Source organism: Vidua macroura, chromosome Z (genome assembly GCF_024509145.1).
Source record: "Vidua macroura isolate BioBank_ID:100142 chromosome Z, ASM2450914v1, whole genome shotgun sequence".
NCBI classification, from domain to species: domain Eukaryota; kingdom Metazoa; phylum Chordata; class Aves; order Passeriformes; family Viduidae; genus Vidua; species Vidua macroura.
Window position 1 is genome coordinate 14,676,528 of NC_071611.1, and position 144,179 is coordinate 14,820,706.

General features: G+C 39.0%; 1 protein-coding gene across 3 annotated transcripts; it reads right to left on the bottom strand.

Annotated features, from left to right (window-relative positions):
- Window positions 1-5,842: 5,842 nt before the first annotated feature.
- LOC128822023 (transducin-like enhancer protein 4) lies at window positions 5,843-102,783 on the bottom strand. 3 transcript variants are annotated; one of them, XM_054003503.1, is made up of 20 exons: window positions 102,681-102,783; window positions 102,154-102,251; window positions 100,983-101,046; window positions 99,537-99,581; window positions 72,050-72,112; window positions 64,019-64,093; window positions 48,740-48,941; window positions 48,322-48,338; window positions 19,676-19,795; window positions 19,077-19,130; window positions 17,918-18,070; window positions 16,607-16,739; window positions 16,301-16,494; window positions 16,034-16,110; window positions 12,630-12,879; window positions 11,309-11,556; window positions 10,276-10,423; window positions 9,496-9,646; window positions 9,101-9,177; window positions 5,843-7,581 (listed from the first exon to the last, which is right to left on the bottom strand). In XM_054003503.1, the coding sequence occupies exons 1-20, from the start codon at window positions 102,723-102,725 to the stop codon at window positions 7,474-7,476; spliced, it is 2,322 nt and encodes a 773-aa protein (XP_053859478.1). In that variant the 5' UTR covers window positions 102,726-102,783; the 3' UTR covers window positions 5,843-7,473. The 3 variants fall into 3 exon arrangements, with proteins under 3 accessions (XP_053859478.1, XP_053859479.1, XP_053859477.1); XM_054003504.1 differs by having other exon boundaries at window positions 16,622-16,739; window positions 48,740-48,944; XM_054003502.1 differs by having other exon boundaries at window positions 48,740-48,944.
- Between the last annotated feature and the right edge of the window lie 41,396 nt (window positions 102,784-144,179).

The window sequence follows — 144,179 nt, forward strand, 5'->3', positions numbered from 1 at the left end:
CTTTACACTATTGGCTCAGGTGTAAAAATCCCCAAGGTGTAGGGTCATTCACATTCACACACAGGCCTGAGGGTATTCATCCCTTCTGAGGGGCACAACTGGCTCAACTATGAGGCAGAGGCAGTGGTCATGTCTTAGGAGGGGGTCATAGGCCATCAAAGACCCCAGAAACATTCCCAGAGTAATTTCTGGGGCCTTTGACCAAAGGACTGCTCATGATATACAGTGTAACATTAGACAGTGTACCTGTCTCCCGCAGGGATGTTTGACAGCCCTTCTCTCCCATTCTCTTCACCCACCAAACTTCTTTCCAAAATAAACACCCCTTCATTCAATTATGATAATACATTCTTTTTATATGCAGATCAAGTATGTAAGAAGGACTGGGAAAGACCCATGAACTATGGATGCCAATATCCTGTAATCACACACATATCTTCATAAATGAATCATTCTCTGTTTTAAAAGCAGACTGCTTTTTCCTGGCTATCTCTGTACTGGAAAGCCATTGCAGGGTAGCCCACTCTTAACAGACCCTCTTTAATTCCAGGTTACAGTTTCCTTCACTTGTTTTTTTTTTGTGCTAGATTTGTCTTTCAGCTGTAATACCATCACCCTTGATGAACAGACATTTGAAGTATTTTTAGATGCCATTTGTATCTGTTCTTGGTCTGCCAGCCTGAAAGATTAAAAGGACATAGGCTTTCCTTACATGACACATTTTCCATCCTCTTGTTTTTCCAGTCTGCCTGGTAAGGTACACTCTTTTCCCTATCAGTTCCATTTTCAATTAAGATTTTTGAACACGGGTGACCAGGTTTGTACTCACTATTCTAGGCAAGGTCTCACCAGTACCTTGTATAATGGCAGCAATACTTCCCTATTTCTGCAGCAAATGCCTCCCAAGACACATCCTTTATCACATTTGTCTTTTTCATGGCTGTCGCCCACTGGCACATAGAGCCTACCTAGAACTCCTAGCTGCTTCTCCTCCTCTGTCATTTCCAGATGATGAGCACCTGTGAAGCTTGGTAAAGCAGAAGGGTCAGCTGCACAGAGGACTGCTCCTACTGCATCTCTTTATTTAAGACTGCTCAGAGAAAGGAGGAGGTTACATAAGTGAGTCTGTAACAGCCGTCACAGCAGTTGTTACAGCCAGCAAAATCCTGTGAATGCTTCCCATTCCCATTCACTGAGCAACCCCTGAGAGAAAGACCAAGCCACAAGCAAGAGCATCTTGGGAGCACTGAACACCAGCTTCAGGAAGGCTCTCAGTGCAGGAGGAAAAAGTGAGAAAATATCATTGGAGTCACACACAAACTGCAAGAAACCCTAAAACTGGTATGACATAGAGAAGCTATTCTAATTATTTCTAAAAGCTTGGATGAAAAAAAGCAAATTTGCAATGGAGGTGGGAATTTTTTTATTCAGGCCAAGACGTGTGCATAGGTAAATGGGAGGACAACATTAACATTTCTTTAGAAAAAATATCTTCATTGAAATATTAACATCGCTGCTCATACGAGGTTGTAAAATGAGCAGATTTTTTTTTTTTTTTTTAATATATAATATTTCTTCATGCATTGGAGATGAGAAAGCCTGGTAACTATCCTCATTCTTTCAGCTGCTATTTTTTTGTTAGGTGGCCAGACACACCATCATTATAACCACAAGTATTAAAACCACATTAATACCACAAGTATTAGGTATCATTTTATTTATTCTAAAATGAGTGCAAATCAGACTTCATACCTAATACATTAAAGCAATGCTGAAACACAAGACAGTTTATTATCTTTGTATCATATATTTTTTCTTCCCACTTTAGCAGAAGACTGACAGTTTATAACACAGCAGTGTGACTACCTCATTTGCACATTTACAGTGCTTGATAAAGAGTTGAAATGCTTGATTCCCCAGAGATTCTCCTTGTTGTTTTCCCAACAGAAAATGCCACCCTATATTTCAATACAGATGTGACAAATTTTTCAAAATAATGGATAGCTAGCCTTTAGATAATGCCTTTCGTGAAGAACATAAAAACATTTTACACTGGGCTCATGCAAATCATTTCGGTAGGTGTCAGGCAGCACAGAGCACAGGCTGGAATCAGAAGCAGAGTAACTCATTCCACATTCCACCTCTTTCCCATGGTCCTGGGACCAGAGTTGTCCTTAATTACCATTTTTTTCATCAAAAATGTCCTAAATTAAAGTAAAAAAAAAAAATCAAAACAATTGCTGAAACCCCTTGAAGATGAACCCCTAAGCCATATTGGATAGACAGTGGATTAAAACATGCAGCTAAAATTCCATATTGCTTTTGCTCAGGAAATGAGGTAACATCTTTGACCACCAAATCAAACTGTTTTCCCCCAGTGTTAATAGCATTCTCTAAACCCTAACTTTTAATAGCAGCTGTATCACTTATTTCATTTATGGCATTACTGTAGATTGTGCTACAGCACATTTGTTATAAAATTCTTCAAGTATAATGACAATAACCCAAGAAAATTACTTCGTGAAGCACTCGCATTGGGGTATTTTTTAAAGACAGATTTGATTGAAAGGTAAAGATTAGATTAAAATTCCTCCACCCCTTCTTTCATTTGAATATGAAAAGAAAGTGTAATACAGATGCTTACCTTGATATGACTTTAAAAGACAGTTTGGGTCAATATAATTACTGTAGAACAGCAGAATTGTTTTTTAAATCCTTAAATATTTGTACTTACTGATTTTACCTTTCAGATGCATTTTAGCATTCTGGGGTAATCAGCTAAATCCAAACCACAGATGCAGAAGTAACCACTAGACAGTCCTTCCCCTAAATTTGTACACTGTGCATACGACATCACAGGTTAATCTCTCCCAAAAGAAGGAAAGATTCATTTCTGAAATGTTTTAGAACATAACCACGTGAGTCAAAGTGACCCCACAGAAGAGCTTCTTTGCACTCCATGGCAGGTTTATGGACATGTTGTAAATGTCAGACTACACCATTTTTAATAATAAAAAAAGACACTATAATACTGTTTCCTTGTAACTGGGACAGAAAATCATTTGCTAAGAGTAAGAACATTTATTGGTTCTGACATAAAAATTTCTTGCTGTGCAGTGGAAACGCTGTAGTCCAAATACTGGAAGAAACATGAAATCTCAAGGGCTATGTTCTGTAACTCTTGGTTCAAAAGCAGGTACATTATTTAAGACCTTGTCAGAGATGATCTTCTACAGCACACCACTCCAGGATTCATCTCCTGCTATGTCTGGGAAGGGGATTCTCATGTAAATATATGGCAGAACTGGCTGGCTGCACATCAAGCACAAACTGCTAAACCCTCTTCAACACCACTGTGGTCACTGCACAATGTTAGCATCAGAAAAGCTCTCCAGTACTGAAGGAAACTACATACCATGTGAGAGCAGCTCTTTGGATGAGCTGTTCAGAGTGCATTTGCTTTGAAAAATTCGAAGTAGCATTCTTCTCAGTAGCCATACTTGATGTTCTAAAGTGTTCTTGTATTGCTGTATGCAGTGTTAATTTGGTGCCACAAAGATGTAGTATATTCATCATAAATCAGAAAGAGCAGACTAAGTTCTGCTTTAAATTTCTTGACCCCTGCACATAAACTGTATTTTAATTTTTTTTTCTATTTTATTTTATATTTTAATTTAAATTTTCTTTCACAACACAAATCCTTGAGAAGCTTGTCATATCAGGATTTCAGTTGGAATCATCAGAAATAAATAAGGTAGTAACAGGAGAAGCATTTAATTGTGCCAAGAACCTAGCATATTTTTGTAGAATATTGTCCAGGCATATGTAGACCTGCAAAACTACCTTCCTGCTTCTCCCACACACCTATCAGCGTTTCAGGAAGAAGGAATTTTATATGTGCTTCAGGTGCCAGAATTCAATGCAATACACAAAATCTAATTTGAACTATTCCAGTACAGATTTAAAATCCCTCATACATGAAAATCATGTCTGGTAATTTTTTTTTTTTTTTAATGTAATGGAGCAACTTACAAAATAGGAGAGAGAAATCACTTTTGGCTAAAAACAGAGAAATATAATATAAAACTGCATATCTTTAGAAAACACTAGTTTGATAGGAAGTGTTCCCTTTAAGTGTACCTATACTGGCCAGTCAGAAAAGATATAAAAATTAAAAAGAAATGCCTTTCTTAATTAAACACCATATTAAATAAGATTTGGGAAGGGAAGAATACAGAGAAAGAGATGGTTATACCTTTGGAGTGTGTTTGTCACAAGTTTGTGGTATGAAACACATCTGCATCAAAACATTTTACAAAAAATTGCTGTGCAGTTGCAAACAAAACTAATGAATGAAAAAGGAAGGTGACCCTATGTATGCATAACAGAAAAACCTAAAGTACCTGTGTACCATCTCTCACTTGCACTCAACCCTGAAGGGGGAAAAAATCAGGATGACTACACATTTAACTGCAGTAATCCTGGATTAAAGTATTTGTTCCTACACTGTTTACAATCCATCCATAGAAACATTAATAAGCAGATATATGGTAGGCTGCTTTAGAAGTGTATTACTTTGTCGTGAAAACTTACAAATTCAGGTGTATGCAATGTTTTATTCTTTTTAAAAGAATGCTTTATCTTAGATGTTTAAGTGATCTCATGCCTGAACTACTACATAAAAATACTACATCCTCTCTTTTTTTTTTTTAGTAAACGGTGTACACCCAAGCCTTTTATATTTTTGAATTGCTTTGAAAAGACAAGGTGTCTCCAATATGTTTATAACCAGTAAATTCTACTTTTTCAGACAGGAGTAAATATTAACAGAAGGTATCTGTACCATGTTTACTTTTATGGAGCACTATTGTATTAAGTAGCACAGAACCTTAGTATAAGTAAAACATTACATTTTTCTGGGGGAAACCTGGAAAACTCTTCACCGTTAACTGTAAGGAACTGATAGCTCTCAGAGAAACTTGCTTCTACACTCTCCTCCATCAACAAGTACCTAATCACTCAGAGTACAAATAAATGACTTTTGTCAACTTATGTCTTGTTTTGACATTTCAAGAAAACCCAAAATATTTCTAAGCTTGGTTTCATGTACCAGCAGTCACCACAGGCTGGCATATGATGACAGGCTTGCATGCTTTGGGATGTCTACCATGCACAGCATAATTTCAGAAATGATGCTAGAACAACAACAAAAAATGATGATAGAACAACAAAATTCAAATTTGCCTCTGGATTTTTTCCATTTCCTTTTTTTCCTGTTACAGACAGCATAACTCCTCCCTCTCTCACCCCTCCTAGCAGTGCATTGATTAATTTGCCTTAGCTCACTTTAACTTGTGTTCATTAACTTCATGGAAGCTGGGCTAAATCCAAATGTCAGTGAGAGAAGACTGTGAGCACAAACAAACTTTAGGTCTGGATGAGGAAACCCTGGTGTGATGCTGCATTGCAACACCCCTCCCAAATCCTGCTGAGCTTCACATACTCATTGGGCATGTGAGTAGTAACGGTGCTCAATTTCACTCTCTCCCAAGGTATGGGACAGATTTGTCAGATAGGAAACCACAAAACTGGGAAGAGGCAAACTCTTAGGTGACAGGCAAAGTCTGATGCCTCTAAGTGTTCAGAGTCAGTGCAGTCAGGTAACGTGAGAAACTGTAAATTCATAGGTTTCACTATCTCAGTTGAAACTCTACACTGTGTTTCAGTGGCAAAACCACAAGTATCTGTAGTGGTATGTTCCGTGACTGAATGGCTGCACGTGTGACTGAGATTATCACAAGCATGACAATGAGGGAGGAGAAAAATAAAAGAAAAATGCATCTTAGAAGTTACTTATGTTTAATGCTTAAAAGTCTGAATGCACAAACAATAATCTACCATTATAGAAGTACTGGTGGTCAATACAATGCATTAGAACTATGTACAATGACACAGTTTAGTATCAAAATCTTTCTACAATGTAGAGTATTACGAAACTGTTAATGACATCAAACACTAAGCACTTAAGACACCATTTTTTGCTACCACATTTGGAACTTCAATAAACAGTCCATTTTAACTTGCAGCATCAATCCATTTCTAGTATGAAATTAAGTAATTTTCTACTTATACAATAAGATTTATCTACACGGGTCTCTTGATTTTGATCCATAGCAGCAAAGGCACTGTACATCAGCAGATCCACAGACTTAAAGATTTTTTTTTTAAAGCATTCAAAAAAAAAAAAAAAAAAAAAAAAGGAAGTCACAGATCATAGTTTAACAGCAACAACAACAACATAAAAAGATAACATGTTGTCTCTGGCACAATGGCTCAGTCTGCGTCCGTCTTAGGGACATCCAATCAAGACTTGGATTGAACTGCTGGCGAACAAAGCAAGTCCTTATCCCAATGAGAATCCATTCCTTTTTAGTACATTGGAATGAGTATTCTTGTAAATCCTACCTCAGAGGTCATTGCTTTTGTAGTTTGTATATTGGTAGGCATCCATTCTTATTTCAGTGCAGTTTCCAAAGAACATATCAAATATTTTTCATAATCTCTTGTAATTGAAAAATTGCCCAAAGACACATATCCCCATTTTCAAGGAAACATTGCAAAAGTTTCCAGAAGTAACAAAGGTGATTCTTTGAGGCAACTTATTGTACTCTCTACAATATAACAAAGAGAGGTGTTTATATTAAAAAACCTAGCTTGACACCAAAATGCTTTATGTTTATCAACAGAAGAGCATTGAGAACAAATCTGTACACAAGATGCTATATTAACATTGCAAATATATAAATTAGCACATTCTTACTTAAAAGGAATTTAATTTAGATGTGAACTGAATTTGCCATTCATCACAGGCATGTAGATCACTGGCTACAGTTTGCAGTTTCCTAAGTTTCCAAGACTGTCTAAAATAGTTAAGATACAGCATCTTCCCACCAAATAATTATACTGCAATAACACTTAGAGGTTTCATCCAAGAACAGGACTAAAAAATATAACAAAGTTTATTTTTTTAAATAGAAACTACAAGTCTATTTAGTGTAATTTTAACTATCTCCTGAACATCCTTCTCCAAGATCCCCAATTTATTCACCTGCAAAAACACAAGTATATGATGCATCTTTCAAACTAAAGCCGGGCCAGACAGCTTTATTTAGTCAGTTCATTGTTAGAAAGCCTTCTTTAAACAAAATTAATACATTAAAGCTATAATACATAATTAAAAAGTCATGGTCACCGTTATGTATGCTTATTCCATCTTCTTCCAAGTAGATAACTGACAATTTAGTGTCACAAGTTCTTAATGAACATTCATAAATCAATATCAAGTTAAGAAGGTAAAAATAAATTCTACAACTGTGATGAGCATTTAAATTTTCAGTTTAGAAAGGAAAAAAAAAAAAAGAATATACAGCAAAGTGCTAGGAGAAGGAGTTCTGTCTGCATTCAGATTTGCCTCTAATAAATAACTTCATAGACTGTAGCTTTCTTGTCCCCAGAGCCAGTGACAATGTATTTGTCATCCACAGAGATATCACAGCTAAGCACAGATGAGGATTCTTTGGACTACAAGAAAAAAGAAAAGGAAAAAGAAACTTATATCTTTCCAGTTCTTCAATCCTGAAGAGTTTGAAGATTAATTGGAAGAATTTACACATAGGGAATACATGAAAAGGTCATAAAAATATCAGTACCATAGTGGCAAAATTTTTTTAAAAACTTTTGCTCCACAGAAATATCTATTTTAAAGTAAAGCAGTGGTAGAAAGGGATGTGAATATTATGGACCTACAGGTAATCTATCAATCAATCAAACAGAACTAGTCCTTTCTATAAACTTTACATGGAATGAGCATTTATTAATATTTTATGCATTCTATTTGCATAAAAATTAATGAATGAAAATCCATCTTCTCCCCATTTCTTCTGTTGTAAACAAGAAATTCATACAGAGAAACACTTCAAAGCCCTCGCTACCCACAGGTGTGAAACAAAGAGACACCACAGAAATAACTGTATCTCCTCTCACTGCTTCTCCAACACAAGAAGACAAAAGCTTTGCACAAAGAAATTTAATTATCACAGAGGACACAAGTAGGAGAAGACACTGTGGTGGAACAGATACACAACAAGTGGATGGCAAACAGGATACAGCAGGTTGCACTAGCTCTGTCTCTTCTGGCTTTGCTGTCTGTTCTAAGATGAAGTGTATGCATTGCCACATTCACCTTGCTGTTTCAGTGCGTGTTTTCTTTCCATAATATATGTCCACACCATTTTCTGCCTGTTACCACAAGAGCTAATCACTTTTAAGGGGGATGTGCTCTTGTTAGGATGATTTGGGCTGTCTGTGGGGATTGATTCTAGAAATGGATAGCCTCTACTATAGATCCTACCTTTCTCATGTCAAGGTAAATTGCACTGTCTCCAAAAGTGGAGACATGGCAGCCATCGGTACACATGAGAGTGGTCATTTAAACTAGAGCCAGTTAGCAGTTAAATTTAATAAAAATATTCCCAACCTAGACATGCCTGCAGGTAAGAGAATGGAAAGACACACCAAAAATCCCACTTTTCTATAGTGGCACAGGAATGCCATTAAAACTGGCCACAGAGGGACTATGGAGAGGCTACAGCTTCCAGTTACACTTCAATGGGCCCCCCTGTATTGCTTCAGTTTTCAGCTCAGGAGTCTGCTGGTCCAATCCATCAACACATCTCATCCAAGAAAAATATACATGTTGAATATGACTTCCACTGGTTTAGCTGCATTTTGGACCTTCAGTGCCTGTTCACCTAATGACATGACTTGGGTATTGTATTCCACCAATATGCAGAAGAAGGTGAGAAAGAAGGGTATAAGAAAAATTTTAGATTAAAGGGCTACTTTACTGTAAGACCTGAATTAATGAAATAGTAGAAAAGACAAAAGCATTTCTTTCCCTAATAACAGACAAACTCTTTAAGGACTACAGTAATTATCTGCATTTCCACCTGAAAACAACTCAGGCTACTGACACACCCTACCATGCGCAGCTCTACTGCACTGTAATGTCTGTGGAAAATAGCTTCTAGGAGATTATTACCTGGAATATACTGGCTCCATAAGGTGTTCTCCAAGCATTAAGAAGATTATCTTTTCCAGTGCTTACAAACCATTTGCCTGCAATAGATTGTTTAAATGTTATTGCTGCATTTTAAGGAATACACCTCCAGAAACAGATGATTATAACAAAGCCTTCACACATATCCAAAGAACAGTAACATTTTCATCTGCACTACGATGTTCCATCACTAAATAAGCAGTACATAGAAAAAAGTAATCAGATAAGAGTTTTTAGAATAAACTTAATACTTAAATTTAATACCTAATTTTAAACTATACTCCCTAATTTAATAACTATATTGCACTTTCATTTAAAGGTAACCTTGAATTAATTTTTCGTGAAGGAAAACACTGATTTTTGAACCATTTGCTTACCACAGTGAGCAAACTTGAGTGACAACACACAGCTCTCATGAAGATGCAGCTGATACTTGTCCGGCTTAGTAACATGCAGCACCTCAACATTGCTGTTCTCCATTCCTACTGCCAACCACTCACCAGTTGGACAATAGCCCAGTGAGAAGATCTGTAATTAGCACAGCATATGCTTCAATCAGTAAAGGAATGAGCTTGAGATATTCAAAACTGACCCTTGCTACAGTGCTAGCACTATGCAAAGTCACATTTTTGGTCTACTGCAGTTTTAAAAACATGATAATCCAATGACTGCAGTAATCAAGATAAATTAGTTCATGCAAACACAGCTGCAAAACTATGCTATTAAATGTTATTAAAACTGCAATAGTGAAGTACTGAATCAAACTATAAAAGTTAATGTCCAAGCTTATCTGACAGCATTTAAAAATATTTTCATATATACATTTTTGAACTTGAATCTACAGAAATGGAAGATTGCAGAGAGGAACATTTTAATCTGGCACTTGTTTTAGAAAATTGAGTCTCTGTTACTCCCATGGGAGAGGTACTAATCTGTCAAACACTCATAATCCAGAAAGACATTTAGCTGCCACAAGAAAAAAAAAACAAAAAACCAAAAACGAGAGTATGGAATATGAGACTAACTGAAAAATTCTTTGGAATTCTCTTTAAGACTGCTTATTTTGCTTATAAAGAAGGGAAAAATTTAAAAGTGCTTGCTTGTTTTAAAAAACCATGAGAAATCTTGTTAACATGCCAAAGGTTCTGAGACTGAACCTGTGATGTGAAGTCATGTTGCTGTAGCTGTCTCCCTTCTCTGAGATCCCAGGATCTCACTGTATTGTCCAGACCTCCTGTCCACAATTTGGTACCATCATTAGAAATGTCAATACAGCTTGCTCCATCTGTGTGGCCCTGAAATTGCCTGAAAATATTAAAAGAAGATCAGCACATTCTGAGCAAAAATACAAATACCTTCTTTCAGTCCCTGAGTTCTAACTTAAATTCCAGTAGCAATCCCAGATGAATACAAACTCTGGGACAATCATGTGAGTTTTGTGATGAATTGATGATGCAATCAGGCCAGACAGCTAATGTGATTTCAAAAAGAACACTTTAAGAGTCAGGTACTCTGGAAATCTCTAGTGCTGGCTGTGTGATACCCACTACTCAACTTAAAATAGTAGTTCCCCTTAGCATGATCAGCGAAATTACTTTAGTTTAAGAAAAAATGTGCAGGTCACTGCAGTTAAAAAAAAAAAAAGAGCAGTCTACATGGTAACATCAGTTAATAAAAGCTTGACTTACATGCAACGCTGATATTGTATGTAACAACATATACACAGTGCAGTGCACAGAGAAGCTCTGTGTGCCCAGCTCTTAGCATATTGTCTATCAGTGTTGAGCATCAATCCTTAGTCCCAAAGGGCTAAGTCTGCAATGCAGTAATTTACACATATCTTTATGCAAGACATATTCACTGGATCTCAAATTAAAGGAATTAGAGAGAGAGCAGTGTATTGCATGGAAACAGAAACAACAATCTGTTCAAGGAATCTACAGCAGTACTGAGATCAGCTGATATTTAGGGAATTATAGTTATGGGCTGATCAAAAGCTTGGAACTATGGAACTCTCAAAACCTACACATAATCACATAGACTTTTGTCAAGGTATTACCATGGCTGTGCTGAACAACAAAATATTGGAAGCATCTTTGCATGCAGAAAAGAGAATACATATGTAAAAGCACATTTACGGCTGTGCCAAACAGTTCTCCCCAACTTGATGATCCAGTTTGGTCGACCTACCTTACTAAAGTCTGGTTATGCAGATCCCACACTGCAATGTTGCCATCGCTACAGCAAGAGAAACAGACCTTGGAATCAGGGCTGATAGCTAGGGCATAGCAAGCTGGAGCAGAAGATGTCAGCTCTGCTTTGATGCGAGGAGTTGGAGCTGCCAAGTCCCAAATGGATAACGTGCTGGCTTCCCCACCAACAATCAGGGTGCGGCCGTCAGGGAGCAATCTGCAGGAACGGATGTAGTTGTCTCTGTTCTGTGGAGACAGAAGCCATCAAGAGATTACTCATGAGGAAAGAAAACAGCATTAACATGAGAGCAGAAATCCATAAAAGTATTGTATTCCCTCCTGGTTTTAATGAGCCATTTATACTTATGACAATGATAAAGTGTATTAATGCCAGAAAATTACATGACATTAGGGAAGTACTTCAACTTGATCTACAAAATTCAGTAGTGAGAGATATTTAATCTTAATTAGCATCAAAATGCAAAGACCTGAACCCAGCCCAAAACAATTCAGGATAGCTGAATTTGACAGCTGGTGTAGAAAGTTGCATTTTCATACTCTGTTTATTTCAGCACATTAACCTCTCAGCATGGGGGAGTACCAAATTCCCTGCAGACTTTCCCCCTTCCCATTCCAATGAGACTTGCTGCCACCATCTAGGAGATGTCAGAGGAAAATATTTGGGCAATTTTATTCACTTGTGTAGCAATTCATTGTAAGCCTACATGTACTGCACAGTTTTCATTTTACTGCCTCTGTAACAAACAGCAACATCTTAGCAAGAACTGGTAAACGACAAGAGAAAAACTGCTAACAATAGTTCATCTTGTTAGCACATTCAAGTAATTTGTAAATAGCATTCAGGGATATTTTCAATTGCCACATTAAGACAGATCAATGCATTTGTACACATATACAGATACAAAATATGCGACACAATCCCCAAATAGTCTCAGAAAATACAGCTGCAAGACAGCAATTTTTAGCATGATTGGGTATCAACAAGCTGTAAGACTGCCAGCAAATGCCAAAGTTTATAAGCAATATTTGTTGTGCTGTCTTTGATCTTTCCTCCTACCACAATTTTAGAATATTAAAAATGTTTTGATTCTTTGTGGGGGAAAAAACCCAAAAGTATGGTGAGGAACATACTTCATCCTCAGTTCTAACAGAAACAACAAAATTACAAATGCAATACCAACCTGTGATACCATGACAGCAATCAAATACCCACTTGCCCTTTACACCTTAGTGGTATCACTGTAATCTTAACACAACATCCTATCTTCTTTCAGTGTTGTATGCTGCTATTCACCTACCAGGCAGTCCAGCTGAGAGACAGGGCTCTTGTTGCCAGGGTGGCTGATGTCCCAAACCTTGACACACCCCTTCCCACCCGTGTACACATGTCTCGTGGGGTTGCTGATGGTAACTGCACACACAACTTCCCCGTGGTTCAGGGTGTTGATCTGACGGGCATGGCGAGGGATTCCTGGACCGATGAGGGCATCAGGAGGGAAAGGAACTGGCTGCATCTGACCATCTGCACTTACATGAAATGAGTATGCTCTGAGGGGAAAAAAAATAAGGGGATGATTTAAGGAGTTTTACTTCAAGACTGTTTAGGAAAACAGAATCAAATATGTGCTTCCCCTGCAGGCATTCAGGTTGTGCCCTCAGCTCAATTTTTTCACAGATATTTCACAGAATATTCTGAGCTGGAAGGGACCCTCAAGGATCATCAAAAGTGAATTGTGGTATGGGGACTGAACACATGACCTTAGTGTTATTAGCACCATGCTTTACTCAACTGGGCTAATATCATGTATTTTAATCACATAAGAAAAAAACATTTATTTATCTGTAGCATGGCCCTCCAAGCACAAACACAGGAGGTCAGCTTTTAATGTGGAAAGTCAAGCACCAATCAAATGAACTTTTACAACTCACATTATGATGATTTCTGGCATGAGTGAGGCTATATGACACCACTCTTAACTTTGGATGGGGATATCACAGCATGCAAAGACGGGAAGGAAGGTTAGGTCAGGGCCCTCTGGAAGACAGAAATAGTTGGCTGGTTGCTGCCAGAGCATGGTGGGTACCTGCCTGCCAGGGGACATTTGGCTGCTCACTTTACTGACTCTTATGTGGCAGCTTCAGATGGACTGCTGCCAATCTGTCCTGAATGTACCATGGGCCCCGGGCCCCTTGAGCAAAACTGCTCAGCACTGTACCTAAGGGTGTAGTGAAACTTCCACCAACACTGAGGAGTTAAGTCCTCAAGGTATGGTTGCTGACAGCTGACATGACAGACCAGCTAAAATGCACTGCAATGGAATTTTTTGCTTTGTGAGTTGTTTTGGGTTTGGGCTTTTTTTTTTTGTTTGTTTTGCTTTTTTTTTTTTTGTTTTGTTTTTGTTTTGGTTTTTTTTTGTGTGGACTCAACACAACTGCTACAGCTCCCAATTTCTCTTGCCAAAATCAGGCCTCTCACTGAGAAAGAATCTGTTCTGTGATTGCCACTTATGCCACTAGTGAATAACCTATCAACAGCTGTATCTCAAAGTATTTTCCAGGGAGAACAGTTAAGTTGTGATATTGCCTTGTTCTGAGATGCTACTTGATACATCGCATCTATTACAAGAGCACAACATTTTTAAGAGGGTTTACCTATACATATCAAGGTATGCTTACTGGAAGGCTTTAATTTTCTTAGACCTAAAACATCATCATAATGCTCATGAAAAATCCATTGTCACAACAATGGGATGAGAAGATCTCACAGAGAAATTGTTTTATGAGAATCCTTTGTAAGTTCACTTCCTTAATGGATACTTCAAAGCGACTAAAGAAGGCAGTATTCACAATTAAAACTACTGAATTTGTCATTTAAGATTCATAATGCACTAGATCAATAATTTTCAGTGGGACAAAATGCATTAGCTATCTTTCTTATTTATATACTATCTGTCAGTATTTATATACTGTACAATACTCAGGAGTTGATACAATACTGAAGTGAAAAGAGAGTTATTAGGGGCCAGATCCCAAATGTACCATATGCTGCCCACTTCATTTCAGGACACTCAACAGTGCAGAGAACTTACATAGATTTCCCCCTAAGGTAAAAATGGAGTAGATGAGAAAATAATAATCCTGGAAGATGTGACAGCTATCATGCTCAAGACAGAGAAAAGTCAATACAATCATGCTGAAAGAACCACAGAATTTAAAAGTTTCAAGCCCTCTGGTAGACAAATGACAGTTATATTTAAATGTTTAGAATAGACATCAACAGAGCAACAACATTCAAAAATCTTGGAGATAAACCAGAATTGAAGTTTTTTGATTTCAGTTTGCCCCATGTTTTATTCCTCTCAGTTTTAACAAAAGAAAGATGTGAGCAGGGATATCTCTAAAACCCTGCAATTGCCATTTCTCTCAACACAGCAAGCAAAGTCTAGTAGATCCAGAGACACTTCTTTCCAGGTGACTGACTCCATCAGGGATGAACTTAAATTCAGCAAGCATTTGAACATTACATCAATACATTTCTTAGAGCCCACTGTATATAATGGATTAAGATCTGTGCCCCACAGAATTTTTACTGCAAGCAGCTGGTCTGTAAGCTGCTGTACATCAATTTCCATACCTGCCTTATGCAATCACCTAACAGAGTAGCTCAAGTAGCAGAAAAATACATGAAGGTTGCCAGTGTGAGATGCCTGAGAGATCTGGACCTGGCTCATGATTTGTGGGACGTGTGTACACAAGGAGTTACAGGCACTAGGCCGGATTACTTGTCACTGTATGTTGTTAATCCTGTGCATCTGCAAGCTCACTGGCAGGTAAGCGTATGCATTTACTCATACAAATCCAGGGGTATGACTAACCCAACCACTCCTACACAAAAGCATTCACACATAAAAGAGCTTGAGAAGGACTGGTACCAAAAGCCCTTGACCATCAAACTTTCCAATATGAACTGGTCACTGTCTCCCAGAAGTGTGACAAGGAAGGGGAACTGAATGAACCTTAAAGAATATCTGGATCAATATATATTTATAGCTTGTTTGTTTATAGCCAGTTTGTATAGCTGCTTTAGTCCTTCTCCTCTCTACCTCAAGAGGAATGTGAGCAGAGAGTTCTTTCTCTCTGTAATTTTTCTTCCAAGGCTCACAACATGAAAAGACTGGTAAATCAGGTCACACTATACAGGTCAGTTCCATCAAGGATGAATCTGAATATTATCATAAAATAATTCTTTCCAGTATTTTCAATCAAACAAAACATTCCAGTATTCCTTTTTTCTGCACACAGCTGCTAAGCTTGCAAGTAATTGCAAGGCTTTTGTGAACAAAGAAATGATTTTTTTTTAATGAGAAGCAGAGTACAGTAGAGATGGAAAGCTGAGATCCCATTCCAGCTTCCATTTCCATAAACAACCAACCAGTCAGATTTGAAGTTCATCTCCTTTTTCCATTTATTTCTGTCTCCTTTACTTTGTATCACTCAGTCCATGTCAACTGCTATTAGTCTTCAAAACAAATTCACAGATGCAACTTTTAAGATTACACAGTGACTCTCCTGCTCTTGCTGAATAGCTATACTTATTTCTATTCACACAATAGTTTTCAGTAGCTAAGGGGAATTCCAACCAGCAAGGGAACATGACTTCCAAGAGATGATTGACTTTTAAAGCTGAATGTTTGATACTCACGGTTTTCCTCCTGGGATGCCTGTGAGATTAGGAGGGATGCCTGGGACTCGCATATGATGATGCGGATCAAAACCAACCTGTAGTTTTCCCCAGGCAAAACAAAAAGGTGTATTAAAGTAAGAGTTAGGCAAAGGAAGACTATTTAATTCATGTTAGCCATAGCATACTCCCCAAACCACAAAATGAACGAACTAGAGTTAACCCCACAGGTCTTTTATTTCATATAAACAGCTCTCAGAACTAAATGCACTAACGGCAAACACTTACCACTGGAGATCGCCCGTAAGCTGCTGCTGCTGCTGCTGCTGCAGCTGCTGCACTCATTTGAGGGGAAATATTGTGTAGACCAGCATAGGCAGCTCCAGGGCTGGTCAGCTCCCCGTTCATACCAGCGTGTGGCACGATACCAAATGGAGTAGGATAAGGACACGGTACTGCCATAGGTGTCCTTAAACCTGAAGCTATAAGAAGAGGGGAGGAAGTGAGAAGTCACAGAGGCATTCTTGTCATTAGAGATTTAAAGGGAGTCTGACAAGGGACAAATGGTCACCACCGAAATATACAGACACTAACCTATCGGGTCCACACCTGGAGGTTTGCCGGGCACTGGCCTCAGTCCGGGAGTGGAGTTGCTGCCTGGAGTTGGGGCATCAGTCCGTGGAGTAGGGGTATTTGATTTAGACACAGGAGTGGTAGATTTCTCATTCTAATCACCAAGAAGCAAAAAGGAAGAGAGTTTGTAAAGTATTTTATCTTTATAGATAGTGATTAATGATATTAGTGGTATTTAGCATTTGGGTTTGGGTTTCAACAGTCCCTGGCAATGAAGAGAAGATGCAAAGACACTGAAAAAGACAGAATGGCTTTGGAAATTAACTACAGCCTTCACTGCTTTTCTCATCAGGAGAATCTGTATGATTCAGAATGAGGAAAATGACTGAAAATCATTTCCCTCTGACAATTGGCAGCATATGTGAAATCAGTCAGTGGTCTCACTATGCTCATGGACCTGCTCCCATTATAATTTTCTGTTAGGAATGGACAAGAAGAGTAGGAAAAAAATCCCCAAACTGACCGACTACTCATACCCAAGTGTGGTGCGAAACACAGGATGAAGACAGTGACGGGTATAAAGTCAGGAACTGTGCAGTACTGCTCTTGTGACAGGCTCGTTCATCAGACACACCACTGATTCCCAGGCCTGAACCTGTCATTCCATCACCCTTCATGAACACTATATTCAGTTTAAGCTTTCTTTTTATTTATTTTATTTCTTTAAGTAATTGCATATCCTGCCCTGTGAAGAACCAAGAAGGGAATTACTGTGCAGCTCAGGTAGGTGATTAACTGTGGCCACAAACAGGAAAGGAAAGAACACCCCTTGCAGGCAGCTCTTTTCTTTTGCATTTTGATTTGCGATGCAAGTCAAGGAAGGCTCTTGTAAATAACAGATTACTTTTTAGATAGAAAATAAAAATTATTGTTGTTGTATATAGCCTGGTAATTCAAACAAAGCTAACAACCAAATCACATCCAAGCAGGGAACTGAATTTGCTATAAACCACAGCACAGGAAAACAGCTCAAGAAACCCCTGTGTACTTTTATTTATTCTCAGAATAACAGTTCTTCATATGGGGGTGGAGAAAAATATCTCTCAGAACACCATCTACTCAGACCACCAGTGAAAATAACCTCTTCCTATCCCAAAAGACTGTGGACTTTCTATTAGACTCCCTTGAAAAGATAAATTAAACTAATACTAAATTGAAGTTTCAAAGTGCTTTATTGACAGCTGTGGAAATACAAATTGTGTCCAGACAGTAATCTGGTAAGCATGTATTTCAGCCTATGATTAGGGGTCAGAAGCATTTTGTAGCACTTACAAGGCTAAGTTCTTTGGATTTGGAGGAAGGAGTACTGCTAGAGGATGCAATAGATGCCGGACTAATTGGTGCATCTTTTTTCAGCAGTCGAGTCTTGTCCAAGCCATTTTCCCGTGGAGAGTGTGCTGGGCTTCCACGGGGAGAAGAAGGATCCTAAATATCAGGAATATAGGTTAGCATAAAAACTTCATACTAGCCACTAGTTCTTGTCTTGAGCAGCCCTCTGATGCCTTAAGTTTTAGCTTTCATATTTTCCAGATTCTGTACTGCATTAGTATATAGCTCTGAACTTCATATGAAGTGTTAGCAAGTTCTCCTCACAGTTTAGGCAAAACAATCCTTTTCCAGCCTGAGAACCAAGGACACTGTTACAGCCTCAGGTCCAGAGTGTATAAACAACAGCGAAGTTGAGGACAGCAGTCTGGGAGGATGTGACTTCATAACCTGAAGCTGTAATTGGACAATTAACCCTATTATGTAAATGGACCAAAACTTACAAAAGTGTGAAAACTCATGCCCAGGAGTCCATCTTGGGTGGAGCCATGGCTGGGCTCTTGTACTGCCCAAGATGTATTCTTTAAAGGCTTTTAAATAAATACCTACTTTATTCCTTTAACTCTGTCTAGCCTCTGTAGCCTCCCAAGGCATCACCTCAATTTGGAATGAAGATCTGTCCTAGAAGTGACATATTCCTTCCATTCTTAATTGATTTAGCTGATATGATTGTAAAATTGAGAGGGATAATGAAGGAAAATTTGTTTTTTAAAAAAAAATTCTTAAAATTTGATGCCATTAAACCACTAAAGATAATGCCAAAAATCTATGGGTACTGAAATAGGCAAGTAAATCTATTTTTTCAAGTGATAGATTAAAAAGAATTGATGTATTTGGCAGACCTGATAAGGTTCACACATGAAGTGATGGCCAAAGTGAAAGAAAAGACAGACACTCTTACAAGCTTTGCAGAAGTCCTTACAACTTTGTGGAAGTAAATAACTTCAGTTCTGATTTGTATTCTAAAGAGGATATGAGTGGATTCTGTCAGGCATTTCTAGTTCAAATGCCATAATCCTATTCATAAAACCAATATGCACAGAAACCACTGAAGATACCCTCACCACCATTTCTGTAAGGTTGAAAAAAACATCATTGTGTATACCTCATTGGAAACATCAACTACCAAGTTGTCATCACTCTTTTCACCATCGCTGTCCTGCAATGACAAATCACAATGTGTTAAACAAAATTTATTTCATATGCAATGTCTTTTAATAACTATGAAAACATAGGAAGGCTGCTCACAAATCTGCAGTGTACCATTCACTTTTACCAAACTTTATGTGGTAATACAATTCAAGTCTTTCGGTCATCTACAGGGCTTCTGCTTAGCAGGCTGCCACAACTACAGCAGTTTTGCCAGTTTTCACAATGGTGGAGAAGGACATGGGATGAAAATCTTCATCCCAGGTGGCATTGCACTATACAGCTGAGTCAAGATAGACTTCATTAACAAGTCCCGGCCTAAGTAAAGCTCAGCACTACTGTCACACAACTTCCAGGTGCTTTGCATTTATATTGTTAAAAACAGTATCAATCATATGCACCAAAACATTTAATCCAGCAGAGACACTAGAGGTAGGCAGCAAAAACCAGTTAAAATCTGACCCTCATTTTAAAATTAGTTATGCAGCAGAAATCAGGTGAAATTATAGAGGAACACTGAAGTTCAACACTGCACAACGTAGACAATCTACTCACATAACGAGCTGCTATTTCCTTCTCTTCTGTTTTCTGTTTTTTACTATCTGAAGAATAATCTGTTGAATTTCTGTGCTTTTCTGCTGTTCTGAAACTGGCTGAGGGAGATACAGAAGAGCTCTGTAGTCCAAAAAGAGAAGAAAGCATAATCAGGCCCTGACTATTCACAACAGTGGTTCATTTGTCACCACCCCTCAATACATCTTACGCTGATAGTATGATCGGAAGCTGTTCTCACAGACAGTACATTGGGTTTTAACCAGTGACAGCTACCCAGCAAGTGTCTTATACTAAAAACTGCACTATGTATTGGTGATCAACTGACAAATCATAGTGGCTATCTGCACTGCCAGTGGGATGAATTTTATGAATACTGTGCACTGGGTCTTGTTTTGGTTTGTTTCCTCTACAAATACGCAGGGTTAAGTCAATAGTCCCAGAAGAGGGGTGTGTGTTTGCACATGTGTGTGTGTTTGCCTGTATAAATCAAAAAGAACAAAGAGGCTCAAGGCAAGTCACACTTCAGCAAACATTTGAATGAAGATTTCTACCGAAGAAAGAAGCAAGCTTTTGAACAGTTTTGGAGCAGGCAAGAACAGGAGAAAACACCTTAACTAATTTTATTTTGCTGCCTTTTACAACTACAGGCTATGCCTGCAGCAGACAGAAACAAAACACAGACTAGCTCAGTGATTCTCTTGCTATTCTACAGTGTTCACCTAGTAATGATTGCTAAAGAGCACACATATGAACAGGAGAGAAAGGAAGATAATGTGTACTTTATGCACTATCATCCAACAACTCCACTCTATTCCGTTAAACAAGGAAGGCAACATTTATCAAATTCTGCAATATTTCCAAGGCTTTGTGGAGCCTGTATCTTCATATACAAAAAAGGAAACAATGAAAGATGCAACATTCCCTCTGGGACTGATTTTAGTAGCAGCAGCAGTTTTGGCCCTAATTCAAGAAAGCATTTAAGCATGCACTAAACTTTATCTCACTCTGAAGTCAGTGGTTGAACGCACATAAGCAAGGATGTGTTCAGGCTTTTTGCAGAATGGGAAATGACAGCAATGGAGATGAAAATAATTGCCAGTTGAAATCCTGCTGACTGTTTCCATCTCTGTCCTTCATTTTTACTGGGGTGGTGAGGAACAACCAAAGAAGTCCTGACTGATGGATTTTAGATCCTCCCATTCATCCAGAAACACTTGTTTTTTTTTTCTCTCCATGCATGGACAGCTGTTTTTCCACATAAAACTGTACTATATAGCAATTTGGTTTTGGGGTTTTTAGTACAGCTATTTACACAAATACAAACCAAGAAATTAACATTTACACTGAGTAACTTCTGTTCCATCACTATTACAAAATTTCTTCTTTTTCTTATTATATCACAAGCTTCTGGTAAGGATTACAAAAACTTAACCACAGAAATTAAGCTGTGGTCATTGCCCAAGTCACACAAGAGAATGTTACTACCTACTGCGATACAGCTGAAATTTCCAGCTCTTGAGAACAGCAGCTTAGGTTAATGAGTGGTAGAATTTGCAAAAATCTTCCATATTTTTGACTGGTAATTGTAAATTACCCTCTAAGAACATTGAGAGGAAATAAAAATTTTAGAACAAAGCTAGTGTTGAAGGCACAGCCTGTGCCTTTCCTATACTGTGCAAATACATCTTAAAATCCTAATTTAGTTTTAAAGCAGATCATTAATCAACGATTATAGCAAATAACACAAACTAACAAAGTTATTTTTTGCTCTGAAGTGACAACACATGTTAAGACATTTGGAGACAGCAGTGCCAGGGTACAGAAGCCCTTATAATAAAGGCCAAGTAGAAACACAACATTAAATGAACTGATGACTTGAAAAATGTATTTGTTCCTGCAATGATATAGCATAGCCTTTTGCAAAAGATTTTTATACTAAGCTCCTATTACATTTATATTTATTTAGAATTTGGAAGGCAGTAGCTTGTAATGTGAATTCAATTCATTATTTCTCAACTTTACCCTACAGAAAGCAATTTGCTTTAAAACGAAGGAAAATAATCACCAATAAACTACAAATTAAAGTGGTGTCTAAAGAATTAAACTACTGCACTTATTTGAATAAAAATATTTATTTTCATAAATCTGAAGCCATACAGTTCCATTTTTCACAATCTGGTTAGCTATGTGCTATAGATACCATTTTAATCTTTGATTTCACTACTTAATAAAGTAATAAATTGAAGGTCCCTACTAGAAAGATGAAGCAGCTAATTATCACTAGCACATTAAAGGATGAGAACCACATTGGGCACTGGGGCAATACACAGCGCTTAATGGTTTTACTCCTTGATGGATCTGACCTTATACCAATATGAAAGGATCCTCCTGCAGTATTCTTACCTGACATTAGCAGAAAAAACTGAGACAGCAGGCAGAACCTCCTTCACCAATCTGAAATTAGGCTAGTGTACTAGGACTGACATTATTTTGCCTCACGAGTCAATTACTACAAACCAAATCTAAACACTCCCACTTTTAACTGTCACACCCCTTTCCTTGCACCAATACCCCTGCAGAACTGCCTTCTTTTCCCTTCAACATGAAATGCACTTGCCACATTAAGATCAGCAACTTCATGGGATGGATCTCTGATACTTTTGCTGATAGATCTAAATTTATCTCTTATGCTAAGTAATAAAGATATGTCACATACACAGACAATGAGCTATGGTCTAGATCTTCCTATGGACCTAATGCCTACTATGTTCACTCTGTGAGAGACAACAGTATTACTCATACTGAGTTCCCTCTATTGTTTGTAACAGCTTTTCAGTCTGTAAGCACTGACAAGGACCTACCTTCATTGAGAAATACTGGGATGTAACAATGTCCTCATGGTTTCCACTGACATCAGATTCCTGCAAATAATCCTGTACCCACCCACACCTTGGCTCCTGAGTGTGCCAGCCCACAAACTCCATAGGAGGTCCTTATATCTGCAGATGGTGAAAGAAAACCCCATCAAAACACACTGCTCAGCTGATATATTCTGCCCTGTTCAATGATTAAAACACCAGTGCTCTCCTAACAGCTGCCTTTAAGAAGCTGGAATAGGATAGTTACTTAGAGAAATTAAGTGATTCAGCACTGTGACTTGGCAGGCTGTAACTTAATGGGCCAGAGTCCTTGTTTTAGTAACTATTAAAATTTACAGAGAAATGAAGTCTTTTTACACTGCTGTTTTCTTCAATAAAATGCATTAATCTACTAGAAGAGTAGCATTTTCCTACTAAACAATGCTGAGTTTGCTCACATGTAATAATTATATCACACATAGGAAAAAACACTCTTTGGTGAAAGTAGGTTACACTTAGTTTGTGTTTGAGCAAAACATACCAGTTTTTCATTTTCTGCTTCGGTGGAACATTTTTATTCATGGTAAATACATCACAAAATGCTGACAAAAAAACAGTGAACATACACATTTATAGAAAGGCTGAGCACATCACCATGTTCACATAATTTACTTAAGAAGTAGAACAGTGCCTTTCTAGTGCTGCTCCCACAGTATTTTTCATACTAGGCTATAGAGCATAGCATGCTATGATTCAGTCTCTGTTTTGGGCAGTGCTGAGCACGTGCTAACTGAAATGGTCTCCCACCAGAAGGATTGTGCTGTTTTCTCTCCAACACCATCAGAATGCTGCTCCTGGCGGAGTATCAGTGCCATACAGGTGCAAATTAAACCAGTATCCAGAGAGCCACACAAGCCTCCTATGCAGCCATAAAATTCTTACCCACATACTCACTGTCTGTTTGGGATAATTGCTAGGGGGGGAAAAAAAACCATCACTGTTTTACCCCCACCTTTTACTGGAATTTAGCTGTATCAACATATGCAGCTCACACTGTAATGTGGCAGCAATCAGTGTGCAAATCATAAATCAAATTGTACAGCCACCCAGCTGCAAGCCTCAACTCCCCATATGCTGACTTCTCCAGATAAGACCTGGCCTGAGCACACTAAGTGATAATTAAATGAAATCAGTGTTAAAAGTAATGACTAGAGATGACAAGATGAAAAGCCTTCCTACACGTTAAAGCTGGTAACTCTTTAAAGCATTCACGAGTATGACCATTCCCCAGTGTACCCTTACTACTATGCCAAAATGATGTATTTGGAGTGGAATAATTAAAACAATAATTCCCAACAAAGTGGGAATTACAAGATAATTGACCATACTGAAGTATTAAGCAAACTGCAGTAAAAGCCAAGGATGCTCAACACTAAGGTCAATTACAGTATAATTATCTGAATGACATTATTGCTGTTATAAAGACTGTTGAAAGTATAAAAGAAACTATAAAAATGGATACAATACGCATCACAGTGAAATGACCAGGCAGTAATGCTGCTTTGTGTTGGCCGATGCCAATGTTGTAGATGGAAGTAACAGCACTGGAACTTGTACTCAGGCACTGCCCTAGGTTTGGACTTGGAGCACTAAGCTGCCTAAGACTGTAAGCTTATATCAGAGGTGAAAAAAAAAAAAAAGAAAGTAAGAAATTAGGGTTAAGACTTCTGGCACCCTAAGGGTGAGATGAAGATTGCTCTGGCATGAGGTGGGAGATGTCCCACCAGATAGGTGATGCCAGGGCAGAAGAAAAAGAGGCAGTGTAAATACAGCCCAGAAGACCACGTGCTCAGGGAGGAAACTGCAGCCAAGGGCTCCCACACAGCAAGCATAAGGGCTCTAAGGTAACACCAGTCTACCTGTTTAAAAAATGAATTCATTTAGATACATCTATATGCAGAGAAGCATTACTTTGATTAAACTCAGGAATATGGTGTGAAATGTTGTGGGTTGATCTACAGATACCATAATGGAGCATCTGCATAGTAACTCTACCTCCTGAAGTCACCCACACTCACACAGCCATTTTGTTGCTGGCAATGTTATTATTATTATTACTACATCCTAGTATCTGCATGGATGGACATTTCGTCCTCTTTGCTTCAATTTTTCAACACACACTCTCTGCAGCCCTTAGACAAGCAGATTTTACCATGCCCTGACCTTAAGGTTTATGTAGTGGGTCATGATCAGGCTGACACAGTCAGGCAGTACAACCAGGACCACAGCACTACCAAAAATGGTTCATCAGAGGATGCTGGCAGGCAAGTGTCAATCCCACATGTGTCACTCACTGGTCATGGTGGACTTCTTTAATATTTTCAAGTCCCCCTTTTCCAAACTTGTCTCTCTGCTTGCCCAACCTAAAAAAAAACCCTTTTGTTAAATCTTACTCACTGCCTTTTCTCTATGGCTGCATTTTCTGATTCCAGAAAAAGCCTCAGAAATTGTCAGTGAAAAATGCAACTGACTAGCTAGGAAAGATACAGAACAAAGCTGGTTTTAATATCACATGACCTGGTCTGAGCTAACTGCATCAAGCGTGTGACAAGTATTTTTAATATAAACTATGATTAAAATGCAAACTTTGAAGTTTTATATAGCATTTTTAACCACTAATTAACTTCACTAATTGCAAAATGAATGAAGTTAATTAGAGGATAAGAGTGCCATAAAAAAACATCAAAGTCTGGATGTGCAGTGCTGCCTGCAAGAGCAATGAGAAGACCATAAAAAAGTCCAGAAAAAAGAGAATATGCAGGGTCGGCAGTCTTCAAAATCTAAGCATTCTCATAAGTGTTACGTCAAGAGAAATATAGATTTGTGTGTTTATTATGTATATGTGTGTGTAACTTCATAAAAATGCCCATGTAACTGTTTACACTAGTGACCTGCTTGCCATTGGTGCTACCACTGGAGCACTTAATCTGAGCTAATTAAAAACATTAAAGTCTAGATGCTATGAAATGGGTGATAAAACGAAGCAATAAACTACTACAGTTGCACACATTAATTCCAGTCGTATTTCAGTATATTCTTATCAAGTTGCTGGAAAAGCTGAGAGGGCCACACAGCAATAGTTCAAGATACCTAGCAATTTTGATGTATAATCCTATCAGCATGTGATAATGCTTCTCTGGCTCCTCCTGGTGTACAGGTTCATACTAGTGACAAAGTAGATGTTTAAAGCAATGGTCAGGTTTGATAGCTAGTCTTTTGCAGATGGATTTTTGCAATAAATCCTTTAAAATACAGCTTCTCCACTGATCATTGGCTGAAGGACATAACATGCATAAGGCCTAATCACTACTTGACACTGTGAGGGTCAAAGGATGGGGATAACTAATGCAGCTTTAAGACAAGCAGTGGAGCAGCAGAAGAACACAGATGAAAGTGGAAAAAGGAAGGCCAGGTTTAGGTTAAGGTATATCCTAGCAAAGGCACATTAAGATAGTGAAATCAAATGTGCAAAGAGGAACAAGCACCCTTTGGTAAAGCAGAACAGTTTGAACAGGACTTGGTTTCAGAAGGGAACAAAAGAAAAAGAAACAGATGGCAGGAAAAAGAGTTAAACATTTCTGATAGGTTTACAGAAGCCTCCAAGTTCACAATATTACATTTACTAGGAAGTCTGTTCTCACCCACATTTTGCTACTCATTAACATTGAATTTAATTGACAGTGAGACAACCTGGGCACTGTCAAACATCCACCCCCACTCAATCTACAGAGAAATTCACTTGATCCATTCTCTCCATTCACCACCCTGTGATTCTATCTCCTCCCTTGACCAGACCCTAAAATAACAATACATGCTTCAGAACATAGCAGAGTAGGTAAATTGGATGGGGTGAAAAGATTTGTAAGAAGCTGATAAGGTACAAATTGCAACTGCTATAGACAATAGCATAGGTGAGCCCCAGGGCTTATGCAGTCTGCAAAGGAATATCAACCCTAATGATTCCAGAAAGGAGAAGTGTTCCACCACCACAAGCCCGGAGATGCTACCAGAGGAAAATGTCCCACTGGCATTTTAGAAAGTGTGAAAATCTAAGACACACCTGCATGTTGGTCATCAAAGACTGCAAGCCTCTAAATGTTACTGTAACTGAAATCAGAGTTATTCAAAGGGAAGGGTCGAAGGTCATCAAAGTTACAGAAATTCAGGGTAAATATCTTCGGAAACCTGAGGAATTGAGCAGTGCCAAGGAAATGTGAAACTATAGTCCTCCTCTCCTCAAATATTTATTTGGGGTTCCAATTACTGATCTTTCATGCTATTTCCTTTAGCAGAGACCTGAAACAATTTGAGCAGCTCTAACAAAACAGAAACACAAACAGAGAATAGAGACTATGGGCAGTTAACTAGGCAGAAAGAGCAAGGGAAAGCATGTAATCACAGAGTAAGAGAAAAAGCTCATCTAGCTGAAGCATTCAATACAGCAATTTAATTGTGGGCTCACCATCATGAAAGAGAGAGAGAGAAGAATAGCCACCAGTCTGTGTTACAGGTTTTGAATCACTGACATGCCATGAGGCAAGGAAAAGCAGCAGCACTCCATTACTGTTCTTCAAAAGCCAATGACGGACATGCATAAAAATTCCCAACATCCAACATATCTCCAGAATATCAACACTAATTATTTTTTCACAGCAACTGCATTCAAACAGAATACACAAGGATACTTGGTTAGTTTTCAGAATTCTATAAAACACTACAGAGGGAATGTTTTATGATAACCATTAAAGGCTTGTGTCAGTATGCTTACACTCTTTTCCTGCAAGAATCAGGAAATCCCTCTGAAGAATAACTGGGTTTCGCTCAGAGTCCTCTTTTCAGACCAAGCACCATAGAAGAACTGTTATCCTTCCACTTTGCAAAGTGATTGAAATGGACTGTAAGGCACAGAGCCAAGTTGAATGCAAACACTTTCCTGCAGCATCTCAAGGCACAAGGTTTATAAAAATCCCTTCAGTACTGGCAACAAAAGTTAGGAGGTAAAAAATACACACATCTACACCCCCTAAATTTTCCATGTTCAAGCAGCAAAATGATCAGACCTTAAGTGTTGCTTTCTCCAGGGATATTTTAGTAGATTCAGTTTTCATGAGGCAGGTCCTAACAACTTTCTCCTGGGACTTACATTCCCTATCTATTCTCCATTTTGACCAGAAGGATCTAACCTACTGCTAATGTGCGTTTTTTTTTTTTTTTGTTGCTTTAAAACCACAGAGATCACATCTGAAGACAGTCCCACAAGACACTCAATTTAGCTTCCCTCCATCAGCTACTGTGCCCCAGTATCCTACATTTTCAGTTTTGATTCTATCTAACAAAGGCTATATTCATGGCAAAGACATCAGTTTTGAGCCTTCACATTTCTGCTCCCTTCCAATCTATCCATATGTACCAAGCCTCCAGGGAAAAACGCTTTCATTTTCTTCCCTTCTGCTTGTTTGTCTCTAAAGGATTTTATAGTTGTCTTGCTGCAGAGGTGGCCTAGGAGATGATAAGAAGACAAAGCAAATTGTTGTTTTAACTGAATAATTCACAAATGGAACTGATGATCTCTTTCTACATGTTATGACTAGTTATCTCCCTTATCCCCGTTCGTAATCATATTTGTTCCTGATTTGATCAGTAGAAAAGTGATGGGGAAAAAAACAGCCTTCAAAATGCTACCATGATTACAAAAAGCCCCCTAAAATTCAACAGAAACACTCACTCCACATCCTGACTGCTTCTGTTAGCAGAAACACATTCATATGTTTTTCTCCAGTATTAAGCAAGAGATTACCAATTTGGTCCTCTCTTCTCCATTAGGTTTTGTGTGGCTTCTGAAGACCTGATTTATTTTCTGGGTTTTTTTAGTACCCTACACAATTTAGGAAGCCACAGACACTGGTAAGTGTCCACTGAAAACAGAATTTCTTATCCAACCAAACTCTTAACTGGGTGTGTGAATAAAACATAACTGGGTGCTATTAAATGTTTGCAGATTCCATGTCATGCTGATTCTGAAACAAAACATTCTCTTAACCATCTATTAAAAGTATCTTCCATAAAAAAATCTTTGAGTGCTACTTTTCTCCTCTCTGCCCGAATAATATCCTAGCCCATTATATCTGCCTCACTTCATCTACCCTCACTTACTCATGTTCCCAAGACCCTTGTTCAGGAAATTATCCCATTTCCTATTCAGGAAAGCACTTGAGCAGATGCCAGATTTGAGACACACACTTTGATCTTATGGAAGTCACAAAGCAGAAAAAGAAATCAGTGGAATGTATGTATGTGCTGAACTTTAGATGCCTACTGTGCACTATTCTGAATCTGGACCTCAGCCTACTGCAAAAATAATGGTCCTCAGTTTCATTCTTCACTAATGAACTCTGCTAAGTGGAATAGATGGGGGAGGGGTGGGAACACAGATTCTGCAGTCATCCTTAAAGCAGTTACATCAGTATATAATAGCACATCATAAGTGTAACACCTACTTTTGAAGACTGAAAAAATAAAACACATGGTCCTTTCTGCCAGAATTTTAGATGCATTACAACTCCTGAACATCACAGAGCTTTGCCAAGAGAAGCAGCAGTAGCTTCTACTTCTCTGGGCATTCCATTATTTATATTAGATAGGTCTCACTGTTTATTTTTAAAATGTTAAAAGCACAATCAAATACTGACTTCAGGCTAGCTGGAAATGTTTTGATGTTAGCAATGAGTAGCCAATACATTTTTAATTCAGGTTAGAGAAAAGGAAAAGCAAAAATCTCCCTCTTGTACTCCCCCTGCACTCTGCCAAGTAGTTAAATGTGATTAACTTGGTATGCACGCACATGACCTTCTATTCTATTCAAATTAGTTATTTTAGGTAATTTCTGAAGACTCTTGTCTCTCATTTAAGTGCTTCATAATACGATTCATCTTTCCACTTGCTTTTAAGGGAAGACTACAGTAATATTCCTAAAACAGCATTCTGGCAAATGCTCCTGAATTATGTAATTCACTAGGTTCAACTCTACTGTTAAAATAATTTTCAAGACGGATATAATACATTATTATTACAGTTACACAATCCTGAATTGAATTTTCCTTTGATGAATTGCTAACACTCTAATACTGAAATTGATCTGTTTTAAAAATCTCATGTGAAAGGTTTTTAAAATACCATACATGCTCAGGCTCTTTATTTTAAATAGTTTAGAAATGAGCTGGTGGAAACAGGGGACTAAAAAAAAGTCTTATGTTCTCTAATCTAGCATTAAGTACATGTTAAAGAACACCAAGCATGTTTCCAAGCAATACTTATGGTGTGGATTTAGATCTGCAAAGACCTTATATTTAATCAAGGTTCCAGGAAACCATTTTAAAAATTCATTTATAAAACAAAAGGAAAGATGTTTATTTCCATGTGGGATGTCTCTGGAGAAGCTGGCAAGTAACAAGTTTATTAAAATGACAAGTTCAATGTACTTTTCTTGTTGACTGTAAATAATCTCCCTGTGAGCCAATTAGGAGTGTGGAGATCAAAGGCCCAAGAAGCACTATAAAAGCTGGAATTACAGGGTTAAGGGAGAGCCTCCACAGGCTCCTTCAATACATATAATTTCCTTTAGGCACCCACTGACTGGGTGAAACAGTGCAGACATGCATTTTTTTACTTGCTTTGGAGTACAGCAAAAACCAACACCCCCATTTTAAAGGACACCTAAATAGGCAGCTTGATCTTATGCACAGTCAAGAATGAATTTAGTTGTAAACAGTGATCCAGGTGAGAAGGTTAAAAGGAGCTGAGATGAACACATGGGGTGACTTATAAAATGGGCTTCTCTGTTGGGAAGTTACTAAATCTCAAATTACAATAGTTTGTCAGTGCATTTCTTCTCCATAACAGCTTACCAAGATCATTCCTTTTCAAGGCACTGCTCAGAATACCTAACAAAGTGTTTCCTAATGCAAGGCTTGACTACAATGATGATCTCTGCACACATCATCTTCAAATTTGAAGAGTGAGTGGGGCTTTACATTGAGTACACAGAGCACTGCCTGCATGTCTTTAGCCAGAACTTAAGACGCTGAGCTGGAAGTCACACCACTGTTTACTGAGCAATATCTGAGCTGCTTGAGTTTCCTTGCACTGCAACCTTGCTTATTCTTGGTAATGGGCTAAGTCCTGTTTTAAGATAGAAAACCTTGAATTTTAAAGTGGGTCTTCACTACTGTTTCCTGCGAACATGGGGACAGATTCTGAACTTATCTAGTCTGTCCCCCTTCATTTCACTGCCTTTCCTTGCCCCTTTCATATTACAGGGTTCAAGTGCAGGACAAGCTTTCATTATTTGTTGTGACAGATAATACCAACAGAATGCTCACTGTGCATAGACTTTAGTTCTGACAGAAAATGCAGATTTTCATTTAAAGACACCTAGAGCACCAGAAGGAGCCTTTACAGTAAGAAAGTGTAACAAACTCTTTCACAGCAGGCACAACTGTATCCAGCCCATGATGGAAATCCTTCTTCCCTGCCTGTATGCTCTCCCCACTGGGCACTTTCACTACTGACAAAAATCACATTCCCACATCCACCTCTAGGGCTGCTCCCCTCCAGCAGCCTTGCAGGAAGTCTGGAAGAGTCTTCCAGCTGTGCAGCAGCTGGGCTTGCTGGGCACCTTGCTAACAGTCAGTGGAGCACAATGCCCAAAATCCTTATCTGCAGCTGAACAATCTTGCTCCATGCACAGAAAGTGGCAGAGCCTTGCCTGTGTGGCCCTAGGCTGGAAGTAACACAGAGGAAGAGTTCAGGCATAGTGCCGGGATGTCTAGAGCCACTGCTGCTGGTGGGTGGTGTGGCCCTAAGAGGGGCTAACATTAACCCTGGGGCTTCAGCGCTGTTCTTTGTTACATAGTGTATATATGCTGTGTGACAGCTGGTTAGCCCAGGGTGAGCAACACAATCAAACACAAACTCCCTTTGCCAGGAACCTCCCAACAGTGCCGTGGCTTCTGCTGATTCAGCTACATATCACAGAATCACAGAATATGGTGAGTTGGAAGACACTCACAAGGATAATCGGGTCCAACTCCTGACCTCGCACAGCACCGCCCTCAAGGGTCACACCATGTGCCAGAGAGCACACACTAAATGCTTCTTGAACTTTGTCAGGCTTGGTGCTGTGACCATTTTCCTGGTGAGCTGTTCCAGTGCCCAACCACCCACTGCAAGAAGAACCTCTTCCTAACAGCCAACATAAACCTCCCCTGTCACTTCAGGCCGTTCCCTCAGGTTCTGTCACTGGTCACCAAAGAGAAGAGATCAGTGACTTCCCTTCCTCTTCCTCTCATGAGGAAGTTGTAATTGCAATGAGGGCTCCCCTCAGTCTCCTTTTCTCCAGGCTGAACAGACCAAGTGACCTCAGCCACTGCTCATATGGCTTCACCTCAAAGGCCCTTCACCATCCTCACTGGCCTCCTTTAAATGCTCTCTAACAGTTTAATGTCTGTCTCATATTCTGTAGCCCAAACCAGCCCCCAGCACTGGAGGTGAGGCTGCCCCAGCTCAGAGCAGAGCAAAACAATTCCCTCCCTTGCCTGGCTGGTGATGCTGTGCCTGATGCACCCCAGGACAGGGTTGGCCCTCCTGGCTGCCAGGGCACTGCTGACCCATGTTCAACTTGCCAGGACCCCCAGGTGCCTTTCCATGGCACTGCTTACAGCATCTCATTTCCCAGTCTGTCCATACATCCAGGGTTGGCCCATCCCAGATGCAGGGTCCAGCACTTTCCGCTGTTGAACTTCATGTGGCTGGTGATTACCCAGTCCTCCAGTTTGTTGAGGTCTCTCTGCAGGGCCTCCCTCCCCTCGAGGGAGTCAACAACTCCTCCCAGTTTTGTATGATCTGAAAACATGCTCAGTATCCCTTTCAGTCCTGTGTCCAACAACCTGCTGTGGAAGGAGCCACAGAAACACAGTGTAATCAAGCTTGAAGGAAGGATGAAAAATTCAACCAAAGCTTGTCTTCTGCAAAAACATGCAGAAATTAGACAGTCAAATGAAACTGGAAGTAGCTCAAAAGGACTAAATGGTCAAACTAGAAGTATGCAAGTACTTGCCAAGAACAGGACTCAAAACCATTGCAAGGTTTCAAAAGGAAGAATTAGGTACAGACGGATCACAAAGTAACATTGATGCTTGAGCTAAAAATTAAAAGTGGGGTTGGAAAACAGCTTGTATTTTGGTAATGTAGGTTTAGTAGTCTGCTCTTTTGTCTGATCACATGAAGTCAATTAATTCCTCTTCATGCCTCAAAAAGCAGGGTAATTTCAGAAGTCTAGAGAGTGTTTCTTTCCCTTACAGGGTTGTTGTGAGGATTCATGGATTGAAGATTTAGAGGTTCTCCGATATCACCAAAATGGATCTATTACATATGCTAGACTGAAATTTAAAAATGAGGAAGGAGTAATCAATATTCCTTCTATCAGTGAAAACACAACTAGAAGATTAGAGCAATCCAATTGCTGTAACAGAGTACCTGTACTAAACTCCAGAAACTATACAAACATAGAACTTTAGCCAATTCTTAGTTTGCATAAATCTGTATGACTCAGACATAAGAAATGTAAAAGAGGAAGTATTTCTCCATTGTATTTAAAACTCATCAGCCAAATTGTGAGAACCTAAAGCCCCTACTTCAGAATGTGTAAAATTTCCCAAAGACAGCCAGATGTCAGATGAACCGCCCTGATTTCTGCAGAAATGCAGAGCCAGTCTTTCCATCATCACTTTGTTTACTATAACCCACCAGGTACAGTGTCTTTTATGGTTTTTTGCTATGCAATGTTTGCACTTAAAGCACTACTTAAGTATGAAAAACAAACACTGTCTGTGCTTTTCTGATTATAATCCAATATAAATTATATTCAAAATAGTGCAGCCCACTGGTTCATGGCAAGCTGCCAGTTAAGACCTTCTGTGGCTGAAGGATGTGCACCACTGATTTAGGGCTTCATCTATCTGCTATACTGTTATTTCCATCTTATTTTAGTGTTTCCTATTACTGAATGTTCTTTCCCACATTCACTATTATTCCTATCTGGCCAGCTTAGAACTCCAGCTGTGTACTATCTCACACCAGACAGTGCAGAAAAATGCTGCCCCACGATGCATAATCACTTTGTGACTTGAGTAAGTCCAATTCAATCTCAGCCTATGTAGTACACCAGTTCTTTCCCTCCTTGCTCCACTCAAAACTACTGTAACTTCAATGCAAATTCATTCCAGAAGCACCTTCTTCTTGTTTCCTGGTCCAAACTCTGTGAAACTCCAAGCAAACTTGGGGCAAAACTTCTTACAGATCAGCAGGCAAAGCAGATTACCCTAACGAGCTAACTCTGTGTAACTAAGTTTCATTTCACATGAAAACACAAAACTATCCAAGTGCGTCTAAAAAAAGTAAGGTAATGCCACAGAACATTCACAAGTTAGTTTTTGTGAATTCTCATACAATTTACGCGATCCAAAACTGTATTTTCCAAATGCTGTTCAAACATGGTTATGGAATATATTTGTTTTGATTGGGCTTTAAGTACCTGCATTTCAAAAAGTCCTCATTTTACCTTCAATCGAGGTTGAAATTTGCTATCATAATACCTTTAGCTCCCTTTAGAACTGTTATGTGTATTTCCAAAGAGAAAAGAATTGGGGATTCATCATGCACAAACTGATATGTACAGTAACACCAGTCCTAAATAGGTTTGCTAGAAATAGCTTGGTATTTCTACCCTTTGTTTTGATATTTGTAGAATTAACAACAAATTTAGGCCTGATCTCACAGTATTTAACATCTGGGCAAAACACTTCTTGCTGATGTCAACAGGGTTTAACACAACAAACATCCTGCATGTTAGCAGTGACAGCAGTAAAAGGCAATTTCTTCCTTATCTCTTTTTGTGCTTCCCGTCTTTTCTTATCGTGATGAGAGCAGGAAAAATATGGCAACCATAACAAAGGTGAGTAATGAAAACACTTACAGATGATTACTCAAAATGGGCCCATAAATACCATGATTACCTGGCTACTATGGCGTTTGATTTTAGGACAACTTGAAGATCCATGAAGGCAGGCAACAAAAAATACCTTGCATACCACACTGCTGGTACCCCAAAACCCTGTGGCTACCTCAGATACCAGCAAGGAATACCTTTGTATGCCTTCAGACAGCACTACTGAACAGTGCCGCCTTCTTCCACGGCAGTGGTGTCTTCACCCCTGTGAACTTGACTTGCCACTTTGCAGCTGACCTGCACAACACCTTGAAGTTGATCACTACAAGAAAACTGCAGTCAATATAATAAACACAAAGCATCTCTCCTGCCAAGTGGCAAGACCTTCCAGATCATATGCTAACTTGCTCCACAACCAGCCAGCATAACCATATTTCACAACACATTAGATGCATTATGGGTCCCAAGCAAACAATACTCAGGCACAAAACTCAAGTGCCAGTGATGGCTAGAGTAAGCCTGGAGCTCCTCCAGGGCCAAAACTACCTTTTCAGCAAAGATATTCTAATGTGATGATATTTTTCTGCATCTATTCTCTGCCATCCCTCAAGAAAGACTTGAAAAGAAGGATAGCCAGAAAACTATGTGTCAGACAGAGGTCAACAGGTTAGTCTCTGGGACCCAGAAACCACAAGGATAGGTATCTCAGATATATTTTTTTAAATGCTTTCTTTCTGTCTCCTTCTCTTCTTGAATAAATGTAAAATGAAATTGTTTTACAGAAGGACAGCTGCTTCCCCCCTGTGCTCAATCATTCCAGTCACACTATGTTGTCCAGTAACCTGCATTGATAATTCCTCATGAATAAAATGCCAACATTATCATCCACAGCTATGTTGTTGACATGCGTTTGCTATTTCACTAAAAATACCATTAATTTTCTGGCTTCACAACAGCTGAGCTACTCCCCATTTGAATATACAAAAGAGTATTTTGTTTAAACCAAATTAAAAGTGTTCCAGTAAATGACTTCAATTTTGCTGGCTATACTACTTAGTGTATACTGTTCTATTTAAGCCTCTCTTTCCTCATCTCTAGCCCTTCTATACCCCCATCCTTTTCTGTTTTTTTTTTTTTTTCTCCCCTTCCCTTTATATACTTAATCCTTTCATTTCGGGAACTGGATTTTCCCAGCAAGACATCCACAGTCAGAGAGAGCTTCAAAAACGTAGTGCCAAGGAGTTAAGGTAATGGTGAAATTGCCTCTGCTCTGTTTTTATTCACCTGATTGCCAAAAACTATTTAGCAGTAAGGAAAGAAAGGGAAAGGGGAGGGAAAAGCACATAAATGCTGAATACACCTTCCTTTACCCATCCAGACAAGTGCCGACATTTGCCATTTAAGTTGGAATGAAAATCATCATTTCTGCCAAGCCCTCCTGGCATCTCACCACTTTATTTGTTCCCATTTGTATCTAATGCTTTTGTCAACAGCTCAACAAAAGTCAAAGCAAACAACCCACTATAAACACTGAGGGTAACAGCATCAAGCATGAATCCTTCACAATTATCCAGCCCAGCTGCTCAGTGCCTGTCCAGACTGCTTTCATTTACAACAGTGTCAACAAAAGGCTGAAACCCAATAACTAGGTGGGTCAATACTACCACTGTAAAGCCTCCAGAGAAGAAAATGCTGTTCTGCTGCTTAACTGCTTCAGCAAACATGCAGAATAATTCAGTTAGATAGACAAGTGCTTGCCTAATCATTTGTTATGTGAATTATTCAAGGCTTTCCCTTCAAACTGCTAAACGATGGCTCTTCAAATATTTCCATGGAACCACCAGATGTCCTACAGGAGAAAAGGGAACATAAGGCACACTGACGTAAGAGAGGGCAATGGTAACCTGTGATCTTGAAAAGCACTCATGTTTAGAGGATTAACGCCTTCTAACACCTTGCTTCTGATATAAAGAACACACAGCTTCTAACATACAAGTGTTAGGCATGCATCAATTTACTAGCTGCTTGATCTCTATACAGCACAATCAAGGTTGTGTACAATTTTTCTTCCTTTTTTTCATGCAAATTATAAAAGAGTTCTCTCCAGAGAGTATATAAAGTGTAGGTAAAAATAAGCACAGTAGCTAGTCATGTGGATGCAGAGAGGCAACATCATTTATTCGCACATATCTCTCTTCCTCTACTGCCCCCCAAGTTCATTTGACACAATCCAAATGTTCACTCACCTTCTTCCAGAGGTTTCACACAGGTTCATGTTTACAGTTTCAAAGAGCAGGACAAAGCAGTCTTACTGCATAGAATCCATTACATGTTTTACTTTAATTGCCATTTAAATATGGGAAACAGCCACCTTCAGATGTGAGCTTCCCCGATTTTGCTGGCTTTTGTCACAATTGCTCCATTACATTAATGTATTATTTTTAAACTTTTAGCAAACTTTAAGAAAATGGGCAAATTAAGTAACAAATGGTGATTATTTTGATTTAATCTCATTACTGGCAAGAACAACCCCGGATATGAACAAATGTTTTTCCTATGACCAGTTTACATATACATCACAGTGCAGTGTTGGACAGATATGTATCTTGAGCCAGAATACAACATCAAATACACTTATGAATATTTTATTCTTGACATCTACAGTAACAGTTGCACATGCTGAGCAACTAGTATTCCAGAGAGGATTCCTGGCAGTTTTAAGGCTTAGAAAAAGAGTAAGAGAAATTCTCTATGTATGTCAAATTAAAGAACATATTTTTGTTTTTATAATTAGAATCTGCAACATATTTTGTTTGCAAAACATGCGGCTTTGCAGTGATTGCACTGTAGCAATCTGGTGTTGTGTGTTGTCAACATGAGAGACTTCTTCTATCAAATAAAGTTTTCTTCCTCTTTCTGTCCAAAACAATCACGAAACATTTCTCTACTAAATAGCAGCAGCTCCATCACGCTGTGATCACCACAGCTGTTAGTACCCACTACAGCCCTACACTACTTGGTGGAAAACTTCCGTTAGATTTACTATTAAAAATCAGGTTATTGCTATTTACAACACTAAGTCTGTTTATTATTATTAGCAGGACTGTTATAGTCATTTGCAGGATTTAAAACTGCTTAAGGTCCACAGAAAGCAAAGACACAACAGAGGTACTGTACAACAGAAAACACCTCGTATCAAAAGAGTTGTGACTTATGCAGATTAAATGGGATAAACCTCTGATGCTAGATACACTAGAAACAGTCTGATGCTAGATACTCTAGACAGAATGGGAAAGAGAGATAACATCACAATTTTTGATGGTGTCTCCTGTTCCTCATCCAGCAGAACAGGAAGAAGTGTAGAAAAACGGCATCCCCAGCCTTCGCCAGAGCTGAAGGTAACGCTGTTAACCAGAAAACCTTCATAAAAGCACACCAGAGTCCTACAGGTCTGTAAAATAACTTTACTGCTTTCAAACTCCTGCAGTGTGATACAAAGCTTTTAGGCTACCCTAGATCGTGAGCACACACTACTTTTTCTAAGGGCAACAAACTGATCATGGACAGATGCCTTTATACTTAAGGTGGGGTCCCTTTGCTACTCTCACGTCAATTATATATACTGACAAGGCACTCAGAAAAATACGGCACTGCAAGGAAATAACAGAAGGTTTCTCTAACCTCACAATGCTTACTGTAGTTGATTTTAAAGAGATTATTTTTAAATTATTCAGACACTGAATTCTTCCAATAACTGCAGTATTGGACAGCAAGGCTCATTACAAAATAGTAGTTGGAGGTCATGGCTCAAAACTTTTCTCAAAGCAGGGAAGAAAAGCAAAACATTAATTTCTTCCAGGGCTAAAATAAACTGCAGTTTGATATTTTTAAAAGAAATGTAGAGGTGAGACAGAAGTATCGAATCTACAGATATGGCTTCAACAAATGTATCAGGGAGAAAGAAGAAATATAAACACACAGGTACAATTACTACAAGCCAGATACAATGATTTCCTAATGCCTGGTATTGGAATATCACAAGGCAAAGCTTTCTGTTATTTAGGTCAGCACTGGCTTTTCAAGTCAATGTAACTAATGATTTCCATACAGTCAGTCCACTTTGTTAATATAATAAAAAGAGAAAAGGACTCAGGAATACACTGCTGCAGCTGAAGAGTTTTATGCTGTGTGTGGTCTGTGCCAAACACAAACCACACACAACTGAAGAAAACCCTTCTGGGGGTCACTGTAACTGGGAGAGAGACACCTCTCCTGGACTTTTTTCCATATTCCTGCACTGCAGCTCTGCAGAACATGCCAGTCTGACAAAGCAGGACCCTGCTAGCAAAACCAGTGTTATTGTTTATTTTGATCTGTCAAAATGAATATAGCAAAGAAAATACTGTATGCTCTCTTTCAAACAATATAGTGGCTTGAAACATGCCAGCTTCTCTGTATGGTGAATCTATGATAGACAGCTCACCCGGTTAATGGAAAAAAGGAACAATTCATGTTGAATATTTTCCTTCTCCTACCCCTCTGCCCCACTTATTCATAAGTATGCATTAAGAACACTCCCACAGCTGTATTCATCGCCTTTTGAGTGGCAGAAAAACAAAGGTGCAGCTGTGCCTAATAATATTCGTATGCAAACAAGTAGCACTGGACTGGCTGCTATACCTCACTTAAAAGCTCCTTGGTACTCTTTGTTAAATTTGCAGATGAAAAAGAAGAGTAATCTGCTGTCCTTTTAATGCAATTAGCAGATTAAAGTGGCATTTCACTCCCAATACTTCATTAAAACATTGATTGCATCCTGCAATTGCTGATGATAAAACATTCACAGTGTTCCCCCTACAGTCCTCCCTGAGACTTCGTGGAAAGTTGGGACAAGCCCTGAGCTGGCAGCCAGCAATCAGAGCCAACAGCCAGCACAGCTTCTGGAACGAGACATGAAACCCGTACCCTGGTGCACTGCAGCAGGGGTGAGGGTGGCAGAAGGCAAAGGAAGAGAACACCAAGCACCTAACAGGAAACCGACAGGAAGTCAATAACCCCTGCACTAGTGATCTCTGTAATTCCTTCAGGAGGCAATGGAAAATACCATCTCCAGGATCTGCATCTCTTAAGCACGACTGTGGCTGGGCCCCTTGCCAGGGTCAACTGCCACATTGCTGACTTTTGCTACACATCTCCATTTTACGATTTCTGTGAGACTTTCTACCCCTCAAGTTCTGTTTCTTCTACAGTCTTGTGACAGTGAAGCACATGAGTGGTGAAGTCCAGTAAAAATGTTGTGTGCACACAGGAGTTTACTTCAGTTTTCCTCTTGGATTATTTTTTCATGTAAGACTGACAAGCCAAACAATACCTCAGCTTAGGAAAAATACTTTTTAAATTTCTTCCCCTCATGCACCCAAATGCAAGTTAACAGCGTCTCAGAAAAAAAATGACATCAAGCTGAATTCCTTCAATCCCTTCATTGTGGGAAGCACTGCTGGGGAAGGATCTGGCTCCACCCCCTCTGCCAGGAGCTTGGGGCATCCCTGGGGTACCCTCCAGCTCTGGCCCTGTTGCTACCAGCCACCACAGCTCCACTGGTGCCAAGGAAAGAACAAACTTAAAAAGATTAATTCGCAGATGTTCATGCATTTCACACACACGGTGCCCTGTGGTCCGTTGCCAGGGCAACAGGAGACCACCAGCGTGCGCTTTATTGGCTTTATGAAGTGCGTCTCGGGGGCTATAGTCCGAGAAATGCTGCATGATAATCTTCAGGCTTTTCAGAAGCCTTGTTTTGTGTTTATCCACATTTAACCCTCAGAGTGTTATTAAGAGCACCACTATGTCTGGCATGACAAGGAATGCAGACACAGGATGTGAGGAGGCAAACACATCATCTCTGTTTCCAGCTTAGAAGACCCATACAAAGCATGTCCTCAGCACCTGTTCCCATCTGCCCTGCACTGAAGTTTACAGCCCGCAGGTAAGGTGGCAGATAAGCTGTTGTAGGGCAGACCTCAGTACAGCCATGCCTGGGGACAAAATTGACATCAGAAAGTGCAAATGCAAAGGTGTCACACTAGACTAACAGATAAGTGACGGCAAGTACCTTTTCTCAAAGGTACTTTCTTCAAAAGAAGATTAAAAAGAATCAAGACCATTTCATCAACCTTCTAGCCACATGACACATGAAAAAACACACTTTTGTTTGAAAGCCCAGTACATGACACCAGCAAACCATCCATGCCAAAACCTTTACCAAAATTTATAAATTCACATAGAGAACTTCCCTTCCTCTCAGTGTCAGGTATCTCCCTTAGCTGTCCTCTCACCAGTCAAGGCAGGGCTGCAGGCAGGAGGTAACAGGGGTTAAAATCACAGATGACACAGTGCCCCAAGCAGCAACAGCCGCCACTGACATCAAGCACTAATCCAGCAGAAGAGAGGCAGAAGGGATCAGTAGAAGAAACGGCTTGCATTCAGACTTGCAGGAGAAAGAGCATGCAGAGACAATAATTTCCTGGGAAAAGCTAAAGCCTAATGAGAATTTACTCTGCCTCCTTTATTCAGACAACCAACTCCTTTGTGGCAGGGGCTTCCTGACTGACAGGAACCCAGGGCTCTTTAATAGGATTTCCATATTATTTCCAACACCTGCCTATAAGTTATTTGTTTACATTGAAGAAGGCAAGATTCTCAAATCAGGCATCTGCTTCTGGTTCAGGCGTATTTTAGGAAACCATGTAGAAAGAAGCTTTGTTGCTATGGAGACATTTTTATTTTCTTCCCTTAGTTGGATGAAAAACATTAGCATTTCCAATTTTTTTGTTCTTCAAAAGGCCAAATGTCGATTAAGAAAAGACAGAACTTTTCAAATTGCTATGCAGAATAGGCTAATCGAGCTTTAGATATTTAATTAACTATTCGACTCAATTAGAGCTGTACCAAAGAGAGGCAGGAAACAGTGCAATTTTCCTGCAAACTTCCCTCAATGGCCAATTCCTGCTGGCCAGTCTAATTGCTTTTTCCCCTCAAAGCACAACTAAAACTTTGTAGTTCATGTTGCACTCAACAATGTTGCATAACAACTTGCATATCAGTCAGACTACCCATTTCCCTAAACTTATTCTAAAATCAACCTAATCATCTTGGACTACGAATGTGCTCCTTTACCAGTGCCAGAACAGAGATAAGAGCAATACAAATACAAATATACTATTAGCATTCAGTGACTTCACCCATATGACAGAAACTTCCAATGTATGTCATACATGTCACTGAATCCAGAAGGTGCACTCCTTCTCTCCCTTTAGCAGATAATCTGCATGCCCAAGGAATCCGTTGATTCATGTAAAAATAAGGGATGTTTCAAGTTACTTTGGACCTAAGGGTTTTAAAGACAAAATCAAAATGTTACATACTCAAAAAGAAAAAAAGGGAAAAAATCACAGCACCAGCAGAAATCTCTAAGGCAAAAACCTAGCCTGTGTCCCACTTTTGACAAAAATTGATATGTGTTGTTTATTTTCTCCCATTACATTGACAAACACCTATGTAACTTGACCTGCAAATGTGGTCCTCATTCCAACTCATCCACCATGAGTAAACTAGTGTAAGACATTAATTAGCAGCATGTAAAGTATGGTTTTAATTGCATGCTTACAATACGGAGAACTTGAAGAGACAGAATAAACAAATAAATTTCCTCCCTTTACTTCTCTTCTCCCAGCTATTATATTGTCAAAGCCTTCGCACTGGAGACCTTTCCACCCACCTCCTCATTCCAGCAAACTTCCTCTTCCGACTCCATTATGTGAAATCATAATCCTGTGTTATCAACATCACAGTCTGTTGCCATGGAAATAATTAGACATGACTGCTCAGGTTAGAAATTACAGCCCATGTATGTATTTGCCTTCTGGGTGAGGAGAGCATCTGGAGAAAGAATATCTGAGTTACCCTAAATCACCAAGTGGCAATATGTAAGTTTGACAGTGGGATGCACTATGGGAATTTGACCAAATGTGGGCACACCACAGAGTAAAAATCACCCTATGGTAACGTGCAGAAAGCTGTAAGATAAGAGGACAGTGTGCCATTAATAGACAGAAGTGGGCAGGAAGCTATTGGGTAAAAGAGGTGAAGCCATCAAAACTAGCAGAAGCAGCTAATTCTTTGATGCCAGATTATATGCTGTCACTTTCATATGAATATGAGTACTCTACACTAAATTAAACTTCCCAGATGACCTCCTGAAAAAGACTAAAGATGTGAAACTGCACAAATGAAAGAAATTTAAAACTCAGTTGGGGTGGGGGAGGGAGGAAAGAAGACAAAAACACAGCAGGGAGATACACACCTGAGGTTTAGTTTCATGTTCCTTTTAAAAACCACAAGGCTTGAATGACATACTACATGTTCAGCCATGAAAAGATTATCAAGAAAAAAAAGCAGTGCCAAAAAATCATCTCCATAAGATAGACTGAGACAACAAACAGGACCTAGCTAATTAATATTTGTTCTGCTTCAGCAGACAGTTACTGGACGAGACTGCAACAAACAAGCATGTCGCACTCAATCACATCATTAATCCACTCACGTTCACCACCTGAGGACCAGCTATGCCCCACAGATATTTATTCATCTGTTCCACAAACAAACAATTACAACACATTTTCTGGAATTAGGGCACCTGTTACATTCGGCACAGCTTACACACCCAGAGGCAGATATGAATTAATACTGAAAAAATTACTGTATCAGAAGCCAACAGAAGTTACTCATTATTATTTGGTAATGCTACCCCCAAAACACCCACGAACATCAAAAACACACCTGTTGCAGAGAGTGTAGTTCAAATCTGCTCTGTTTAAAACTACCGCTTCATCATAAGAGAAAGCAAAATAAATGCAATTCTTCATTCCTGAACGGCAAAAGGTACAAACAGAATCCATGATGTGAGTGTGAAATGTCTGGATTTTAACAAGCCTGTGAAGTGCTTTTTAGCTGAATGGTGATTAATTGGCGAAATAACAAAATGATCAGGAAATAAATTTTGCAAATTTCTTTAAGTTTGTAACAAGTAACCACATTTTTTGGCTTGTTTATTAGACACTGAATGCAGAGACATTTGGCAGGACACTCAGACTTCTAGAGGAAGTTCAATTAAAAGAAACCTGACAATTAGGACAAAATCCATAGAATACATAACAGCAGCTTATGTGGTGTTCCTCTATCAGAAGAACAAAGTCAGCAACCTAATTACATTTGGTAATATCCAGAAGTCTTATAGTACATGTTGGGGCATTTTTATTTTAAAGTATCTTGTACTTTCCAGAAGTGCATTCACACAACTCCTCCAAGCATCAGGTTACTCACAGATTCAGGAGTAAGCAGCCTACTCACAACTAAATGAAAAGAGGTCTAAACACTTAATAGTGGCTAAAAGCTTGAGAAGCACTGGAGCACCTGCTACCACAAATGTAAATGGAATGTGGGAAACGCATCCATTCACTTTCCCTATATCACCCACATATGTAATTATTAGCTTTCACACAGATTAAGGCAAAAGTAATTTTATTTCTAAATTCACCTCAATTTGCCCTGACAGACTTCTCCCAATTCACCAGTATGTTGGCCAGAAATCCACCCTAAAGCTCCATTTGATGCATTATTTCAGATCTTTCTTCTAAAATTCTTTTTTTCCCCCCAGAGGAATCTCAAACTGTTTTATTCCTGTCACAAGACTGCAATTTTCAATTACTGGCACTTGTTACTGCTGAAACAGATCAAAATGAAAAAAGGTTTCACTGCCTTGGCAAGTCTTACTATAGGCATAGTCTCTGCCCCAAATAATTTAAAAATCAGATAAAGGAAAAAACCCCAACAACCAAAAAACAACCCAAAGAAACAAACCAACCAACCCCAAGAGAAAGGCAGTGCATAACAGGCATATAAAGAATAAGATATCTACACTAGAAAAGATAAAAAGTTACACATGTTGGATCTTGTGTGTGAATTCACATGTTTCAGGAGACTCTAACGTTCTTGAACAATCTGCTCAGGGACATCCAGGCTACCTCTGGCAGGCACACAGCCTGGCCACCATCTGGGAGCTCCTTCATTCCATTTGCTGCACTGAGTTATGGGCAGAGAGTGCCAGCACTACACTACTTTCTGTCAGGTGGAGCTTTTTTACACAAGATGTTTCCATAGCTTCTCCCAAGGGAATGTATTAGAAAAGGAACTTGTGAAGCACCAGAGAAACTTTTGCCACATTTGTCCCAGAGACGATACTGGGGCTGGAAAGAAGGCTATGTCTCCTACACCAAGAGTTCTCACAGGAGGTGGAAAAAAACTACAAAAAATTGTACAAGTGCAATTTGCAAGAAAGAATCCTCTTAAAATAATAATCCTTTTCCCTTTTTTTTTTCCTCTTTTAAAAAAAGAAGTTTAATGGCTTTGAAAAGGAGACACACCAAGTCCTCCATGAAAAGCTGTTTGGTTTACTGCAGAGCTGTTTGTCTTTCTGTCTAAACACATTGTATTCCCTCAGAGCCCTTAAGCCAGGGCTGCACTTTGAGCACAGCCCTGGCACATGCCACCCTTCCCTTCCTTTTGTCTGCTCCACAGCCTTGCCACTGCACAAAGAGCACTCCCATGACCCAGTTTACTGCGTTTAGAATTTTCCCATACCTCAAACTTTGCAAAGAATTTGGAGGACTGGATCCAAGAAGAAATCAAAGACCTCCTAAAGATGCCCTTCTCCACAGAGCTTGCTGTGTCAATGCTGATCTATTATTTAGGAACAGCTCCTGACAATCTCATGTTACCTGAAGGTGACTACTCAGTTTCAGCAGTGAACTACTCAGAGGAAGTGCTGGGCAGGATCAGGCGTAACATGTCATGTCTGGTAGAGTGATGTGAACTGCCTTTTCCCCAGCCTGAACTAAGAGGAGAGTCAGAGCTAGCACAGCTAGAGACAGCAAGTTTCAGTAAGAAAACTGCCCAGCAAATCCAAAGCACTGTAAACAGTGGCAAGAAATGGGTCATTTCAGCCAAATTCCTTTCTTTGTAGTAATGTGTACTGGACCTTTGTTACCTGAATTGCACACTAAAGCATAAATTTACACATCATGAGCTATTTTAAAATCCACTCTGCTTAATAATCTATATCAGCAAGAAAACACTTTAAAGTGTCTCTCACAATTAAACCCAGGCACAACCTTATATAAATCAAAATTTTGCTACCATATCAAAACGTTACACTGGGGCTGTATAACATTGCCCATATCCTCATTACATGCTACACTAATTACTACCAGCAGATTCAGAATTTTCTGCACATTAGAGGCTTTTAGAGGAGCTGTAAAAAATTTCAGGCATCATTAATTTAAATTTGTATTGAAATTTCCTTTTGACAGATGGCCAAAAATTACTTACTATTTAGAGTACCACAGCCTGCCTGTTTGCACATTGGAAGAGGAAAGGGAAAAATTAAAAGGAAGAAGGAAATTTATGTCACGTTCATCACCTGTTAAATGTTAAGGAGCATTATCCTGCATGAATAAATTATTTCATACAAGCACACAGACTCCAGCTGGTTCTGGCTGACAAAAAGTGTCTCAAGTCACACAGCAGACAATCATAAAAAGCCTCTCTTAACCAGGAACCACTTAAGGGAGGAGGGATCGATTGAACAAGCAACTAACTGCTACTCTGGGCATCACTGAAAACGTCCAAGGAAATCAGCAAACTATTTCACCTTGCAAAGCTGGCAATAAGCCCCATAATGCTGACACACAAGCCAATTCACAACCTGAGCACCGTGCAAGACAAACATCTACTTATCATTTCAAAGTAAACTGCACAAAGTAAATGCCCTTCATTCCTTCTGGAAGCTGTATGAGTAACAGCACTTTTGAATCAATCTCAGAAAAATCAGCCTTTTCAGTACAAATGCTCACCCTAACATCCATGCCAGCAAACACCCCAACACCTCACAAGTCTTACAGAAACATGACTAGCATATATTGTTTAGAAACAGTGAATGGCATATATTCGCAGTTCTCAGTCACTTTCTTGAATGAAATCATCATGGTTTCAACTATATAGGTAAGCTAAGTCATTCAAGAAACCACATGGGTTTGTTCTCTCACAGTTAGGTATCCACCCCACTTGCATTTGTTATTTTGAGTGCAGGAAAAAGGGAAATGGACTAAACTTATCTGTTCACAGTGAAGACTCAGTTTTCTACGGAAATCATCATTAATGTGTGGTCCCACCTCATCACATTAAGCAGTATTAGCCGTTTCCAGCCCTCATGACAAAGAGGCTGAAGTGAAATCCAACACGCTGTTGTCTTATATCGGCAGATAGACGGCTTCAGTGCCTTTTCTGCTCACAGTGAAAACTGACAGTTCCTGTCAGCTCCTGGTTGTTATGCAGAGCCATGTGTGTAACAGCAAAACTGACAGCTATTGGCTCAGTTGCGCTTGGCTGGGACATGTCAGGAGGGCCAGTGGCGGAATGAGTGTGCTGGGATAGGCTGTGGGACATGTCCCCACCTGTAGTTGCCAAGGAACCAAGGTGTCACCTGTTGTGTCAGCCCTGGATGGACAGACCTCTAGTGGGGGCAAAGCCTGCACCCAGAACCATGATTCTCCCAACACCATAAGGGAACACTAGTAATACCTGCCTGACAATATCCTGCTAATCTTGTCTAATGGACACTAGACTCATGCTGTGAACATCTCTTTCATCACTTCCCCAACTCCAAGAATATATTTTCCTAAAAAAAGCATCACTAGAAACTTGACAAACTGTTTCTAAGTGCTCCATAAGGTTGGTACAGGTCTTGCCATTTCTAAGAGAAGTGTATCTTTTCACACTCAGCAGCACCTAATAAGGCTTGACCTTATGTTTCTGAAAACCAAGCAAACTAGGAGAGCAGACCCATCAAGGAAGAGGACAGGGCTAACACACATCTCTCCATCTACAGCATGAAAACCCCAGGAGTAGCTGAGAGACTCTGATGGCTATCAGTATGGAAAAGCACCACATGTCACTGAATCATACTTGTATCTATTACTAAATGCTCAAAATTATGCAAGTTGCAAGGTATGTTACATCTACTTATGAACATCACCTTACACAGGATACAGGTATGCTGCAGAGTCACTAAGAACCTGAAAATTAATGTTTAGAAAACGAAGGCAGAATCCTCAGTGCAAGCTTCCATACCACGTTCATCAGGGTAGAGGGAAGGGCAGCTCACTCCTCTCCAACTACAGGACAGCAGGCAGCACCCCACATCTCCCCCTGTAAGTGACAGAGCTCTCCTTCCTCAACTGCATTATAAGGAAATACCAGAATTACAATACAGAGAGTCCAAATGACTTAAGACTACTGGTTTATTCTTTCTGTCCCAAAAGCTTGGACACAGACCCTAGGCAGACCTTTCTTTCCACCCAAGAACAGCCTTAGTGCTCTTCCAGTAAACTCACTCGTCAGCATGTTGCTTGCAATCCTAGCTGCCCCACTACTAGCCACTGCCTAAATGTGACACACTAGGCTATGCAGGGTGCTGCCAATCAACACAAGCATCACAACCCAGTTCCAGTTTGTGACTTTTTCCACCACTCTGTGCCACACTTCAGAAAAATACAGTGTTCACACAGCTCTGTTGAGCTACCCTTTACACCTACGAAATGGAATCCTACCTTGATGGAGTCTCTGTCTGCGTGCAGAGCAGCCCCCGTGCGTGAGGAGGGGGAGATATGGTGGCAGGGGATGAGCATATGGGGGAAGAAAGAAATAGAAAAATACTAGTTAGTTTACATAAAATTATACATTTATCATACTCTGAAGAAAGAATCCTGATGTCTGTTAAATAATAAATTGCACAGATGTTAACTTTTCTGTACAGTTAATTATTAATGGTGTATAGCCAGATTTATGAAACTGGATTTCTAGCATTTGAACACAATTTCTGGCTAGATAATAAACACTAAAGTAATTAGCTAGGAACTCTTCTGAAAATTGCTCCTCCCTCTTCCTCCTTTGCTTGCTTTAAACAGGAAAATTAAAAAAAAAAAAAAGAAGGAAACCAAAGCCACAGAATCCTTTGGCAGCGCCTACCTCTTTGGTGATCATTATCATGGTGCTTCTTCTCGTCTTTAACTGGGAGGTGGGACTGCCCCCCCAGTGCACTGGAGAGTGCCAGGAGACCAGCACTGCTGCCAATGGGTGGGATGGCTGGAGGCTGCAAGCCCGAGGGATGCGGAGTGAGCGGCACAGGAAGACCATGTCCATGTGACAAGTGCTGGGCCTGGAGTTGTTGCTGCTGTGAAAAACAAAACACAGATATTGAATTTGTTCAGAGAGCTGGGGATTGCCTAACTGATCACCTACATTAACCGTGACTGATCAGATCAATCAATGCATCTAATCGATCCAAGATATCAATGCTCACAAACATCCTTCCTGGTGCCTTAAAAATGTCCAGATGTTTGGACACAACGTATTTGGTAAAACTCAGACTGAACTGGAAAACAACAACAACAACAGAAATTAAAAAATAAAAAAAGAAAGCAAATGAATGTTATCATTTTGGTGAATTTTTTATTTTTTTGACAAAGGTATTATGCTTTTCTCTTTCTAGTAGAAATGCACCATGTATACATCTAATCAAAACATATGTAACTGTAAAAGCAGTAATATAATGAAAAAAAAAAAGCTGAAAATTGAGAAAATTAGTGTTAAACAGTTCTCCTAGCGCTACTGCACAGCATGCAGTGAAAGTTAATTTGAAAGAGAAAACCTGAATTAACAATCCAGAAAAGGAAACTGGTTGCAGCCACCGTTTTAAGCCCTTTAAGTGTCCTCAGCGGTACTTGAGCAAATTACTAAAGAAAATCTAATGTAGCAAGGCTTGGGTCCTCCTGTAGGCTTGCTCAATAATGCTGAAATAATTGGGCACTCTGTGCACGTTTAGTGATGCTCGAATGAAAAGCTAGAGGCCTGCCCTTGTACTCTTCTCTAGCTGCTGACTCTGTGTTGTGACAGGTTTATTTGAGTGGGACTGTGATGCATGCACCAGTAACTGCACTGACAAGAGTTTAAAGTCATTTTTACCAGTACACTGGCAACACAGAGAGAAAGCCCTTGAGAGGTTCGAATTGGAGTTCTTGACCTCAACAACGGCTGCATCAAGCTCTGTGCTATACTAACCACTGTGGGGTAGACAGACTGTTCCTATTCGCTGGGAAGGCAGCGGAAAAAAAACCCTGACAAATCAACAACAAACACCAAACAGGTGAAAAAGTTTAGTTAAATACATCCCAAGAGAGATCTGGTTAGGTCTAAGGCTTATACACTAACTATCCAACTAATTTCTGTTCATTGAAAAAACCACATTACCCCTGAAATTTTCATTTTCAAGCAGTTATTGCTCAGGATAAATCAAATCCTAAGTCCTCTAGGATTATTCTCTCCCACCTGCATGTCTGTACACAGGACTTTAGAAGAAATAAAAACTTAATTTGCTTTGCATAAAACCATTCCACTTTAAACTTTTAAGACTTACTAATATAAAGGTGAGCTGAAAGTAAAAGGCTGCAAGTCACAGCACACCAGATAACCCTTGCAGCACACTTTACACAGAGCTCCCTTGACACCCCACCCTGAAAGTACAGATCCTTCTCTTCTGCTTGGAAACAAACCTCTTGCAATGGAATCAGATTAGCAGCAGCATGCACACATCATCTAATCCAGACCAGTACCAGAGAAAATAGGGCAATGATCTACAAGAAAGCTATGGGGGAATAAAAATACAGAAGAGCGTGGGAGGCAGACACCAAAATCAAAACCCAACAAACAAAAACCCAGACAGAACATTCTTCCAAGTGGAAGAAGGAGGCAAGGGTAAATATTTTTCCTGCTTGCGAACCCATGTCATTCCAGCAGGTGCTCCTTCTTGTAGAATGCATCAAACCCATTTTGCTTGCTTGATGCTCTTATGGCATCATTCTTCATTCTTCAGAATATTAAATTAACGACAATGAAACAAAGTCAGAGAAAATAGTGTATTGTTTAGCTTCAGGGTTTGAAAAGGACTGCCTTACAACAATCTGGCATGCCTTGACTTGGGGAGGGAGGAGAAGAATGAGCAAAAGAAAAGGGATGAACGGAATAATTTGTGTTCTGCTACCTGGTTTTTCTGAACAAGGAATTTCCTATTCCTATTTAAGAATGTGCTATAAACCAGTGCATGAAGATTTCTGTCTGAATCTGCCAGTGGCTTAAAGTAAAGACTTTGAGAAGAGCCTGAGAATATCAACAGTGAGCTTTCCCCTTGTTAACTATTATACTGTCAACTGAAGAGGAACACTCATTACACACTATTGTACAATCCATACAGAACTGCCTACTGACCTACCTAATTTGCATTATATGACCTCCTCTATTGACATAGGATGGTTTCCAAAGAGCTGGAAGAAAACCACACTGTGAACGTAATACCCTTTTTTACTTCTTTGTTAGGAATCTCTCTACATAGCTCACTCAGCAAGACAACAGCACAGACTGAAGCTTGGATGTACTGAATATCATTAATGACTCAGACATAATTGTCTTTAAGAGTAGTAGCCTAGCAGCTTGAGATAACCCAGAACAGCTGGGTTGCCCCAGTCCCTCTTGCCCAAAAATCAGTGTTTTCACTGCAAGTTGAATTGCAGAGAGCTCTGAAAATAACTGCAGCGAGTGGTGAATTAAAAAAACAAACCCAGAGCCTTCCTGCCATAGAGAGCTTTTCTGAAGAGACCAAGTTCTTCCAATAGAAGTAATTGGAACCTGAAATCTGGTAAGAATATGGCCTCAGAAGTGACAAAGTGTCATTCACTTATACAGCAGAATTTTAGTGCCATTAAGTCACTTTGTAACAGCAGAAAGAAAATGCTTTGGTATGAAAACTAGACTGCGAAATAAGTCTAAGCTAAATTTCAGCATAGCTCCACATTTCGTACCACACAAGGATAGTATTGTTGCATACTGTTAGATGGGATGGGAGCAAAACAACAACAGAAGGAGGATCGTGGACTATGACTGGATTGGTATGGGAAAGACTATGAAAGACTCCTCCAATACAAGGGGCAATGCTGAACACCAAAAATGAGGCACTGGTCCAAATCCAGAAACAAGTGAAACACTGAGTAGGTTTTTGCTCTCAAAATATATAAGTGGAAAGGGAAATAGAAGTATATAATCACATAATTAATAAGGCTGTTTGCTAATAGGCTTAGTTAAGAAGGTAAAGATGAAGTGACATCTCTGTCATTTCCTATTACTGTATTAAAATACCTACACAATAACAGCTTGACTTTGTTTTTCCACTGCTTATGGGCATCACTGGTGAGCATCAGGCAGCCTACATGCAGCTTTTTCTTTAAATGGGAAGTTATAGAAAAATGGGCAATTCCTTAGCCCAGTGGGCATGAGATTAATACTACGAAGTGGTAGAAAAGTGTTTTGATAAGTAGCTCCTCTAGTCATCAAAATGCCAAAGTTATGGAGGAGTAAGTATGGAGACAGTTACTCTCCACACACAGAAATATTCACTATGGAAGAAAGTCCACACTTATTTCTGCCTGTAGTATGAATTTAGATCATAAAACCTGACACAATTTAAAAACTTGCAAGGGAAGCCTGAAAATGAGCCAACTGAGCAACTACATAATTTTTTTGAAGTTGCTGTAATGCCTTCTCTTCCCCTTCTCCATCTTCTCTTTAATTTGTTATCTTTGGTCATGTTATTTATGAACTCTTAGCATGTGTAGCATGTGGTTAACTTCAGACAATCCCATCACAGTTGACTACAGTATGTGTAAAGTCAAGCATACATCTTCAGCATTAATGCACAATAGGTGAAAACTTGGAAAGGTAGACTTTATGATGCTGTAAATTTTCCAGAATTATTTGAAAATAAAAACATCAACAGTTACTAGCAAGAAATACACCCTATGGAATTACAAAATAGATTGCAATGTTTTTAAGGTGCATTCAACACACACAAAATGTAAGAGCACAGTGTAAACACAGCAATCAGAAAGAAGCCAAAAAAAGAAGACTGCATTCTTTTTAGCAATAAGTTTAGAAAGATGATAATTTAAATCAGCTGAGTAATAAAAACCTGAAGTAAAGCTTTCAAAACACCTTAACACACGTCAAATAAAGATAACATCTGGCTGCTACTAATGGTATTTTCTTTTCTATATATTCTTCTAGGCTGTCTAGAGTAAGGAATAAAATAACTCCGAAGTCACATGTACACAAACAGGTAAAAAAGATTTGCTGAAGGTTTTTATCTGAGTAACAGTAATTTTTAGAACTATCATTCTAAATTTTGATGCTTAGCTTAATTCTTTTCCCAACACATCTTAAGAGATCAACTTTTAAGTAAAATGTGCTAACAAACCCACTAACAAATTAGCTTTGAATGCTCTCTTGTTATAGTCAGCACATTCAAAGCCTATTTTCCTGGAAGACGTTCAAGTTTTTACTGGATACTTTCCAAGCAACTCTGTGTTGCACTAATCTACCTCTTTCCCTCTTACAGACCCTGAGAAGTCACGGCCATTACTCAAACAACCTGGACATACTACTCTAACCTGAAGGCATTTCTAATGTTAACAAACTGATGTCTCAAAAACATATTTTCTCTTTTATATTTTTACATATGTTCACTACTCGTACCTGCAACACTGCTAGAAGAGGACCTCAAAAAAGCTGAATCAAATAGTTTCACTGTTTGTTTGAAATGAGTTAAGTGATGTGGTTGGTTGCTCAGAGTGAATCATTAGTAAAATAACATACAGACAAAACAGAACCCAAGATGAAGAGAAAACAAAGACATAAAAACAATGGCTCAAGAGTACACCATATCAATGTCAGTGGTTTGAAAACCAGCAAAGGCAACACAGTTACGAGTGTACTTAAGATTATATGAACTTTTATCTGTTGTGCCTGTTCACACCCTTGATGTGATCTGCACTGTTTGTACTTCCTTTGTACTGTTCTCTCTCTGTTGGCAGATATTTAAAAAACAAATAAAAGAAGTTTTTCTGATGTTATGATACAAGACACCAAAACAGCCCACAAAGAGAGTCATATAGCAGTTCCTCCAGTGGAAAGGTTCTGGAGCTACATGGATATATCCCAAATAATGGGTTTGCATAAAGAAACAATGGTACTGATGCAGAGCAGAACAAATTACTACCCTTACTCTTTAAAGGGAGAGTGAGCATTTTGAAAATTATTACAGTACCCAGACTAAAAGGAAATACCCTGGTGGAAATCCTACTACAGACCACTAAGATGAAGATGCAGACAAAATATTCTATAAGCAGCTAGCAGAATTCTCAGAATCACAGGCCCTTCCTCTGATAAGGGATGTCAACTTATTTATGCTGGAAATACAACACAACAGAAAGAAAACAGTCCAGGAGGTTCCTGGAGGACAATTTCCTGACACAGTAGGGATGAGAGGACAACAGGGGCTGGTGCCCCACTGGACCTGCTGTTTGTGAACAGATAAGGATTAGTGAGAAAGGTGCTGGTCAGAGGCCATCTTGGCCCAGCCAGCATGGATTTATGAAAAAGCACATCCTCCACATCCTGTGGATGCTGTCTATAAGGACTTTAGTAAAGCTTTTGACACGTTTTCTCATAGCATTCTCTTGGAGAAACTGGCTTCTCATGGTGTGGATGAATGCCCTCTTTGCAGGATAAACTGACTGGAAGGTTGGGGCCGCAGTGTTAGTGAGTAGAATTACACCAGCTGGCAGCCCAGGGCTCAGAGTTGAAGATAGCTTTGCTGAACAACCTTACTGACAATCTGGACAAGGGGATTGAGTGTCCCCTCATTCAGCTGGCAGATGACACCACACTGGGCAGGAGGGCAGGAAGGCTCTGCTGAGTGTTCTTGACTGCATCAATGAGTCAAGCCTAATGGAATAAGGTTCAAAAAGACCAAGTCACAACAGCCCTATGCACTGCTACAGGCTGGAGGCAGGGTGGCTGGAGACCTGACTGGTGGAAAAAGACCTGGGAGTGCTGGTTGACAGCAGCTGAACATGAGCCAGCATGTGCCCAGGTGGCCAGGAAGGCCAATGGCATCCTGGCCTTTATCAGCAATAGTGTGGATAGCAGGAGCAGGGAAGGGATCATTGCCCTGTACTCCCACTGGTGCGGCCACACCTGGAGTTCTGTGTCCAGTTCTGGGCCCCTCAATTCAAGAAAGACATTGAGATGCTGGAGTGTGTCCACAGAAGGGCAACAGAACAAGTGAAAGGGTCCAGAACATAAGTCCAGACCAGAGTCCGGAGTAGCTAAGGCAGCTGGGGCTGTCTGGACTGGAGAAAAAGAGGCTCAGGAGACATTATCACTGTCTACAACAGCCTGAGAGGAGGTTCTAGTGCAGCAGAAGTTAGTTTCTTTTACCAGGCAATTGGCTATTGGATGAGAGGAAATGGCCTCAGGTTGTGCCAGGGGAGGTTTAGATTGGATATTAGGAAAAACCTCTTCACTGAAAACACAGTCATGCATCAGAACATGCATCTCCATGGCCAGAGAGGTGGTGGAACCACCATAACTGGGGAAGCACTCAGAAAAACTTCTAGATATGGCACCTGGGAACACGGTTTAATTGTGAACACAGTGGTATTGGTCTGATGGTTTGATTCAATGATCTTAGAAGTCTTTTCCAAAAAAATTCTGTGATTCTATGAAATGTATCAGCAATTCGTGGAAACTCTAAGTGCTCAGATGCAACTGGTCTACTAGAAAATTTGGATGTGTCAGTTCACAAAGGGGAATGAATACAGACCTTAAAAATCCAGGAATAAGAATGAAAAATTATGAAAAAGGAGACAGAATAAGGAGCAGACTAGTAATAATAATAAGGATAGCATACATAATAATGCTTTTTTCTTTTTTTTTTTTTTTTTTAAGAATCAAATGCCATGCTACTTGCTCTCTAAGATTCAGCAGTTTATGTCTTTGAGGATGCTGATTCCACAGAAGGAAAGCAAGCCCTACTGACAAAACTAAGGGGAGAAGGAAAAAAATCAATAGCTGTCATTAATCAGAAGAAGAGCATTTAGAGCTCCTACATAAATAACAAAGAAACCATCAGAATCATATCTCTACAAATTGCTTCAAAGATCTTTTAAGTGATCTAGGAACAAAAAGTCATCTCCCAAATCATACTGTGGGACGAAAGGCAATATATGCAGAGCACATTTCCGTTCTTAATCATATATATGGGAACATCTGTCAGGGTACATGTTTCATCATTTGTCCTCCCTTCCACTCTAATGACTATTTTTCACCCAGCGAAACAGCATAGATAGAGAACAAAAAATTAATACAACCTACTAACAAATAAAAGATTAATGGCCAAGAACTGGACATAATCTTATAAAGGGAAAACCCTAGTCCTCTGCAAAAGGCTAAGTTTACCTTCCCACGGTATTAGAGTTCCTTCTTCTGATTGCAGGACTTCACCTCAATTTCACACTGGAGGTGGAGGGAGGAAAAATTAAACTCTTCAAAATCACTTTCTATTATCATTTAATAAAGGGTAGAAATTCCCACATAAATCACAGAACTTAAAACTCTCTTCTTCCTTCTCCCCCATCCATTTCTATTTAAGGTAAAGAAAATCCACATCTGCCAGAGAAGGCAGAAACCACAAATTGTAAGCTAAAGGCCTTGCCATGAGGTGTGCCAGTAGTGTGATAGGTGCCTTGACATACCAAACCTCTGCTTCAAAATCTTTTCACACAGACCAGTGCAAAAAATAACAAGGCAGCAAATCTGTGTATTCTGCTATGCATAAACAGATGGCAAAATTAATCTCTGTCTAAGCAGGTGAACACTGGTTCAGGTACCTTATTTACCAAATGCTCCACTAATGTCCTATCCATAGACACTGGGAAGAGATTTTTTTCTCCTCTGGACTAACAGTAAAAAGACAACATCTCTGTTGGGACTTTGTAAATTTTGGTCCTTTCCTTTATAAATGAGAGTAACGTCTGTGCTTTTCCCAGCAGACTTCTAAATAATCTTCTAGGGTCACCACAGTAAATAGTTTCTGAAACCGTGCATTAAAAAGTGAAAAAGTTACCATCTGAAATGTATCACAAATCAAACAATAAAAGCTAGAAGTTAAGCAATGGCACTGGTAACAGAGAGGTTCAAGTGGCTAAATCTATATACAATTCTATTACCAGAGCTTTTAAAAGTGGCAACTAAAATTCACTTCTAAGATTCCTCACAAGGTATGGTTTTAGAGCCATGTAATACAATGTAAGAATATAAAATAGAGGCATGTTATGCATCTCACAGATACATTTCTCTAATGCATCTTATCAAGTTAATCCTTACGAAGTCAAATTTCTACATAGCAATTACTGAGAAGCAGAGATTCTTTAACTGTAAGTGCTCACACCATGTTTCTTCATGCTTACAGCATACAAGTACACACTGTGTTGGATTTCAGCAAGTCGTCTTTCCTTGAGATAAAAACCTGGGTTGTGCAGACTGATCCATTCTTTCCAACCCATTCTGTGTCTGTAAAGATGGCTATTTCTGATGCAGCTGTGGTCCTGTGCAGAGGACTGTAATGCCTGCTCTTCTTGGAGGTGAGCAGCCTCTATCCGTAAGTGTTGGGACATGTGGATACCATTACCTCTCTCCAAGCAGATTTCACTACACAATGTTGTGTTCTGCCTCTTTAATGTAGTGCCCATTAGCCAGTAACTGAAACTTAAAGTGAATTATTTTGCTTTAGTGAAGTTTCCTGGTTGCAGTGGCTTCGATAAAGAAAGGTCTTGACAAGGATCAAAATCACCTGGATTTAAGTTGCAGCCCCAAGACTGTGGAAGGATCAACTTTCTTTTTGCCTTAGCCTCTTTACAAAGTATAATAGGGAAAGCAGTAGACCCCTGTTCCACAAACATTCCTTGAGTTAGTTCATCAGTGTTTGTGATGCATTCATACACCCAAGGCCATGACTATGGAGAATTCGCCAAGCAATAAGCAAGTAACAGCCTTGCTTACAAAAATCAAACATTCTGAAATATCAGACAATGTAAGAATTTAAGACCTCCTAAATTCCTTCTTCGTCCATGGACTTAACATGTTGAAATACTCTGCTTATGCAGTACTTCAGTGTCCATCCCAGTTAAGCACTAGAGCCCTTGCTCTGGTCCTACATTTAAGACTGAAGACATGAAAAGTACTATCCACCCACCTGAAGCAAAGCAAACATTTAACTGACCCACTCTACAATAGAGTCTTGGTCCTCATTCACTGCTGTAGGCAGAAGCCTACGAAGTGTGGTTGGGAAGAAGTATAGGTGGCAAATATATGACCTTGTTTAGGGATGGTATCAGAACTCCTGTAGTATGAAACCATGATATAATAGCACCTTTCTTTAAGCCATTCTGTATAGTAAGGTTATCTATTCAAATAGACAGCATTGTAAATGAGTACATAAACATTGCTAATTTTGCAGTCAAGTGGTTTTGGAAAATCCCTGTCTTCATATTACTTCAAAACACAACAGATAGACTTTTTCTTTTTTTTTCCAGAAAACTGTATAAAGCTATCACTGAAGGCAATACATAGCATATAGTAGACAAAAATGGAGCACAACACAACCGTATATGGTTGGCAACAGCTTCCACTTACTGGAGTACAGACCCCACTGGCAACAGTATTGTCTGCTTTCTACAGCGTGAGAAGTGAAAGCACACAAATGTAAGTAATAAATAAAATACAAATATAAGTCATAAATAAAATAAAAATGTTCATGTTACAGAATATCACAAAAATTCTCCACAAGACTCTTCATATCTGCACTGAATAACCCTAATTTAAAAAACGAGATACAACAGTCACACAACTTTGACACCAGCATTTGTAAAACCTGAGAAACGTGGAGGCCAAGATCAGCTCTTCTGCCTGATGAGATCCGGGTGTACAAGCTACAGCACTCGTGTCATACGTGTTTAGTTAAGCAGAATGAGCAAAGGCCTCTGGCACCAGCATACTGGCAGTGAAACACTGTAAGTGGTCAGCACTTCATACTGCAACACCACTGACTGCTCATATAGTGATAGACAAATATAAATTCAACTAGCTACCACAGCTACTGAAACCAGGAGAAAAAGTAGAAGACAGTGTCAGCCCACTCTACGTGTAGCAACAGTATTTAAAATCCATCCTCAGCAATACGGGACCTGGAAATTGCTTACATTCCAATTAATTCCCTCAAAAATCCCTAAAAAGATAATTTTCAGTTTCTTTAAATGAAGATGCTGCATATGGAAGAGATTTATTTAAATCAGACCTCACCTTCAAGGCTCTCTCTGAGGCTGGCACATGGGAATAAAGGAACAAGATGATAAATTCCTCAAAAACACCTCTTTGTAACCAAAAAACAGGGTGTCTTTAACTTAGCTGGATTTCAGGTGAGTAATTCAAAACCAAAAATGCTCACCCAAAAAGCCTTCTACAAATCAATTTCAGTCTCTAGGTAGAATTAAAATATTTGCAGAAGCATATCACCACTCAGTAACTCAGCGAACGAGGGTAATTAAATGGGGAGCAATGGATTTCAACATTTCCTTCAGGTACACAAATAAACATAACTCGAAGCATATAGCTATTAAGTCAACCTCTACTGTCCCACTTTAACAACCTGTGTACAATATACAGCAGACCACCAACTTGTTTTACAGAACTTAAGCTTCAACCACTGGTTGTCATACCTTGAATGAGCAAAAAAGAAGAGCTGGAGAAAGAAGTGTCTGCTGTCCCATGCTACAACACATTTGTTCTAACTGCCCTTGCTCATCCTCCCTGACACCACCATTTATGAATTCACACACCTGGGCAGGAACAACTTTTCCATACAAACTGTGTACTGGTTCAAGTAGAAAACCCTCACTCCTCCTCACAGCACCCACACACATGAGCCAGAAACAAGCCGCCATCTGAGAGGAGCAGGAGATGCCTCTTCATGTTAAGCAGCATTTGGCATCTGCAACCCTAGACAAGGAGTCACGGCAATCATGGCAGGCACTGAGGCCAACTCTTCATTTCAAGTTGTGTGTACTTATCTGTACCACACTGCTTTCAAAGGCTTCCGTGCCTATTTTCTAAACAGCTGCTGTTCTCCAGAGCTGTAAAACAATCACTCTCTTGAAAGCAAACAAAAATTACAGACCTTTTGAGATGGGTCAAACAAGCACCTTGGCCTCAAACACAGGGTAGAAATTGTGACAAACAGTGCATTTAAGAAGAAACATTTTAACATAGTAATTATATGTGACAAGACAGAAGGAGTCCTTTCTTTCAGTAACTGCCATTTGCTTATTTTTTAAGAAGATAATAAAAGCGGCATGATAAAACAAAATGCTTAAAAATTAAACCAAAGCCATTCTTTTTTCACCCAGATGCATAGAATGGTAAAGAAAAAGAATTATTTCAATCATTTCCTTAGTAATACACGTAATATTTAAATAGATTTAATAGTGCTGCTCCAAACCAATGAATTATGAGTTTAAAACCTATTAAAATGTAATGTTTTTTTCCTGAGCTGAGGAGAGAGAGATTTAAATTCACTGAATTTTAATATTTCAGCTTGAGCTGCAGGAGGTAGAGAAAGTCCAAATGAACTATTCCATCAGCACCATTCAAGCATGAACATTTTAATCAGTTTTACTTCCTTGGAGTTCTCCAACACAGTTTACGCTGTCATTCTGAAAGCACTTAACACAGAGGGTGTGAAAAACCACCAAGGCTTGTTATTGCCTTCACAATTGATGGCAAATAATTTTGCAGACTTCCTATCATTAAAATGTCACTACTAAAAATTGAGGTTCAGCATTTCTTGTGCTAAACTGCATTTTCTTTGAACACCATCACATACCTGTTCTTAAGTTTTTGGTACATTTATCTCTCTCCATGTGATAAGCAGGCACACAAGCCTTCATTTCTGCCTTACTACCCAACTGCAGTTGAAAAATTACTATTTTAAACAGATAAAATTCCTAAAAAGTTACGAGTTAATTCCCTGGTTCCCTTATTAAAATGTAACCACACTCACACAGCATGTTCCAATTGTATAGTGTAATGGATTAAAGAAAACAAACCCAACATTTTAAGAAAGTTAGATGACTCAGTTTATTAATAAAGGAAAAAGTAGCTCTGGATGTGCACTACAGACTGCCCTGAGCAAGAATGCTGCAACACACTGCCCATGGCAAACACCAGAGGTAGACCCTGGATGCCTGCAGATTTTACAGTCCTCCTGCAGTATGTTTATGATATACCCAGTTTTGGTTTAGCTTTTGTCACTGCATCTCTCCAGAAGATGATAGATGATATTTAACTTGTTTGAGCCCATCAATAGTTTTAAACTGAACATGACCTGTGAAAGAAGTCATTATAACTCTGCTTCGTTCCATTAAACATAACTAGTTTATTGTCAGGAGAACAGGCAGTCTCTCTGGGTTCCGGGCTCACTTCAGTATTTTGCATTTAAACTGCATGTATCAGTGATTTGGTTCATTTACCAATGAAGATAGAATAATATTGCAAAGTTAAAAGGTGCTTCATCAGATTCCATTAAATCAGAGCACATTCATACAAAAATATATACATGTGAAACACAAAGAGAGATATGATCTGTGCACTTTCAATTCTTTCCTTGAGCCACACTCCATTCTGGTAGCATGAATTTTTAACTCAAGGCCAAAGTTGCTCTGTTTGAACCAAGAGAGTTTAGTGTGAGTGAGGTGAACCAAATAGGATGCCACAAAATAGAGACCTAAGCTACAATCTTATTTCAAAAACTCCAAATGCTTCTTCTGTTTCTGTCTGATACATAGTTCAATAGGTTAAACAAACATTGGAAGCTTTTAAAATACCATAGGGTTAAAAGAACACAAACCCTGCCAGACTTACTAAACAGAAAAATAACATAAGACAACATAATCAGATACATAAAAACCCCACGCTTTCCAATTATGTTAATTGTTTTATTTTTATTGGTATTCACTTTACAAAGTATGACAAGCCTTTTCTAGCCCTGTGCTACATTTTCAGACTTTAAATCTCTCTAAGTGCAGACATAACACTGTTGTGGGATTCTTGCAATATGATCATAAGCTTATTAGATAACTTGTGCTCCTGTTTATTCCATTTTTAAAAAATTAATCACTAAAAGACTGCATGAGATTACTTATCTATAAACCTAATGAGTACACAATTTCAGTCTGTATTGCTCCTGTTTTTCTAAAATTAAAGGGGAACACACAGTATTTCCTAAGTCAACATAAAACAGCTGAGCGAAAAAAGGTAGGTAAAAATCAGGCTTGTGAGGGAGGCAAGGGCTGGCCGACTTTAATGCACAAACCCAAAGTCTGAGAGTTTAGAGAAGTTTGAGACAATAGAATTTCAGTTGACATGAAAAGATAAATTCAGACAGAAAGAGAAAAGAAAATTTACTTCTCTCTGGTGGGGGGAAGACCAAGAGAATTACTGCCAGGCTGCCAGACAAGTGTCTCATCTGTTTATTTTCATTCTGTGTGGTTTAGTGGTCCAACAAAGCAGGACAAATTTAAGTAACTAGTATGACAGCCAGTATTTGTAACATCACACACTTTACACTTGCTTCCTTTACTAGAAATCAAGTTTCTTTTTGTAGCCTCTCTAATGCAAACAGAGGTGAATGGCAAAAACGTGCACAGGTAGACTGTGAAGTATGAGTGTGCACATACACACAAAACCACACATGCACATAGACACATGTGCCACAAATGCACATGCAGCACACACATATAAAAACTTTAACAAAAAAGCCAACCTTTAGCTACTTACTTTATGCAAATAATGTTAATAAAAGGCAATATTTTTGGTTAGGTAATGAAAACTAATTGGGAAATTATTTATTTCCCACTCTCCCCACTGGAGCATAATAGACATACAACAAATGTTATTCATGATTCTACACAATGCGCTCTGATTCACCCCCTTCTTTCTAACGGGCACTTCAGAGGAAATAAGGGTTACTCTTTTCCATTTATAATTTCTAATTGACTACCAGTGCTTTCTTGTGGTCAGAGGTATACAAAATAAAGTAAGAAACAGCCTATTAAAAACAAGCTACAATCAGACCGCTGCTCTAAACTACTGTCAGCAATGATCAGAAAGTCCTGATTTCCTTGTTAAAAGACAGAGGCATAACTGAAGCCGTATCTTCACTTCAGACTGATTATTCGGCGACCCTTATCCACATCTTCATTCAGCAATTTGAATTTTAATGAAAGTAAATGGAATAATTAGCATTTCAAAGTGTGCGTGATACACTGAATAAAAAAAGAAAAATACTTTTATGTATAATCTATACACAAAAGAAAAAGCATTTGGGAGGATGCAGAAGATAAGAAGTACAGTTGTAGTGTCTTCATTAGAATAACTAAAACAACTGCTTGCTTCAGCTGCATAATTATACAGGAGAATAATGTGTTATTAAGCTACGACTTCTCACCTTATTTTATGTAGTGTGAACAGCCAGAGTTTTTGTTGTTATGTCTCTTCTTCAGTTATAAAATATAAACACACCTATAAAATTTCTGTACTGGGCTAATACCACTGTCAGCAAAGGGGCTCCACACACCTGTATTTATAGATGACTAAGAGCAGGATACCTATAAGCACACTGGGGATGAGTTTTTCTGCTGCTGATCTTGGTTGTATGTTTGGGTATTTTGGTTTTCATGGGTATGTTTTGGTTGGTTGGTTTGGTACGTGGTTGCTTTTTTTGGTTTTTTAAAGTAACAGCTATTTTTTGATGTAAAAATAAAAACTGTGGTTAATACTCAGAGTCTTGAACCAACATGCAGAAAAAGATGTGGGCAGCAAGGATGGGGAAAAAAGTCTATTCTATCAAGGGTACCTGTTACCATGGCTGCAGAAGCAGACTGGCAGTTGGTATACAAAGGAAACAATGTTACTTAAGTAGAACAATTAACAAAAAAAAACAAAAAAAAAAACAAAAAAAAAAAAAAAAAAAAAAAAAAAAAAAAAAAAAAAAAAAAACAGATACTGAGCCTGCTTTGGGGAGTAGATACAACACAGACATTAATTACTCCATTACTCTTCTTGGCACAGTGCAAGCAAAAGTCTTCAGGTAGTAACCAGCTTTTATGAAGGTCAAGCTACTGAACTTCACCACTTCACCACTACCCACCTTTTCCCCACCTGATGGAAATGAGTTCATGCAAGAGAGAAAGAAAATGAAGAGCTATTTACAAACACTATCAGAGCTAAAATGGAAAGACCACATACCCCAATGATTGCGTTCAGTTCTGCCATGGTCACTTGTTTGGCACGCTCCACAGCCTGCACCACTTGTTGCTGGTGCTATAAATGAAGATCAGAAACAGAGTAAAATTATTTGCTTTCTAAATTATTAAGCACAGATTCTTACTTTTACTGTTTTTATCTGTTTTTCTAAGACATGCAGGATCTGAAGTAACTGTTCTCTAATAGACAGGCACATAGTCTGTTCGTAAGTAAAAATACATAGGCAAGGGGAGGATTTTTATCTTTATGCCATCACATGCTGGGAATTACACCTTTGCTTCCTGAAGAGCTCTTTCACAACCTGGCTAAATGGGAAGCTGTCTTCCTTTTGTTCATCAGCAGAGCGTGCTTTTGAATTTAAATGCCATCTTCAAATGTAAGCCTCTTTCCTTACAGCCATGGAAACTTTATGAAGAAACCCCACCCAGTTTTCTGAAAAGGTGTGTCTTTTCAACAAGCACACAGCAACCACATCACTGAAGAATATACATATTCTCCTTCTAGGTTCATTTCAAAGCAGCCCAACAGTAAGAAGAAAATTTAAAATAACATTCACAAAATCTACCAAACATGTGAAAGAGACCTAATTATTTCAATCCCCAACGTGTAAATTTTAATAGCTTTAAAAAGTCCATAAAAAACACATGGTCTAATTAATAACACAGTTTACAAACTCCAGCGGTTTTATCAATTTGAGTGATACTGTATTCCTGCACTAAATTCAAAATGGCTGTATGTTGAAAGCTGGCTGGTATTTATTTGAAAACATCAACTACAAAGAAAATAAGGTTCTCATCTTGCAACCAGATCCATGCCTGTTCAGACCTCCACCAGTGGCAAATTAATCTTCACAGGCAGCCTCGCAGAATCAGGATGACACAAAACAAATAGGTGCAAGGAGGGGTCATGGAGAACTGTGAGTGGGTTGTGTGATCATCACTGAGAGTGAGACATTGTTGATTTACAGCCACAGGTTGAACAGAAAAAAAGGAGGGAGGTCCTGACAATCTGGAGGGGTGCAAAAACTGTAACAATGAAACATGAGCTTTGCATCAAAACTAACATCCAGATGTTTATTGGCACAAAGTTTAAGAGAAAAGTTTCGAAGGTCCCTTTAAAGATTCAAGTTTGCCCTCCCATGGCTGTGTATACGGGCAGAACAGAGCCAAGGTACAGACAACTTGTACAGCAACTCCTCCTCTGCATCCTCAGCAGAAGCCAGAAGTTGCATAAAATAAAACAAGGACACAAATCCTCAAGGCCACTTCCAACTCAAGAGTTAGGTGAAGAGCATCAGGACTCCCCAGAGAGCACCCTAAGCCCCAATGCAGGAGGGGCTAAAAGGGGAGGGGCTGTAAAAAAGGGTGCTGCTACTTCAGGGGCTTGGCAGGCCCAGATTTCACAATTCTCAGTGCAACACACAAACAAAAATGGCATTTTCACTTACAAGCCCTCTTGCATAAAATTTCTCAGGGCAAGGAAAAACAAACCTAAAACCCACCCATAACTGTATGTCCTGATTTTGGCCTGTACAGAGTTATTTTTACGCAGCAGCCATGAGGTTTGGGTGTATCTGGGCTGTTCTATACCACTGCACCACATTGCTTCAGGGCAAAAATAAGGGACTCTTGGGCTTCCAGAAGAAATTGCTTTTGGTCCAGGAAAGCATGGCAGCTGGAGGATCTGTCTTTCATTGGTTTTTGGTCCTGGGCTAGGTGAGCAATTTTGCTTGTATATGAGCCTCTCTCCATACATTTTTGTTTTTAGCATTTTTGCTATTACTGTCTGTTTTCTTATCTCATGGCTGTTTCTAGTAATTTGTTATTATCTCAAATTCTTTCTCCCATGGAGGAAGGTGGTGGGGGAAGTGGCTGCATGGTCTTCTTCTTAGTGGGAACACTAAACTGGGGAGTGCCATTCCTAACCAACGACACTAAGAAATTCTAATCCCAACTAAGAAAAACAGATAAATGCAAGTAATGAAGGTTGTAATTTACAAACACTCCTGGAAGGAAGAAAATGGTTTTAGGGTTTGTTTGTTTTTAAGGGAATGAAGGAAATTACTGGAGACCACTTAGAATACTGCTACTTTTTAGGTGTAAACAGAAACACAATTTCCGTCCAGAGTTTTGTAAAACTACACTGCCAATATAAACAAAATCTGCCTAATCTGTCTTATAAGAAGACAATGTGAAGACTAAAAAGCAGGTTGAACATCAGTAAACAATGTTCTTGGTATTCAAAAAAATAATTTAAAAATTAAAAATGCAGTGTACCCCTGCCACAGATACCAGAAAAAAAGGAAATCATGATATTCAAGCTCCTGATAATGTGTTATCAGCTCCAGGTTATCACTTGTTAAGGATAGGTACAGCTTTCATCGATTATATAGCTGCAAGCCTGGTGACCCATGACTCTGTATGTCAACAGGGTGACTATAAAAATTACACCACTATTTTCTGGTAGAAGTCATTCACACCATGGAATTTTTCATGAATTCATTGAAAAAAAAACCCAAAAGAACAAAGCAGAGGTTTTAAAATGTTTACTTTTTTAAATAAAAGCATTTACTGAGAGGTTTATTGTCATCTTCTCTTTCCTACCATAGGCAATGCTTTTTGCACTGAGGTAAAGAAAGCTCTTGTATATATGAGTGTTCTAATCCAACATCCATTTACTTAAATCCTCTTCCCAAGAGAAGAAAAACTTCTAAGGCATCTACAGAATCTGGCCTAAAGCTATCAAAATTACTGTAGAAATTACTTCAATTTGCATCCAGGATTTGGAAAATAAGTCAACTCCACAAGAGTTAGAGTGTTTTCTGTTCCCTTACAGTAAACACATAAAGAATAGCTCTCAGAAGAATCTGGGAAGAATGTTATTTCATTCTTAGGTCAGAGGAAGAGAAGGTGAAGGGATGGACTACCAAAACACCACTGTCAGATTTCTGCCACAGCAGTCACACAATCCATCTTGCATTGATTCTAATAGGTTTGGGATCAAGACTTCAAAGAGAGGAGAAAACCCAAGGGCCTAGTAACACTGAACCTAAATTAGTTACAGTAGAGACAATTAAAACTCTCTTATTGCTAGCTGCTTTAACATTGATTTAATCTTCAGTGGCTTTATATTCAAAAGACTCAAAATAGATGATCTGTAATTAGCCTTACCATCACTTCCAGCTCATTGCAGCAACAGAGGAGGCACTTCCTCAGCTCCCAAAAACACCCAGGGTCGAGTGACCCTGGCACTACTTCAAGTTACAGACAAAAAAACACACACTTGAGTGAAAAACGGTGCACAAAACCCCATGCAGAGTTTTGAAGAGCTGTCTGCTCACAGCCTTTTTGAAACTGGGGTGGGCTGGGGGCTCCATGTTAGCAGCCATGGCTATAGAAACAAGTGGGGATCTCTACACCTAAGGAAGGAGCCTAGCTGGGTGTCCAGGGACCCACTGCAACCCAAACCAAGAGGAGGGGCAGGGAGCCCAGGGGCCCACTGAGCAGGATGGCAGCTGGCTGGCCCAGCCTGAATTGGTATCCAAGGATGGATGGTTCCAATACCTACCACATGTGCCTGAACACCCTCCTGAGCCAGCACACCAGCAACAAGCAGCGTTATGTTAAAACCAAGCAGTACCTATCCACCTGTCCATCAAGTGATCATATAGCGATTTACAGCCCAGTAAAAACAGCAGCAACAAAAAAAAATCCAACCAAATATAGACACGGGGTTGCAACTTTCACACACATTTAATGCTAGCCTTCGTCTGTGCACACAAGCTGTGTGATAGAGCTGGGTTTTTTTTCAGTTGTGGGAAAACAGTATTTTACACTGCACTTAACATGCAAGAGCAATGAGCTCAATACCCTGCCCCACCTGTCATGCAGACTAGTACTGCTGCTCCTGTCTAACTTACTCTCTTGTTTTTTCTCTCCTTTTTGAGTTCTATAATGAGCACTGTGCCTGTACTTGCCTCATTTTGGAAAATCACTTCTTTTAAATTTCACAGTGTGTAGCAACAACTACAGAGACCACAAGAAGAATCTAGGTTTTTTCACCATCACATTGTCTCACCACACACTTGTCACTTAGCCCTGGCTTAATGCACAGGTGGAAAATTCCCAGGCTTTTTATACCATGTCAGAGCTCTCCACAACTCCCAATGACACGGGAGCTCTGCTGACAGCAAGTGAGCCGCCAAAATTCCCCCAGGCACGCACACAATTATACTGGTGTTAAAAACTCCTAATTATAGCTTGTCTTCAGAATCACCACTAATATCCAAACCAAAACTCACTGAAAATTTTGCTTTGAAGATGCAAGCCTCTGCTATTTCTTACTTGTACTATTTTGTTGTATTATGATATGTTTAGAGGTAGTACAGGTCTTGCTTAAGAACTACAGCACTGCTCTTGGAAGCCCTATCTAGAGACAGCATAATGAGACAAGGCCATGCCGAAAATGCTAGTGAGAATTGGAAAGCAAATACACATTTACCACGGAGTACAGCACACACTGTAAAAGTTACAAGGGACAAGGTGGGTCACTGCATTCAGGCACCATAACTCAGACAAGATATAATAACTGCTACAGAAAAATGTGAGAGCATTATTAACAATATATGCATGAATTGCTAATGAGATGCATTCCTTGGCAAAAGGACCTCACTGTTTCCTTGCATTTACTGTTTAGCTCTAGTCTGGGGCAAGTCTGTGATGGAGGCAAATAATTTTGTCTTCTCAATCTAACATCTCAGACCAAAAGCTATTTCCTCTTGATCAATACATAAGAACTCCCACTTTCCTTCTACATAATGGATCTCATATTCCTCATTCAAATTTACAGGACTTTAGAACACCTCTAGGGCAAGTATGTACAAAGAAGAGCAAGCATATTATGGTCCACATCAACCTCTTAAAAGAAAAACCATCAACTAATATCAAAATGTTTGAAAAAAGACTGCAAGCAGAATTTCCTTTTGATGTTTGCATGACAGTGCTTTGCATTTTATTACACTAGAAGGTATATCTGACTACCTTAATGGGCACAGGGAACTGAAGATGCCTGTTAAAAAACAATTCATCTAGTTTGTTATTAGCTAGATCACTGGCAGTTGGAAAGGAAAGTGAACCCCCCAAAAAAGTTTATTACAGCCTCCTTCAGCCTTCCAAAATGCTTACATTGAGGCATGTGAGTTGACAGGGACCAATACTTGCTTCTCAAGCAGCTTTTGCAAGTAGTGCTGAGCTCCAAATTGCCACAACTACAGCCTTTGCTGTACATCAGCCAGCTTGCATGTGTTTCATGAATATAAACACAGACAGTATTTACTCAAAAGAAGGTGACTGTGATATGTGTCTCCAGACACACTGAAGAAATGCCACTATCCAACACTTGAGGTCATTCAGCACTTAGCCCACAATAATAGCCAAAGGTTTTAACCAGCCATGCATACCACCTTGAGCTGACAGGAACCAGCCCCAACTTGAAAGCCACAGGGCTGTGAAAGTGTCATACTCTGCTGAAGCTGGTAAATTCAGTTGAGAAGTGTCGATTAGCAGAGGCACTGTCTATGGCTATAGACATAAAATTAATTGCACTGTACTGGCTAGGTCATTCAAGCATGGGAACACTGAACTACCAACTGCAGCAGATAAAACTAAATAAACTGAATGACCACAACCTACACCCATGCAGGCACCCCTTTCATTTTATGCAATAGGAACTACTTTGAGCACACTGGTATCTCACAGTATCACACAGAGGTGGAAAATGACTGTTGCAGCACAGGAAGCCCAAAACCACAGCAGAAATTGAATACACATTGCCCCTGAGGTTCATCTCACATTTTTGACCACAGAATCACTCTTTCCTACAAAAATGGGAAGCTTGTATTTCTTGGTGCTGTTTTTTACAGTCTGCCTAAACTGGAATAAATGTAAAAAGAAGGTACCAGTTGACTGTGTGTTTAGGCAGGTTAGAAACTTTGTTTTAAATATATGCTTCAATGATGTACAGCACAATAAAACTGACTGAGACCTGGGGAATTTACTGAATACTTTATTGGACTGCCCCCAGAAACAAAGCAAACAGTAGTACACAGTAGGGTGATATATTACCAATGTATCCTTTTCACAAGACCTCTAGTGATTTTGCCCACAATTTCTTTCTTCTGAGTGAGTTATCACAAGCCATTGATTCCTTACAAAGTTAACAAGCAATAAGACAAGTTAACCTGGTGCTATTATGAGACAATAATGTTGCTATCAGTGCATGCAACCACTGTATTTTGTTCATTTTTCCCTCAGGCACAATATAAAGAAGCCTGATCACATTTTTCAGCCACTATTCCACAATTAGACTGCATGTAAAATGCATAAACAGCAAAAGCATGCTGCAATTTAATTCTCTATTAATCTGGATGATGAAATAAAGAGACTTCCATTAAGACATTAACTTTTTAAAGACACAAATTAGAGAGAAACCAAGACTATCAGTATACTCAAACCTGAAGCTCAGTTCTTTTTCGACACATCAGCGTATGCCAATATAAACTGATTTAAATATGTATTCTTACTAGAAGAGGTCAAACAATCATCAAGATTTTCCTAAACCCATTACAAAAAAAAGTCACTGGCGTTTGCACTGTCAAGACACATGAAAAGCTTTTTTATGCTTTCCCTTTCAAGCCTTCCCTGCTGTCTATATATGGTATGCTATTTCTGAACAGCAAATAGAACCACGTAACTACACCTATAGAGACTCTGAAGCAGTCAAAATACAAAACAGCTACTTGTTGAAGGACTTGAATTCTGGTCTTCCAGCAATGGAGCAAGAACATTCCACATAGTTTAGTTTCCACAAATCCATCTCAATAAGCAGAGGGTACAGTGACACTCACAAACACTGTTAGGTTCTAGTTTTGATGGCATAATTCTTGTTTCAAAGACACACAGATACACATAGGTGTGGCACGCACAAAGCTCATTAGCTGAACAGCAACATGGAGCACACAGCCTCTCATTTGCAGCCAGCTGAGCAGCTTTCTTGAAAAGCACCAGGATTTTATGTAACAACTGAAAAGCCAGGAGAAGGTCATATCATGTTCTGAGGCATGACATTTTAAGGATGCAATACATAAAAATACGCCTTTCAATTCTGTCTTTGCAGCTACATATTGTACTGAAATTAAACCATGCGCTAAACTGATGCACACTAAGCTGCACCAATAGATCCCAGTATTCAGTCCATCTCCCTCAGAGGGGTGGACAAGGGATGCCATTATGCACCAAAGGTTTCCTTTCATGAACCACACTTCCTATTTACTTCAAAGACACCACTTGCTCAGAACCTTCCTCATTAGCTCCCATCAACTCCCCTAAATCTCAGTGCCTTTTAAATTACCTACAGTGTACTCACAATAATACTAGCAAATCATAATTTGGAGAAAATTAATGGTTAGAGAAATTAGCTCATAGTGAGTTTCAATTTTCTGTTTATATTCCCCAGATATACAAAAACATAAAAGGATTTAAGGTAGGAAATAATCAGGGATACAGAGAGAAAAAAGCCAACATAGAAACTGTGTTTCTATGCCTGCTGTGTTGGACATCACTATTCCTGTACCAAAACAAAAGTTTCTGCCAAACTTTAATGTTCATTGCCAAGGATGGAGCACAAACTATGCCTTTCTAGCATTTTTGCAAGCTGTCTTTGATTTCAGGTCCACAAAATCATAACTGCAAGAGAAACTACACTGTACGTTAAAGAATAAATATTTAAACTAAAATTCTGCTTTGACATTACAACACATTCAATTTCATAAATATATTTAAATGATATTATAATAAACTTGAAGATAATGATGATTAAGTGATAACAGCACGATTGAAAGTCATCTACAAGTGCCAAGAGATCCATAACGAAACAGTCTCAACAGAAAGCTCCACTTTTGTAATAGATACAATGATGCAATTGTTTAGATCAGAAGCAGTACAAATGACTACCTACCTCTTGGGACAAGAAGGGAATGACTTGTGCACATATAGCATTCAGCCTCTTGACAATTTCTGCCTGCAAGTCACAAGAAAAAAGAATTTCAATTACATAAATTATCAAATGCAACTGTCACCCATGAACCCTAAAGAGACATTTGTTTTCTTTCAATTCTGGCCATTCTCTGAGATGTTCTCAAAATAACAACAGTGTTTGCACATGGATCCAAATGTACTAAGAAAGCTAGTAATTTCTAGCTAAAATCTTTTCCTTAAAAACCACTATTTTGAAGTGGTACAAAGTGATACAAAGAGTACTTAATTTTGATTACACAATCACAGGAATTTAAAGAACAGAATCTTCAGGAGATGTAACAAAAAAGATAAACAAAATTCTGTGTATCAAACTGAACTCTCTCCTATGACGCAAAAGGAAGGATCTCTTCAAATAAGAGCAGTGCCATTGTAAGCAAAGGGAACAAATACACCATTTACTTGTAACAGTGCATATCATGAGAACATTAGCATTGTAATATACAATCTTACTGATAATCATTCTACCTTATATTTCAGAAAGGAATACTGCAGTCTTGTAACACTTCTGCTGTTATCTATTCTCCTGGTCAGTAGTAGTTACTTTTATGTGGCAACTGTAACTACAAAATAACATACACGATGTTTTATTTTCATACCAGAGATAAATTCTCCGTATTTAATATGAAAATCTCAATAGAGACAGGAGATCTTTTTAAATAACACAAGAATTACAGCTCCAGAAGCAGAATATTCAAAGCCACATAGACTTTCCTACCATAAATCTTAATTTTCTTACATTAAATTCTAACCAGGATCAGTTCCTCATTTTATGATTGGACAGAATCTTCCTCTTGCGAAGTCATGAATCATGGGATGAAGACATACTAACATGCAATTTAGCATTCCTTCTGCTAAAAGCAAACCTTCCAGCCTTTTTGCTATGTTGTCTTTTAAATGCCAAACACTTGGATAATAATCTGTAGATCAGAGAGGCTCACAAGTAGTAGTAAAAAGTCAGAAGTTCATATAAAATTAGTCTGGGTTCAAGGAATGTTACTGTTAGAGAGCTATGTAACCAGCAGGCATAGTTTGCAAGCGGTAAGAGCACATGTGAAACTAACTCTGCCCCCTTGTGCATACTGTGTGATACACACAACTTAATACATGTTATTTTGGAATACGTCTCCTTTTCTCTGAAATCCACCTAGATTTCCATATGCTATTTATATAGCAATTTCTATGTTAAACTGTCCTTGCATCTCCCCAATGGTCTTCACTGTTTATGCAAGTCCTCATGTCATTAAATTTATGCATTTTAATGATTTTTTTGTATTTGTTTACTACATCTTTTTTATTTATTCAGCAGCATAGGTACCTTATAGGATACTTTATGATATGTTCTGTTCAGCAACAATCTAAATTATCCACAAACTGCAAATACATGTATAATATCAGATATCCCACAAGGCAAAACTCAAATATTCCATTAATCAGACAGCATTCACTACACTAGTTGACAAGGAAATTTATTAACTACTTGTTACACAGAGCAGCACAAGGAGTGACAAGTCGTGTGCACCTAAGCTTCAGCCAGAAAGGCTGCACAATCCAGTACAGCATTACTCGAATAACAGCATTTGATTAAGGAAATGTAGACTGTAATACAATGCATAGCTGTAAAGTACCTCTTCTTAGTGGTTCAAACACCATTAGTCTACTCATTTCCAAATTTTGGGTTTCAGCCACACTGCTATTTTATTTGAGAAATCTCCCAAGTGCCCTAAAGCCAGAGAGAAAACTACACATTCTATTCTTCAAGGCTTTTCCACATAGCAGAAAATTCCCCAGTGCCCCTGTCTTGGCATAAGCTGAAGCCACTCTGACCTGCCATTTAACATACACATGTGCCTTTGTTTAAAAAAAAAAAAAGGCACAACATGCTTTCTTCCACTGCAAAGTAACTCCTCCCCATCTTTAAAATGCCTGTCACAACCTTGCCCGGCACAGCTCCATGGGAGTAGCCTTTGGAAAACCCCTTTTCTACTACAGCTACCTCAGCTGGATACCTTTACTGCACTGCTAAGGAACTGAGAACAAAACCAGCTCAAAGTTCTAGGCAGGAGCTCAGCGTCTAATTTTAAAAAGCTTGTAGATTCATAGATTTTAAGGCCAGAAGGGACTGTTACAATTGTCTTATTTGACCTCCTGGGTAACTCAGGCTGTAAAACTTCACTGGCTTCCCCATCAAACCAATAAATTACCGTTCAGCTAGAACATAGCTTAGTCAACAAAAATAATTTTATTCAATTCACTTTGAGGCATTCCTTCTCAAGTAAGGTATTCAACCATATTTCAAGTTATTTCAGTTATGATGTTTTTCTTATGATCACTTCTCTCCCCCCTCCCCAAGAGAAGTATGTCTCTCTTCTACTGCTTGTCTGGCCAAAATGGGGCTGAAATGTATTTGCCCAGTATTTATATAAAAAATTCACCTCTGGCATATTCTGTACATGGAAAATGTTCAACTAAAAAGCATTTTCTAAAAAGCTGTAACTGGAAACAGGTGGCTGAATATGCACAATTACACAATGGCAATAAATCTCCTGGTATCAATCCCACTGGAGTGCAGAACGAGTCCTTTCATGCTGTATACAGGGAAGTGAGCTGATGGAGACAGCACCCAGCTTAGCCTATGGAGAAGAAAAATAGCTAAAACAGCTTCAAGTGATGTCAAAACATTCCTCAGCAGCATTTCTCTGCTAGACCAATTGCAACAAAGCCAAAAAGCCCTTGCTATCTTGAAGTGTTTGCATTTTTCCTTATTAAAACAGTCTTCACTTTCCCTAACAAAAAGCATCCCCAGTTGCATAGTTGTGCATAGGTATCATCCTCCAAACTCAGGTAGCAAGGAAACAGCCCAGCTGAACAGCAGCAGACTGCAGAGACACAGCATGACTGAGATGCAGACTGCCTACCTTAGGAGACCAAATGCAGTCTGAAGGGATAAAGGAAAACACTGTGTACATGCACAAATGATAGGAAGGTACACGTTCTGCACCAAGAGAAGTCTCACACCAAACATTTTCACACAGTAAATATGAAGTACACTCTGTCTCAATACTTCAACTGTTTCAGCAATTAACTGCAGGAGATAATGCCACAGCAACAGGCTTGACTGTCTGCCACAAAACATACAGAAAGAAAGAAACATACAGAAAGAAAAGTGTTAGCTGCCAGAAGCTAGCTGGGTGAGTTTCTTGAGATGCTGCCCTGAAGCTTGAAGGTGTAGGTACTGATGACATAGATTAGCATCTCAGTAGACCTATTCCTAGTACTCCTGAAGGAAGCCTGGAAACTCCTTTTTTGCCTAAGGTACAAACTCTGACACAAGGTAAAGCACACATTCACATTTCCACTCACACACATTTTTACAACCCTACATTTGAACAACAGCTCAGAATTTCTTTTTTCTGTTAGGCATCAGGTCAATGGGTTTTGCATGATCAGTCTAACTGCCAGGAGAAGGAGAAAGTATGATTTCATAAAATCAGGCATCCAATTCCTCATACAGAAAGTCAAAGTTGCCTCGAAAACATGGCTGCTTCCACAGCCATCTAATTTTACCTCTTTTGTCCCACAGGACCAGGCTTTAGAAAGGCTTCATTTATTTACAGGCCCTTCCACTGGGCTCCAGTTATCAGCTAGCAATGCTGTGGACACACACACTTCTAATGGCCGATGTTTTGAATCTGATGGCGCAGTGCCCAAACTCCTTTTCCAGCATAGCCATTAAAGGATGTAGGTTATTGCTGTTGTCACCATTGATATTTGTCATTGTAATGTAATTAGGGCCCTAAAATGATGCATTACAGCCCTTGGCACAGCTTCTATTAAAATCTTTTCTTCTGCTCACTGAACTGCGACCTGCTTTCTGATGAATAACAGACAGACAGCTTTAGGGTGAGGAACAGATTCATCAAAGTAGTATTTTCCAGCTCTGGAAATAAAATAAATAAATAAATGAGCACAAGGGCAACCTAAAAAGAAAAACACAAGGGGGGGGTGAGGAGGAAGGAAAGCAAACAGCATACTTGAATTTCATCTGACCACTTGAAATTCTGATTGCATCTAATGAATCTTTCTTAGGACAATATATTCTCAGCCTGTGAATCACATGGTTAATCAGGGCTCTAATCTGCTATCCATCAGCCTATGCCAGCACTGTAAATTCCAATTACATTTATAGGTTATATGGGTCATGCATTCCCAAACAACTATATTCATGGATATCCCATGTAAACTGGCACATTTTCTGAAATGCTGTTGTTAGTGTTACTGAATGTTATAATACTATTCAAAGCTTTATGAAAGGTCCTGATAAACAACTGCTAAATTATTGCCTGTGGATACAGAGCGACGCTCTGAAACAGCATTAATGGCCCAATAAAAGGGTGACTGTTCATGCCAAAATATAAAAAAGATAGCTTTGCCTGCCACAGTTTGTCAAATCTGTTAACAAACACTGACACTTCTATTACTCCTTTCCCTGAACACAGAAGATGCCTGGTTTTGCATAAAAACACACCAGCATGGAACCAGAAAAGATGAAGGAAAAGCAGAACGGAAAGGCTCAGTCTTGAATTGCCTTTTTGCTTATGTAATGCAAGCTTGTACTGTTTGCATCTTTTAGGAGATACCTACAAGACACTGTTTTAAAAATTTTGATCTCTTTTCATTGACACTTACGTGGCATCATTTTAAAAAGAGAAAGATTAAATATTTATTCACTACAATGTTAACTTTTTTCTTTTTTTCTGCATATAAAGAGATGATAATAAAATCACTGTGCCAGAATCTGATCCCAGTAAAGTTACGAAGACCTATATCACTTAAAAGTCTCCTCACAATTGTTGCAAGGATTCACACAAGAGCAAAAACTTAAGTTTCTGATTCAGACAGCAAAATCTTTTTGACCTGACAGCTAAATGGCACTTTATTTCCTAAATACACCCAAAAACCTGACAATTTAAGTTCACAAGTGCCTATAAAGTGTTCTGAAAAATGTTCAAAGGTAAGTCTACAGACAAGGCTATACCTTAGGCCACGTGAGGTGACCCAGTCTATGAAGGAGGTTCAGCAAAGCTGGTCCTTGCAGTACAACCATGGCTCCATAGCTATCAGCTGTAGGAAAAGAGGAGCATGTAATTGACCATTAGAATCCTAAATCCCTTTCAGGAGGGCAACTTAGTGGTTTAATTCCATTTACCCTTGCCACACACAGCAAAAATAGGACATAAGCATATTCATATGTCTTAATTAGCATTTTAGTATATACCCCAGTTCTCAGCATTGATGGATATTAAAAAAAAAAAAAAAAAAGAGTCATATAAACTCCAGATATTAAAATATTCAGAAATGTTCTAATAGATAGGGAGTTCAGAATAAATTTGTTGCTGAAAAATATCTATTTGCACTCCCTTTTTCCTGGGAAAAAACCCATAAATGATTCTGTGGAAAAAAGAAAATTGGGATTTTATTTATAGCACATAAACTTTGGGAAAATATTTCCACTATATTTCACAAAGTTCCATGGTTATTACAATTATAAAAAATTGTTGGTAAAGAATTACCACTGGAGGCTCTAGGTTTGTCAGTGGAATAGAAACAAAACTACTATATATGTATTGTTGAAATAAACCAGAATAATAAAACATTATTGGGAAACCCATTTCAGCAGCCAGTAGGAAGAAGAATATATGCAATTACGCTTTCAGAAAAATAATCTGCAACAACTGTTATTTCAGGTTTAATTTGTTCTACACAATGCAGCCTTTGCCAAAAAGATCAATCTAGTTTATTAAGTGCTTACCAAGAACACATGCACACACCCTAAACAAGCATTTCACAAATTAGTGAGAACAAAAAAACATTATTACACTGTATGAAACATAGCATGATTCTGAATAAAGCAAGCAAAAAAGCTAATCTTAGTATTTCACAGAAAATTAACTCTTCATTCATAAAGAAGAATGTGTTTTGTTTTAATCACAGACTTTTGTCTGGAAATGCTTACTCCAGTTCTACAGAACGGGAAGAAATACTACAAGCCTTGAATATGAAATTTCTCTTCAGCCCTAAAGGAATAGTATTTGGAAACCAAGACACAAAGAGCCTACCCTTGTAGTTAAATCAAATGGAGGGAAAAGACCTTCTTACATTCTGTGGTAAGAAGGACACTAAAGAAAAAAGATCTTCTTCACCAAGCCAATTGCTGATGTTTAGGAGAAACAATTTTAGCAATGCACATACAATTAACCACCACCACCAGACTGCCATATAACCACAAGTAGCATTCTGCACCTCACTTTCCTACCAGCTTTTTTACAAACATCCCAGCTAAGCTCATAAAGTGATGTAACTTTCCCTTTGCAAGTTTAGTTTTTTGTAAGTTAATTTATTTGCCTATTTTGCAAAAAAAATACTATAAACAGCAGCATAAGCAATAAACTGGAGTGGCAGACTTCTCAAAATCAATTTTCTAATATACTGCTCTGTGTGCTGCTGAAATGAATTGATAAGACACAGCTTTTATTTAATGTCTCAAGAATCATATAGAGCTGAACTGAGCACAAAAGGATACATCCTGAATCATTCATGATTAAGACAATAAAAAGCAAGTCAAGTAGGGTGACATATAAACATGCATCAAGCCTGTCACCTGATGAAGTTGATGGTACTTTGTTAGTATCAACTTGCATCAGCAAGTAGGAAAACAGAAATGCACAGCCTGGAGATTACCAAAGTTCTTCAGTTGCTCAGGCAGCCATGAAGCTGCATCCTGCCCTGCCCTATGTACCTGCAGAGCATCCAAAAAAAGGCTGCAAGTGGAACTTGAAATGACAAAGACTGGCTTCAATTTCCCTTCCTCAAAGGCAGCAGGAAACACTTGCTGAAAAACCAGACAAAAATGAGTAAAAGGACACTGGCACAGGAAATGCTGTTTCTGTCAGTAGAGCTTTGAAGTCCTCTTTAAGGTACTACGCCTTCACCTACAAGCAATCCTCAGCATTTCACAGCAGTACTTTTTTTGTGGAATATGTCCTCATTACATAGGGATGAGAACTTTCCACCACTCTCTACCAATTTTTAAACTTTGACTTCACAGTTAAATGAAATACAGAAAAAAAAATGTTTTAAATTCATAGACCTATGGCACCACACTAAGGCAGCTTCAGCTCGAAGTTCAGTATTTTGCATCTCTTCCCTAGCTGTAATTAGTTCAGAATTTCCCATTTTAATCTTTCCCGTAACTGCTGAAAGACAATAGCACATGCACAATCTCTTAGTACTCAATTTCTGCCCTCACACACTCTGCCAAGGAGTCTGACCACAATTCTGCACCTGCTGGAAATGGCACAAGCCAGTCTGAGCCTGTCCTTGCAGCTATATCCATACATTGGTTTTAGACTCCAGTTTTAATTTAGTTGGGAAAAGTCTCCTATGTTTATGTACGTCACAAGTTTTTTTACACTTTGTTTCACAGGGGCAACAGGAAAACTAGTAGGAAAGGAATACTGCAGATCAGTAGTTTTAATGCTATATCATGAAAAATTAAACAAAGACAAGAAAAGACTGAGAAAGCAAAAACCTGTTCTCTATAGGCCTGTGTTTAACTTGAGGTGGAGGCCTTAACTGCTCTGAAAAAATATTAAGGGGTTAAGATTTCATGGAAAAGGTGAAAATATCTAGCCTTTTAATCTAAGAAAAAAAAACCAAGCTCTTAAAATTTACATATATTGTGCTTATGAAAGAGGGCTCTGATTTTTAAAGAAATAATGTTACCAATAAACATTGCAATAACTTTCCCACTACAAAACAGAACCGTCAATGTCCACTGCTAACCCTTGCCAGAAATTCACTTTTGTCTGCACATATATATAAAGGAAGACTCAGAAGTAGCTACAGGCACTTGTTATCTTGCATCCACTCTCTATATTATGGCTACACTGCTTACTCTGGAGCAGCATGCTTCAAATGTTAATCACTTAGAAGCTGACATGCTACCAGAGTTGAGAACTGCAGATTGTGACAGATTTCCAGTTACACCTAAAAAACTTACACTTTACAGTCCTGATACTTGCAGAAAGTACTGCAACCAGTGGCAACATACAACAGTCTGTAAAGAAAAAAAATTAAGTTTCTCCAGCAAGTATTGTGTTCTTACAGATTTTAATGAACTACATAAAACCAATCAATAAACTGATAAAAGCAGCAATCAGAAGTCACCCATAAAAACAAAAAATACAATCTGACTGCTGAACTCAAGTTTATTTTCTTCCAAACTCATCTGGAAGCCAGGAAACAGTCCTTCTGTTTCCTGTGGTTTCCACCTTTGGTTTCTTTTGCCTGCCTCAGCCCTGCAGGTCAGGAAAAGTGGAGCCTATAGTTTGTCTGATTCATTGATAGTCACACTTGATTGTGTTTGCTTCCAGAAAAGAAAATACTAAGAATAAACACTGATCTATTTGGTGGATTCGTTAATTCCGTTTACAGAGTGTTTGGAAGCGTTGCTGTGTATTACCTTCAATTATTAAATTCTTCTTCCTACCCAGCAATTTCTCAAAACATCACAAACAGCAGTTAATTAGCTCAAAAAGGAAAAGAAAGAAGGTATTTATTTAAACGAAACAACATTTTAACTCATTTTCCATTGCCATGAAAATGAGCAATACTCAGATGCAATTTCTTCAGATTAACACAACAGATTTCAGTATTTGAAAATAGACAAAAATATTGCCCCTTTCAAGCCAATACAAAACAGCAAAATTTTAATGCCCCGGAAAGAGATGAAAAATTAGTGCAGTGGATTCTGTGGCAATGGTATTTTCAAGTTTCGATTTTGAATCCTTATGAAGACAGAAAGTCAAATAAGGTGTTACTCTCTCACATTTTAAACCAACTGAAGTATGATACCTGCTAATATAAAGAAATTATTCATACTTTTTCAAATCCCAGATGCTGGAATAGAGTGTTCATCTGAGAAGCAGAGCACATTTAATACATCTCTCTCCCTTACTGATCTAAATAGTTTTTTGTCTGTTAATTCAACATACTACAAGCGAAAGTTTACTAAAATACTATGAACGCATACGTAGGACACATTTTCTTTTACTCCAAATTTAAATGCAAGTTTCAGCTTCAGGTGTTGGTTTGTAATTTCCTCATCCTTGAGATGGCAATGCCACAGACCTACAGAAGCACCGGCTGAAAACTTCCAGTACCCTGTAGGTCACAGCAGCTTGTCACTAGGAGCTTACACCATGGATGAAACAGCCAGTGAGGTTCCCAATTCCCTTTCTCTGGAGCATATTGCCCTGAGGCAACAAGGGATGGTGCCATGGAGCTGGGGAGCTGAGCAGAATAGCCAACAAGACTGGACATTCCACGCTTGACACATCTTAGTATCACCTCACACTCAGATGATACTGATTCCTATTTGCATTTTTTAAGTAAAAGACTTGCTGCAGTAACCAGCCCAATAGGAAGGGATTCCTGATGCAACAGAATACTGCTTTCTGAAGAGGAACAACAACAAAAAAGACTGTAGTTCCAAATTCTAAGAAAATATAGATATGAATTGCCATTGCTCCTAATTTCAATCATTGCTCATCATAACTACCTCTGCTGAAAATAAATATTCCAATTTCAGTATTTCTGCAATTAGGATTTCTTGCTATTTATCCTCCTAAGTGAGGGACAATGAAAAAATAGGTAATTTAAACCTTTAACATGTGAATACCTAACAAGCGGTAGTTTCACTAGGAAATACCTCTAAAATAATCAGTTAGTTTACAATTCTCTTTTCAACCTTCCTAAGAAGACATATTTGCAAAGCAAATGCTAAGACATTTTTAAGACATGCATCTTAGTATGTTCACAAAAATTCCCTCGTCCAAGACAGCTGGATACACTAAGTACATCTTGATGTTCAATTCATTTGAATGGCATTTCCCCAGTAAAACTCCTACCAGAACAGACAGAATCTGAGTCAAGCAATACCTAATGACATTTGTCTTTAAATTACGGCAGCATTATTGAAGTTTTCACACACACTTCATCTAAAAGGGATTTCAACACAAAATAACTTTTTGTAGAAAAGCAAAGTTTAAGACAATGCCATAAAAAGCAGAACAGGAAGAATAGAGCAAAAAGAACTATCTGGTTAGGAAATGTAGATCTCATGGAACGTTTTCCAGTGTGTAACTTCTGCAGAAGCAGAAGTTCCCTTTGTGGAGAGCTCTACGAACTGCATTGATTTCAGACAAATACTCAAGACACACCATATGTTAAATGTGCTTTTCATGATACTACACCTATAAACTCGAATAAGAGCATCTAGAACATGGTAAACACATCGAATATAAGCAAATATAGGGGGTAAATAACTCTCTAAACATATTAACCATGTGATTAAAGCAGTTCTCTTTAAATATGTTCATATTAAAGGAGGCATTAGTCAGAAGACGATTCCTTCACAAAGTTGTATCAGTTTCACACCCATGATCCTCTATTATAAATATGTATGGGCCAGAAACATGGATTACACACTCACCAGTTATGATGCACTAGGCACAGAAGATGCCTTAATCCATAGAAGTAGCCCTTAATCCAGCTCCTTCTTGCACCATCCTTCTTGTGCCATTCTTCTATTGATAACATTTTTGTGGGCATGTGATAAACTAAGCAATAAATTTATCCACAATGAAGCAGAGTCCACTCACAAATGAAACAATTATATTTTTTCAAATACCCACACCATCCCTGGCCCAGTTTACCACAGGGTTGACCCAAATGCAGGATCACCCCTTTCATTACTACTGCCATATTCTGCCTGCTCAAAGTGCACAGAAGACTTCTGCCCTAGATGCAAAAAATCTCCAAGGTGAGACTTTTTCTGAGCACTCCTTTGAGTCAGAAAACAAAAGCACAGTTAAGACCATACAGCAGCATTTCTGCCAAGCTGCTCATTTTATTAGATATCAGTAGTTCTCTGGGCAACATAAGGCACCCTGTTTCACTTCTTCCACTATACTGCCATCAAGTCATATTGGTATCAAATCATATCCTAAATGTTTCACTTCTCAGGTTAGTATCATGATTGGTTTAGCCTGAAGTTTCAGCTAGCCTTTACAGCCACCTGTTAGATGTCTGGTAAATCAAATCACCAATATCCAACTTCATAGTGAATTCAAAACAATAAATAAACATAAACTAGTGCAAATTAGTGGCAAACATACCAAGTCAGTACTGATCAAATGAAGAAATTAAATACTGTGGTCAAAACTGTGAAGAAAAACCCACACTCACAAAACAATATACGTTTTTTTCAGTTATAGAAGACAGAATGAGAGACAGCAAAACCACATTTCCGTGCCCTGTTTGTGGATTTAATGCATTTCTGGCTTTTTGACATGGTATAATTCTATGGTTTACCAAAATGCAATCTCTGAGCTTGTTAATTTCATATTTAGCTTGCTAGGTCTGTAATCTTGCCACTCTTTTAATCAAAAAGGTTTCAGGCGAGTATTTACATGAAAAATACTCATTCAAATCCTAACATTTTACTCACAAAAATACACAGAGGTTGGATATATTCTGGTTTATGAAAATCTGGTTTGCACAAACTATCATAATTATTCCTTTTTGTAATAGCAGCTTCCCATGACAAGTAGAGATTTGGTTGTGCTGTTCTGTTTACACTAGAAATTTACCAGAAATACAAGAAAGGAAACCTTAAAATTACTGAATTACCTACTGACGGTTTGCAAACCTGCTTGTGTAAAATCATTATCTGTTTTTCACAAAAGAAGCAGAAAATGCTGGGAGGAGTAGGATGGAAAATAGGTTTGACAACAGGCAGATAGCTCAGACTGTGCTTCCTTTGCGTGAGCTACAGCGAAGATGTGAGAATAGGTTGGAAAATAGTATACTTCAATATAAAGTGAAATAAGTTTAAAATTACTTATTTATTGAAATAAGCCCATTTTCACTACTATAACACACCAAGTGTAGGTGAAAGCAAGGAAAAGAGAAGTGAGAAAATATTTATTTTTTATGTCCCCAGCAAGGGATACAATTACTTTTACCATGACAAGTATAACTTCTGTTCCTGAACACAAAACCGAAGTTGCTTTAAATTATCTACAGAATAACCCAAGGAGCTGGATGAATAATCGGCACAGTAAAAACTTGCCAACTCCTCAATTATTAGGACCTGAGCAAGTCTGTTCAAGTACACCTGTGTGTACTTCAGTCATACTCTTAAATACCATCCACATGCACCAAACACCACTTTATTTTAACTCTGTACCTGTAAAAAAAGTATTTAAAATAAGTGCTATTTTTCTGCAGTCTGAAGCAATACAGAATTACTCTCAATATCCACTGCAGAACCTGTGTTATGGCTGTAAATCAGACTTTCTCCAGCTCTACTGACTAACCTACACTGTACACTGAGAGATTTTATAGTTTTGTTGAATTCATAACTGTTCTGCATCCAAAGTTGACTCCCTTCTGAGGGAGGGTAATCGCAATAGGTAGAAGGAACTGATGCTCGAATACAGAAAGTGACGTGCTTTACCACCTAAATTCCACTGCTTCACCAAAGTGGAAAAGCAGAGCAGCGTTGCAGCAGAGAGAGCAAAATATCAAACCTTTCTTTTACAGCGTATTGAAGAGACTCCTTAGACTAGTACTTATTTGCAGAAGTTCAACTTGCATTTATGCTCAAATTACATTTACAGCTTCTCTCGTGTAGGGTATTCATATACTGAAGAGTGATGATTCAGTCAAAGCTGTGATCCTGACTACTGAATATGATGCTGGTTTGTCTAATCTTTTGACATCTCTCATGGTCATTACCTTCCTTCCTTCAACATCTGCAACAAATAAATCAAGAAAGAGCCTTGAGGAATTCATTGTCTAGTGGGCAGGTAAAAATACAATCGTGATTAAAAAGAGATTGAGAAACTATTTATTAGAGAGCTACACCAAGATCGTGCCTCAGACTAATAGTTCCACATAGAACCACCCAGCACAGAAAAGTGTATCAAACTCCCTATTATCCCTAACTTTACAATGTAATTGCTTCTACCAGAGAACCAAGATCCCCCTGCACTGCAACCACTCACACATAGCTGCACATGCATTGTAAAGGTTTGGGCACACAGGTCGCATGAATACTACCACAAGGTAAGAAATCTTGTTTTGGTTTTCCCCAGAAAATCCCACCCTGGTAAAAAAAACAGTATTACCACATTGTCAAAATGGAGGACAGAGGCTGAGAAGATGGGACTACCACAGGCAAACTTCCGCAATACAAACCAAAGCATTAACTGCACTACCACTGACAGGTACGTTACTGGAACCTGTTAATTGCAGCTGGGACAGAAGATAGCAGGATTCACGTGGGAAACAAAACGAGGACAAAACTGTCTTGGGAAAGAGCACTTTGTCCCAAGCATACCACCGTATTAGATAAACACAGCCACTTCTAAGTGACTCCCATGTAATAGAATCTCACCTCCCATTTCTTAACACACTGCTCTCCAAACAATCCCCTGTGGTAAGGGCAATGCTTCAGGAAACAATATTACTTCCACTTCCCAGGAAGAGATCTGAAGCAGTGAAAGCCACAGGTGAAGTCTCCAGAAGATATGTAATGGGATTTTTAAAAATGTCTTAACAGACTAGACATGCAATTCTGCAGAAGGTTCGCAACAGACAAATACTCAAGAGGTTTTCTAGAATACCTAAGCACTTGGGGGCTTCTACCCTTACTTATAGCTATGTAACTGCAGCTCTGAATCCTAAAAAAAAACAAAGCACATTACCAGAAAAATCCCAAACTAGTCTTTAGCCCCTAGTCTCCCCACTCAGGAATGACACAGTGATGAAGTCACCAAAAGCACATACACGTTTCCATCTTCAGCACTGAAGCTACCCACTAGCCCTGCTGAGTCTTTGGCTTAAATATTGAGTTCTTTGTCACAGCTCACAACTCATCCCTGCAAAAACCTTGTCCCTGCAACTCCCGCAACTCAGTGCTTCTCCAGCCATGTTCCCCAGACAGCTGAGAACCTCTGCTAGCATTTTATTCAGACATAAAATACAGCAGCAACACATTAAAAAAAAAAAAGACTGGAGATCAGACAGACTTACATGTAACAGCTTAGTGGTTAAAGAGTTTAGTTGGACCAATTATACATCACTTAATAATATTCTTTACTTCTCTTTCCTCGTCTCATAGATTTCTGTGAAAAGTGGAAATACGCTCATTGCTTCCCCTGGAGAAGAAAAGTCTCTTTTGCAGTCCCTGTTTAGAACCAATGTACATGAAAAAACACCACAGGCTAAACCATGTAAATAGGTTTTGGACAGGGACTGTAACACAGTACAAGTCATCCAGCTGACCAGAGTCTTTCCAGGGAGGACAACACAGAATGCACCTCTCCTCTTTCAGATTTAGGGGACCATTAGTAATTTCACACAAACCAGAGTGGTTTTTTGCTAGGTATATCAGCCATTTTCTTGGGACAGAAGAAACATGGGTCTTGCTAGTAGACAAAAAAACAGCTGAACTAAGATGAATCAAGAGTCCTGTCTCCTGCAGCTTGTTTAAGAAAAATCCATACTATGCTCCTACTTTGATATAAACATTAGGTGCCACTCTTTGAAAAGTGATTCTGAAACTACTAAGTCAAAGCAACGTGTCCTGACAGCACCTACTGTGGTGACTTCAAGCAATGAGAGATTTGAGACATTCCTGCAACTTCAACATTCCGCTATGAATGCCTATTCCTCAATCTGTGCTACATTTCTTTGGTACCATTTCACTTACACCACACACATCAAGCACTTGTCTGCCCTCATTCTGCAGCCCAGTGGTGTAAAAGCACCCACACCATCACTCCCATCTTGCTGTAGAGAGCAGTCAAAGTCGCTTACCCAAGGTCTCATGGGAATCCCTTGACAGCATAGTCCAGAAACTTACACTAGCTTCCCTCCAAACCCCAGATCCTGGCAGCTGCATCTCATCCATCTGAGAGCTTTCTGCCTTGCTTTATATTAATATAGAGAGGTATTTCCTGTGTCTACAGATTTTCAGGCCCTCCACGTCTGTCACAGGCTTGAAAAAAACCCTCTTGACCCTTAATGCAGTGCATACTTACCACTTCATTTTTCTTTCAAAATGTGTAAACTAAGATTACCCCAGGATTCTTTCACCTACACAAAGAGATGTTAAAAAATCAAGGCTTCAGATGAAATGCACACCTGAATTCCAAGCACAAAATAGAGCTAACAGCAACTAAACAAAAGACAAAAGACAATTCCTACATTCATAAGGCCTCTATGTCCATTTGACTAAAAGAATATTTGAAAAAAAAATGTTGCATATGCAAAGAAGCTAGACATTTGTATCTCCAAAGAAAAGTCTCATGTCTTTCCATGGACGAAGGTTCTTTAGATGTACAATAGCAAGGCTGCTTATGTTAGTTTTAAAAGCATCATGTATACATGCTTGAAAACTCATCCTCAAAGAGGAATCTACAACCTCAGAAAGAAAAAAGCAACCACATGTACGCTCACAGGGTCTCTCTTCTTGTACAGTCTTGTGGCATTGTTGCTTTTTACATCTCTATATACATGATCAAACCTAAGAACAATTTGAGTCCTTGGCAGATTGTGGGTTTAGGAAAAAATGTCAGAAAGGAACCACGCCCCAGAAATTTCTAGGATGTCACAGGCACACAGTTGTAAGACCTTTTCTTATGCGCCAACAACTGAAACAGGATGCATTTTTTGGTGTCACTAGTCTATAGAGATAAACCAGGGAACTTTGTGGGGGTAAGAAAACTAACTGCCTTGTAGATACCAATGGAAAATGTTCTTCACATTCAAGACACATTACTAGCTTTGTTTTCCACATCTAGAAAAAACTTAAAGCAGGGAGATGCAAAGGAAGCAGGGTACCTCTCTTGAATTAATTAAATCAAGAACTTATACATAATTTGCTTTTCAAGAATAAATACATAGAAAGTAGCTCTGAAATAAAAAGTCCCTTGACATTTGGATGAAGTTGCCAAAGACATTTAATACAGCAAATAAGCAGGAAAGCCTCAGCAATGCTTGATTTTGCTGTTGTTTTAGATAATGTTTAGGATGAGACAGAAACATACATCTTGCTAGCAGAAATTAGGAAGTACTGATAAAAACTGTAAATAACCAACATGTTCAGACTGCAACACCCTTCTGCAATCAGGACAGAAAGTCTACTGGTCAAACTGAGTATAAGAATAGACAATCTATCCTTTGTTAACACACAAAGGACAAGCATACAGGGACTGTTTTATGCCCGAAGTCTTTCAAACCTTATGTTATTCAAGACTGTGGATGTGTATCTCAAGAAAAGGTACCTACTTTGTATCTAGTTACATGCTCTACAAAATTACAGAAACCCGACATTAGTGGTGCTGTAGCTGACTCTCTTTTACACATCAGCACAGTGCCATCTTTCAAAGAGGGCACTAAGAAAGTGGATGGTTCTCATACAGAGTGAATGGCACTGCAGGGAAGTAGGAGACATAAGAAGAAAACCAATTTAACAGCTTCCTCCAAACATTCCCTTTTCTTTGCCTTCTCCCTCAAATGGAAAAGTGTAAGTGTTTTGGCCAGGTTTGGTCTTATGCTCTTTTCTTTCCTTCTCGAAATGTTATCACGAAGACTTGACTCTGCAATTTCCAACTTCAATCTCCAAGTACAATTAACAGAACTGCAGACAGGAGGACAGCTCAAGTATTTGTGGTGTTACATCTCCTGGTAACCCCTGGAGCATAAGGACAAAGGAGACTCCAAAGCAGGAGCTGGACCTTGTTACACAGTGAACATGGGTTTGGAAGAAGTCCTCTTCCTTCCACAGCAAACACATTCATTCAATATGCAGAGATTCTCTAGAATCTCTTATCTAATAGTGCATGTTAAGAAACTAAATCTTAGGTCACACCCCATCATATACCTATCACTACCATTTCAGTCAGAGACAGAAAAGTCACAAGACTTCTGCAAAGAGCTGCAGAACTCACAAACTCACAGTTGGAGAAACCCCAGGCACCTCATTTTCAGATGTTCTAAATTAAAAATGGCCTCTTCCCTGGATCTGAGGCAAGCAAGCCCCTGGATAAGCATCAGCAGTTATCCAGAGCACAAAACAGAACAAACAGTAACACTGACTTTCTCTGCAGATGCTTCATGAAGGACGAGTACCAAACTTTTGCCTCCTGCAGCCACCATAAAACTACAGTGAAGACTCAAATCCCTCTTAACTGAAACGACACAGTTTGGCTCAGCTGCTGGACACAAACGCCCACATGGAATCCATGCTGCCACTGGCTTCTTGGCTGTCAAGCAGCAAAATGGTGGCTAATCCACTTCCAACACAGGATCTCTCAATGCAGAAAGGTGAAAATACAGCACTAGTTATTTTGTCTCCCTTGCACTTATTAATAGGAAAGTGTAATTGGAAAACAGCACTGTGTCAAAAAGAAGTTGAGAATCATTTCAAATATGAAGCATGGCTTTGAACTTCTTATTCACCCCTGTAAAAGGGTAGGAAAGGAGAAAAGTGGATATCCAAGATAAAAACTTTGCTCAAAGATTTCTCTGTTTTCCCACTGGTTTTAAAAAGTAACATTTGAATTGCATGATAAATAGGAGAAATTGGTTTACCAGCACATGTAAGTTATTGAGAAAGAGAGATTAACTAGATATCAAAATATTTTAAATTAGAACTCCCACTGTCTATCTCATTATAAGGAATGCGCAAAAATGAAGATCCACCTGTCCTGCCAAGAAGCAAAGAGACTTGAAAAAGAAAAAGTGTAATCAAAATGCTTTCTCATCCTTAACCCCCAGCTAAAAGCTCACTCAAGTTTCCCTTATGAATAATTTTAAATAATACTGTCAAGTTAACATGGCAAATGACAGCTTCAGCCATGGAGCAACTCTCAGTAACATCTTGTAACCCTGACTTTGCCAGCTCTGAGGTCTGTGCACCATCAAGCAAGTATTCTACCACCCTCTACAAGGATCTCACCACTGTGCCAGTTGAGCAGGTTACCTGTTCCTCCCCTCATCCACAACTGAGGCTGTTGCTGTTAACTCCATGGGCACTCCTGAGTTCTGAGGAAACCAACTGCCCTGAGGACACAATAGACCCAAGCTATGCCTTTTTGCTGTTGTTCCTGGTTTTCAAATGGTCAGTGTTAAATTTCAAAAGCATTTACTGTGACTGCTGACAAGTACCACAATATTTTAAGAATTTGCAGAGAAGCCTGTATTGGCCTTGTTCTGACTTGTTGATTATGGGCTCAAAGTCAGAAAAGACAAATGGATAACATCTTGTTTGCTCTCTGAAGCACGCTTTTGCTGTAGTATATGTGCATCATGGACTACACCTGTAATTGAAATGCAGATGATGTCTCAGCAACAGCTTAGTCCTGCCCTCTCTATGGTGCTACACCTTCACTGGCTACTCAGCCCTAGGGCAATCACTTCTTTCTGGGGTAAGCTAGAATGGGGTCAGAGGGTTTTTTTCTCATTTGCAAAGTCTCCAAACAGCCAAGCCACATCCATAAGCAGAGTAACATAAAAGAGGTTTACTGTACTTTAGACAGAGAGCAGCATTTTTAAAAATTAAATGCTGTCTGTAATCATTCAGGACATGCACATAGTAAGTAATACATACTAGACAAAATCTAGCAGCAGGGTCTAGTGTTATGCAGTTTCTTTATAACATGAAGGGGACAAACTTTTACTTCTGCTCAATTGTGAGATGTTCTGCCAAAGTTTTTTAAGCAAACACAAGAAAAAAGAAAAGCACACGTTCTTACTGCCAATGTTTCACATCGCAAACATAACAGTGAAAAGTTTTTCTTCTTGGTAGAATCTACTACACCAAATGTCAAAAACCTCTGTCTGTGTGATTGTGCAGAGAAGCTATTTAAATAGACCAAAAGAGAGGCCAACTTAGAAGATCAGCACTCAAACTATTTTCTCCGTTTCCTTCTAACACATGAAGAACTGTCACCACCCTACCTCTGCCACCTTATAACACAAAAACTTAACAAGTAGTTCCAGAAAGATTCTTTATATATTTTCAGTTTGGTACTATTATTCCTTAGGAGAGTACACCTCACACATTTTCTGAGAGCTGGAAATTACAACAAAAAATTGTCAGCTGTATCTCATACTCTGCTCCATTGGCTTTATCCTGAATCTTGGTATTTTTTCCTCCTTACTTGCAAAACAAACTAATTATGGAAGAAAGAAGAGAGAAATCTAAGAAACATGAGACATGAACAGTTTGGCAGCTTAAAATGAAAATGGAAGTAAAATTAACTCCAAACTTATTATGTTTATCTCATTATTAATTTTCAGCCAGTCTCATGATATTCCAGTGACTAGCATGATTTAACATTTGGAGTTGGCAATACAGCATACCATACAACTACATAACCATAAAGAGACCAATTCAAGTTTAGTATGAGGACTATAACTTTGACTTGCCTGACATTTGCATTATTTAAGTGTCTTAGCCATAACACCACAGTGCTCAATACCAGAGCATTATGTACCTGTCCAGGGCTAAGACAGTTTTTATGTTGAAATCCTATCCACACAGGCAAGAAATCACTATTTAGAGTTCTATTTATTATTTGTTACATATTTCAGTTATATTTAAAAACTATTATTTAAACAAAAGGAATATGGACACCTGCTTTTGACATTATGCCTAAAACTATTTGTGCTACACTGAACTACAGAGTTTGTGCCACCAGTAAGACAAACAGTTATCAGGGGAAAAAATTCAGAGAAGTACAAGAAGTAGAATCACAGAATAGAGTGGGTTAGAAGAGACCTTAAAGTTCATCTAGTCCCTGCCATAGGCAGAGACATCTTCCACTAGGTACCACTGAAACTGTAGAACTATCACCGTGAACCAAGACAAAACCTGTAACAACACAGATAAACAGAAAAACAAATAGATATTCTTAAAACCAATTCATATTTTTGCATTTTAAAACAAAGATTTATTTTTAACTTGAACATTCAATTTCTGACTTAGAACAGCATTTCTTGACTATAGATAGGTCTGGCTTCCAGATACACTTTTGTCACCTGTGAGCTAATGCAAGCAACAGTTTATATAGCCCACGTTTCACATTATCATCTTTGTTCTGCTCCCATTGCACCTTGTGGCTGAACAGGTTTTCTGAAAGTCAGTGACGAGATGTACACAATCTGTAGACCACCAAGGTAACTTTTTTAACAACTGCACTGCTCACAAACGGACCCACATTTTTGATCAGCCCAATTCGCTATTACATCCATAAACAGTATACTACAATTATCCATAAAAGAAAGAAAAAAAAAGTAAGACCAAATTGATAATTCTGAATTCTCTATATCTGAGAGCCTCGATGTTAAAATTTTTTCACCAGTTTTAATTCACCAAGTCTATGGTACTCAATGTCACTGACTGGTGTAAGCAGCCCCTTCACATTTTGTAACATAAATCAAAATCAGAATCTTAAGGAGCTTACAATGGCAATTATTTCACATGCCTGAATCCTTATGTTTGAAGTTATTTCCTTAACTGAGACAAGCAGCCAAACACTTTTAAACCAGCTTTACAATCAGCTCTGCAGTCTTAATTCTACTTTCCTAATGTCTATTTTGTGCAATGAAAGAGCTCCTCTAGGAAAACTGGTAATGAGATCAGCGAGTGTATAACTAAAACCTGCACCACAATGCACATACACAATAGGGTAGGATCAAGTTTACACAAATGCTGTAAAGCCTGGGCATCCCAGCAAAGCAATACTTCACTCTGAAACCTATCTGCTAATTAATGTTTTTTTCCTGTGCTGAATGACCTCAGCACTTCTTTTTTTGCCCCTAGAAGGACAGCAAATCTCACCACACAAAATGGTGCAAAAGCTATACACAAAATGGTGACGCAGCTTGTCTTGCTTGGTGGATAGCAAGTCCTGATTATTCAAAAGGAGCCTTATGCCTGTGTTGTATTTCCAGCCACACTGGACAACCCAAAGAGCAGTGGTGGCAGGCAGGTGGGGAGCTTCTCACTGCAAAGGTACACATCACCTTTCTCCCTCCCTCTGCTTTCTCCCTCCTCTACCACTGTCCCAAAGGGGCTGAAGGTTCTCACTGGAACATTCTTCTTTATAGCAGTTCCTTTAATAATAAAAAAAATTAAAAAAAAAAAAAAAAAAAAAGCAAGGATTTTTAATAAGGGGAACTGTTAGGTGACCATAACCACAGGGTCACCACTGGCCTCCTCTGTAATTGCAAGTCAGCCCATAAACTAATATAGTCAGTAAGGCAGCATCACAGCAATTAGTATCTTTCAAAGGTAGAAAAATGCTTTTATGTTAAGCACTGTAGAGCACAGCCTTTTGCCAGTAAAAACAGAGCATATGTCTTAATTTAAACATTTGCTCAGCATGTTTTGTGCTACTTCCTGTGTCTTAAGCATCTGTCTGAATTTGCCTAAACAAGTGGGAGAAAACGACACTTTGCTGATGAACAGTGAAAACTGGATTATATGGAAGTTCTTGTCGTCACACATGATATTCTGCAGTTGCAAGGGGAAAGGTTATTTCAACAGTAACTCATGGAGTAGTAGCAACAACAAACTTCTCAGTAATTACCAGGACCTCTCCACAGAACAGCTGCCTAACAGCTGTGAGGAAAAGAAAGCACAGAACCTTAAAAGCACCACAGAAAGCACAGAATTTAGCAGCTATTACCAAGTAAAAGGTTTCTGGTTTAACTCCAGAATAACAGATTTTCCAACTTTTCATAAGCTTCTAAGCTTTTCTGCTGGCTTCAGAGGCTAAATAACCTAAAACTGGGACAAACAAGCTTCAGCTGTCAAACTGATTTGACAGCCTATTTTTTACATTTTGTGACTTTAATCAAAACGCCACTTATTTTTCTCTTCCTCCTTAACAGTACTGTGTGAGCTGCAGTCTTCAAAATTTCACTTCTAATCTCTCATTTTAAAGTTTTTCCGTTTAGTTCTGACTACCCACTGCCTGTATCTCTATTAAATCTTTCCTACTGTTTACAATAGAGAACAAATTCAGTCAGTATAATTTTAGTTGGCTTTCCAGCTATTTTTCAAATGCAAGACAACATATAGTCAGCTACTGAATGTGTCAAAAATAAAGTCCACACATGCATGCACATGCATTCATGCCAAGCCCAGGTTTTTGCCAAAAAATAAAGAGAAGAAAGAGGAGTGTATTTTTCTGTTGCACAGGTAGAGCATACAAAAAACATTTCTCTGTAATGTATGTTTTATCACCATGAAGATGAAAAACAGTCAAAATTCTGCCCTAAATTAAACAAATTGATTCCCATCTTTAGCCCTGTAGGAAAATAATTTACTAAGTCTTAAGAAGCAAGCAGAGTAAAGGCTGGGATGTCATAGAGCCCATATATTAACTCAGTCAGCAATAAATCTCCCCTTACTCTCCATACTACTTTCTTAAATAGCTCACTATAAAGCCCTAACCTAATTAAAAACAGCTTTCTTGGTAACAGTGGCCTTGATTTCACTTATTTACACATTAACTGCAGGCTCTGTTTGGCCAATCCAGTCTATTCCCTGTACCACACAGGGCCTTTTATCTGCCCTGGACAGCATTTTCTCCAGCAGATGAAGTAGATGCCGATTGATTTGCTGTCGAGCATGGTAAATTAATAGCAACAAATTGCTGAGGGCCCCATCTCACTGCTCCACCATGCTTCGGCAGTTTTGCTTTATTTGCTCCATGATGGGCAGCAGTCAGGCCTCTTCAAGTCAATTTCTTCTTAACAACCTGCAATACTTTTCAATGGTGAAAATAGAGCTATTCCTTGTAAGACAGAAATCAATATCCTATTGCCCTTAGAAAATGCTAAACAAGCAGTATTGGCAATCCACTTGGTACTGGAGGGTATCAGATATAATGCAAATCCATACTGCTTCCCTCCTCGTAGTTATTACAGCTTGCTAAAAGGTTCCTAATGCCATTTATCATCATTTACCATCGACTACTGCAGCTATGATTATGATATCCTATCAGCTAGCAGAACCCTTTCATTTCTATCCAATTAATATTTTAGCAGCACTCAAATGGGTTGCTACCCAAGTCTTGTAATAAAATTTACATGGATTGGGCTGATTTTTTTCCCTGTGATCTTAAAAAGACACTTCATTTATTTTTTAATACCAAACTTCTTAGAAGACCTAAATTTTCCTTCCAAAAATGCTGAAATTCAACATTCTAGTACATGAATTAGTTCAAAGATGACAGTCTAGGCAAAAAGTGCAAAAAATAATTTATGTATTAACATCTCCAAGAAATATAAAATAAAAAATTAATGCCGTATATTATTTATACGTTTCATCAGTCCCATTCATAAATATCTCTTGTCTATAGCCAAATACAGATACTTATTTTACAATTACAATTCTCAATTAAACATTCAGCAAGGGTGTTTGATTACAGCAATTTAAATAAATTGTTTACCATAACATTAAAACACTCTAATTTCAGAAATTAAACCCATTGACCACCTCCAAGCACCAACACTATGTTAGAAACACAAATCAGTCAATTAACTATTCATTCATAAACTATCAACTGAGCCTCTTAAAAATGTTTAAAAAAGCAACTTAGTAACAAATGGGCATCTTTAGACCATACTCAACCATTATGCTGATATTAAAATTTATAACAGTAGGGACATGTCTGCTTATACTGCAACCCAAAATTCCTAATCCAGTATTTTTTTTTCCAGAACGTGTTGATTTTGAAGCTGTATTGATCCTAATACAGAATATCAAAAATCAGCTTAGTATATTAGGCTATAACATCACATGTGACAACATACCCTACATTTGTCTTTTAAAAAATTACAAATGCCTAATTCTACCAGTCTTATGCTATTTACTCAGTTACCAAAATTTAAATTAATTATGTTCTCAAACATAATTGTTAAAAATTGGCAACATTATGCAGGCTTAATTAAGATTAAATCCAATTTACTAAATGTACTTTAATTGGTACTAATTACATTAGCTTTCCTTTCAGAATGACAAATTCCCCATAGGTTTCACTTTAATAGTCTTCTATCAAAATCAACACAGGATGACTGATGATGAGCATCACACAAGGGGTGGGAAAAGCGATGCTCTTCCCCCCCTCTCTGCCTCCAGCCACACAGGCACACTGACTACTGCTGCTTTCTGCACGTTTATCCTTTTATCAATTTGCTAAGTCACAGAGTCATGACTCTATCACACATCATTTTCTGTTCCAGTGAAAAATTTCTCTAAAAATAAATACTCTGTGGCTGGAAGCAGCCAAGAAGAACAGAAGCTTTAACAGAAAAATACACAAAGGTTTCAAATATCAGGGCCACCAATTACTAGGGTACTTCCAAGGACTCCAGGGAGTCCTGCTCTTGAACCCTTTGAGACACAAATCTAATAAGTGAATAAGCCTAACCTGATCTTGAGAACTAGGCCCAATTAAGCCGAAGGGCAACTTCACCGCATTATTGCCTGCTTTCCATTACAAGGGCATCCATTGAGTACATCTGGAAAAGAACCTGAGAGGAACCAAGGCTGTTTGCCCAGAAAAACAAATAAAGACAGATATGCCTCTGTGCTAAAGTGAAAAAAAGAAAGAAAATATAATAAGTAGGTGGTTTGCAGGGCTGTCTGTATTTCATAATGTGATAAACTGCCCTCAGGATTTTTTATATGATTGAATTTAGAAAACTGGGGGGGCGAGGGAGAAGGAAAATAAAAAAGGGTGAATCGCTCAATTTCAGCCGAGTGAAATTCAAAGATGGGAGAGGAGGAAAAGGGAATTTAAGATGGTAGACTGAAAAAGCTTTGCACACATCGAATGAAGCAATCAATGCCATCTACACAAAGACCAAACTGGACCGCAATACTGTGATCATAATGGAAAATGGTAATATTTTGCATTTGCCGAGGTAAGAGGAGAAAGGAAAACTACAACACTGTGTCAATAGAAAGGGAGATATGAAAGACAGGAAATTGATATCAGATTTAAGAATGAAAGTGAACAAGTTTCTTAGCCGCAACTAATTTGATTCATCGTCTGACAAAATATTTCAGTGTTTTGCATGAGACTACAATACTTAAAACCCGAATAAAATTAATGGTGATGGAAAAAGGTATTCAATTAAAACCCAGTCCTTTGTAATCTCCACACTTATTTATCACTAAGTATTTAATTTCTGCAGAGTACCACTGACAACTCCATCACCATAAATGTATAAAATGTCTGAAGTAAAGCGTTTAGAAATTAAAAGTCTTTTGCTGTGGGTTTTTTTCCCCTTGCTTAATACAATTCCATTACACATTGCACTTGCAAGCTGATTTTTTGCAAAGAATTTTGTGCTGTCTGTGTAAGTCTAAAGCACTGCTGTAAAAATGGGGTATCTAGAAATATAAACAAGTTTCACTGCAATGCTTGCTTTCAAACGCCTGTAAGAATTTGCTTTGTAGGTGGCCTGTAAAGACTCTGGTCTTTGTGAATTGTTTCCATATCTACAGCTTTATTGATTGAGGATTTGTTTGGTTTTATTTTGTTTTTTGTTTTACTCTAATGGGACCTGAAACAATCTGGATATTCATTTTAGAACAGACCCAACACCTCTTAGAGTCAGTGACCAATCTTTCCACTAGCACATGCGACAAGGATCAGGTCCAGAGAATCAGCATGTGCACACAATCTGATCTGTGAGTGAAAAAGGCAGTGAAATCACTGCCTTTTCCTGTCAGCCATTTGTTGAGTCTTAACACTATCTGTGAGAAGGACCCACAGAATTCAGAAGATCTATATATGTCTGTAAAATAACTTGTATGTACAAGGTTCCATAAGTTTGGAGCTGTAGATGCAAAATGCTTTGAGGAGGGAAATCCCAGTGTCTTCATATGTATGCCATCTAGCAAAAATAGCCCTAATCAGTTCTTTGGCATTGACATGCTAATGGAATACAAAATATAATAAATAACATGAAAAAACCTTGGAATTCTATGTCTGCCGATAAAGATCAACAAGATAAAGAAATCCGATTTCCAAACCCAGAGAAGTTGCAAATCCCTAACTTTGAACAAAAACCCATACAAACCAATTTTCAGGCGATCTTTCTTCTCCCATCCAATCATTTCTTTATTTCTGCAGTTTACACTCCCCAGCAACGCTGGCGAATTGCTCAACCATTTGCTAAAATGAGTTGTCAGTATTAAACTCCACTACAAAAAAAGTTCCCTCACTGGAAAAGAGGTCAGATATTCAATGCATTCTCCTCTAGAGAAGGTTAAAAAACACACATTATCAAATAAACTCTAATTTATACTAGCATGCTCTAGCTGACTAATCTCTTGCTAATCTCAGCCTAAGTGTTAGAGTTCAAGGTACAGAACCGATAGCAGCTCTCCAGTATCTAGAGGGGGCCTACAAGAGAGCTGTAAAAGGCCTTTGACAAGAGCATGTAGTGATAGGACAAAGGGAAATGGCCTTAAACTGAATACATCGCAGGTTCAGTTTAGATATTATGATAAATTCTTTTACTATGAAGATGGTGAGGCACTGGAACAGGGAGGCTGAGGATGCCCCATCCCTGGCAATATTCAAGGCCAGGCTGGATAGGGCTTTGAATAACCTGATCTAGCAGAAGGTTCCCTGCCCAATGCAGGGTGGGGTAGAACCAGATTATATTTAAGGTCCTCTCCAACCCAAAGCATTTTGTGATTCTGTGCTTACACCCTCACAGAAAGCTCCTTTACTCCTTTGTGTTTGAGATGCTAACACATTGGTTCTGGATAGAAGCCCAAGTAAGCAGCCTGAGGGAAACATCAACAGCATTTGCAGCTCCAGCTTAAATCAGCCCAGGTTAACAAAAACAGGTATTTTTTTTCCACACACACTCCTCTTCCTAATACACACATCCCAAAAAATAAACCCCAAAGGTCTGAGACCAGATAGAAAAGAAGATACAACCCACAAACCCATCCATACTCACAGACACCCTCCCTGTCAAGTATAGGAAGGCCTGCATGTGCAAAAATTGCGTGTGGAAAGTCAAGCAAATAATGCACGATTGGCAGACAAGACCGTAACCTACAAAGAGTCTGCATACCAAACATGAGACAGAAGATTCAGGGTCAGGTGAAGAAAAGAAATTTCTGATGCACTCAAGTGTGCAATTAAGGCAAGTCAGACAGAATACACGTGTTTTAAGATTGATGGGAGAAATTATACAGACCATTCTTACAACAAAAGTAATTCTTTACCTACCTGTTTATGCATCTCTATATTCAGCCCATAGGACATCTCGTAATACTAAGAAAAGAGAAAATTACTCTATTAGACCTTTTAGACCAGCAATTGTGAAAACTATTTTGGAATTCATTTTGACTGAAACATCATCTGTACAAAGACATACAGACCTACAGACATTAATTTGCCTTGAAGAGTTCCTGGAGCTGCCAAGAGCATATCTCAGAATAAACTTTTTTTTTTTTTGCTTTATCTACATTGTTTCATGTCACATTTACAACAAAGAACAGCTGTAAAACAAGGCAAAAACAGCCAACAAAAAATAATGAAAAATAATCACAAGCAGAGTCAAGTATTAGAAACAGAAAATTATGAAGATTCTATTCAATAGCACGCATAAAATATGCCAAAAAAACCACCCAAAGTACTTCAAGCATATAAACATACAAATCAGCAATGTCTAACAGACCGATTCAATATTTTAAATTTAAAAAAAAAAAAAAAAAAACACAAAAAAATGTATGTAATTAAATTGCAGGTATTAAAAAAAAAAAAGAAAAGGAAAGAGCATGGAAATTCAGGACCAGAGCAGACACACCAATCTAAGTATGTCCTGCTGTGCCCGATTTCTGCAGGGAACTCTGCTCAGTGTGCAATGTTAATACCAAACAATCTCTAAGACTTAGGCATATCAGGCATTAAAATGACAACTGCAAGCCTTACAATTTGCTTGTGCTCTCCCTTAAGATTTTTTCAAGGTTATTTACTCTTTCTGTGTATACAAGAGTATTACTTGTCATGTGCATATGGAAAACGGCTAATCCTTCAGAGATGTACAAGAGAAGAGATAGCAAGAGTTCCTCTAGAATTACCATGATCCATCACACAATTACCTATTTAGAGATGTCTTTCTACGCACATTATTTAACCAGGTAGACCACACCAACTGAGGAAATCCCTTTCACAGCTGAGATCCCTGACATTCTCAGTTTAATGAAACAATGATTCAGCTGCTGAAGAGCAACAGTTCTTCTAGGAAGTAGACTTTGGATTTGCATGCACTTAGGTAAAATTTTGTCTTACTGCCATCATAGGAAAAAATACTACCAAGAACCATTTTACAGAGATATGACCACTGGAAAAAGTCAACAAAAGTGAAATCATCCCCAGGTACACTATGGAAGTTGCATGTAGTTTGAAAGGGCTGACAAGTTATTTGCTAGCATTTGGAAGAAACATCCTTAATTGTTTAAAAGGTTAAAAAGCCAGATTCACACAGACACTGACAGCTGCAAAGAAGTTAAAAGACCCCAGAAACTACTGATTCATAATGGAAGCACTGATGCAACCTCAACAACAGTAGCGCTACTACAATCTTCCTGTTTGCCTCCAGCAATCCAAATGTATGTCAGTCTCAGTATACCAGGCTAATAGACATTTGAATTTGTTATGCAGCTTGCTTACCATGACATAATGTCGCTGCATCTCTGTCTTCTCACTGGCCAGTTTTTCACATTCTAGCTTTAAACTGTTCAAGAGACAAAAAGGAAAAAGCATGGGTACTTCATAACACTAAAGTGACATTCTCTTGAGCACCGGCTGCTCCCCTTTTCAAACATATCTCTACTACCCAAATACAAATGCATATTCCAGCACTTGCTTGGGAGTTTAGGATGGAGATTTGCACTTTTCCATTTTCAAGGGATACTATGCAACATCTTCATCTCCTAAAAGAACAGCAGACATACACAGAAAATTATTTTTCTAACAAAAAAGCTGAACACTGACACTGGTTCACAGAAGAAGCACGCAGGGGTTCGTATCTTTAACAGTTAAGCTTGAGAAGCTACTAACAAAAACGTAATTTGGGTTTCAGAGTTTTTATTTACGTGTTTTAGAAACATCTCTTTCTTTTACTCGACCCAGAGAAGAATCAAATGAACATTACCGCTTCAAGAAGAAAAACTTGTGGATTTGAATTTTTGCTCTTTGCTATTACTGATGATAGAACTGCAAGTAGAATACTGCGTGTAATTTAATGAATACCGTGGTAAATACCAACGCCTCCAGTGTTTATTTTGTTTTCAGAAGCCTGCTAAACAATCCTGCCAGAAGTCACTTGTCACTTTGAGGACACAGCGCTGTTCCACCTAAGGATAATGAAACAGCTCGCCGCCTCACTTCCAGGTTATCAGCACTTGACATGTCAATGAAAGGCGCGAGGGGGCCGAGCCAAGACAAGATGCCTGTCCTGAGCGGCGTTTCGAAGAAAAGCAAAGGACGGCTCCAACCAGACACGTATTTTTCTATCAACACCCGCCCTCCCCCACTCCGCATCCAAAAGTAAACAAAAAGACCAAAAGAAACAAAAGAAAAAAAAAAAAGCCACGAATGAAAACGGAACGCGGGGAAAACAAGAAAATCCGCTCGCACCACTCGGCTCGGGGCCCACAGGAGCCCCTCGTCCCCAGGGTCAGGAGCTGAGCGGGATGTGGAGGAGCCGGCGAGGAGCGCCTGGCTCGGGTGGGTCCGCCCCGCTCCCGGTTCCGCCGGGGGTCCCGCGCCCCGCCGGCGCGGCATTGAAAACGGCGAGAGGAAAGACCGCGCAGGGCTCGGGCAAAGTAGGCAGTCTTACCTGTGGTACTGAGCCTGCAAAAACTGAAACTCCTCCTTAATCCGATCGCAGGATTCTGAAATGGTGAATTTAAAGGGCTGAGCTGGCTGGTGAGGAGCCTGCAAGCAAGGAACATCAAGTCTTTTAATCGCCTCCTGTCATCCGGTCACCACCTCCCGCCCGCCACCGTCCACCGCCGCGGCCCTCGCACCGGGGCTCCGCCGAAGCGCAGCCCCCCAGGTCTCCGCTCGTCCGCGGGCGGAGGCGCGATGCTCCAAGCGCACCGAGATGCTGCCCCGACGTGTCCGCCGGCGGCGCGGCACGGGCGCTGGAAGATGTGTCGCCCGTTCGGACCCTCCGCACCGGCGGCAGCCACGGGACGCGGGGCTACCGCCCGGACCGCAGCGCACCGAGCGAGGGCAACTCAAACAAGCCAACCCCGACCCTGGGACGCGGCCGGCGGCGCGGCGGACAACAATAAGAAAATGGCTACAACTCGGCGGTGCCCGCGCCTGAGCGCTGCCCGCGGGGCCGCCGCCGCCACTCACCGGGTGCCGGGTCTGCGGGTACATCTTGCTCAGGTCGCGGATCATCCACGCCGCTTCGGGGGGCGCTGGCGGCCGGAGCGGCGGGGATCAGGGCTGCAGGCGCGGCGGCGGAGACGGCGGGCAGGGACGCCCCGGCCCCGCCGCCCCAGGGCTGGCGGGGCACCGCCGGCAGCAGCGAGGCGCGACGGCGGCGGCGTCCGCGACGCTCGGGGGCCGCTGCCACATCCCCCGGGGGCGGTCAGCGGGCGACGCCGGCCGGTTTTCCCGAGCGCCGCCGCCTCTCCACGGGCTCCGGCGGGCTGCGAGCCCCGTGCGGCGGAGGGCGAGGTGGAGGAGGGCGGGGAAAGCCCCTCCGCCGGCGCGCGCTCCACCGGAGATTCCCCCCGCCGGCAGTTTTCCTCCCTTCCTGAAAACTTTTACTGGTGCTGCCGGCGGCTCTCCCGGCGCCGGGCGGAGCGGGCCGCGGAGCCCCGGCGGGGACGGTGGCTGCGGCGGTCGGGCGGCTGCTCCGCTGCTGCGGCGGGGGTGCGTGCGGTGCGGTGCCCTTTTGTGCGGCGGTCCGGTCTTCGCTGCTACCGCCCGCACCGCATCTCCCCCGCTAGTGCTGCTCGACCGCCTTTTGGTTTAATTGAAAAAAAAATTAAAGAGCAAGAAAGATTTAAAAATACGGTACGGTCTGGGCAGCTTTATTTATGGGTTTTTTGTTTTTCTCTCTTTTTCCCTCCGCGCCTTTCGAAACTCCGGGAAGTGGCGGTGGTGCCGGCGGCGACGCGCGGAGCGGAGCCCCGTACTCGGCTCGTCAGCGCAGCGTGGTCCGGCCCAGCCCAGCCGTGTCCTGCCCGGCCCGGTCCAGCCCGATCGCTGCTCCCCGCCGCTCCCACAGCACGCTCTGCCGAAGTGACTCCTTTGACCAAATTTAGCAGCGGCTCGTCATTAACATTCTGATACATATTCACAGCAGCCGGAAGGCCGCCGCCGAGGGGCATCCTGGGAGTCGCAGTCCTGCCGACGCCAAGACCGCACGCATGCAGCCGCTCCGAGGACTACTTCTCCCATCAAGCACCGCGACGCCGTCAGCCTCGCCCCCCATGAAGGGCGGCGGCGGCGACCAATGGGCGGCGGGCTGCCATTAATCGCCTCTCGGCACTAATGCCCATCACCTCGCCGCTGACAAATGGGCGCGCGGGCCCGGGCAGAGGGGCGGCCCCGCACTCTCCCCCACGTGGGGTGCCGACGCGCCGCGGACCTCCAACCAATCAGAAGGCTCTCCGCCGCCTCCCCGCCCCCGCTGGCCCGCCGCCCGAGGCGGGGCCCGCAGATCGCCGGCGTTCCGCGGCGCCGGCGTTCGAACAGGGGAAACATTTGTTCAGCCGTCAATCAAAGTAACGTGGGGCCGGTGTCGGCTGTCGCCGCCGCCGCCGCCGCCGCTCCCGCCGCCGCCTCCTCCTCCTCCGCGCGGGGCGGCGGCGCGGCGGGAGCGGGGGGCGGCAGGGGGCTCCGCCTCGCGCTCCGCCCGCGGACACCGCCGGGGACGGGCGTTATTGAGGGGCAACATCGCCTTAAATAGGCGGGTGCGGCGTCGCCGGTGCCCTCGTTGACGGGCAGCGAAATTGCCCCTGCGCTGCCCGCCGCGAAGGCGGGGCGCTCCCGCCTGCTCTCGACTCGGTGGGCCGGGCCGGGCCGGGCCGGGCCGGGGGCCTTTCCCAGCGCCCGGGAGGGGTCGCGGCCGTTCTCCCGAGGCAGCCCCTGCCGCCCGATGGCTCCCTCAGTTCCTAGTGCCACTGGGCACGCTGAGCGGTGCCCTGCTACAGTCGCCGAATGCGACGTGATTTAAGTTTTGTTGGGTTTTTTTTTTTTTTTCGGCTTTCCTGAAGGAGCTCCGACTTTCTTCGAAGAAGCGGTGACAGGGCCAGGGTGTTCTCCACTCGCAAGAGGAACGTATCAAGACCCGGTCGTTAAATGCTCTATTGTAATGCCACGTTTGTGTTCGACGGGGCGTTTTGTCCTGGCTTCATAGGACGCCCTCTGCGTACTGCACGTTTTGGAGCGTACAGTAAACACACCTGGAAGCGACCTGTGGGGAGGAAAGGACAGAAACTACGGCTTCATCTCACTGCAGCAGCTGCGGCTGCTGCGTTTTGCAGGCTGGGGAGCTGGGGAGCAGGCGTCAGAAAGTGTTTTCCCAGGCCTGAGTGTCACATGCTTTTTCCAGGGCTGTCACTGAAGAGCTGGAACGTGAACACCTGATTCCACACACACTCTCCCGAAAAAAAGGAACGATTTTGCACGTAGTAGTGCTGTGTCCTAAAAAAACCCCAGAACAATTTTTCTGCAGAGCTCTTCTCTAGGCAGTGCTGTGCAATGATGCATACATGAGGGATAGGCTCATATATTGTTGGGTTTCTTTTCTTCTCTGTGTCTATCATGCTTAGATTTGCCTTCAAGCAGTTTGTATTCCTGATGAGTTGCAGTTTAAACCTGCATGCAAAATAGATATGGTTTAGTCATGTCATTTTTGATGCTTGTATACCAAATCTATAGTCTCAAAACATACACTCAGCAATTAATACCCTAATGATGGTAGCTAAACTACGTATGCTTAGAGGTTTGGCTGTAAATTCTCTTTACAGCCTACAGATTTCTTTACTGCCTACAAATCTCGGCTAAGGCCTGCAGCTACTGAGCACCTTGAGACCTTGATAGGACATGCCACCAAAGTTTTACCATTGAGGTTTTGCCTTGCGAAGCGACCTTCAAGGACTGATCCAGTGGAACAGTTGTGGTGATGATGAAGGTGGCATCCATCTTCTGTTGCTGCCTAGGACTCAGCTGCAAGAGGCACACAGTAGAAATTCCACCTTTTTCTGGAGTTTGTAACTAAAATCTGCTCCTCTATGGTGAGTGCATCACTAGCATCTAGAGCAGTTTGACACAATAGATCCTTAATCCTTTTGAAAAAAGATTTTGCAAGTGCAAATGGCAAGGGCAAAGTGGGCCAAAATATGTCCATCCCTGTCACCTTCTGTTTTTATGCCACCAAAAATATCTACATGTTATGTATTGTGGTACTCAGCCTCCAGTCTACTTGCATGTGTAGTTTCTGCTCTAATTTTTATATTTACCAAGGTCATAATCAGATTTCCATAGGGATTGAGACATCTAAATATTGTTTAAAGATTTCATGATAGAACACCTGCCTAATTATGAAAATGCTGCTTCTCACATGTCTAAATCTTCCATCACTAAAAGTGCTTTTAAAAAATCAATCACAAGCACCGCTCACTAAACAGAGGAGCACTTCCAACTCCTCTGAAATAGAGGACAATCTCCATATGCCTGGACCAAGTCTTGACATTCTGAAGTATGGCTGCCAAATCTAGAAATGCTTAAGTGGCTGTCACTGAGAGTGTGAAAGCTGTGCAGGAACAGAACAGAACAATTCACTCCACAGAGCTGCAAACATCTTTAGAAACCCTGATGAGTGTTCACAGTGGATATCACTATCAAATCCACAAAGTGGAGAAGGATGAGTCCAGTTATAAAATAAATCATATATCTGAGGAAACTGAATTCTGCAAGTAACAGCAGGATTCATTGTTCCGTGCTGCCCTGCATGAGTTTGACATTAGGTAGAGAGCTCCAAACCTGAAGGCAAAAGGGTACAGCTTTTTGGTCAAAACAATTCTCTGGTCTTCTTGCGCCTCTCGGTTTACCAGCAATGTTGATTGAAGCTTCACCAGTGTTTGGTCTTGCTTGCCCATTTGGTCTTAAGTGAATTTGTGTAGCTAGAAGTAAGGCAGAGCTTGGTTTGCAAAGCTACAGCAAGACATATATATCCATATACTTAACTCTTTATGTAACTAATCAGTGTCTATTTTTGTACTGTTTCACAGCATTCTGTCAAGATCCATGAGACTCAGAAGTTTAAGAGGAAGTGTGCTATAACTTTTAAACTATGTGAATTAAGATCAGAATGTCATTGTCATTCTGTTTTCCTATCCTTTGTCACTTCTGACACAGCTTTGATGGATCTTTAAATATGGGCTGTTTTGTATTTAAAGTTCCTTGTTTTTTCCTTCTTTTATGAAAAATCTTTTGGGGTAGGTTATATAACCTGTACTGTTACTTCAGAAGTGGAGAAGCTAAATTTTAAATATTTTACACATCTGTCTAATGATTTTTCATAATTGAATTGACTGCAAGAAATATTGAGGCAGTTTTGTATGCACAGTAACTGTGCTGAGTTTTGACTGGTGTAGAAAAACCCTTATAAAATATCTCAGAGGAGCCAGAGTTTGCAAAATATCACTTCCATTCTTTTGTCAAGAAACGCAACTGGTTATTTAGTCCTAATAGTTCAGAACTAGCCTGCTTTTGTTTACATTCAAAGTTTAGAGTGAAGTCAACAGAACAATAGGTGCTTATATATGTACTTAATTGAATAAGTGAAAAAACCACTCTTTTCCATGGAAAATTTTCTAACCCACTTTCAGACTCCTTTGATTCTTTTTTTTTTTTCTACAGTCACATCATAACCTTAGTACAGATTTTATCAGCACCATTAAGAAAGGTTCCAATCCTGAAGCTGTTTTATATGTAACCCCACATATTCCCTGTCTGGAATGACTGTAGCTGAAGACCAAGACCATTGTGCCTAGCACTGCAACTTATTAGTTTATTTTGGGACCAAGTTACAAGGTCACCATACTTTCTCAGCTGTATACTCACATACACACAGAATCACAGACACTCATAAAAATAAAGTGTTAAACTGATAATCAGTTCAGAATGCCCCAGAGTAAATCTTAAATCTCTATACATATTTAAGTTCAATGTGTAACAAGTGCTCTTCTTAGCTTTCAGAAAGATAAACTCAGTGAGGTTGTTAGTTGAATTGAAACTAAGTTTTCTCTGCTTAAAAATTTTAATGATGGTATTAAGTCGGGTTCTACTGATGGAATAATGTAACAGCATGACACACAGTTTATGATCTGTTGTTTTACAAGTGCTATCGAGTGACCCTGTCTCAGCAAGTTTTTAAAACACTCCCTACCTACAATTAGTCATTAGTGACCTTAGGGATATGTTGTTGCTGGTAAGCACATTAAGTGACTTTATGGTACTATGTATAATGCAATGATTTATGTGCCAATTTATATCTAACTCCCTTGCAAAACAAGAATTTTCCATGTTCCAAACTATTTTTCATTTAAGTATTTTTTCTTTTACATTGCCAAAGTCACACTTTATTTAGTTCTTTTACAGGCATTGGTGGTTTGGATTATGATCTGAGTTTACTTGATTCACTACATGCAGAATTCTTGCAATGACATAGTTCTGCTTACAAGAACTGCACTTGGTATATGGCAGGAAAAGCTGTGTTAAAGTACATTGGCATTATTTTCTGCAGGAAGAATAATAGTTTAGTTATCCTGTACTAGAAGCTGGGTTTGCAAACTTACATGGTGCAAAATGGCTCAGGCAGATATTTGCAATTAATGTAATTTTTCTTAGTCATTGCTTCTTTCTGCAGTTATATCTGTGAACTAGCAGTAGCGAATTATATTGTTATATGTTATATTGTTATATATTGTTTTTGGTTATCCCTATGTCTATGTTCCTCTACCCTCTCCTTACCCCTATGGTTTCACTCATGTCAATCCTCCCTGAACCTGCCCCCTGACTCAGTATAACTGCTGAGTCATTCCTGTATTCCCTCCCTGGTGCCTTGTCCATCACTCGACGTCCCATCCCAACAGTCTGGAAGCTTCCATCAAGGGCGTTGAGTGATTGGGCGAGGACCAGGGGTCTCTCCCCTAACCTTCCCTGATATGCTGTCATCCCTGCCCCTCTTATTGAGAGCCACACCCCAGGTGTATCCCATTGGTTGTTGAGTTTTTCCCCTCCCCTTTCCACCCCCCATTTATAAACTTGCAGAGTCCCTCTCAACACTCTTGCTGGTGGGTGTTCCTGGGAGTAGTTGGGCTTGTGTGAGTTCCCAATATACTCCTGGATTTTTACCCTCAGTGAGAGTCGGCTTCTTTCTTCAGTGGAAAGCTGTACATCTTCCATCCTCCAGAGGCATTCCTGGAAAAACTGAGGGATCCCAAGGGAGTGCCCTCTGCTGTTCGTAGTGCCCCTCTAGCCGGGTCACTCGGGCAGACTCTGAGTGGGAGCAACAGCAGCGAATATTTTTATCCATGGCCAAACCCCAAAAAATTATTCGGGAGGAAAACATTAACTCTCTTAGAGAAGTCTCATAAAGTCCTATGCCATCATTAAGTTGTGTTTAAGTCTTTTTATAATGTTCGATATGTGAGTGCTACCTAGTCAAGCGACTTAAGTCCTGAGGCCCACCTGCAATATTCGCTAAATGCATATAGCTATAAGGCTGCTTATTCCATATTTTGTGGTAATATTCTTAGTTGCAGTAAACATGAAATGAATGCAATAAGGCTTGAACTGACAAAACCGGACCTGAACAAAGCATTTTCTTACAGTTATAGTCAGATTGTGTCTACATCACAGGTTATACCCCTGATAGGATTACAGTTTCTTACTGTATTTATTCGTAAGAAACACCTTAGTCTCAATAACTTAAAATCCACCACTTGATTTGCAACATGAGATACACAATTTTCTTAGCTTACAGAAAACTAATCAGATAGTTTTGCAAGAAAGTGTATGCGCTAAAATCCAGAGTTTTAACAAGGAAGTCAACCACTCACGCAACAGAGCTTCTCTTGCATTGACCCCAGTAAAAGAACAAGGATTTCATTATCAGGAGTGATAACTATAGTAGAACATGTGGCTTATCATTCTACCTTGCCTTTCAATCTCTCTAACAAGGTTTCAATGCTTACTGCAATGTTAGGAGTTTACTAACCGTTTTAGAAGATGAGGTGAATAGACTTAGCATATATTTTTGCTACTCAAGATGCAGTCTGTGGCCTTGAATGAAAAGGAAGTTCTCCCAGCCCTTGCAATGCCATTAAAATATGTCACTATTGCGTCTCTGGCACATCTTAATTACTAAATCAAATTCTTTAACTTTTTAACTGACGTTTTCCTAGGTGCAGTAAATACTATTCCACATTTTTCAAAACGTTAGCTTTTCAAAATTAAATACTAAGCTGAAAAGGAGATTTTTGTCATATAACTTTGATGAAAGAGAAACCACCAGTTTGGAACTTAACATTTTCAAATTGTTTATATTTTGACATGCAAGAGAACTATACAAACCAACTTAACTCTACAAGTTCGGAGTGCTTTAAATAGGATGAGAAAAGGGTACTTCATACTGAAGGGTAAGAGGCCAAAAGAAAGAAAAATAATTCTAACTGGATATAGTATGTCTTTAGCTTAATGGTCTTTATAGTGGCTCTATTAACATTAACTTTGGCAAAACTAAGTAAATTGAGTGGCACAAAAATATTATCTAATATAGAACCTCAAAAAATATTTTAAACTTCTTTTCCAAGTGTAAATAAGATTTTGTACTTCATTTCTCATCCTATACTGAAAATTTCCTAGTTCCTCTGAAAAGGTGAAGACACCATTTCGCTTTTAATTTTTAATTATATATTGAAATCTAATTGCATGCTGTCATTATACTGCAGACTCTGCCAGCACAGGAATCAGGAGTTTAGATCTATGTATTGTGAGGCAGCTTTATTTCTTTCAGCCCTTCCTTAGGAGCATCATTCAGAAGTAATATGTACACACCTCTTATAGTAGCTATGGAATTACTATATGATGAAGATACATATATTTAGCAGAGATAAAATTCAGCAAATAGCTGCTGTAAATATATTTTTTCTTCTTCCTGCCCCCAATATAAAAGAGAAGCCCAGTGGGGACTCCAGAGTATCTTCTGTGGTGTATTTTGGCGCCTCAGCCCGGATGCCCGGTCAGGCAGAGAGACCCTCAACTGGCCGGTCCGCGGGGGGCACTGATGGGGTACGGATAGCTCCACCAGAAGGACGAGAGGTCACTCAGGCTGCTATGTTCCTTGAGGATTTATTGGGGGTAAGGCAGAGGATGAGGGAGAAGAGAAGGGTGCAGGGAGACAATCACTCGGGGAGGGAGCAGGCTCCGAGAGCCCCGAGGAAAGGCGGGGCTGGGTATATAACAGGAGAGAAGTGGGAGTGGTTAGGGTACAAACAGTCCAATTGGGAAAGGGCTAAGGGGAGGAGCAAGGATGGGGTGACATACACAAAGTCAATAAGGGTACGGGGAAGGAGTGGTCTTACAAAAGGAGCCAATGAGGGTAACAGAAACAGAGAACTTGCTAGAACAGGGGAGTACATTAAACGCTGATTGACATTCGTTAGGGAGGGTGCAGTATTTGCCGAACAGGTCCCCTTAGACTTCTGCCACCTCCCACGGGAGTGCAGGGGCCCCTCCCACACTGTGGGATGGTGTTGTGCGGAGAGCTGTTGTCACTCTCCTGGAGCAGAGAAGAGTGGATTCTGTTAGTGGGAGACTCTGCTCTCTCTTTTAGGTATGATTTATAATTGGGTCAGAGTCTTGTCTCCATGAAATCTGAACACAATGCACTTGACTGGGTACTGACAAATGGACATTCACAAATTATAACTAAAGAAAGTAATGAGGAAATGGTTGTTATTGAAGGACTCCATCTATTTATATAACTGGGTATGCATGCAGTGATTGTCACTCCAGGTATCAGCCAGCCCTTTAGCCCACACCTGCCTGAAAGGTAAACAATGACATTTTGTTCCTGATAACAAATCCTTTCAACACGGCAATCTCATGAACTTCTGTAAAGTTTACTTTAGGAAACAATGAATGAAGATTTACTCCCTACTTGCTTGTAGCTCAAGTGACTCCATCAGGTTATATAGCACTGCTTTGGATGAACACTGGTATAAAAGAGAGAAAGGATGCAACCCCCAGGGTCAAACTGATTTGGGCTAAATTTGAGGGGCAATTAAATTGCTTATTTTCAGAATAACTTGCAAGATTTATTGGATTGAATTTGATATGAGCTGGCTGAAAACAAAACAGGGAGTAATTTACTAAACAAACTTTTTTTCATGACTTTTTTTCCCCTTAAATTTAAAAACAGGACCTGACATAACAAAATCCCTATCAGAAAAAGGAGGGATGAAGTTGAAGATAGCAAATTAACAGTACCCCGTTTAAGAACAGTCAGTCACTTCTTGCAATCAAAACCATACTAACATGTGGCCTGTTCAAATAAAAATTGCTGGATTAGAAACAAACACTAAAAAGTAATTGATAATGGATTTTTTCAGAACCCACTCATCCATCAAATGTGTCACTCCTCCATAATACTTTTTGCATTAAAATTAAGAAATCTGGCAGAAAATAAACTCTCTTTTTTTCCAGCTGGTCCTCAGAGTTCAGAAGAGTTGGGTGCAAACTGGGCTTAATTTCTCATTAGAACTAATTTGGCACTATTAAGTCTGGTCACTTTCAATAGGATGTTCCATGACCACAGATTCACAAATAATGTGGTTTACCAATTCAATGCTATAGGTCAGGTCATGTTCAGTAAGAACTCATGCAATCACGGATTCATGAATAGTGCGATTAACCAATCTGGCACTATAGGTCTGGTCACATTATTCAAGACCCTTGGGAGCAAAAATTCATGAATATTGCAGTTTATTGAAGCAACAGAAATACAGATTAGGAATTGCTGTTGACAAATGCACTAGCTGAGATAGAACTCTAACAATAACAGTAACATTGTGTTAACCTGGGTAATAATAATTAGAAATTTACACTGGTCAGAAGAAAAAGGAGGAGAGTAGCCAGTCCTCTGTCCCAAGTTTTTTTGAGTTTTCCTCTTAAGTGAAATTTCTACCCTTCTTATATACAGTCCAATCTTATTCCCCTCCTCCTGTATTACATGTAGCAGATACGGGTAGCAAGTTGTGTACAATAGTAATACATGTCATAGTATGTAATTAATTGAGCTTGTTAACATATGCAGAATGTGCACTTTACAATTTAAATAACCCTTAGTCAGGCAAAAGTTAATTTTTCTTTGTTATGGTGTCCTTCAAAGTTCCAGTCATAGGACTCTGCCATTCTGTCATTCTTCAAAGCCAAAACAGGACCATCCTCCTGTCTCCATAGGACTTCCTCCTTCAGTCAGTTCATCCCTTCTTGATGTTGACTATGCAGATCTCCATCTGCAAAGATAACACAGAGAGTACACAGTGTAGGCCCTAGATAGTAAGCCTTAGCCCTTCCCTAGCTCCTTGGTCATCATCCCACTCCCCTTCTAAAGAAAGATCTTTAAAATTCATTGTGTGCACTTAAAACAAAATGTCCCTGTCCTAGTTTATAATTATTGTCCTTTAGATTGGATTTGTTTTGTTATTTAATTGCATTCTCTTATGCCATGCATCTTCAGACAGTTGCTGGAAATTTTTGCTGCTCTTAAACAAAGAATCTTTTGTGCTATATCAGCTTGCATTTTCTGGGATTCTGTTGTGCTGGTGTCTTTTCACTGACTTCAGCAGTTGAATATTGTAGTCATAGCTTTACTAAGTAGACTGTAATAAACATTATTTGGCCCTTTCTCTATGTTGCGTCTTATCAACTGATCTGTGGGAAACGCTCTTTATGTTGTTAAGGCATATGTGCTAATATAAACAATAAATTAACCTTAACTGGAGGAAGCTTTGAGACTCCTAATACAGTAACCCAGCAGGAAACAGTTTATAAAAGTTGTATACCTACCAAATTCCATGAGTATTTTTGTTTAAATATTCTGCACTTATTTTCTATACCAGCCTTTTACAATTGGCTTTATCAAACAGATATAATGAAAAATGCTCTGTATTTTTTTTAATATGAGATGGTAAGGGAGAGGTAAATACTGGGTTCATTCAATTGCATTGATAAATTTCTTTTTTTTTTTTTTTCCTAAAGTTAAATGAACAACAGTGAACACAATTGTAGAAAGATTATTACTCTGAATTAGAGGGCACTGTGAACACATCTGTTGTACTAGTTTTATAAGGTCTACTAATGATAACTGTCAAATTACAGACTGCAGTATAGTTAGGAGGTTAAGAGTGCTAATTGATTCATAGAGAAGTGCCTTTGATTCTAATGTTTAGAATGCTATTTCATACAGTAAAGTGTTGGAGCTCACAACTTGTGTCATGAGAAGAATGCAGATCTTCATGACAATGCAGGAGTAGGTGCACTTTAAACGGAAAGAGCTGATGATGGAGGTGCAGTTCTGGTAACAGTATCTAGAAGCACACTTGAACAAAGACCATCCACATCCCCCTCCAACAAGATGTGCTTTTCCTCTGGATTTTCGAGGGAGAAGTTTGTACTCGCACACTGTAGCACATTCTTTCACTTAGGGAATCCTAAAAGTTGATACTATGTTTCCAAGTTAAATAGTTCATCTACTTCCCGTCCTGGAAACTAAAGGCACAACAAAAATAAGGAAGAATTTTAGAGCTACTCCACCTAGGGTTGATTAGCTTAAATGCAATAACCTCAGCCCAAAGTCTGATTTGTCAAACAAATATGTTTAAATCTTTGCATCAGATAGCAAAGCAAAGTAAGGATCAAATAAATGGATAGTAAAAGCTTGATACCAGCTTTGCCACTCACTGTCTGGCTTTGGACAATTTATTTTCAGTTTGGTTAAGGAAGTGTGAAAATACTTGCTGTAATTGGCATTATAGGACTGTGGATTCTGTAAATTATTTATTTTATTTCAGGAAGAGGCTCCAAGGTTATCATATGTAAATTCAGGAATCCCTGCAAAGGCATGCAATTTGTGTGCTCCTTGGCTTTAACAGAGCTCAGGGATTTCTTAGACATCAACACTTGTTCTAGTCTCACAATAACTACAAATCTGTGAGTGTTTGAAAAGCAGCACTGGGAAACCCTGATCTGATACTTGAAACTGAGTAAAATGCTTTGTTTGCTTAACTTTGAGCCCATGAGTTGTGCTATTAATTCAGTGCAGCTAATCACTACATTACAATTAAGGTCATGCCTAAATGCTTTGCTGGACTTTTAGCAGATTGTTAGGTGTATGATTTAGGTGTCCTTTACAAACTTGCTGAGGTCAGAGCTTCTGATTTAGGAACTCAACAATCCAGCTAAAACTGGTGGACTTAGATTTCTGTGAAAGTCATTTTGGGGCAAGAGATCTCTCAAGATTTAGAGGTACCATCACTGCCTAATTCCTATTTAGTTATCTAAACTTTTCAAATTCTACTGTGTACGACTCATTCTTGTAGCTCATATTTATTAGTTTTATTTTTCTCAAAGCTAAAATCTATAGTGCTCTAAACCACCATGCCTCAGGCAACTGCAATGAGGCTACTACATGTTACATTTTTGAAGTTCTCTCTCTCCTGCTCAACACTACTTTTAACATCAGCTTTATCACTTGTAGTACAGTACACAAGAAATGCATGTAAAAGTGTATGTTGCATCTTCCACTTACAGAGCAGTCTCAAATTAATTGCAAGGAGCCTATTGGAGAAAACAGGCACTGCTGAACAGTGCATATTGCCTTGTAGTACTGGGCTTAAAGTCTGGGTTTTAAAGCTGAAACATAAGGCTTTCACTTAAAAGTAGATATTTGGATGTTTATCTCCATAAAAACAAATCCCTGCATAGCCATAAGATTTCAAGGTGTAATTTAAAACAGTACAAGGTAAGAAGTATAGGGTTTTGCTAAAAACAATCCTCTGGAATTAGGTAAGACTATTTCAAGCAGTGGTCTGAAATTTACCATCACAGGTCAATATTCAGAAGATGGGTGGCTTATTTGTAGAGGTTTCTTTGTTTCCTATTAAATGAGTAAAGGATGACTATCTGTGATACAGGAATATTTATACTGAAAAGTTGAGGATTCTTTTTATTAACGCATTAAAATATTGATTACTAGACAATTTCTCATTTTGTTCTGATTAGCCTATGGGAATACATTATTTATATTCAATATGACAGTTTAGTTTTTTAGAACTGTGCAGTATGGCCACAATGAATCAAAATTTGTTTCAGTCTTTTGGGATAAAGGGTTTTATTATTATCCTAAGTGATAGAACAAGAATTTTAACTGAATAGATTTTTTTCCCCCAATAGCAGTCTCATTTGAGTGTTTTCATTTATCAAAGCATTTCATGTTTACTTAAAAAACACATTTTCGGCTCCCTAGAGAAGTCCATAATGTACTCACTAAAGGCTGAACATCAGAAAAAATGCACCAGTGACAGAGTGAAATTCAGGAAAAACTGTTCCTTTTTTTTTTTTTTTTTTTTTTTGGTAGATACACATGTTGTTGAATGTTAGTGATATAAAATTTTTGCCTACAGTAACACAATTCCTTTTGCGGTCATCTGGATAACATACTTTTTATTTTATTCAAAAGATATCACTGCTGTGTGTTGTAATATCAAAATCTCAGATATTTAGTCTGAAGAGAAGAAGTAAAACTTTAGAGAACCATGATCCTTTTTACCAGTGAAACTACCTGAGAAGTTACATGTGACTAAGCTGGAATTAGGGCATTTTCTTAATAGTTAATTTGATAAAATCCAAGTAGTTTATGTAAGACTTAAGCTTTGCCTGAGTGGAAAATGGCATTGTTCATTAATGAACAGCAAATCTACACAACATCTTAGGACAGGGATTGAAAAATTCTATATCTGTATGAAATTACAGAAGAAATTCAAAGAGCTAAAATTAAATTATTAAAACTGGAACATACCCAAGATCCTTGGGTTAACTTCTCTGTTCTTTTCAGAAGCTATATATTAGATCTCATTTCTTGTCTGTCTGTACTGTACATTTTCTCTATTTTTTTTAATTCTTTTTTTTTTTCTCTCTCTCTTTTTTTTTTTTAAGATAATTGCAGTTTCTGTGACTGGACATATATGTGTAAAGACACATAGGTATGCTTGGTCTTCAGTATTTAAGAAACTTGTATTTAAACAGTTCTTCTAGTTTAAAAAGGCTATCACTAAAAAAGTTTCCAGGGCTCTAGTAGGCAAGCTGAAATTAGTAGGTCAAGACTAACATAGTTTTATATCACCTATAAAAACATAACATGAAGTCCTTTTCCCTCTCAGGTCCTCCGTAAAACTCTTGCTGAATTGGTGAAGGGAGGATTTCAGCATGACACTGTTGGTGCTTATAATATTACAACAACTTTGCAGTACTTGATATTTTTATTATATTCTCAGCTCCAAGTCTTGTCATGAAACTCTCAACTTCACTTTAAAAAAGTCTGTGCTAGCACCAAATCTACAAAATAGTGTTGGTCCCAGGCCCTTCTAAAAGGTTTCATGCCCTGTGATGGTACATTTGTGCATTATGTTTTTAGACATGCACACCTTGTATCTTGCTCCTGTGTTACTCTCTAAATCCATGATCAATTAACTGAGCACTTGCATAGCTGAAACAGGAAGAGCCTCTGCTCCCAGCTTGCTGTGGCCATGGTATATAAACACACACTCTGTCTGCTTATAGTTGCCCCAGACAGACTAAGCAGTACCTGTGTAGTGGCAGATCTAGAGAAGCTGAATGCTCATTCCACAGAAACCTGAGACCTTCTGAAGTAAAATAGCATTACGTTACTAAGAGAAGCAATATTTAGGACAGTTTAGGCATTTGATACTTTTTTTTTTTAGATAGTTTTGTCATATTGGTTGTTGTGAACATCAATATGGCCAAAACACATTTCTTCTGTAGGCACAGAAGCAATCATATTTGCCAATCAAAACTAGAAATAAAAAGGCATAGTACAAATAGTACACAGACATAGTACAAATTCAGCTCTGATAATGCTTTGGAAGAGTGCTGAACTGCACTAAGGACAGTTATAAGTGGGGCTTGGTATGAAAGCAAGATCTCTAGGCTCATGCTCCCTTCCTTTAACCCTCTCCACACACTGGAGATTAGGGATCACATTCAGAGCTGTGGATCTGCCGAAGTGTCTACAAGTTTTTTTATAGAGCAACCTTTGATTCTCTAGTTGCCAAAAAGAAGTTTCCACACAACCTTCCTTCTCTGAAGGAAGACAATCACAGGGCATCCGAGAAGAATCTGAATGGTGCATTTATAAAAAGGCTCCCAGAAATCCTCATTATTTTAACACTGGTAGAGAACTTTTTGGCCAAAGTCATGATTTTTCAGTGTTTAACATGCAAAATATGGAAAGTAGTTACCCTCCCATGAGGCTGTTCCTTCTCCCTGAGCTGAAGGCATAGGTGTTCTAGTGCAAACTGGCTATAATGAATATAATCAGCATCCTTAAAAGATTTTCCATCTTAGTACAAACTGTCTTAGGAGATTTCATGGGATCAGGAAAATGTTGGTAGAATATGTCCGGTGGCTTTATGTTATTGCATCAATCTCTAATTTTGGCATTAGTGAGTGTGAGGAGATTTTGCACCATTATTGTAAGTCCTTTCAAAAATCAAAGTTCTTTTTATCTTGATGCATTTGTGGAGCCCAGCCAGAAAAACACAAGTCTATATAATAATGTTTTCCTCTAGCCAGTAATGAAAGCTAAGAGTGTATACAGCAATACCATTACCAGCTCAGTTCAGTAACCCAAAATAGTTGCTTCTATTTAATCCAGTTATCTGTATATGTATTTTTCCTTTTGTGACAATGACAGTATCTCCCTGGAGTTGCAATCAGGTTCCTACCATTAATATACATATCTGAAAGATGCTGAAGTTTTTAGTGTTCCTATAGCACATACTTCACTTTTAATTGATATACATCTTAGCCATGAGAACACTCCTAGTTTCTTGTTTAGAGAACAGACAAAATGAAGGATTGAAAACTAGAGAAAAAAAGAAGCACAGATTTCTTTATACCCTATTTGAGTGAATGTGTATGGTTCTTTAATCATACCAAAAGAAAACTGTTGATGACATGTGCTGAAAAATAAAACAACATAACATATGGCTGAAAGCATATCAGCATAGTACTTCTGTTTTTACATCAATCTCTACAGAGTTTTTCTAAAGCACATTTGCTAATATTTTAGAAAATATATTGAAATGTTCAAGTTTTTGCTATTTGCTATTATGGCAGCATTGGTACAAACGAATCCTTTAAGAGTCTACCATTGTCATACAATTTTTTAAACTTCTTTGACAATATACTTCTTGCTGCATTAATTGCAGAAAGTACTCATTACAAGTACTCATTACAAGCCAAAAATTGTATGAGTTTTAAAGAAAGTATGTGTCCTATACCATATTCCCAAGAGCGGCTGACTACGAAAGGGCAAGACAAATTCAGACACCATTATATTCTTTTGAATCTTGGAAAGGTTTATGTGAGAAACACCATATCTTAAGCTAGGTTTTTTCACATTCTTATGCTGGAAGTACTAATTCCTATGGAAGTGTGAAAACATAGATTGTTCCCAGTCACTGTGCTTAAGAATGTCTTTACCTGAAGCTAAAAGACATAACAGGGATCTCTGAACTCTGTGCACAAGATGACTCTGTTCTATGACTCAAGACTAAAAGTTTTATAATTTTTATATTGTTCTCCCTAGTCTAAAAAACTTATTAAATAATTATGTACTGGGTGATGTTCACAAACATGTTATATTAACAGGCACTTTTTAGAATCTATCACCACACTAGCAGACTTTTAAAGACATGGTAGCCTCCAACGACAGGAACAAATTTAGATGACAAGTTCATTTGGCTTTACTGTCATCTTTAAATAAAGGTATGAAGTAGAATTATTTTATATACTTAATAAAAAGTGCCAATCTAAATAAGTTATATATAATTACCTGCATTTAAACTCTTACTAGGAATAATATTTATTATAATGAATTTTATTTCAGTCTTGAATTTTGGTATCAGTCTAATTTTTTAATAAGTAAATCCAATTTTATTTCCTCAGAATTTTTTAAAACATGGATGAGTGGTCTTGTTGCTCTTTGCATAACAGGGAGCCCAAATGACCCGTTTGTGGCAACATGGGGAGCTAATGACATAGCCTGGAGAAGAAATAGAGCATCCCAAAGATTCATATCCTGCTCCATGGGCTATGATGCTTTTCATTGTTATATTTTCCATCTATGTAAACTGTAGTATTCAAGAATCATTAAAGAAACAAGGAGATTAAAAAGAGGGAGAGATTACAACTTGCAATTGTAGGGCTTAACATCTGTGTATGGAGAAAACTCATCTATTTCATACTCTGAATTTTAAAAAGCCACTATACAATGACAGCTTGCACTTTTGTGCAGTGCAACAAAACTAATAATTGAAAACCTCTGAAGGGCCCATGTCATATTTTTATGTATGTCTGTTCAATGTTCTGAGTAGAAATTTGTCGATTCTATTGGTAGAGGGTAGATTGAACTGATTACATACTGTGTTATAAATAAGTGTGTTTTGTTCCCTGAGAAATTATTCTTTCTTGAGTAGAAGGAAAAATAAACAAAGGGGAAAAGGGTGCATTTTAAGGTTGCTGTCCTAGGCTTTCAGATTTCAGTTCTCAGCTACAATATCCTAAATATAAACTATTTTTATTTTTAGGTCCAATTTCTAAATTGTTTAAGAAGAGGCTTTTCTGAGTTAATCAGTAGGTGTACAGCTGCTGGATAACCCCTTTGTCTGCCTGAACTACAAGGAAAGATGGGAAAAGCATGGCCTGAATCTATGTTTACAGTCTTGTGATTTTGGGACTGGCAGAGGCCAGATTGAGTTTGGCATCAAATAGAGCCATCTAAAACTCTCTGTCATTGCTGACTACCTGAGATTCTGTGGGATCACTCAGAACTGAAGGTCAGGTATTGTGGGCCATACTCCGGGAAGGTGCTTTAACAAATGGGTAATCTTCAGCAAGTCAGCTAGATTTGTTTTCCAGATGGTTGTACCACTCAAACAGAGGCAAAAAAAGTCACACTCCAGGTGTGACAGCAATATTGAAAGAAATGCTCAGTTCTGCTATGAATAAACTTACTTGAACAAATAGGGTTACAGCGGCTCTCTGGAGAGAGAGGTGTAAACCATGGGAAAATGGGTATGGTTAATGCCTTTAACTAGTTAAGTTTGCATCTCTACAGCTACACTACCATTGAGATCAGAGTTAGTTTAAATCTAACTTAACTGCATTGATAAAAATTGCAGTTGCTTCTTGTACAGTGGTGTAAACTCAGTACTGGTCCTGGTCAGGCAATATCCACTCTTGTCTCTTTGGCCAAAATGAGCAATTGATCTTGTTATCTATTCTGACACTAAGAAATACATCACAAGCTGCACAGTCTGGTAATGGCCATATCAATTTATGTGTCAACCTTACAATTATATTTCACCTGCAGTCATCAGTAATTATAAGGGTAATTTCTTGATGTCTTTTCTCTTATTCAGGACTTTTAGCCTTATTTTTTATTTAAACAGCATCTCCGTGTTGCTAATAATGATAATGAGTAAGAGTATTTTCACAGCCCTGAAATCTCAGTAGACTTCTAAAGGTGCACAGCATTTCAGAAAGAAAATCCCCAAAACACAAGTATCGTGTTCCAGTGTGGGGAACAGCGATGAATTCTTTTAAAAATGGTCGGTTGGGAAGGAAATTAAGCCAAATGAGGCAAACGCTGTATCTGAGAACCGTTTCTTGGTAACAAAAAGACAAAATAAAAAGGAGATACACCACTAAAGAGGGCTGTCTTTAGAGAAGACAGAGCAAGAGGAAGAAAAATGGGAAAGTAAGGGGGGGTGTAGAGAGAGAGGGAGAGGAGTCAGAGGGAAAAAGGGCGTTACCCCCGGAGGTCGGGGGGTGCCGCCGATGTCCCCGATGGCTGTGGGGGGGGCTGCGCACGCTGCCGGCCGGGGCACGGCTCCTGCGGCGGCCGGACACGAGGGGAGGGGGATCGGGCCGGAGCCTGGGCAGGGCGGCGGGACTCGGGGTCAGGGGGATCGGGAAGGAGGGCAGGAGCCTGGGCAGGGTCGCGGCGAGGATGGGCCCCGGTCAGGCTCGGAGGCGGGCAGGGCTGGACGCAGGGACAGGGCTGCTGGGACGCAGCAGGCAGGGCGCTGGTCAGGGACTCAGGGAGGCCGGACAGACGCGAGGGCGAGCAAGAGCCAGCGAGGGCAGGAGAGCCAAAAGGCAGAATTTCAAAAGCAAGTTCGAAAAGCCCCCAGAAGAGTCGAAAGGCAAGGGCCAGAACAGCCTCCGGAGCCCCTGGTGCAGTTACTTTTTGTGCCCTCGGCTCCTCCCCGAGTCCGCCTGCTGACAGGAGACCATGGCCCAGTCCGATGTCCCAGTGCAATCCATTGGCAGAGACCTTCTGGCGTCTGACTGGAGAGTGTCTCTGGGGTACAGTGCCTTCGGTGGTCCCCTGCTGACTGCCTGTTCCCTGTGAGACATGAACTGGTGGCAAGGCAAAGTCCCCCCAGAGACAAGGCTTTCCTCTATCTCCTGGCTGCCTCCTGGACATGGCGCATGGGCAACCCCTCCCCCATATGCCTCTGGCAACCTTTATTGAGGAGTAACAAACATCATTGGCTTCTCACAACAAACCAACAAAAAACCCCAACACCCAAACCAAATAAAACAAAACAACAAAACTAAACTAGAAAAACATGGATGAGTATAATTAATCTTTAATTTCTCCGCTGAGATGCAGTCACATACAGCACCAGATAAAATGCGGTAATTATTAGGCCATTCAGAGCTGCACTGCGTGGCCATCCTGGAGAGAAAAGGAAACAGAGAACAGCCTCAGACAAACCACATGGGAAAATTTAGGTAGACCTTGATACCCAAGCTATAGTTTAACTTTGACACTGACATTCCACAAGCATCTCCATAGGAAGTATCATAGTGCCCTTAATGACCACAAACAGATAAGTATTTTCTCTAAGCTAAAATGTAGTGCACCCACAGCAGTTATTAAGAAGTTGAACAAAGGAATGGTTTACATGACCAGATATAACATTTCTGTTTCTATTGAGAGCTCCTTAAGTGGTTCTATTTAGCAAGATGAAAAATATTTATATTATTTCACTATAAGGAGGTAAATTTCTGTATGTGCACACATATGAATGTGGAAGAAGTTATTCTCTGTTATACAGTTGTTACTCATACTCTCATATATGCTGTGGTGATGCACAACACATCCAGTTTGGGCATAAAGATGAAGAAAGATTGTATACTATTCACAGACAGCATGAAACTAAATGCTCATTTATAAATCATTTAGGCATTTTCTTCATAGTCTTTTCCTCTGTTGCTTTTAGTTCATTAATGTGATGAGGTCTCTGCCCATGTCTTTTCCTGTCTTTTGAATGTGGTATATTTTCATATGTTCAGTACCAAAATGGCCTGGTTCTAATGTTCTAATGCAGGATCGCACTTTGCCTCCTGACTTGCCCACTTGTCCACTTTGAGCTAATGTTAGCAAACATCCATCCCTTAGAAACAATCGCTTTTAATCTTGTCAGAGATGGCTGTGTTGTGAGGGTGAAAATTAGTTATTAGCTTAGCTTTTCATCCATGCATAATAGGATTTATAAAATAGAGATGTTTGCTTGGGGCCATGAGAGGCATCCCACTCTCTTTTGAATCTATGAAATGCAACATATTTAAAATACACAAGCAAAAAGCAAATGCCAGTTTAAAATTAGAAAAGTCTGTTTTGTGTATTTTCATCTTTGTGCAAGAAGTTTAAGGCACGTTTTTGATTGCAGCAAAAGAAGAAAAAATATGGTGTATATTTGCTGTCTCTCTCCCAGCTTTGTTATAATAGATAATTTACAGAAAAAAACTATGCCATGTGCTTCTTATAGTGAAGACTTTCCCCGAGTGGGGTTCTCATCATCTTGGTTCTTCAGAATTAACCATCCTCTCTTCTCACTTTATCAAATTAAGCTCTAAAAACTAAAAATACGAAGACAAAGGCTGAAGACCAAAAGAAAAACGATACTTGAAATAACTACAAAATCTCTTTGCAGATGTACTGCAAGGTAAAGCTAATGTGATTTAGAGAGCTCCCCTTCATTCTGCACAGAGGCTTCTGTGGCAGAGTGGGAATCCAGGATCCGTCTCTGCAAATACCCACAGAGCAGTAACAACTTCCCAGTTTCTTTCTCTCTTATTCTACTTGAGCTAAATCAGCCAGAGCAAAGGATATAGGGCAGGTGATAGTTCCCATAGGACTATCTAAGTTAGAATCACGGTAATTGGCAATGAAAGCAATCAGTGAGCTCAGTGCTTTCAGAGAGACCTCTAAATGTCTCAGAGCTCTCCTTTGTCATCCCCAGCACCTGCATAGCAAAAATGGCTACCACAGAAACACAGGTAGGCATCATGGTTCTGAGTGCATATGTAATGCAAAATGCAGATGCAAAATGTATACCAGTCTGCTAGATGACAGGCTTGAGTCTTTGGATTGCCTACCAAGTGTTGATGAAAAGCCACACAGATTCTTAATTCAGAAACTCCAATTTTTCCTCTGTTCCTGTGTTCATTTTCTTTATCAGCAGGGGATGACTTACACTTTCATAACTGATTAACATTTTAAAACTGTGGGAGCACTTTTTGTGGCATTTCAAATTATTTAACTCTTTAGCTCTTTTCTGAGCTCCTCTTTGTTTGTTTGTATTTTTTTCTTTTTCTGCTGTTTTGCTTTGTTATGTTTTGGTTTTGGAATACAGGTTATGCCAGCATGGCAGGGCTTCCAGAACATGTTTTGCATTGTGCAGAAGACATTGGGAACATCAGTTATATTAACTAAATTGGGCAGAACAAAAAAGTGGAGGTTTACAAGCTTTCACCTCATTATCTAACCTACCCTCATAGGTGGAGGAAACAGCCTTGCCATAAGGCTTTGAGAAACCCAACAGATTTCTTAATCCTTTCAATGTCCTGTTTGTCTTCAAAATAATGTCTTCAATTGGTTGTTTGAAATCAACAGAACCCATCTTTTTTCCCTTAATCTCTTTTTTCTTGTTTTGCCCTCTCTCACATATTATGTATGGGCAAAGCATGGTCTCACTGGTACACAAAGAGTAGTCTTCCAACTGTGCTTTTTGTCTTAGCCAGTTGAAATTCATCCTAAAGCATGGCTGACAAAAACTATTCACTTAAAAATATATATGGTACTTGAAGGCATTTTTCCGTATCCACAGACAAACATCTAGCTGCAATGTACAAGAGAATCATCTGCAGCAAAGGAAAATTATTAATCAATGCCTACAGACTTGTCTCTAGCCCATTCACAATGGCTGCCACCTGTAAATTAAAAAGGCCAACATCTGTTGAAGTCCACTAATTGAATTGATAAGATGGCTAAAGATACATCAAAAGGATTCAGTTCCAAGGTCATTTGAGTAAGGACAACCCCTACTGACCTTGGTGGGACTTTGCATTTGTGTCTCATGATTCCAAGCATGAACGTGGACATTACACCCCACCGCTGTTCTGCAGTATTCAACTGGACACTCAACAATGTCAATATTCGTTTATTTTTCTTCTTAATATCTTTCAGCAAACAGGAGTCTAGTAACAGAACAGAGAGTTAAGAGTTTTCCTACTCCCTTATAGTTAAGAGTGTAGAAACAAAACTACATTTCTGGTTTTCTACAATATATTGAAATGAAAAGCTGGGCAAAGATATCCTGTTTTCTAAGTTGTCTGTTTTAGGAATTCAGAAAAGATATGAATGGCCCAGTAAGTGGAGGACAAGAAAGACACTTTCTGTCTGCATATGAAGATGAAGTATTCATTTCCAAACCTACCTTTCTTCTAACTTCTACTGATTTCCCTTTTAAATTCTGCTTTAGCTAAGATTCATTCCTTTATTCCCAGATTTTCCCACAGAATTCCTTGGATTGGAGATTTCTGTTAGTCCTGTCACTGCATTCAGTAGCAGGGGCATTGATTTTAGAGTGTATTCCTGTAAGTGATTTGGTAATGACCTGCTACCATTCTTCAGCACAGGTTAACCAGCATACATAGTAAAGAGAAATTCTTTACAGTCATGCCAATAGAACAAATTAAAATGGAAGATGCAAAACACTGTGGAGAACCAATCAGGAATGTATTTCGTGTTCTCAAAGCTCACATATACTTCCTCAAAATGTAACTGTATTGCAATTAATATTAGAAAGAAATCTCCTCCAGTTTTACTCTTTTCCCTGTAGGAAATAACACAGGACATTTCAATAATTTATCTTTGTTACATTAAATAACATCAAGCAAGAGCAAGAAAAATAGAACAATTGTGCTAGTAGTACTGGTAAAGTGCCTTAAAAAGTCATGCAATATCTGAAAATCATGATTATTTCTGAAAAGACTAGTTGTTCGTTATTTTATCGTATAATTAGTATTCTGAAATATTAGTTGCTTTGCAAAAATTAGCAGCTTTTTTTTTTTGACAATTGATTAACAGGTGCAAACAGCACTTTTTAAGGTTTGGAGGCAGGTAATTTACAGCTTTTTGTAGGGGAAATAGAACCAGAGGAAAGAAAAGTTGGAATGCTTCATCTACATTTCTTCACCCTTTCTTTGAAGTTTCCTGATAATATCCAGGAACAATTTCCCTTTTCTAATGTTCTTCTGCTAGTCGTATTTTATTTAATTATCTTGGTTGCCCATTGTAAATAAAAGTAAGAAACCTGCCAGTTCCCTTTGATCATGGTTCTGTTCTTTTCCCCAACAAAACTTACACACAGAGGGGTTTTGGTTTTTTCTTTCTTTCAGAGGTGAAAAGCATTCCTCATTAGGAAGAGCAGATGCATCCTATCATAAAGGGTTGAGGGTTATAGATTCTTTCAAGTAGTTTCCTTTCTCTCCAGGTACAAATTGTTTAATCCCCAAGCTTTGTCAGTGTTCTGGAGTGTTCACATATATTGTCACTGGAAGCACCAGGCAAATCATGTGTAAAAATAGAAAAACATACTAAAGCATAAAAACTAATGAGGACACAGTGCAAATATTTCTCATAACCATTGTCCAGATTGCTTCCTCAGGGGAGTCAGACTACAGTAGTTACATCAGGAAAACAGGCACACTGCAGGTGGGTTCCACCACTCTCCCTTCATCCCTGTATGGAACAGAAACACAAAATCCAACAAAAATTCTTCCTTTACCTTTTTGATAATTCTAATTTGTTTGAAAAAATATATGAATTCATATTCCTTTTCATGCTGATTTATATTCTGAAAGTTTTTTCTAAACTTTTAAACTTTTCAAATTAAACATATTTCCTAGGGACATATATATCAATTATTTTGAAAGTTGACAAAAACCAACAGGTGCAAGTATTGCAGGCATTTAATAAACATAGGACTGAAACAATACAGTGAAATTACTTGTCATACAAGATCTTGAAACAAGGGAAGTGTTGTACTCTACTAAGAAAACATTTTCTTGAAATTTGCGTATATCCCCTTTCCTTTCCTTGTGAAGTTTTAAAGTTACACACACACATACACTTGTTTGAAGCCTTATGAAACTGAAATGTCAAGTGAGAGTTGCTTTATATCATGTTCTGTCAATCAAAGTAAGCGAGGCTTTATGCATCTGTTGCTAGTATATTGGCACTTTTTGAAGAGTGTTTCGGAGGGAGCAAGAATAAATAAAGATCCTTCAGGCACTTTCTCATTTATGGATGAGGCATCAAAGCAGTCTGAAACTTCATTTTCAGCCTGATACCCTGAAGATTGTTGGCTGATAATTCTGGATGGAACAGCTTATCTGGGAGGATTAGGGAGAACATGGACTTCCTATTACTGCTGGCTTCAGCCTATTCAGCTGGGCAGACTCTGTCACACATTATCTGTGCCTTTACATATGTCACTAATCTTATCTATATCTTTTCAGCTCCTTCTGTTGGAGCTGTGGTTTCCTGTGCCTAAATCTTCCATTTCTTCATTACACTGGCTGTATAGGCATTAGCCTTCTCTAACAGCCTTTCTGCATCATGTCATTCAGTAATGGCTAGTAATGCAAAGGTATGAGAAGGTAATGGTTGTGCTTTATCTCTGATCTTACAGGCCTCACATCAATATATTAACTACACACCTCCCTTCCCACCAGCATCCTCCATTTTCCCCCCAACATTTTTGACCAAATCCACTTGATAAAATAAAATCATCCCACCAGTAGAGTATCTCTGCAGTCATTAAAAATAATGGAAGCAGGCAATTTGGGGACAGGTTTACATGCTGGAAGGGTAAAAGTAGTTTGTAGCCAGGAGAACCAAAACATCAGCACCAGAACTGATCTGAAGCTTCTGCCATTGCTAATTGGTGTTAAAAATTTAGTGGTGTTCATCACTAGGACAATATAGCACAAAAGAAAGAAGTCTTGGAGTCTTGTGAGAGTCCCTGCCCTTTTAAAATTATATAGGGAAGCCCCTTTCCCACAGCTGCTCTAAAATACTTAACTGGCTTCATCTGGCTCCCTGCTTGCCAGCCTTGTTCCATCCTTTCTCTCCTATTCTGCTTTTGACTTTCAGCCTTCCTGCCACACCTGCACTCTGGTGTCCTCTTTCCTTTCTAATTAATTTTCTGCTGTTTCTTCATCTCCCTCAGCCATTTTAAACTTCCTCATTCCCCGTTACTGTAATAAAAATGACAATAAATGAATTTTTAAAAGTGAAGGAAATGAAACCGCTGAGATACTACTTTACCCTTTTATTATCCCAGTAACTGTTTTTGACTGTAAGGGACAGGGCAGGGATGGCTCTTACTGTGTGTTTTCCTTGTGCCTAATACAATACACATCAGAAAAAAAAATGAAAAATGATAACCCAGTTCTTATCTTGATGACTTTTTTGGGTACCATCAGAATGCAAACTAGAAAAACACATAATTGACCTCTGACTACTAACTCCTGCAATAGTACTATCTGACACTTCATTTCTTATTAGTAACTCAGCCAGTTTCTTATATAATTAATTTTTATTACATTTAAGTAAAACTTAAATTATTTTAAAGCAGTGAAATTTTCCTTCCTCTTTTTGCTGCCCTTGCATTTTGTTTTACTTTAAATTGCCAAGTTATTAAGAATCTGTATCTTGTCTGTTGTCTCGAGGTTGGAACAATAAGCTTTATCTGAAACTGACATACATAATTTCTCCTCTTCATAAATAAATGCCTTGAATATCATGGTTTCCCCACCCCACCACCACAAGTCCAGTCAAGGCCATGTCATTTAACACAGACACTTTTTTTCTTCAGTGACAAGCAGAAGCAAGAAGTGTAATGTCTATCCCAGAGCTATAAAATTACTTCTGAATTATATAGATGAGACAGACACTGAGAGTTTTGTTAGCTTCAGCATTGATGGCAACTGTAAGGAAATATGTCTTGCAGCAATGGAAGACTTTCTCAACTATTTGCATTCTGTCAGAGATTTGGAGAATCTACTCACTGTGAACCCTGCAAGAACTTTTCTTTTTCCACCTACACAAGGCATTCATGGTCTCTTAAGGATGGAAGGAAGGATTTCATTTCAGATGCTCCCACAGAAATTGTTTTCATTCTTCTAATCTAGTTGACTTGTTCTTCCCTATGATCTTGTACACAGACTTTTTCACCAAGCACTAGGATCAGCTGAGCATTTGGTATACAGTTCATTTTGCCGTGCAAGTTATGCATTTCACCAATTGGACAAGGCTGTTTCTCAAATCAGAGAATCCAATGTTTCATCAGGTGCAGCTGAACCCCTTTATGATACATACAATATGAAGAGCTATATAAAGAATCTCTTAAATACTAATTTATAGTCAGCCCTTGTCAGAGTATCTATCATTTATGAAAGGATAACACATGGCATGTGGACTTGTCATTAGCCCAAGGTAACACAGGTTGTGACTTTTAATTCTGTTCTCAGCCCTGCTACAGAGTTACTACATGACCTTGCACAGATCACTTAACCTTTATATGACTAATTTTATCCATTTATAAAATGGGGATAGTAAAATTTCTAGTTACACACAGCAGGATGATGAGAATTAATTAATGCTGTTGAAATCCCTGAGAAAGAAGGGCCTAATATATACAGGGCCTAATTCCACAAGTATTCACTCTTTGACTCTCTGCCTTGAGGAGCTACTTCTAGCTAAGCAAAATTAGTGTAAAAACTTACCATCGGGATTTATTAGCATTGTTCAGATTCACTGTGCTTAGATATGAAGCTCACCTAAAACATTCTGTAGAATTAATACAAAAGAAAACTCAAGTGATTCATTACTAATATTAGTTGAATATCTACATACAAAGAATATAACCAACCATGTTTGTGCATTTAAAATTTCATAGCAGGAGTTCCAAGTAGCATATGAAAAAATTGACATCTGATTAAAAAGTGCTTGTCTGTGTTACTGGAGCTGCAAGCAACAGGCAGGTGAGCAAATGCCCATGTGCATGTCGGAGAGAGAGTGCACTCTTCATGTAGTTTTTCAGCTTTCTTTTTTCAAGATTGGACACTAAAACTTCGCTTCTTCTGGATTGTGGACCAATTTTCCAAAAATAAAACAGATAGGATTTTCATTCACTCAATGAAATGTAGTATCATGTCACCAACCAATGATTGGAACTTTATGGGATATGACTATATGGGATACACACAGCAAAAAGGAGCTAGCTGATATCTATGTCTAGTAGTTGGGATGAGGAGGGAGCAATGGAGCGAAGGTGACCAACCTCACTTCCCTCTGCTACTGGCATGCTGATTTACTGTGGGCAGCCCAAATCAGTTCTAATCCAATTTAAATTCCCACATATTGAGACATAAAGAAATCCTTATATGATATAGAACAACCAGTCTTCAGTATTCTGAGCTGTTGTTTTACTTAAGCATGCATGGATTTACTCAAAGCAACCACTTTATTTCTTTCTACCACTAAGGCAGAATTTTCAAGTTAACTGTAATTATTGCAAACTTCATCAGATGAACAAGATATTCATATTCAAACTTGAAGATCAGTCCAAAGTTACAGAACTGTCAAGAAAGAACCAATCTTGTCTGTAGGTATCAGTAATACAATTGTCTTATCCTAGACTAGCAACAAACCAAGAGATTTAAGGTTCAACATCTTGTGTGGTGTAACCTGAAGTATTTCATGGCAGGCCCCAACTCAAGTGCACTTTGAAATTAACCTCAGAAGATTCTTCATCTTAAGGAAAAATGAATTCTTTATGCAATGGAAGTGATTAACCTCGAACCTTCAAAGTCAAGATGATCAGAAGGTGGGTGTGTGGGGGGGGAGGGATTCTGCAATCTCCAAGGTATTTGAAAACTGATCTATCATTGAGAAAATAAACAAAATGAATACAACTCTCTCTTTATTCTGCTGCTGCAAAACATTCCAGTATTTATTCCAGTATTTTGCTGTAAAAACCTTTTCTCTTTTAAATGATCAAAGCTGCATGTGATCCAATCAGTTAAACAACTGCAACAAGCCAGAACAACACAAATACACTTAAATGTCCTGTTTACTAAAGATGTTCATTGAAGATAATGATGCACAGGGCCCAAGGGATTTGGAGAAAAATAAGTAAATAGAAATTAAACCCAGCTTAATGATGCCTAGGATAAAGTGTGTAGGTTGGAGGAGGGTGGTGATTTTTGAGGAATATGCTCAGTGCAGGTAGCTGTGGTTGCAGCTGCAGTAGGAGCTGCAGGTTGAGCTCTGGCCAGTGAGGGCACTGGGCAATAGGCTGGGAACTGCTGACCATTTCCATAACAAAGGGCTTGGGGACCTGTGGCCTGGCCAAGTGGGGGGACGCTGAGACACAGCAGGAGCAGATGAGTCCCGAGTTTTCCTTTCCTTTCCTTAGACTGTGAGGGTGTAAAAGCCCAGGGGATCCTTTGTTCAGGGTCTATTCAGAGGCACCCATCTCAAGCTGTTACTTTTCTTATTTAGTTATTGCACCAAGATTAAATTATTCTAAGGATCAAGATGCCAGAGTGTGCTATGGAAATGTGGGGTCATGTTGGTCAGGAAACCTGTTCTGGCTGTGTGAGCATAGAGGGGTAGCTGTGAAGATGCCACGGGAGTCACTGCCAGAGTGGCTCCTGGATGGTTGGACAGGGAAGATTCCATAACAGTTGGTGACACTTTTGTCTTCTGTCTTTTATTAGAGCTAAGAAAAAACTTTACACTGCTAAAATAATTTTGCAGCTTACACATTTAAATTAATATAAGCACAGCAGAAGAATATGACAGAAAGGGCTGAACACTGCCAAGATAGCTTACCTTTAAGCATACTTTCCCCTGAGTCAGAGAGAAAAAATGTACTTTTCTGGAAAAATTAAATAATAATAATCTAATAATAATAATGCAACACAGACTATTTCTATAAGAAGCAAGTAAAGCTAAGACATAAATAAATAAATGCAAGGTATTCTTGGGATGTTTTGGCTTTGTATGTTTGGTGGGTTGGTTTTTTGATAAAACAACCAAAGCATGTAATTGCATTGACTAATTTCATCTCTGCCTATTTTATTTATTCTCTGTCTGGCATTTTTTATTTCCTGTATCCTTTGACCCATTTCAAGAAAGGACTTAAGAAGGTGCTGATTATTAAGTCAATGAATTTTTCAATTGACTCACATAAAACATATACAGAAGGTTTTCAGATATGGGGTCATCTGTGAGGACCTCCCAAGGAGGCACTCACCTGCTGGCCTTGCATTAAATACCACTGCTCCCACTTCATCATGCTCTAGCCTGGGCTAATCTTCACAGCCATTCACACTGAGTCACTCAGCCTCAAAGTGGCCTTTTTCTGGTAATATCCAGAACAGTACTGCCTCTAAATAAAACACTGAAGCTCTAGAAATCCCCCCCTTTTCCTAAACACACTGTTTAGAAGAGCTGTTCATCTCTTCTTATCATTCTGTTGCTCAGGTTGTTTTGCAGTCTTACCTCCTATATAAACCTGATTTTTTAAATGTAGCCTTTAAAACAGCAGGAAACTCAACAATTTTGTGCATGTAAGTAGTGCTTAGGAGACTTTTCACATCATGAAGAGATGTTATAAGATAACATGGACATAGATTGTCTCTCCTTAGGTTGGGTTCATTTTTAAAACTTCATTATTAAAACCTCTAATCATTTTAAAGGGATCTTCCTGTTCACTTCAGTTCTGATGTAGTCTTAGCAGCAAGGCTTTTGTAGTATGTACTATGCAGTTGATGGGAGCATATGTTGTTTTTAATACCCTGAGGTGTATTCTGACATGCTTCCTATTTCATATAGTGAGCTGGAGAATACAGGTGGTGCTTATCTTATTTTTATCTTAAAATAACATTTTCTTAAGTTACAGTCAGTCTTAATTAAAATTAGTTTATCTGAAATGATCATTCATATATGTACCTGTACCTTGGATCAAAAATTAGTAAGATACATTTCTGTACCATTAGATAGCTATTTTCAAATGCCTGATTTTGATAAGTGGGGTTTATTTCTCTTATCATGAGTCAAATAGCAGGATTACTGAGGGTGGAAAAAGATAAAGGTGATTCATCCCACCTGAGGTCTCCTCATGCACTTTGTAAGCATTTGATTTTTATAAAGGGCATTAATTAAATAAATAAATCTGAATGAATGAGTAAGAGACCAATACACCCTGTGCTCAAGTGCCTGGACATACTGTACTGGGAACTAGCACTTAACTGTGTTGGCTAGGAAGGATGCCTTTTCACACTTAGTGCTTCTGGATGTATGTAGAAATGTGGCCTGCATCTATCCTAGCAAATGCTAACAATGTTGGAGTGATCCCACTCCAGGATTCTGTTGTCATTGACAGTAAAATGTTAGAACACCTTCAACAGACACAAATGACCAATAACAAAGCACACAACAGATCAATACTTACAAGCCGCCTTCTAGTATCTCCATCTGGTGACTTACTAACTGTTGCTTTGGGGTTTGTGTACACACTTTAAGCATCTTCCCAAATGTTTAGATAGACATTTTCTTCCACACTATCTATATATGTTAAAAAAAAAAGTAAAAGTTTTTTTTCCTGCCTCTTCCTAATTTATAGATTTGAGAAGTCAGATTTTTGAAGAACTGGGGGAAGGGGGTGTTTGCCTGAAAAATTCTATGTATTCACAATTAAATGCTCTAAAAATACATATTTTCATATTCAGTATAACATTTTTTTTCCTACTCACTAATTGGAAGTAAAGCAGTATAGTTTTTTGTATGTTTTACAAAAAAGGGTGGTGCTATTCTTTTAAACCCATGCTGTATTTCCTATCAGAGTGTAACTATGTGCAGGATTTCTGATTAAAAAAGCAATCTTCAAAGTGATCTGCTAGATGACTTCTCTCAAGAAACCCATCTAAGAAGGCTATTTATCCCCCAATAAACCCTTTTCTAGCCTGTCATAAAATACAATCACTTCCTATAAAGAGATCAGGAAATTACGTAGTCAGACTTTTTGTGGTGAAAGTTCTATTGCAGAAAATAGTCTAACTGAATGATGGTTTAGGTCTGAAAAATCAACAATTGTACATTCCACTGTTTAGATATTAAAAAAAAAGGCCAAAAATTTGTATTTACTCATCACAATGCAGTCAAGGTGCTTGCAATAGGGATTATCTATGAAGGTGTATCTTTACAATATTAGGATCCATAGGAAAATTCCCAGCTATCTTCACATATATAAGCCCTCGTACATTGGGGAAAGTTTCACCAGAAGCAAATAGCTCAACACCCTGTATGAGGACAATGCATGCCCTCAAATCAGGGCTTAGTAGAGATAACAAAACTTTTACATGTGAGTAAGTTAATAATATAAAATCACAAGGATTATTAAGATAAATTAATATTTATCTACTACTTCCTCCTACTTGTATTCTTTTTACTTAATATCAGGAAGACTGGATAATCTTCCCATCTTGTTGGAGAGTTGGAGTTGTTGGAATCATATGCACTGGGAAGAAATTAAGCTATGTGTTCTAAGAAGCATTAATCTATGAGAAATACTAATATATCTTTGAAGTAAAGCAATAAAAAAGAACACCACAGATCTATTGGAAATATAGATTTGCTTTAACTGCTGAATAATTGTTAGTTCAGGAAATAAACATAAAAATATGTAGAATCTTACAAATTCATGTGTATATTTTCATAGGCAGAAATGCCATGACCAAAAAACAAAAAAACAAAACAAAACAAAACAAAACAAAAAAAAAACAACAACAACAAAAAAAAAAAGATGCAGCAGGCTTGGTGAATTTTGTTGAATGTTGAATGTTTGATGAGTTTACAGATCTTTTATCATAACACTTACTACAGTTTGAGTCTGGTGAATAATTCACAATGAATATTTCATCAGACACATGTTGCCTTCTTTTTGCAAATAGGTCATCATTTTCCAGATTCATTTGTTATATGAAATAATTTTTTAAAAAAGTAACTATTAACCATGTAGATGAATCCAAAACCAATATGCAAGTATTTGATAACTTGGTTGGACTGTTTAATTGTGATGAGCCAGATGAGTCATAAGTTGTTCTTTCTATTCATGCAGTAGAAAAACAAGCATATACTTCTGAAAGAAATACTTACACATGCGATTATGACATTTAGTTTTAGTGAATACCCCTGCATGTGACAGAGGAGCATGTGTTCTATGACCATTTGTGCCAGTAAAAGGCAATCATTCAAATGAGTGTAGAAAGCAAACACAAAAGGGGATTGTCATTATCACATAGCCACACAATATACAATCTCATTTTTAGGCAGGCGAATGAATTAACAATATGCTGTTGGTAGGGCAGATAAGTGACACTGAGGACACAAAGACAATCCCAGGGGCAGATATTTGCATACTATTTGTCTATGTCCCCTTTTTGTAATTGTTTGATGCTGTTGGGTACCTTTTGTTAAAACGAGAAATAGTTCCTAGGCAGTAGAAAACTAGGCTGACAGTAGCAACAGCCATCCAATAGTCGTCCTCAAAATTGATTTTGTTCCATGCTGTGCTATCTAACCATTGTCCTCAGGGTTGCTTGAGGAGGTGAAAATCACTTCTCACTTTGTAATATACTTCTTCTATGACAATGGCTAAAAGGAGCTGTGTCAGAGGATCTGTTGGGGGGGGGGGGCTTTAAATAAGTGGAGGATCCTTGTAACCAAGGAAATCTTATATATCAGTATCCAATTAATTTGTATCCATTTAACATACTGGATGCAGACTTACAGTAGTTGAGCTTAGAAACTGGCATCAGTTTTCACAGAAGAGTAACATACTGAATTATCTACAAGATTAATAATTTTTCCCTTCCTGCCACATTTACTTTTACTAAGCAACTGATGCAAAGTGGACAATCACCTTTGTTCTCTTTACATGGACTGGCTTTTCATTCAGTCACACCTTATACCTAACAGCCAGTGTGTTTTGTCTGTATTGGAAATGATGAAGAACACAGAGTATGCTGTAATGAGCCAGCTGTGCATAAACAGAGATTAGGAATACAGAGAAACCATAGTCAGCTGTGCCTGAATTTTATCTAGACACTTGTCAAAACTGGTTTTGCTAGTACTACTTTCCTCCACATAGTACTGCTTTCCTCCACATTATACTAAAAGCATGTGACTGTCACAAGTGTTCAGACAGAGAATAAAAGTACAACAATAGCATGTGCTAGTATTAGCACATTTCAAAAATCCATTGTTGGCAGAAGTACAAGCATCTTGATTTACAGAGGTATTGGAAGTACTGTCATTTGATTTCAGTGAGAATTAAGTACCTGACCTGTTTAGGCATTTAGATAAATCTTACTAAACACCCATCTTCACCTCTAGGCAGCTAAATAGTTCTGTGTGTTTGATTTATAGCATTTAAAAGAGGTTGCTGAGGCTTTTACTCAACTCTACCAGCACATTAAATACAGATGCTAGGCAGCATGAGACTCTGCAAAATAGTTAGAAAGTATTAGGTAACATAGGCTACTACCTTAAATCTTTACCTCCAGGGATTCTTGGAGGGTAAAAGAATTTTATCTCTCAAGAGAAGTGGCACAACCAAGATTAGATTGTCCAAGAGAAGGAAACAGAAACCGCAAAATCTTTTCTCAGCCATACCAAACCCAGTGGTTCTCTTGCCTGTAACTGAACTACACTATTAAGCATGTGGTTGAATAAACATCAGCCAAACTTGAGCAAGTTACAATTATTTGGGGATTTCTCGTTAATGACTATTGTGCACCCAGCTGCATGTGTAGTAGATCTGTAAATATCCCTGTAGTGTGTAGATCTGAAAATATCCGTGTGTATAGTGAAATTGCAGTCATTAGGACCACAACAGAATACCATCTCCCTAGCACTGGCTGCACACCCAGTGAGTCCCTCATTCCCCTGGAAAGGAGAATGGCTTTCAATTAATTCCTCAAAAAGGGAAAAAAATAAGAAAACAAAAAAGCAGCTGCAGTGTGCACATGGCATAAGCAGTTTACTAAGGCACTACAGTGCAGTGTTGTGCAGGCTGTTAAAGGAAATCTGGTACTCCGGTGATAATGTGTATATTCATTCAGTATAAATGACTAAGTTCAGAAAAAGTACAATGAATCATGGTTGCAAGGCTGGACCTGCTTTGATTAACTACACTAGTATAATGAAATCCAACAGAGCAATCACTGAAACATTTAGATCCAAATGTAAATCTTCTCGAACTCTGAAAAAAACATGTAAGGCAATGAGAGGGCGTATATAATACAGCTATATTTCATATAATGAAAGTGGAAGCAGTTGGAAAGAAAAGAGAATGTTAAAAAGCTGTTATGCTATGTTTGGCAAGAATGAGTAATTCTGAATATGTCAGTCATGATAATCCAACAAATTTGTATTCTGAAGGTCAATAGAAGCATTTTCTATAGTGGTACACTAGTTACGCCAAATACAAAATAAACATTTTCAAGTATTAATACGGTTCCATAGTGTGTCTTGGGGAATTAATCTCAGCTTTACATTAAGGGCATAGATTGATCAATGTAATAGAATTTTATTAAAAATGTACTGATATAACCCATGGCACTTTCATTTCAGCAAGACTATAATGTTAAATTCCCATATCTCAATCTTGTAGAGATGAAAGGTGTCTTTTCTACCAAGAGGTAGAATGTGTTCTGTCTTCAGAAAACCTACTGTTCCACCATGAGCATGATGATTTCCTCATGTGGTTACTGGTCAGCCATCTGGACAGTAAGACAGTAATTTTTCCAAGGAAGCTTATCAACCAAGTGCCATTGATGCCAATAAAAGATAACCTACACCAGTGGGAAACCTAGATCTGTGGAATTTTTCTCAATAGACAACTCAAAATGTCACAGATTTTCCATATGTCATAATTTATCTGCTGTTCTGTTGCTTTTGCCTGTACAGTTGATTACAATCTGAGACAACATTTTTTTCAGTGGTCACTAGAATTTCTGTGAGCATAAAATGCAGAACATGGGCAAATGGAACAACACAACTAGCAGGGAAATCTTTTCCTTCTACTGTTGTTTGACTAGAGAATTTAATGGGGAGAAGCCAGAGAGCAGCAATTTTTTTGAAGAACTCTGCTGTCACTGTGAGAGAGACTAAGGTTGAAGGCAGCAGTGCTGGTTGTTGGGATACTATCCCCCAGGCTGCATGTGGCCAGGGATATGGAGTTCCTGGAGGACATATCACAGAAACACAGCATAGGGGAAGCATCTTAGTGATTTTCTGGTACTTCTTCCTGTGTGAAGGGATGGAGAGAGTTCCTCTACCCGTCTCTTCCAGTCTTTCCACCACCAAGTTAAAATACCGGGCTTGCCATGAAATAAAATATGTTCTATTACATATATGTTACATATAGACTGCAGATTATCTCATATAAAGAAATTTGATGTTACTGCTATGGGCGTGGTCAGATTTGGTGAGACTGGATTCAAATTCCTCCAAGTCAGTGAAGCTCTGCCTACATACACTGGATCTAACTAGGACCTACAGCACTCAGCACTCCAGTATTTAAACTAATGTTTAGCTCGGTAGATTGAAAGTGCTTATAAGAAGCAGTCACACAGAACATTACAATAGTCACTGTAAAATCCATATGGTAAACCTTGGTGTTCCAGACTGCTTTTGTAAAATACTACAGCACTTGCTATAAAACAGGACACATAACATACAGAATATTTCTTCAAAATTATTCTGTTCAAAGTGAAAGACTGAACAAAAATATTCTTTCACTTTTGGAATACTGCATTTCATACAACAAGCCAGAACTCTCACAGCTGTTGTGAAGATTACTCATTGTTAATTTGAAGGTGTATGTGCATATTAACTTGTAATATTCAATAGCCTTTGTCATGGCCTAAAGGCCTTAATATAACATCAACAGGAGGCCTCACACAGTGAGTAGAGTGAGAGCTGGGACAGAGTGAAAATTTCCTAATCACCTTTTAGTGATTAAGAAGTGATGAGACTCTACTGGAAAGGATGGATGATTTTTTAGCCAAGCCCCAATGTCCATAGACAGACACTGAAATCAATGTTCCAACACCAAAATTAGTATCCTGATCAAAGTTAGTCATTTACTGTTGCCAAAAATTTCTTTCAAAGCACTGACTAGTAAATGGAAAATATACTGCTTACTGCTCCTAAAATGTTTTCTACTATGACTGTAAATTTCTCATTTGGTTTTTCTTCTTTCCAATTATCCTAGTCGATAGGGAGCTTGAGACTGAAAAGAACTAAACAATTCTCCCAAACCTCTGCAGACAGAATTGCACTATCTTTTCCTTGAAAACTTTTGTAAAATGGCAGTGGCTACAAAATTATTTGTATCTATATGCTAAGTTCAGTACCATCACTGATTGCAAAATATTAGAAAAATTAAACACAGTTTTGCCTATTGCACACTTTGGAGGACAGATATTCTATATTACATGGAATTTTAAGCAGGTTATGCAAAGTTTCCTCAACCACCAAATGTCCTCTGACTTTTGGGAGTGCTGTGTGCATGTGTTGACTTCCTACAATCAGGAAAACAGTGGGAGCAGATTCCCCAGGACTGGAAAAATAAGACAATCAAGGAATTCTTCTACAGACTGAGTGATAGTCAGCTCTGCTCAATGAAATGTTTAAGCATGTGTATAAGTAAGAGAATAAAGCTTGGACATAAGTGCTCTGCATGATTTGTAAATGCCACAGGGAGGGTAGGAAGACGGTTCTTTTTGTTTCACTCAAATGTTTCTTGGGGCATGTGAATGGTATTTGTTAGAAATGAAGCAAACCAACTCGGCCAGACTGTTTAAACAACTTGATTAGTCTACTTCTAAACTCTAAAGGATTTCCAAACCTGCCTCTAATTTTTATAAATGGAAGCATGTGATGAAGCTAATCTGCCTACATCCTAACCATAGAGTTGAGTCGGAACATGTATCAAGTGCTTTTTGCTAGAGGAAGGCTGGGACCACACACAGTCTGCCCGGTCCTTTCTGCAGTAGTGTGTCCTGCAGAGACCTCTCCTGGCAGAGCTCAGGAAGTCACGCTGGGCTCCTCTCTTTGGCCACGGTAAGCCTCTACTCAATCTTCTGGTTGCTGAAAGACAAGCCTTGAAAAGATTTCCTCTTTTCTTCTTTTTTTTTTTTTTTTTTTGGTGACCCATTTTTCCCAGCTCTCTTATGGAGCAATTACTACAAAATCACAGTGGTTGCTTAGTTGGTGATAATGGACAACTCTAGATTGCAAGTTTCCATTAATCAATCATATGCTGCCGTGTCAGGTAGGTCATACATTCTTTGGCATGTACTCCAACCAGTGAAGACTGAAAATGTATTAATATTTGAAAAATTAAAAAATACATGAGGAAGTTTAGACCAGAGGATTGCAGCATTATTGAGGTAGAGCACAGTTGAATTAGATGCTTTTCAATTTTATACTGACAGCAGATTAAAACAGTGGGAAAAAAATGTCCCAGCAGAATAAAATATCTGTGATAAAACTTCAAGAGCCCCAATGGTGGAATAACCTTACATCAGGCACCAACTTTTGGGGTAAATTTTAGAATACATATTAGGCGGAAAAAATTAGCATGAGAGATTTAAGTAAGTAACATTGTCTTCTGCCAATGATACTGCTGTATATCCCACAGCTCCCTTGAGTGATTATGCCAGTATTTGCAGCACTGGGATTGGTCACCTATTAATCAGGTGGAGAAAACTTTTACATCTCTTCTGTGAAGAATCATGAACTGGGGAACTAAATGCAGGCAAACAGATTCAATAACTTTATTCTTACAGCAGAGTGACATTAGCAAATATAAATCCCAATAGTGTTATTATAATGCCTGCTAAGCTAATTGAAAACATATTCATTTGCTTCGACTAAATAAATTACTGTTACAATTATATGACCCCAAGGTCATCTCCTTTAGGAGATGTCTAGCATGTGAATTAACTATTCAACTCTTCACAGTAAGTGGCCTCAGCCAATCAATGCCAAATAAATACTGCTGAAATATGCATTTAATTATCCTAACACTTTAGCTTCTAAACCCTTTTCTTTGCCAACAGCATTTTTGTTTGCTAATTTATTCTGGAAGGGTGAGAGTTTTCTGAGTCTAGTCCAAGCACCATCTTTGTAAATTCTGATCCCAAAAGATATCACAAAAAGATCTGGTTACAAAGAGATATTCCTTTGATATGGTGGAACAAAAAATTTTTATCCCAAATTCTTTATATTGTTGGTTGCAAGAAGAAAACACAGATAGGTAATTTTTATGAAGTTTCAAAATCATGAGCCTCCAATGTGCTTTGCCAGGTTAGCTAAGGACAAAATGCCTCTTTTAAATGAAAAATCCATGTTTCGCCAAACTTAGAGTTACTACAGATGAATTAAAACTGAAAGTTAAAATGTCAGTGAGCTCATTACAAACTTTTGTTTTTGCAATTATATTGTACAATTTACGCATCAACCAAAGCCTGCTACAAAAAAACATTAAAATATCTAAAATATAAGTTATTCTGAAAGCTAAAAGCTGCTTTCCATCCTCCTGACTTGTTAAAACTAATCCTAATGAATCTTGAGTTTGTAAAGCCTAGGCCCATGCCTATAAACCCAGTTTAAGCCCCTTACATAAGTACTGTGTTGGACTCCTCTACTGGAGCACATCTCCCCTTGAGGAACACACAGTTGTTATTTAGGCTTCTCACATTATATATTAGTCCCTAGAAATAAGGAGGTTCATGACCATTCTTCTGTAAATTGGAGTATAATTAAATTTGCCATTTATTTGCACCACTGTAAATAAGAGGTCAACTTGGTCCTGCATATAGAATAATCCCTGCATAACTAAAAATGACTTGTCTTTTATTCTTGTACCCTTTTCTGGATTTTGCATGGTTTATCAAGTAAATAAACAAGCATGTCCAACTGCAGTATTAAAAATAGTCTAATTTTGCAATTACTTGTAATATACTTTTCATTAATATTATTTTAAAGAGAAGAATAAAAGTGATGACATCCTTCAGACTAGTAGACTTCATACTTCAGAAAAAAAATCATTAATTTTTAAAAAAGATAGGCATTCATTATTATGCTTTCTGTGGCAAGACTGACTTTTTTTGTAAATTATGACCATAATTAGGCCTCTCATAATGAACACTGCTATTACTAAACAGTACAATTTATATAATGTCTCCACTCTAGGAGACTTTGCTTTTTTATTGATGAGGAAAGGCAGATAATGACTGAGGTTATATTTTAATGCTATTATTTTTAAGAATATTGCAAAAAACATATATAGACTATATTAATCTTTAACAAAAATTTAGTCAGACTGTGTCTGTTTAGCCAGAGGAAGAACCAAATTAATTTATCCTGACTCTAATGCAGTGTTGATGTTTCTCCTAGTTCTAGAGAAATGTACAAATTAAGTTATACCCAAGTGATATTTTTACACAATGTAAAACATTTCTGTGTCATTCATGTATTTAATTTAAGTCTGGCAGAACTATGTATAGACAAGATTTACTTGAAACTACTACTAGGCAAATCAGGAATGTCTTCACAATTACTTCTAGAACAGGGAAGCCTTTTATTTAACTGCAAATACAAACTATTTACAGCTTTGTCTCTGGCGATCTTTGGAGATGGATTGGTCTTGAAGTCAACACAAAATTGTTATCAAGGAAAAGGGTTTTATCTACATTTGTTCTCGTTTATCCAAGCAGAGGAAAAGACTAACATGACATAGGTGACTACTTCCAGAACTAGCATTCTAAACTTCAACACCTGAGACTTTGTGCAAAAAGGTACCTAGAGAATGCTTATGATTTGCTTATAGTATTTTCTGACTATTTCAGCTGACTTCAGAAGTGCTTCATGAAACAGTAAGAGGCAAATTTTGCTGAGTTCAGCTGTTCAGCTAATGTTCAGCTCCTAGGAAAATGCTGATTTAGCCACAGTTCACACATGGCACATTCTCTTGCTGTTTCCCTGATTAAATATGTGACGGCATATTCCTATTTGTGTTGTAAGATGGTTTGCAAAATTACACAAATTTTATTTGGTTTTTTGGTAATGCCTAAACAAAGTGTTTCTCGTATTGCAAGTAATCTATCCTTCTAAGTTATCTTAAGGGTAATGATTTATGAAATCCTGCTGAAAACATTTGTACTGCAGCTCTATGATTTTTTTCTCACTACAATTTTAGTGAAAAGAAACATTATTAGAAGAACAAAGCAGTATAATTTGGAGAGAACCTTCTAATACATGGATTTGATTCAAAGTGGCATTTTAAAGTTATGCCCCAGGCTTGCTGAGCTTTTGGTCAAGCTGTGCAGGTCAGATTATGTTTTGCAGCATCAGGAAGTCAGAAAGGGCAGAGGAGAGGGTTTTCCATCATCTCCAGAGGGCCTTCCATCATTTGCAGTCTAAACATATGCCTTACAATGACATTAGACACAGATTTCAATCCTTAAAAAACTGGAAGTGGCTGGATATTTTCTATCTAACTGGACCTTTGCAGGTATTTGTAAAGAGGCTCAATAAGTATCTGTAGGGGAAAAAAACTCCAAAAAACCAGAAATTGATGTGGAAGGAAAATACGTTGTTTGGTTTCAAATGAGAAAAAATAAACCAGAATGTTTTGTTTTAGCCCAGCTCAGCCCAAATCAAAAAGTCATGATCTGACAAACTGAAAAGAAGCTTTCATTTCACATCAGTTTGACATCAACTGATGTCTGTCTGAAGTGCTGTTATGTGCCATGAGATTTTGTAGTTCTTTGTGCTGGCTGGGGACCTGAAAGCATGTTTCAGCTGTCAAATCCAAGTACATGTCCTAGCCCTGTCCTAATAAACTTTGTGTGTACATCATCCACCTCTCACTTTTTTCCCTTCGTCTTTGCTGCACTTTTCCTTAGGAAAGAAACTGAACTCACAAAGAGAAAACCAAGCATCATTCCTCTTGTCTTGTCAGCTGTGAGAACAGGACTGCAGACTTTTCCATGGAGATAACAGGCTCTTCGGACAGA

Coding starts and splice junctions, on each gene's coding strand:
- LOC128822023 (XM_054003502.1), bottom strand. CDS start 102,725: ATGATCCGCGACCTGAGCAAGATGTACCCGCAGACCCGGCACCCG. Junction 72,113..99,536: donor ATATAGAGATGCATAAACAG/GTAGGTAAAGAA, acceptor TGTGACTTGCAG/GCAGAAATTGTCAAGAGGCT. Junction 12,880..16,033: donor GGCATCCCAGGAGGAAAACC/GTGAGTATCAAA, acceptor TTTTCCCCTCAG/AGCATACTCATTTCATGTAA.